The sequence below is a fragment of the Euleptes europaea genome, chromosome 1, assembly GCF_029931775.1.
Source record: "Euleptes europaea isolate rEulEur1 chromosome 1, rEulEur1.hap1, whole genome shotgun sequence".
In the NCBI taxonomy this organism is placed as follows: Eukaryota; Metazoa; Chordata; class Lepidosauria; order Squamata; family Sphaerodactylidae; genus Euleptes; species Euleptes europaea.
Window position 1 is genome coordinate 18,754,990 of NC_079312.1, and position 124,250 is coordinate 18,879,239.

Sequence of the window (124,250 nt, forward strand, 5' to 3'; positions counted from 1 at the left end):
CAGTGTCTGCGTTCAGAAAACTGCATGAGTTTCTAGAAGAACAAGAGAGACTTCTGCTGGCCCAAATGGAACAGGTGGAGAAGGAGATTGGCAGGAAAAGGGATGAGTACCTGGCCAGACTCTCTGAGGAACTTTCCTCTCTTGAAAGTATCACCCAGGAGGTAGAGGAGAAGCTTCAGCAGCCAGTTAGTGAACTTTTGCAGGTAAGACTGTGGGAACAAGAGAGGTCCTGTGATTCCCCTGGGGGCTCCAGGAACTACAGTTGTTGTGCAGCACACAGGCCCAAGTGTAGTACTTAACATCACAGAATCATACAATTGGAAGGGATCTCCAGGGTCATCTAGTCCACCCCCATGCACAGTGCAGGAAATGGATAACTACCTCCCCCACTCACCCCCAGTGATCCCTGCTCCATGCTGAGAAAAGGTAAAGGTCCCCTGTGCAAGCACCGGGTCATTCCTGACCCATGGGGTGATGTCACAAAGTCTGCCTTGGAAATGTCAGGATGTGACATCACCATGCTGAGAAGGTGATCAAAAAATCCTCCAGGATCCCTGGCCAATCTGGCCTGGAGGAAAATTCCTGACCCCAAACTGGCAATCAGCATTGCCCTGGGCATGTAAACAAAGGCCATGAGAGCCAAGCACTGACACAGCCCTTCTTGCCCTCCCTCTCATGAGCTGCCTAACTTCACAGTGTCAGCATTGCTAACAGATGGTCATCCGTGTGTGTGTGTAAAGTGCTGTCAAGTCGCAGCCGACGTCATCTTAGGCTCTGCTTAAAAACCTCCAAAGAGCCCACCACCTCCCAAGGAAGCCTTTTCCATTGAGGATAGGGTTGCTAACCTCCAGGTACTAGCTGGAGATCTCCTGCTATTACAACTGATTTCCAGCTGATAGAGATCCATTCACCTGGAGAAAATGGCCGCTTTGGCAATTATATGGCATTGAAGTCCCTCCCCTCCCCAAACCCTCCCCTCCTCAGGCTCCATCCCAAAAACCTACCACTGGTGGCAAAGAGGGACCTGGCAATCGTAACTGAGGAACTGCTCTAACTGTCAGAAAATTCTTCCTAATGTTTAGCTGGAAACTCTTTTGATTTAATTTCAACCCATCTTCTTCAGTCGTCTCCGTCCAGGCTAAACATACCCAGCTCCTTCACCCTTTCCTCATAGGACTTGGTCTCCACCCTTCACCATCTCTGTTGCCCTCCGTTGGGCATGTTCAAACTTGTCTACATCCTTCTTAAATTGTGGTGCCCAAAACTGAACACAACACTCTAGGTGACATCTAACCAGAGCAGAGCAAAACGATGCCATCACTTCACGTGATCTGGGCACTATACTTCAGCTGATGCAGCCCAAGACTGCATTTGTCTTTTTAGCTACCGCATCACACTGCTGACTCATGTTTAGTGTTTGGTCTAATAAGACCACTAGATCCTTTTCGCACATACTACTGTCAAGTCAAGCCTCCCCCATTCTATAATTATGCATTTGATTTTTCTTACCTAAATGCAGAACTGTATATTTATCTCCATCAAAGTTCATTTTATTAGTTTTAGCCCAGTTTTCCAGCCTGTCAGTATCCTCCTGTATCCTGACTCTGTCTACAGTATTTGCTGCCTTTCCCAATTTAATGTCATTTGCAAATTTAGTAAGCAGAGCAACCAGAAACTGGGGCCACACACACTCCATTTTTTAAAAGGGGAGTGTTATTTTAGTCTTGGCCAATGGATCCATTTCCCTGTTTCAGCTATAGAGGCAATAGAACTGGCTGCCCTTTGTCTGCTGATTTCATTACCTCATGAAGATTTTTTCACCATGATTTCACAGAAGAAACATTACTGGGATGTGAGGAAGAGGCAGGCCCAGGTTTGCCAGGAGGCAGGCATTTACTCTTTGTAATTTCTCGTTCGACATTTGGCATTGGGTTACTTAGGAGCTCTGGTGTGGCAGACTCTGCTGTCCCTATCTGCTGTTCTGCCCTGGGCTGTGGCTTCTCTAGCCTTTCAGCTTTGCGTTGCCTGAATTCTGCTTATTTCTCCATTCTGTTCTTCTGCTGCTCTCAAGAATCCTCATTTGGTCGAATGATGAATGAACAGTGTTTCTCACTAGGTATAGTAAGAAGGAGATGTTTGAGAATCCGGTGGTTTTTCCTTCTGAGCTGAAATGGAGGATCTGGGACTTTTCCGATATCAGTCCCTTTCTGAAGGGTGTTATGAAGCAATTCAAAGGTAATAATGAATGGCTGCAGGGATTTCATGCAGGACATTACATCAATATGGAAATTGGCATGGCAGGTTCCTCATAAGACAAGAATGCCAGTTGAGACAACAATTCTGGTTCAGTATGGAAAGAACTGGAATTGCTCCTTGAACCTTATTTCAGAAATGAAATCTCTTCAATAAAAAACATTCCTTCACTTTGGCCATCATTTTCACCATTCCTGTTCTAGTTTGCTGCATTATTTATTAGGGAGGAAGGGACAGAAGACCACTCCAAAAGGAGAGGAGGGAAGCCGAGTGGTGAAGTTTACAAATAATAAAGTACAGATCTTCATAATACCCTTTTAAATTGTAACTTGGGTTTCCTTTCCCCCTAACTTTAACTCAGTTTGTAATTAGTAATGAAGCTAATGTCCCGTTTTTGTGTCTGCAGAGCTGGTGTTCATTGAACCAGGCACCTGATTTCAGTAGCTGCTCTTGGCATGTGATGAGAACTCGATTAGAATAATAGAAATATAGAGTTGGAAGGAACCTCCAGGGTCATCTATTCCAACCCCCTGCACAATGCAGGAAATTCACAACTACCTCCCCCCCCTCCCCAGACACCCCCAGTGACCCCTGCTCCATGCCTGGAAAATGGCAAAAAAATCCTCAAGGATCCCTGGCCAATCTGGCCTGGAGGAAAATTCCTCCCTGATCCCAAACTGGCGATCAGTATTGCCCTGGGCATGTAAGAATGGGACATGAGATCCAAGTACTGATGCAACCCTTTCCCCCCCTCCCTCTCATAAGCTGCCTAAGGTCACAGAATCAGTGTTGCTGTCAGATGACGTTTGCTTAAAAATCTCCGCAGAAGGAGAGCCCACCACCTCCTGAGGAAGCCTTTTCCACTGAGGAACTGCTCTAACTGTCAGGAAATTCTTCCTAATGTTTAACTGAAAACTCTTTTGATTTAATTTCAACCTATTGGTTCTGGTCTGAACTTCTGGGGCAACAGAAAACAACTCCGCGCCATCCTCTCTATGACCGCCCTTCAAGTACTGAAGATGGTTATCATATCACCTCTCAGTGGTCTCCTTTCCAGGCTAAACATAAATTGGTAATTACTAGCCTGTATATGGAACTGGGGATGCCAAAATAAAATTCCATTAGCAGAGAGAAACTGAGGCATTTATTAGAGTTGGAAGGATTCCCGTCCTCCCAATACTTGTTTCAGTATCTATAATTTTGTGAATCACTGTTTTTGTTACAAGATTTGCTATATGGACAATGGTTGGGCGCTTAATCTTTGTTCCTTTGCTTTCCCAGCCACTCTGATCTCTGGACTTCAGCTACAGAAAGGTAAATTTGAATTCCAATGTAGGACAAAATTCACAGGAAGAATGGGAAATTGTCAAAGATTGTCTACTTGTGTTTCATTGGGGTTTAACAGTTAGAACATGAGAATGTAAGAAAAGCCATGCCGGATCAGATCGAGGCCCATCAAGTCTAGAAGTCTGTTCACACGATGGCCTACCCAGTACCTCTAGGCAGCCCACAAACAAGACAACTGCAGCAGCATTACCCTGCCTCTCTTCCACAGCACCTAATATAATAGGCATGCTCCTCTGATACTGGAGAGAATAGGTATGCATGATGACTAGTATCCATTTTGAATAGTAGCCATGGATAGCCTTATACACCATGAACATGTGCCCTCCCCTGTTAAAGCCTTCCAAGTTGGCAGCCATCACCACATCCTGTGGCAGGAAGTTCCACAATTTATCTATTTCACAATTTAGCAGGTCTGCCCTTGAAATTTTGGAACCATATATAATTTAGAGAGAAGGAGGAATCAGTACCTGAGTCTAAACGTGACCTTTTTCTGTAAGGGTTTAGAGCTGGATCAGACTACAGCGTTTCTGATCCAGCATCTTGCTTGCAGTAGTGACCACACCGATGCCCCCAGGAAGCCCACAATCAGTGAATGAAACCAACATCCCTCCCTGTTTTTTGTCTCCAACATCTGGCACTCAGACAGAAAGAATCTCCTTCAGATGACCAGACAGAGAAACATGAAAACTACTGGCTCTGTCACAACCCCTTGTCCAGGCATTTCTTTTGTTATTTTATTTTATACCACTTTGCCAATGACAGGTTCCTCAGGCTGAGAGTTATGACCCACCTCACTACCCACACACCCCTGTTAACCTTATTATACCAGGTCCACGGTAGAGTGTGTCTTTATTTTACAGACTCAATCCTGTACCAGCGACCACACCATTTGCAAATTAAGACTTCTTTTCTCTGCATCCTGCACAGTGTGTGGTGGGTTATATAGGTTGAGGATAACGTGGGAGGCACATATATAACAAAACACATAGTTCAACCTTGTTTGTAATCATGACCTGTAATGCCTTTCTACACTAGCCTGATAGAATCACAGAGTTGGAAGGGGCCATACCGGCCATCTAGTCCCACACCCCTGCCCAATGAAGGGTCAGCCTAAAGCCTCCCTGACAAGTGTTCATCCAGCTGCTGCTTGAAGACTCCCGGTGAGGGGGAGCTCACCACCTCCTACTCTTACTGTAGACATTTCCCCCCCTAAAATGCAGCTGGAACCTTTTTGGCTGTAATTTATACCCATTGTTGCGAGTTCTAGCTGACACAGTTATCAGAGCTGGGAGGTGTGCTATACTTAATTGGCTTCAGCGTTGGCTCTTTCAGCATATCAAACGTAAAGACAATATATTGTCGAAGGGTTTCATGGTCAGAGTTCATTGGTTCTTGTAGGTTATCCGGGCTGTGTGACCGTGGTCTTGGTATTTTCTTTCCTGACGTTTCGCCAGCAGCTGTGGCACGCATCTTCAGAGGAGTCATACTGAAGGACAGTGTCTCTCAGTGTCAAGTGTGTAGGAAGAGTAATATATAGTCAGAAAGGGGTAACATACCACACCCTCATTAGCACATTATCTTGATACTTACAGGACAATGATTTGCACAGTACCTTTGATACTTTTTGCAGGACAATGATTCAGCTCAAACCCAACCCCTTTCTGACTATATATTACTTTTCCTACACACTTGACACTGAGAGACACTGTCCTTCAGTGTTACTCCTCTGAAGATGCCGGCCACAGCTGCTGGCGAAACGTCAGGAAAGAAAATACCAAGACCACGGTTACACAGCCTGGATAACCTACAAGAACCAGTAAAGACAATAACTAGACCCCTTTTACAATTCACTGTTTTTATTGAAGAGCAGCACCCAAACACTGCCTGTCAAAAATCAGACATTCGGATATTTTTCCCCACTTCAATGTTCCATTCAGCCTGTTTGAATCTGATTGGTCCATGCTGGCCAGGGAGAAATTTAAACATCTTTGCACACTCAGAATTACTATAATTACTGTACTCCCCCATACGTTATGTCCTGAAATATATGTGTGTGTGTGGTGGGGGGAGAGGAAGTACTTCTGAGAAAGTGTCGAGTGCCTTTTCCTCACCGCTTCAGTTTCTTGTAGCCCCACAGTCTATGGAAACTCAAATGCAGAGGTTTATTTTTTACGGCAAACACTAGGAGGCAGGTTCCTTGTTGTGGCTGCTTGCGGCGTCAGGTCGTCCATCCCCCCCATACTCCCACCTAGTGGAAAAAGAAAGAAAGAAGGAAAGAAAGAAAGAAGGAAAGAGAAAGAAAGAAGGAAAGAGAAAGAAAGAAGGAAAGGAAGGAAGGAAAGGAAGGAAGGAAGGAAGGAAGGAAAGAAAGAAAGAAAGAAAATGAATAAACGGAGCTGTTGCTTCAAAACTAGGACCATTCAAGGGTGGGGTCTCCATGCAGGACAGTTGGAGGTTATCCTGTGAAGTGATTATCCAAGGTCCACAAAACATATTAACCACCCAGCTGATCCTGCTCCTCCTCTTCTGTCTCCTCTTTTCTCCATTACAGCAAATGTGACTCTGGACCCACGCACGGCCCATCCTAAACTCATTCTGTCTGAGGACTGGAAAAACCTGAGGCTGGGGGACTGGGAAAACCTGAGCCTGCGTGACCGTCCTGAGAGATTTCACAGTCGCTCCATTGTGCTGGGCTGGAGGGATTTGCAGCAGGCCGACATTTCTGGGAGGTCGTTGTGGGAAGTGAGCAAGGTTGGACTGTGGGTGTTGCCAAAAAGTCTGTGAGGAGGAAGGGAGACGTCACCTTTAGACCCGAGGAAGGCATCTGGGCTGTGGATATGTGCTTAGGCATCCTCTGTGCCCTCGCTCAGCCACATCCCCTTCCCCTGTTTCTGAGTGCTGAGTCCACGCGGATCCGAATCTGCCTGAATTATGCTGGGGGGCAAGTGGCCTTTTTTGATGCTGACAGAGGGGTCCTGCTCTACACTTTCTCAGGAGCCTCCTTCTCTGGAGAGACCCTTCATCCCTTCTTTTGTTTGTCCTGTAAAGCTGACCTCAGACTCTCTTCTTGAGGCAGTAAGATCTCCCTCACAGGCCCTTGTAGGTTTGCCACCTTCCAGGTGGGGACTGGAGATCTCCCAGAATTAGAAGTGATCTCCAGGCAGCAGAGATCAGTTCCCATGGAGCAAATGGCTTCTTTGAAATGTGGACTCTATGGCATTATACCTCACTGAGGTCCTTCCTCTTCCCACACCCACCCTCCCGAAGTTCGACTCCCAAGTGTTCACGAATTTCCCAACCCAGAGTTGGCAACGCTATATCCAAGAGTTTCTTTCCTGCCTTAGCAAAGATCTCTGCAGGCTCTCAGTCACCACAACTAACTAAAAATGCTGTCCAGTTTCACCCTCCCTTAACACATCAGTCTCTCTTCCCTCCACTTATTGTTCCTTGAAAGGACAGCAACACATTAATGGTCATAAATAACCATCATAATACACAGGAAGAAAAAGTCAGAAGTATAAATCTGGATTATTAGGGCGTCAGCATCTCCTTCCCCCCTTCCACAACACACCAATCCTATTTCCAATTTTCCTAAGACCCCTGACCTCAGAATGCTTATTCTGTGTTACTTCAGGGACGAAGTACAGAAAAGATGCTCAGGATTAGATCTCTGATTAGGGTTGCCAGCATTTTCCTGACCTGACTCACTGCTCCCTGTGGGATTTGGCCCAGTTCCGCAGGGCCTGCAAGACAGAGATGTTCTGGACAGCAGCAGTATCCATCTTTAAACTGGCCTCCTTCCCTTTCCTCCTTCCCCTTATTCCTGACCATCCCCTTCCCTTCTTCTTCTCTCCTTTCCTCCTCATTCTATTTCTTTCCTTGTGCTTTTTCTCCTTTCTGTCCATCGCCTCCCCCCACTTTAGGTATGGCACTAAACTGAATAGTTGGGTCATAGCCGCCATAGTAACATCTCTCCTTATAGGGAACGGTGGATACGGCACCATTTATAGATAAATTTATAGCATAAATATATATTCTTATGTTATGTATAAATATATTGTCCTTATGTAATGTATACCAATGATGTTAGCCGCCCTGAGTCTGGTCTGCTGGGGGGGCGTGTACATAACATTTCTATTCTATTCTCCTCAAAAGTCGGGAGGACATTCATGCACCATACAAAGATGTGTGTTTTCAGTGTGTGCAGTTCCAGTGTAGGTTTCTAACCTTTGGCCGCATCGCGCCCACCCCCACCCTGCTGGATGAGACCAGTGGTCCATCTAATCCAGCATCCTGCCCCACATAGTGGCCAACCAGTTCCTCTGAAGGTCCAACAGTAGGATTGCCAACCTCCAGGTACTAGCTGGAAATCTCCTGCTGATCTCCAGCCGATAGAGATCAGTTCACCTGGAGAAAATGGCCACTTTGGAAATAGGCCTCTATGGCATTGAAGTCACTCCCCTCCCCAAACCCCGCCCTCCTCAGACTCCACCCCAAAAACCTCCTGCTGGTGGCAAAGAGGGACCTGGCAACCCTATCCAACAACAGGGCATAGAGGCTGAGGCCTTCCCCTAGCGTTGCCTCCTGGCACTGGGATTCAGAGATTTACTGCCTGTGAAGGTTTTCTTTAGTCACCATGGCTCACTGATACACCTGTCATCCATGAAATAAAACCAATGAATCAGCAGCCTGGATTCTTAAAGAGACAGAGAGGGGCAAGCAGGAGAACTGGCTGATGATAAACTATGGCAGGACAGGATTTCTCCCTGCGGGAATCTGGAGTAGCAGATCCATTGCCCTGGAGTGCAACGCCTGAATAAAGAAAAGAAAATAACCGGGTTTCATTGAGGATACCATTCTAAGAAAAAGGATCCCATTAAGGCTGAAGAAGCCAATATTTATTGGCGAAAACGGCACTCATCCGGAAGGCGTTCCCGTGCTTCATCCTGGCACTCCGTGCTACGTTTGAGCGCCTGGTCATCCAGGTCAGGGTGTTAGGCCCTTATATCTTACATATTCCTTGTTGTACCAAGAAGTTTTTGAGGGCTTAACAAAAAATCAGCAATTGCTATTACCGATTTAAAAAAAAAAAAAACTTCAGTGGTTTCACCAGCGTCCCAACAAGGAAAATGACAACCACAAGGGGCTGACGGCAAGAAAATGGTGGGACTTTTGAAAATATACACTGTGGTAAATACAAAGGGTGATTAGTCAAGAAATAGATAGTGCTTAGAGGAAAGTTTCAGGAGGGTAGCCATGTTGGTCTGCAGTAGAAGAGCTGGATTCAAGTCTAGTAGCACATTAGAGATCAATGAGATTTTGGGGATATAAGCTTTTGAAAGTCTAAGTTCCCTTTGTCAGATTTGGAGGAGAGGCCAGACATCTGCCTTCTGGTGGTGTCTGAGAAGAAGAAGCTGGGTGGTTATTGTGAAGATGGCTGCTTGAACTGTTGAAGTTAGGGCCTCTAGACCCAAGTTCTGTGATACGTAAACCTGTTTCAGTTGTTTCATAAGAACCTGGTTGTCTGGTCTTTGGGGAACCTAGAGGATCTTGCTAAGTTCCCACTATCTCACACACTTTCCTTTCTGGGTGGTGTGATAATGCTCTATCATGGATGTGGCCAGGAATAGGTCTTGACCAAAAAGATCATGAAGGATGCTTGTGCACACCAGAAACAAAGCTGGCCTAGCTTCTCAGCTAAACGTGCCAAAAAGGGAGTCTAGAAACTCTTGGGCGAAAACAAATGGTCGCTTTAGCTTCCTTTATTCCCTGTTTCAGCCAGGATTCAGCCAGGATCGAACGCATGCGTTTTTGCCAAACGTGTGTTCGATCCTGGCTGAATCTTGGCTGAAACAGGGAATAGAGGAGGCTAAAGCGACCATGCGTTTCCCCCCCATAATAGAACAGCCTTGGAGAGGGACAAGAAACAAAGAAGTAATATGACTTGATGGCATTTTCCAGTGAGGAATCAGATATTATAAAAACTGCAGTTTGAATGGAATTTAGTGCCTTGTCAATTGTCTCAGGATAAACTCATTGAGGGTAATCTTAAAAAAAGGGTGGGGGACAGAACATGAGAAAAACATGAAAATGCAATGTTTTGGGCATGATGTCATCTGGAGTTGCAGGACTCTGTTGAGAACAGTCCAAAGGAATTTGGTATGCTAGAACTTTGGGGTTCTGATGTGGGATAGAGTTGCCAACCTCCAGGTGGGGCCAGGAGATTTCCCAAAATTACACCTGACCTTCAGACTACATAGATCAGTGCCCATGAAGAAAATGGCTCCTTTGGAGGGTAGACTGTATGGAATTATGCCGCGCTGAGCTCTTTCCCCTCCCCAGGCTCCACATCCAAAATCAACAGTAATTTCCTCACCTAGGAGTACCTGCTGCCTCTTTGCTTCCATCTGCTTTCTACTTGTACATTTGTAAATAAAGCAAACCCTTTAAAGACTGCATAAGCCAAGTGCAGCCCCTGGAACTTCTTACTGCCCAGACAAATGGGAGAGCCTAACCCAGCTTTTGATCTTGGCTTGTTTTCAAGTCAGGGGAGATGCAAAGTCATTTCCAGGAAAAGAAACACCCAAAGTGTGTTCAAAAGCAGCCAAAAGGAAACCAACCGTTTTGTACTTTGTGTTTTGTGTGAGGCAGCCATGGCCGCCGAGGATCACATCAAAGGTATCTGCGAAGAAGCGACTTGTCCCATCTGCCTGGAGTATTTCAAGGATCCAGTGATCTTTGCAGAGTGTGGGCACAATTTCTGCCGAGGTTGCCTGACTTGGAGCTGGAGCCGGAGAGAGGCTTCCTGCCCTCTGTGTGAACAAACCATTCAGCCGAGGAACATTTTGCCAAACCCGAAGCTAGTAAGTATTGTGGAAACAGCGAAGAAACTCAGTCTTGAAGACACAAGGGAGGCAGAAGCCAAGGAGATTATTTGCGAGAAACACCAGGCACGTCTGAACCTTTTCTGTCAAAACGATCAAGTCCTCATCTGTATGGTCTGCGATAAGGCCAAAGAGCACAAAGATCATGAGGTGATCCCTGCTGAGGAGGCTGCCCAGGAGTATAAGGTAGGAAACCTCTGTGGGTGTGTATGGTGATGGGGAAGAGCTCTAGTTTGCAGTAGGAAGCTTCAGAAGGCTTCTGAACAAGGCAGTGTCATGGTCTGGCTAAAATAGCCACCACTGTCCTCGAGCTTTAGCTTGGTGCAACTAACCCATCTCCACTGTGTAGAAAGCCAATAATGGAGGCAGAAAAGAAAGCTCAAAGAACAAAAATAGACTGAAAATACTCATTTTCCCCCTGGGAGTTGCTGGGGGAGGAGCTGTAAAAGCCACATTAACAGTTTGGCTAGAGAAACAATGTATGTGTAAAGTAGGGTTGCCAACTGCCAGGTAGTAGCAGGAGATCACCTGCTAATTCAACTGATCTCCAGCCGATAGAGATCAGATCACCTGGAGAAAAATGGCCGCTTTGGCAATTGGACTCTATGGCATTGAAGCCCCTCCCTTCCCCAAACCCCACCCTCCTCAGGCTCCACCCCCACAATCTCCCACCGGTGGCGAAGAGGGACCTGGCAACCCTAGCATAAAGGAAACAGCCTTGGCCCTGTCTTTGTCTCACAGCCCTACCTACATCATTGGGTTGTGAGCAAAAATGTAGGAAGGGTGAACCACATACGGTATGCCACCCTGAGGTCCTCAGAGAAAAAGCAGGATAAATGCAATGGCAAACCACCTCTGTTTCTCACTTGCCTTGAAAGCCCCTTGCTGGGGTCACCACCAGTCAGTTGTGACTTGATGGCACATACAGTACAGTACATACATACAACCTCTTTTAGGTGGGTTCTGTAGGGCTAACTCAGGAACAGAACTCACAAGACAAACTTATTTTAAAAAAATATAACACAACCTTTCCACCATACAGAATGGGGATTTGGGAGTCTCAGAGATATGGGAGGGCCTCCCCTGCACCTCGAGGGAGAAACTACACATTACATGGGAGATTCATGTTCAGATCTCTCAGTGCTTCTTTTAAAACTAAAAATTACTTGGGGGAGATTGAATTGAATAGGGGCCATGGCACTAGTAGAGTTGGGTTTTTTTTTCAATCTTTCCCCCTTGCTCCTTTTTCTTAATGGAAATTCTCCCCCTCCCCCAACAACACAGCTGCTAACCACAATTGAGGAATAATACAGTCAACCTTTTAGAGACTCCATATGTGTAGTAAACCTCCCCTCCCCAAAAAAGGAATTAATCCTGACAGTTTGTTCATTTTTTCTTCAGGAGAAGATCTTCAAATGCCTGGAGACGTTGAGGACTGAGAGAAAGAAAATTCTGACATATTCAGCAGATGCTGAAAATGAAAGCCAAGAAATGCTTGTAAGTGCCACAAGCACCTGGAAGTGAACAAGACCTGGAACTAATATCTGGGGAAATAACATGCCAAATGCGGGAAGACTCCAAAGCCACAGGGTAGCTCTAGTCCTCAGAATGGATATCAATCAATGAGAATGGCCTGATCTGTCACAGAAAAAAATCATCAAAATTCATTCTAAGGGCCAAGCTGTCTGCCATATTCCTTTTTCCCTGGAGAATGTTTCCTGGTAGAAAGCCACAGAAGCTGCAATCTGGATCAGAATATGGGAGGGTCTGTTTAAGCATTTATCACCTCATATTTTTTTGCAAAAAAAAAGTATACACCCAGTAGATTTCCATGATATACTTAAAAATGCAGAAGATAAAGCAGGTTGAAGATCCCCTCTTCAACCTACACCGGTCTTTGCTTCATTTTGCACAGGTAAAGTGATTCTGTGGGGAAACTACAGATCACTGAACATGATGTTAGTCTCTGGAACAGACCTTGGGAATGCTTGAGTGTGTGTATTTATTTATTTAGAAATGTATGCCCAAAGTATTTGGGGGGATCATAGAGTTTTGCCCAAATGCCAGAGCATCCCTGGTGTCCACTGCTGACATTACCTTTGGGTGCATGCAAAGTGACATCAGCACGCCATTTTTTTCTCCACCAGCCTGCTGAGCGGTGGTGGGAAGCAACAGTGGGTGGCGGGAGAATCCTGGCCACCGGCGGGGGCTTTTCAAGACTTCCTTTACACCCTGCTGGGTCTATGCAGAATGTTGATGTGATCTCTGGGAAGAGTCACCAGTGTCCTTCCTACATGATTTGACCCTCTGAAAATCAATAACATTCCTGACTTTCTTTCTTTCTTTCTTTCTTTCTTTCTTTCTTTCTTTCTTTCTTTCTTTCTTTCTTTCTTTCTTTCTTTCTTTCTTTCTTTCTTTCTTTCTTATAGAAAATAACGGACTCAGAGAGGCAAAAGACAGTGGCTGAGTTCAGAAGACTACACCTGTTGCTGACTGAACAAGAAAACCGTCTACTGGCCCAGATAGACGAGATGGAGAAGGAGATAGCCAGGAAAAGGGATGAGCACCTGGCCAAACTCTCTGTGGAACTTTCCTATCTTGAAAGTCTCATCCAGGAGATGGAGAAGAAGCGTCACCAGCCAGTGAGTGAACTCCTACAGGTATGACTCTGGAAGAAAAAGTTCAAGGTCACCCTGAATGGGAGACTGTTGACATACCTTTTCTGAGTAAAACAGGGACACAGTCTATGAAGACACGTCCCCAGTCTTTGAGTGAAGCGTGGTAGGTCCGAAGTGTTTTCTTTCAGCTTCATCTACCTGGCAAAGATTCTCCATTTCCCTGCCTGTCATCAGCTCCATGATTGCAAAGTCATTTGCACTGGCAATGAAGTGTCCACATGGGAGTTTTGGGCACACTCTTCTCAATCAGTTGTAATTTCCCCGTGTATCCCTCCCGCTTGTATCACTGGACGGCTTTTAAAAAATTGATAACCCCTATCATTCTATAGCACATTACCATAACAATCTACTAGACCCAGCTTTCATTACTGAAAAGAAGTCTCTAGCAGATTTTTTGTGTGCATATCTCTGCAATGAAAAAGGCTAGAGACTTTTTTTTAAATGAAAGCTATAGCATGACAGCAATTAGCAACTGAAAAATAGCCTTTTGGTGACAGAGCAGGATGGGTTGACAGAAAGAAAATGGTGCAGATGTGAGTGGAACCTCAACAATGTGCACTTTCCCATTCAGATGGTGTACTAACATGCTAGGACTTCTTTCTTTTGGGAATGGTCACACCAAACCAGGTCCAAGAATTAACATACTGAGATCATGGAAAGTCTGAAAAGGGGACAATTGGAGGATGAGGAAACATGAATGTTCCAAATAAACTCATTGCACAGAAAAACTTCCATGTGCTAGTGTGGGCCGTGGCAGGCAATGAGCTTCCTTTTCTTTCTCTTTCTTCCCTCCAGGATGTCAGAAGCACCCTGCAGAGGTAAGTGGATTCTATTCATTTCCCTTCATCATTTTGGAAAAGCTATGGATAACATAGGGTTGACAGCTCTGCACTGGCATGGCAAACTCTGTGAACTTCTTGAGGGGTAGAGTGGAGCCTGGATGGGGGAGTGTTGCTAAGCTGTGATGTCACTTCCAGATAATCACCTGGAAGTGACCTCCCACACTGCTCTAGGAATTTCCCCAATCTTTATGGTAAAGATCATAGAGATTAGAGAAAATTCCTAGAGTGGTGCAGCTGGTTGCCTAGAAGTGACATCACACTGTCTGCAATGTCACTTCCCTCATTTTTTGTCTCGCTTTTCAGTTGATTGAGCATGGGAAATGAAGTGTGGAGGCAGGAGTATCCCTGCCATGGATGAGCAACTGGCAACCCTAGGATAGTATGAGAACTGTGTGATCCTTAGGCTCCATGTGGGAGCATGTTTTACTCAGGATTCTTCAGTGTCTCAGGCTGCATTTCTACCCAAAGGGACCTGAAGTGGCTTTCACAAAAGAAAACAAATTCTAAATCACGAAAACAACTAGTCAAACCAAAAAAGGCACAACACATCTGGGTTGGTCCAAATCCTCCAAGCTGACCATTGCAGGTCTCTGGTTGTGAGCAAAGAGTTTCTTGCCCTTTAGCTTACTCCCAAAGGCTCATGCTTCTGGCCCCACCCAGGCTTCAAATACCTGCAGGAAGAGGAGGGGGCAATTATCCTAGATGAACCTCAGCTTTTGCTAGCTTGGTGCCAGCATTCTGGCAGCAGAACATAAGAAAATTAGCTTTGCTTAAGCCAACCAGTGGTCAATCTAGATCTTCCTCAATTCCCCCTCCCCAGCTCATGGGCAGGAAATTGGTTCATTCAGTCTTATTAGTAACCCTCCATTCTCTCTGCAAGGATAATGGTCGGAGCACTGCCCTTCTCTCCTTGGCTACTCCTGCTAAGGGACTTGGCTGCCATACAGGTTAGCCAAAAGGTTCTTTCTAATGAGGAATACCCTGAAGACTGTCTGTCCTGGACCCTAGTCCATTGAGGAGCTCCAAAGATACTCCTAAGGGAAGAGGAATTGGGGGATGTGTTGTGTTCCTGACACTACATTTGTCTTTGTAATGGGAATAATTTGGGTGTTCCTGGAAGACACAACCCACATCACCTCTTCCTGGCTAAAGAAATAGGGCATGTGGCATAACATTTGCTCGGGAATATCCTGTTGTTTTATTTAGAAAACTAGCCAAGTTGTGTGTGAGTCTTCAGTTGAACCCCAAACTTCATTATACTGAAGAAGTGCACAGCACAAAAGCATTTCAGATAGCCGGAGTGTGTGTGTGTGTGGGGGGGGGTCAACATACAGGTGCCACACCTGGCTGATCTTGGGGGAGTAGTTTATTGGTCAAATCCTCCTTTGGTAGGAAGTTGGAATGAGCACCCTATTTTCTGTGTGATCTGAGGCCTCCCTTCTTCTGAGGGACCCCTTTAAATATGGGCAGAGAGGAGCAAGCCTAGACAGTCTTGGAAAGTCTGGGATGTGCTGAGGGAATTATGATCTATCTGCATTTCTGCTCCTATCTGTAGCTTATCTACAGTTTTAGCTGTGCGTTGTCTTAGTTCTGCACATTTTCCCATTTTGTTCTTTTACTCCTCTTGGGAATTCAGGTTCAGATGAATGATCCATTAACAGTGTTTCTCTCTAGATACAAGAAGAAGGAGACGTTTGAGAATCCAGAGGCTTTCCCTTCTGAGCTGAAATGGAAACTCTGGGGCTACGGTGATATAGGTCCCTTCCTGCAGCGTCTCCTAAAGAAATTCCCAGGTAGTAGTGAATGGCTGCAGGGATTTCATGCAGGCCATTTATATCAGTCCACAAATGCAAATGACAGGTTCTGGGTCACGGAAGAATACCAGTTAAAAAGGCAATTTTAGGTTGCTGGTGGAAGTGGTTACTGAATGTGCTTAAGGGACTCTCCCTTCTGAGTGTTCCCTGAGGTGTGATTGTGGTCAAAATGGATCTGTCAACATTGCCTCTGTGGCTTGTGTGAATAACTCCCATTGCTTAAATGTTGTTGGGATTGGGGATTATCCCTCTGTAAAGTCCACGCCCTATTCAATTAATTCCAAAGCTTCCTTTGTTTTAAATAGCACTGGGTTGTATTTTAAAAAACCGAGATGTGAAGTACAAATTTTATGCCAATAAAGGTCTATGAATGAATGAAGTACAAAGCCCTGACACTAAGACATGTTGAAGCGAAGTGTTAGCTTTCCAGATCAGATATTGTGTGTCGTTATTTTCTAAATCCAACAGAAGCTATAATTGGGTGTTTTGAAATGATATCACATTAGATCCAGACTAAATTTTCTACAAACGGAAGGGAAAGTGTAATTTCTGCCAGTTCCTGCTGCATACCCTCAGTTTTCCCACCCCTGGTGCCATTTCTGAGGGTCGCATGTGTCATGGATGAGAGCAGGAGAAAACCATTTAATCTTTTGGGGGATGATATTTCTGGAGATGGACAAGTGCTTGTGGAGATGGGAGGGCTGGGAAAAGCCTAATTCCTCCAAGACCTATATATTTTCACATCCTGTGGGGAAGAGAAGAAATCCCTCTGATGTGGAGGCACCTGACTATTGGCTCCTGAATTCTGGCAGGCTTCTGATGTCAGAACTGAGAATGGCTGTAACCTTATACACATATGTTGGGGGAGGTTAAAAAGGAGCTGCTCTCCTTTTGTTCTCTCTATGCGTGTTTGTGGGAGAGGGCATCCAGACGAAGAAGACAATGAAGAAGACAATGAAGACGAAGAAGACAATGAAGAAGAAGATGACGAGGATGATGAAGATTATGATGATAATGAAGAAGAAGAGTTGGTTTTTATACCTCACTTTTCTCTGCCTTAAGGAGTCTCAAAGCGGGGAGACCACCAAGGAAGCCCAAGGTTGCTACACAGAGGCAGGCAGTGGCAAACCACCTCTGTCCCTCTCTTGCCTTGAAACCACCACTATTTTCAGTAGCCTGTATCTTCTCTGGAGGTGCTGATAGTAGAATAAAGTTTGTATTTGTTTAACAGATAAAGGGACTACCCTGGTTCGTATTTATGAGACTTGGCCAGGGGTCAATGCTACTTAACAGCCCTATTTAACCCTTCTCCTACCCTCACACTGGAAAGGGGGTAAAAACTAGGAGGTGGTGACAGCAAGAGAAGGAAAGCCACCACCCCGAGCTCTTGAGGGAGGGGTGCCCACAGGGAAGATTGGATTTTTCTCTGCCAAATGCATATTCCCCTGTCTCCTGAGCAGGGCTGGATCTCATCTGTTTGAGAGCGGGTTGACAAAGTCGGGAGTGACAGAGACCTGGCAGGTGCTGGTGTTACACCTTTCTCCCCAGAAGCAGAATTTTGGGGAGACCAATTGGCTGCAGTGGGACGGGGTAAGGCAGGAAAGTTCTGTTCTGCTGCTGGTGAAATTTTTTGTCTGAGTCCAACCATCAGAAAAACAGGAACGTAGATATTTGTGAGCAACATTGGGATTCTTCTCCCCAGATTTTTTTCAGCGTCTATAATTTTGTGACTTGTTAAAGATTTCCTAAAAATAAAACAGTTTGATGTTTAATCTCTGTTCCTTCTGCTTCCCCAGACGATCTGGCTTCTGGGATTCAGATGCAAAAAGGTAAGTTTTGAACACTGATGGAGGACAAAATTCACAGGAAGGAGGGAAGGCTTGTCAAGAAGTTTTCTGTTTCACTGACATTGGAGAATTCTGTCCTGTGAACATGAGAATCATGAATGGGTCAGTAATAAATAGTGGGAAAGAGAGAAGATGGGAGCAGCAACTGATTTTAAGTGGGAGTCTTTTAACCTAAGAACATGAGCCTTGCTGGATCCATGCAAGGTCCTTTGTGACCAGAATCCTGTTTCCATCTTTCTTAAATTGTGGTGCCCAAAACTGAACACAATACTTTAGGTGAGGTCTAACCAGAGCAGAGTAAAGTGATACCATCAATTCACGTGATCTGGACGCTATACTACTGTTGATACAGCCCAAGATTGCATTTGCCTTTTTAGCTACCGCATTACACTGCTGACTCATGTTCAGTGTTTGATCTACTAAGACCCCAAGATCCTTTTCGCACACACTACTGCTCAGACAAGTCTCCCCCATTCTATAATTATGCATTTGATTTTTCCTACCTAAATGCAGAACTTTACATTTATCTTTGCTGAAGTGCATTTTATTAGTTTTAGCCCAATTTAGCCTGTCAAGATCATCCTGTATCCTGGCTCTGTCTTCTACCATATTTGCTACCCCTCCCAATTTAGTATCATCTGCAAATTTAATAGGCATCCCCTCTATTCCTTTATCCAAATCATTTATAAAGTTATTGAACAACACAGGGCCAAGGACTGATCCCTGAGGCACTTCACTAGTCACTTTTCTCCAAGTGGATGAGGAACCATTAACAATCACTCTTTGGGTGCGATCTGTCAACCAGTTACAGATCCACCTAACAGAAATATGATCTAAACCACATTTTCCCAATTTGTCAACTAGAATACTATGTGGAACCTTGTCAAAAGTCTTACTGAAATCAAGATAAGCTATGTCTACAGCATTCCCCTGATGCAGCAAGGTAGTAACTTTGTCAAAAAAGGAGATAAGTTTAGTCTGACACGACTTGTTCTTGAGAAACCCATGCTGGCTCTTAGTAGTCAGATCCATTCTTTCTAACTGAGTTCACATTCCCAGTCAAGTCTTGGAATAATGGAAGAAAAGTACCTTTGAGAGCATGCAGAATGCCTTCCTCTCACCACTGTACTCTTCTGCCTCCCTTTCCCCTGTGGCCTCCGAAATACTGAGGTTTATATACAGTGTTTGGAGGGAGGCTACACAGTGTGCCTACTTTGGATTCAGCTTTCTTTGCTATATATACAGAGCAAAAATAAAGAGAGAAATCAAATGAACAAACATGCTGCTTCAAAAACAACCATTCAAAAGTGGGTGTTTCTTGGGACAATCGGAGCTTATGTATACTTACTTGAGCTTCAGGAAGCAACTTAATCTCTATGGCTAATGTTCATTCCATTCTGTCTCCTCATTTCTTCCCAACAGCAAATGTGACTCTGGATCCAACTGCAGCTCATGCCAAACTCATCCTGTCTGAGGATCTGAGAAGCATTAAATGCCAAAGTAAAGCTCAAGACCCGCCTAAAGTCCCTGAGAAATATTGTGTAAGGATTTCACTGTTAGAGTTCATTGAGAAAGTTTACGGTTATTACTATGTTCTGGGCTGTGAGAGATTCACAGCAGGCTGTCATTTCTGGGAAGTCACTGTGGGAAGTGAGGGAGGCTGGACTGTGGGGGTGGCCAGAGAGTCTGTGAAGGGCACGTTCACTTTTACTCCTGAGGAGGGGATGTGGGCTGTGGGGAGGAGAGGGGGCCAGTATGAGGCTTTCATCAAGGGCATTTTCCCTCCCCTGAAACTCAGTGAGGAGCTCAAGAGGATCCGAATTTTTCTCAACTACCATGGGGGGCAGGTGGCCTTTTTTGATGCTGACAGAGCAGCCCTTCTCTACAGGTTCTCTGGAGCTTCCTTCTCTGGAGACTCCCTCCGTCCCTTCTTTGGTGTGTATGATAAAGGCTACCTCAGACTCTCTCCTTAAGGCAGTCAGATCCCCCTTACATGCTCTTCTGGTGTTGCTCATGAGATCAGAGTGACTGATTTTTTAAAAACCACAACTTGTCTTGCCCAACAGCCCTTTTTCTGGCTCTGCAAAAGCTTCTACAGGTTGCCAGTCACCCAAACGAACACAAATAGTGTCTGTTTCCCCTCCTTGTTTTTTGCTGAGCACCCTTTTCCTTGGCTTATTATCACTTAAAAGGACAATAAAGCATTAAATGTCATAAATAGCCATCATAATCTGAAGATAAAGTAGAAATGTGGGTCATTGGGGATCAAACCTCTTCCCTGCCCCTCAGTCTTTTCCAGTTTCCTCCCAGATCCCTGGCAGGGGCTTTCCCACATTCTCATGTTCCTGGAGTCTAACACAGTTCTGTGTATGTTTTGCTCCCTCTAGTGGCTGATTCAACATAACACTGTTTTAAATAGAGCATTAAAAACTTCTGTTTAAATCTGCAGGCAGATACGCTTCATTTAAAGCTGTGTTATGTTGAATAAACTACTAGGGGGACTGAAACACATGTGGAACTGGAACCCCCCCCCAAAGAAACAGGAAGTTAGACATGAGGAACATGAGAATATGGGAAAGCCTCAGTTCTGGGAATGCTCATTCTATCTTACTTTGGGGACAAACTACACAAGACGCTCACAATCAGATCTCCAGTATATTTAATACAAACAGGGACCCACGAGAATTCTTGGGAGGGGTAGAAAACAGAGCTGTGCAAAAAAAAAAAAAAAAAAAGCATTAAATTTTGGGCTCGGGTTTATTGTGCCCGATTTTTTCAGGAAACCTGAAATAAACCGAACACCCATACCGGTAAATATGGGCATTCAATTTATTTCCAAGTTTCCCGGAAAAAACTTGGCCTGGAGGGGTGTGTGTCATTTTTTGAGGTAGAGCCCCCAAATTCATAGTATAGCTTGAAGGGACTGTTCTTGCACAAACCTCAAAGTTTGGTGAAGATTGGGTCAGCGGGACTGATTTTATGGGGTTCAGAAGGGATCACCCCCCCCTCCATAGACAAACATTGCAAATAGCTAATTTTGGGTTTATTTTCAGTTCGGGTTTATCAATACACACACACCTAGTACAGAAACCATCATCACTGTCTCCCCATGGCTGCTCCATCTACCCACCTTTTTTCTGTCATAGGGGCTTATAAGGAGGGTAGGGAAGCCATCATCATCGCCTCCCCATGGCTGCCCCACTCACCCACCAGGGGCTGGGGCAGGAGATGGGGAAGGACGGACAGGGAAAAGAGCACTGCCCTTGCTCATTATCTCTTTCTGGATTCCTAGAATTAATTAAAGGTAAAGGTCCCCTGTGCAAGCACCGGGTCATTCCTGACCCATGGGGTGACATCACATCCTGACATCTACTAGGCAGACTTTGTTTACGGGGTGGTTTGCCAGTGCCTTCCCCAGTCATTTACCCCCAGCAAGCTGATTACTCATTTTACCAACCTCGGAAGGATGGAAGGCTGAATCAACCTTGAGCCGGTTACCTGAAACCAACTTCCGTCAGGATTGAACTCAGGTGGTGAGCAGAGCTTGGACTGCAGTACTGCAGCTTTCCACTCTGCGCCATGGGGCTCTTAGGATTAATTAGCACCTGTTCATATTGATCACATTCTTGCCTGATAAAAAGAGTTAATGCTTTGTTTTAAATAAAATCATTAACTCAAACAGGGATGTTCTGATGCTAATCTGTGCTAGGAGGTTTGGATTTCCCTCATTTTGGGCACTGCAGCTCCCACTAGGAGATGGGGGTGGGTACTTACTGGGAGGACAGTGGTCTTCATCACCACGCAATAATGTCACTTCCAGTGTGACCTGGAAGCACTGGCATCACACTGGGATAACACTCTAGCACTCACTCCAAAACTCTATGGTTGCCTAGGTAAAAAGAGGTGCTTCAGCCAGGCTTCCTAGAAGAAAATAGAATAGGCACCAGGTGAGCCTCAAGGGGGAGGGTGTTCCAAAGGTTAGGTGTCACCACCGAAAACGCCCTGTCTTTCGTCACCAGCCACCTCACCTCTGAAGGCAGGGGAACAGAGAGCAAGGCTTGAGAAGAGGATCTTAAGTGGCAGGTGGGAGATGGATTATTCCTAACCCACTACCATTGTGACTCGGGATGGGAAACAGGTTGGAAGGGGTCCAAGCTTGTCCATATCTCAGACGCCTTTCCCTTATACCACCTGCTCCCACCACTATCCCTTCTGCTCCCTCCAATAAGTGGGATCCCTGACCCACTGCCGGCCTCCTGTGTGTCAGGATCTTGACTGTCTCATGTCTGGTTCTGTTGAGTTCGGGCCATACCGGTTTGTTTCTTTGTATGGTGTCAAGTAGTCAGACAGGCTCTTGACATGAGTTAGGCCCATTGCTGTTTTCACATCTCATTTCGTTTCCTTGGACTGTTCCAGCAGCCCACTCTACCATCCTCCCTCCCTGCTCCGACCTTGAGCCCCTAGCAGGCCTCTCAGTATTGTGGCTGGCTCATTCCCCTGCTTTCTACCAGGCGCCTTTATCTTATGGTTCCCAAGCCGTTTAGCTTTGCACCTGGGATGGTGTCATGCTTAAAGTTATGCTTTCGGCCGCCATTAGCAGCTTTGACTCCGTGGATTGCTTATGCTGTATACCTTCAAGCTCCTCAATAAAAATTTACCTGCTTCAACTCTACCTGTTCGAGCAAGTGACTTTTTGGGATTGCTGAGGGCAGCTCAAGAACTTCACACCGTGATCCTGCAGCACCTGGCTGCATCAGATCTCACAGTCCAGCCAACAGCAGCAACTAATCTATTCTAATCTAATCCCAACAATAACAAACCAATCAGTACAAAACAGTAAAACGCAATGAATAACTATCCTCCTTACTAAAAGTAAATGCAATATCTTAAGGACACAGGAATGGTGCCTGGGAGGACAGGGAGCTCAGTGGGATACAATGCCAGAGTCCACCTGGCAGCAAAGTATCCATTTTCTCCAGGGGAACTGATCTCTGTAGGCTGGAGATGAGCTGTAATTCCGGGGGATCCCCAGGTCCCACCTGGAGGCTGACATCCCTAGTTGGTAATGGGGGCTGCAATGGGCGTTCAGGCAACTCCCATTGTTTCCAGTGGGCATTCTTGTCATTTGTTTTAGTGCATCCCTCCAGTAATAGAAAAGGGCAAGAGTCCAGTAGCACCTTAAAGACTAACAAAGGTGCTACTGGGCTCTTGCCCTTTTCTACTACTGCAGACAGACTAACACGGCTACCCACTGTGAATTACTCTCCAGTAAATTTGAGCAGCAAAAATAAACCTGAGGAATCAGCCCTCTGGATTCTTAAAGAGGCAGAGAGGAGCAAGCAGCCTCAGTGGAGAACTGGCAGGCAGGACAATTTATCTCTCCCTGTAGGGATCTGAAGCGGGGTAGCAGATCTGTTGCCCTGGAGTGCATCTGCCCCTCACATATACATAGGGGTTTTTGTTTTTTTAAACCAACACTTTAAAGACCCCTTAAGCCTCCAGGGCTCTCTCCATCCAAAGGGAAGCAATCCCTGGAGTTGATCAGACCTTGAAAACAGTAGGGAATGCAGCAAATCAGAAGAGACAGGAGGAGTCATTTCCGGGGAGGGAAACGCCCAAACTCTGCTGGAAAGTAGTAGAAACAAAAGTAACATTGTGACTTTCCCTTTGGGAAGTGAGGCGGCCATGGCCACCGGGCATCCCGTCCAAGAGCTCTGCGAGGAAGTCACTTGTCCCATCTGCCTGGAGCATTTCCAGGATCCCATGATTATTGCCGAGTGCGGCCACAATTTCTGCCGCGCCTGCCTGGCCCAGAGCTGGGGGGAGGCGGTGGCAGAGGCTCCCTGCCCTGTGTGTAAGCAGACCGTCCAGACCAAGAGCCTCCGGCCGAATCGGCAGCTGGCCAACGTGGTCGAAATAGCCAAGAAACTCAGTCTGCAGGAGAGAAACGGGGGAGCAGCAAAGAAGGAAGAAGCCAAGGAGAGGATTTGTGCCCAACACCGGGAGCCCCTGAAACTTTTCTGCCAAACGGATGGCATCCTCATCTGCACGGTCTGTGACAGATCCAAGCAGCACAAACACCACGAGGTGCTTCCTGCTGAGGAGGCTGCCCAGGAATACAAGGTAAGACATCGGCGTGGATCCTGGTGTTGATTGGGGAAGAGCTCTGTGACGCTCCTGAGAGTGTCTCTGTAGATTTATTCCTATAAATCCCGTGCTTCAGCTATGTGCTGGAGCAACTGGACCCTGTGAAATGCTCCCAGCAGAATAACAGAAGGGTGGGGAGCAAGCTAAAACAGCAAGGATACAGAGGCTGAAAAAGCATCACATTAGTGTCTGGAGGTTGCTGAGGAAAGGGCCAAAAATAACCACATTCACGAGCACATCTGCATACAGGTTTTAGAAGCATCCAGCACTTGGTGGATCTGTCTCCTGATCTTCCACAGCCTTCTCGAGTTTGGACCCAAGTCTATCTGTGTGAGAGTAACACGCTCGAGGCTGTCATTGCCTTGCATCCTAACCTACCTCACAGGGTTGTTGTAAGGATAAAATGGAGAAGGGGAGAGCCATCTTGTATGGTGCTCTGGCGTCCATGTCTCCCCTACAAAAACACAGCAATTAACTACAGTTGAGGAAAAATACAGTCAACATATAGAGACTCACACACACACACACACACAACCAACCGCATACACAACTTTGCAAGGCAGGGAAAGGAGTCAAGTGAGCCATTTCAATTGACTGTTGTTCCCTGATTTTATAGTTTTTGATACATGTATATAATAAAATGGAAAAGAGGAACTGATCTAGAAAGTCGCCACTTCCCTTTCAGGATAAGATCTTCAACTGCTTGGAGACTTTGAGGACCGAGAAAGAGAAAATTCTGGCCTATTTAGCAGATGCTGAAGATGAAAGCCAAGAAATGCTTGTAAGTACCACAACTGCTGGGAAGTAAACAATTACTGGGACTAATACCTAGGAAATCAATATACCAAAGGCAGGAAGACTCCAAAGCTGCAAGATAGCCCCAATCCTGAGAACAGATATCTGGCATTCAGAACGGCCTGGTCTCTCACAGAAAATATCCATCAAAATTCATTCTAAGGTCCAAACTGCATGTAATATCCCCCTTTTCCTGGAGATATTTTTCTTTAAAATCGACAGCACAGATGCAGCAATGTGGATCAGAAGATGGAGGAGGGTCTTTTTGAGCATTTCTAGTCTTAACCTAATTGTTTTGCAAATAATTATGCCCCCCCCCCAGTGGCTTTTCATGATCTAAGGAAAAATGCAGAAGGTAAAGCAGTGCAAAGGGTCAATTGTAATGGGAAAACCTGAGAGAAGGTAGGATCAATATTCCCTCTTCACCAGTCTTTGCTGCATTTTGCAGAAAACTATAGATAACTGAACAAGACCTTAGCCTCTTGAACAGGCCTTGGGAATGCTTTGATATTTGTATTTTTTCAGAAATATATACCCTGGAATTCTTGGGGAACCCAAAGCAGCTTACAACATTGGTTCCCCCTCTCTATTTTGTCCTCAAAACAACAACCTTATGAAGTAGGTTATGCTCAGAAGGGGTCCCTGACCCACAGTCACCCACTAAGCTTCCATGGGCAGAGTTTAGATTCGAACCTGTGTCTCCCAGAGCATATTCCAGCACTTTAACTTCTGCATAGGGTCTTCAGGTTCCCCCCACCCCCCGGCAACCGCAGGAGGTGACATCAATGTATTGCTGGGGATGCTCTGGCATTTGGGATCATAGATTTTTGACAATGCCAAAGTGTCCTTGGTGTCCCCTAGAGGCATGCAGATGTCACTTCTTGATGCACAGGGAGTGACACCAGCATGTCAGAATGGTACTGATGCCCCCACCAAAATTCCCACCATTTCATTCCCCCACCAGCCAGCTTAGAGGTGGTGGGAAGTGCCCTCTACCAGTGGAGGCTTGGTGATCTCTGGGAAGAGTCACCAGTGTCCTTCCTATATGATTTGACCCTCCAAGATTCAATTACATTCCTGACTTTCTTTCTTTCTTTCTTTCTTTCTTTCTTTCTTTCTTTCTTTCTTTCTTTCTTTCTTTCTTTCTTTCTTTCTTTCTTTCTTTCTTTCTTTCAGAAAATTACGGAATCAGAGAGGCAAAAGACAGTGGCTGAGTTCAGAACACTACATCAGTTGCTGACAGAACAAGAAAACCGTATGCTGGCCCAGATAGATGAGATGGAGAAGGAGATAGGCAGGAAAAGGGATGAGCACCTGGCCAAACTCTCTGAGGAACTCTCCTCTCTCGAAAGCCTCATCCGGGAGATGGAGGAGAAGCATCAGCAGCCAATGAGTGAACTCCTGCAGGTACGACTCTGGAAGAAAAAGTTCAAGTCATTCTCAGTGGGAGACTGTTGACATACCTTTTCTGATGAAAACAGGGATACCCTCTTTGAAGACACATCCCCAGTTTGAGTGAAGCATGGTAGGCCTGAAGTGTTTTCTTTCAGCTTCATCTACCTGGCAAAGTCATTTGCACTGGCAATGGAGTGTCCACATGGAAGTTTTGTTCACACTCTTCTCCATCGGTTGTTATTTCCTCGTGTACCCCTCCTGCTTGTGCCACCGGAGGGCTTTTTAAACAATCGATAACCCCTATCATAATATAGCACAATACCATAACAATCTACTTCCACAATCTACTAGACCCAGCTTTCATTAATGAAAAGAAGTCTCTAGCAGATTTTTTTTCATACCTAGAGACTTTTTTTAAAAAAATTAAAGCTATAGCAGGACAGCAATTAGAAAAATAGCCTTTTGGTGACAGAGCAGGGGAAATGGCAGGCTTGATGGGTTGACAGAAGGGAAATGGTACAAATGTGAGTGGAACCTCAAAACCCTGCACTTTTCCATCCAGATGGTGTACTAACATGCTAGCATTTCTTTCTTTTTGGAATGGTCACACCAAACCAGGTCCGAGAAAGAACATACTGAGATCATGAAAAGTCTGAAAAGGGGACAATTGGAGGATGAGGAAACATGAATGTTCCAAATAAACTCATTGCACAGAAAAACTTCCATGTGCTAGTGTGGGCCGTGGCAGGCAATGAGCTTCCTTTTCTTTCTCTTTCTTCCCTCCAGGATGTCAGAAGCACCCTGCAGAGGTAAGTGGAGTCTATTCATTTCCCTTCATCATTTTGGAAAAGCTGTGGATAACATAGGGTTGTCAGCCCTGAACTGGCGTGACAAACCCCGAGAGCTTCCTGGGGGGGGGGACAGAGTGCAGCCTTGAGAGGGGGAGTGTTGCTAATGCTGTGATTTTACTTCCAGATAATCACCTGGAAGTGACCTCCCACACTGCTCTAGGAATTTCCCCAATCTTTATGGTAAAGATCATAGAGATTAGAGAAGATGCCTAGAATGGTACAGCTGGTTGCCTAGAAGTGACATCACACTGTCTGCAATGTCTCACTTCTTGGATGATCAAGCATGGGGAATGGAGTGTGGTAGGAGGAGCTTCCCTGCCATGGATGGGCAACCCTAGGATAGTGTGAGAACTGTGTGGCCCTTAGGCTCCATGTGATAGCGTGTAGGAGTCAAGATTCTTCAGTGTGTCAAGGTGCGTTTCTCCCCAAAGGGGTATGAAGTGGTTTTCACAAAAGGAAAAAAAATCTAAATCACAAAAACAGTCAACTTAAAAAAGGCACAACAAATCTGGGGTTGATATGAATATGTCAAGCAGATTGCAGGTTCCAGGCTGTGAGCCCACATTCTCTTGCCCTTCAGCTTGCAACTAAGGGCTCATGCCTCTGCCTGCACCCAGGCGTTCAATACCTGCCAAAAGAGGATAATAAACATCACCCTAGATCTGTGTTGGTGAACCTATGGCACGCGTGCCAAGTCAGGCACGTTGAGCCCTCTCTGTGGGCACGCGTGGGGGCGGCAGGGGCTTTGAAGGGAGCGTGGAGCCCTTCAAAGCCCTCCCCTTCCCTGGACTCCCCGCTGCCCCCCCTTGCCGAGCTGGGAGGAAACCTCAGTATTCAGGTTAAATTGCTGTGTTGGCACTTTGCGATAAATAAATGGGTTTTGGGTTGCAGTTTGGGCATTCGGTCTATAAAAGGTTCGCCATCACTGCCCTAGATGTACCTCAGCTTCTGCTAACTTGATGCCAGCATTCTGGCAGCATAACCTAAGAACATAAGAAGAGCCTTGCTTAATCCAGCCACTGTTGCATTTAGAGCTCCCTCAGTTCCCCCTCCCCAGCTAACTGGCAGGAAATTGGGGCACTCAATCATAGTAGTACCCCTCCCTTCATTATCTCCCCAAGGAGAGCTCTGCCCTTCTCTGCTTGGCTACTCCTGCTAAAGGACTTGGTGGCATATAGGTTAGCCAAAAGGTTCTTTCTAATGAGGAACACCCTGAAGACTGTCCGCTCTGGTCCATTGAGCAGCCCCCAAAGATACTCCCAAGGGAAGAGGAATTGGGGGATGTGTTGTTTTCCTGACACTTAATTTGTCTTTGTCATGGGGATAAATTGTGTGTTCCTGGGAGACACAACCTGGCTAAAGAAACAGGGCATGTGGCATAACATCTGCTCTGGAATATCTCCATATTTTAATTAGAAAACTAGCCAAGTTGTGTGTGAGCTAAGCCCCAAACTCCATTATACTGAAGAAGTACACAACATGTAAGCATTCCAGATAGCTGGGGGGGGGGGTCAACATACAGATGTCACACCTGGCTGGCTGATCCTGGGGGAATAATTTATTGGACAAACCCTCCTTTGGTGGGAAATTGGAATGAGCACTCCATTTTCTGAGCGATATGAGGCCTCCCTTTTTCTGAGTGACCCTGTTAAATATGGGCAGAGAGGAGCAAGTCTTGGAAAGTCTTGGGATGTGCTGAGGGAAAGATGATCCATCTCCAAGGAAGGAGTCACCAAAACCCTTGTACAAGATACTGTCCTCTTCTTTTGATTTTTGTATGCTGTAGTTTCACCTCCTAAATATATTTACTAGCTTATTTGAATATGTGAAGATTAGACTTTTGTTTTTTAATTGTCCATTGGCTTTGAGACACAATTTGAAGTATTATTTTGACATCCTGCACACTCTCAAGTTTACCCTACCACACTGAAGGCGAAGGGGAGGTGGAATCCTTTCCACTGTATCAAGCATCAGCACAACTACTTCAAGAGGGGAATTCTGGCTGACCTACAACAGCCCATTACTGTGCAGCCCTAATCAGTGTTACTCCCTTCTCAGGAGCCTGACTACCACATACCTAAAAAAGTGTCACTATTCTTTTGGACTGCACTGCTAATTGACTGTAATCTGTGGCAGGGTCAATCAAGGGGGCATCTCTTGGGTCCTAGAGGCTGAGAAGTCCATACGAAGTATCAGACCCGTACACGCAGAGAAATTAAAAAGAAACATATGAAACTGCAACATCAGATCAGGGTTTCTGTACATGTCCACAAGTGGCAGCCACTGAAGTAAAAACATGGTGCGCACAGTGTCAGCACAATTTGCTCCATTATATTTATTTTTTCATCACTAGATTCATGGAAGGAGGAGACACTTGCAGATTTCCCCGGGGGCCTTCTCAGCCATGGCACTAAAATGATTCTTCTGTCCTCCTCTCTTACTTTGTACCACTTGCCTGTGTAGAACTTGGTACTATTATTTGTTGACTTTCCCTCTCTGGACCCTCCTTCCTGTTTCTGTGTTTATATCTTGGCAGTGGTGTGTGCGAAAAGGATCTAGGGGTCTTAGTAGTCCATACAACTGAACATGAGCCAGCAGTGTGATGTGGTAGCTAAAAAGGCAAGAGAGATATTGGGTTGTATCAACAGAAGTATAGTATCCAAATCACGCGAAGTGATGGTGTTGCTTTGCTTTGATTAGACCTCACCTAGAGTATTGTGTTCTGTTTTGGGCACCACAATTTAAGAAGGATGTAGACAAGCTGAAACATATCCGGAGGAGGGCAATGAAGATGGTGAGGGGTCTGGAGTCCAGGTCCTATGAGTAAAGGTTAAAGAAGCTTGGTATGTTTAGCCTGGCGAGGAGACCACTAAGAGTTGATACGATAACTATATTCAAGTACTTAAAGGGTTTTCATAGAGAGGATGGTGCAGAGTTGTTTGCTCCAGAAGGTCAGACCAAAACCAATGGACTGAAATGAAATCAAACATGTTTTCGGCTAAACATTAGGAAAAACATTCTGACAGAGCGGTTCCTCGGTAGAACAGGCTTCCTCAGGAGGTGGTGGGCTCTCCTTCCCTGGAGGTTTTCAAGCAGAGGCTAGATGGCCATCTGTCAGCAATGCTGATTCTGTGATCTTAGGCCTACCATGAACAGGAGGGCAGGAAGGGTTGCGTCAGTGTTTGGCTCTCCTGGCTGTTTCTTACATGCCCAGGGTAATGCTGATCATCACTTTGGGGTCAGGAAGCAATTTTCCTCCAGGCCAGATTGGCCAGGGACCCTGGAGGGCTTTTTTTTTTTTGCCATCTTTTGGGCATGGAATAGGGGTCACTGGGCCGTTGTGTGTGTGTTAAGTGCCGTCAAGTCGCTTCCGACTCATGGCGACCCTATGAATGAAAGTCCTCCAAAATGTCCTATCTTTGGCAGCCTTGCTCAGATCTTGCAAACTGAGGGCTGTGGCTTCCTTTATTGAGTCAATCCATCTCTTGTTGGGTCTTCCTCTTTTCCTGTTGCCCTCAACTTTTCCTAGCATGACTGCCTTTTCTAGTGACTCTTGTTGTCTCATGACGTGACCAAAATACGATAGCCTCAGTTTAGTCATTTTACCTTCTAGGGTCAGTTCAGGCTTGATTTGATCTAGAACCCACTGATTTGTTTTTGTTTTTTGGCAGTCTACGGAATCCGTTAGGGGGAGGTAATTGTGAATTTCCTGCATTGTACAGGGGGTTGGACTAGTTGACCCTGGTGGTCCCTTCCAATTCTATGATTCTATGATCTTTTATTTAATTGTTTTACATTTTAAAGCTTGTTTCAATATTTTTGATTAATTGCTGCCTTGGGGCCTCTAAGTCAGATGGAAAGGCAACATAAAAATGTATTCAGTATAAACAAAGAAATAATAAAATATATTCCTCAGAACATCTAGTTTGATGCTTGTATGTAGTGAGTCCGACTTCCCTTCCCACAGCACTTCGGTCTCTCTGCATTTCTGCTCCTGCCTGTGGCTTAGCTAGGCTTTCAGCTGTGCATTGTCTTAGTTCTGCACATTTTCCCATTTTGTTCTTTTGCTTCTCTCGGGAATTCTGATTTGGGTGAATGATCCATTAACAGTGTTTCTCTATAGGTATGAGAAGAAGGAGACATTTGAGAATCCAAAGGCTTTCACTTCTGAGCTGAAATGGAGGCTCTGGGGCTGCTGTGATATAGGACCCTTCCTGGAGAGTCTCATAAAGAAATTCCCAGGTAATTGTGAATGGCTGCAGGGATTTTGTACAGGCCATTTATATCAATCCAGAAAGGTAGATGGTAGGTTCTGGGTCACTCAAGAATGCCAGTTAAAAAGGCAATTTTAGGGTGCTGGGGGAGGTGGTTCTGAACGTGCTTAAGGGACTCTCCTTTCTGTGTGTTGCCTTTGAGGTGTGATTGTGGTCAAAATGGATCTGTCAACATTGCCTCTTTGGCTTGTGTGAATAACTCCTGTTGCTAGGACTTTCTTCACACGTGTGTGAGGGGGGGAATTAAAAAGCTGTTCGTTTTGTTCTTTCTGTGTGCTTGTGTCTTTTTGTGGGAGAGGGCATCAAGAAGGAGTAGAAGGAGAAGAGTTGGTTTTTATATCCCGCTTTTCTACTGTGAGGCTGCAGTGGAGATACGACGCCTTAGAGTAATGTGCAAGTTGGCTGTTTCAGATTAGGAATGTAAATTCAACGTTTGTATAGTATTTGTGTTTGATCTGGCTTAAAGCCGCAAATAAATATTATTATTAAATATTATTATTCTGTCCCTCTTTTGCCTTGAAAACACTACAGGGTCACTGAAAGTTGGCTGCAGCTTGACAGCACTTTCCACCCCCACTTTCTGTAGCCTGGTTCTCCTCTGTAGGTGCTGTTACTACAATAAAGTTTATATTCATTTAAGTGATAAAGAGACTGTCCTGGTTTTTATTTATGAGAATTGACCAGGGGTCATTGACACTGAACAGCCCCATTTAATGCTCCTCCTACCCTCAAACTGGAAAGGGAGGAAAAACTAGGAGGTGGTGGCACCAAGAGAAGGAAAGCCCCCCCACCCTGAGCTCTTGAGGGAGGGGTGCCCACTGGAAAGGTTGTTTTTTTCTCTGCCAAATGCATTTTCCATTATCTTCTGAGCAGGACCGGATCTCACCCGCTTGTGGGCTGGCTGCCCAAGTTGGGAGTGACAGAGACCTGGCAGGTGCTAGTGTTGGGAAACATTACACCTTTCTCCCTAGGAGCAGAATTTCAGGAAGACCAATTGGCTGTAGTGATGTGGGGTGAGGCAGGAAAGTTCTGTTCTACTACTGGTAAAAAAATTATTCTTGAGCCCAACCATCAGAAAAACAGGAATGTAGATATTTGTGAGCAACGTTGGGAGCCCCAGATTTATTTCACCATCTTAATGTTGTAACTTGCTAAAAATTTCCTAAAACTACAACAGTTTGATGTTTAATCTCTGTTCCTTCTTCCCCAGACAATCTGGCTTCTGGGCTTCAGATGCAAAAAGGTAAGTTTTGAAGACTGACGGAGGACAAAGTTCACAGGAAGGAGGGTGGACTTGTCCAGAGGTTTTCTGTTTCGTTGTCATTCAAGAATTCCATGTTGTTGTTTTTCATAAAATTTTCAGATTATTTTACTGTCAGGTACTTTTCAACAACACATTCATTTCATAGATAATACAAGAGAAAATTTTAACAGCGTCATCGAAAAGCATATTCACCTATTAATAAAAAGATATTCAAATAAGAGACTTCCCCCTCACCTTCCTCCATCTTGCTATAAATTTATTCTGTTTTATAGAAATTCTAATCCAGAAAAATACATCAAACTTGATTACTAAATTAATTCTAAATTATTCAGTTCATTTACAGTTAATATGTGTTTATTATTAATTTCATATATAGTAACAGATTTTATTTCAAAACCGTTCTTAAGGTAAAAGGATTAGATCAATAATTACAAAGTTCCCTAGTCATCATTTAAATCCCTGTTTAACCCTCCATTTCTCTCTATCACCCATAAACTGCATGTTTCCTTTTAGTTTTGTTCTTGCTGTGAATTTTTGTTTTTCCAACACTCCTATTATTTTTAAAATCCTGTCTTTTTTGTCCAAGTCTCAAGGCCAACTCCTTTTTCTCCTCTTCTTGTTGATGTTGTTGCTCCTGGTTAGGACCAACTAGATCTTTTTCACAATTTTTCAAAAGATTTTCCACATTCTCCTGTGAAGAGATAGTAAATCTGACCTCTTTGTAGGTAAAAATGAGTCCCCGTGGAAAGATCCAGCAGAATCTTATTCCATTCTTCTTCAATGTCCCAGTAAATTCTTTGTACATATTTCTCTTCATCATCAAATGTCGTGGAATGTCCTTAAGAACGATGAGTGGATTTCCATTCACTGACAAAGCATTATCATAGAGGATCTGCATAATATAATCTTTCATCCTAATATCATAGAAGGAAATCATAATATCTCTTGCCTTTGTCTTCTCCAAACTGGTGGGTAAAGGAATTCTATATACTTTGTTTATTGCATAGTCCAGATCTTGTTCATTTATGTGAATCAGGTCAGCCAATGATTTTATGATAGTTATTCTGGTACATCCCATTTCTTCTGGAAAATTGCGAAGACGTACATTCGATTGTCTTAATTTTAACTCCATAATAGCCAGTTGGTCCATAGCATTTTCTTGTTGGGAATGCATAGCTTGGATTTGATTACCTGGAAGTATCTGTTTATTTTTAATATCTTTCTGTTCTTCAATTGCCTTTTTAATTGAAATATCCATTTTTCCCATATCAGTTTTCATTGTAGATACTTGAGATTTCATATTTGTAATTTCACTTGCCAAAATGTCCAATTTCTGGCTAGTCTGGTTAGTAGTTTGAGTTAGACTAGTCAATATGCTGGTTAACTGAACCAGATGTTGAGATGTTTGCTCATATTGTTTAGTAAAGGCATCCATGTGTTTTGTTAACATTTCCTGTATTTTCTCGTCAGCCTTTCCCATGTTTATTTCTGAAAATAGTTCTAACAATTCACCAATATTGAAGAGATGCTGTTTTAGATATGTTGGCAGGATCCAAAACCTTGTAATAGTTTCCTATTCATCAGTTATATACTTCCCGGGGTTAAATAGCTACAAATTCTTCTCTCCGTTGTAAAGCAAAGTGTTGTTGTAAAAAGCCATCAAGTTTTATTGACACTCTGCTCGGCTGTAAAAGAGGGGATGAGCTGGGCATTGTTAGTTCGCAGATCTTCCATCGTCTTGTTTTCCAGGTGGTAGGAATATGTTACCCATTGCACAAGGGAGACGCACTTCAGGCCCTGCGATTTCCTGTATAATCTTTCCCCTTCAGTCTCGATGGTTTTCCTTGATGAAGCGGCAAGAATGTTTACGTGGCAAAAAAAAGCCTTCTTGAATCGGAAAGACATCAGTTCCAGAGGAATTTAGCCCATTCGCTGCCACCCCTTTTAACACCTCGGCTTCTAATTGGTAGCTAGAGTGTCTGTCAACCGTCCCGTTTGTTGTGCCAGAGTAGAGATTGAATAGATAAGGCTCCTGCCGTTTAACTATGATCTTTTTAAACAAACAAAGTCACTTATATTCTGGGCAGAGAGATGCGGATTGCATTGATGATTATTACAATCTTCTGGAGCATCGAATTCAAGGTAAAGACAAAAGAATTCTTGCAACTTACTCAGATGTTGGATGATGAGGTTGAAGTAATGATGATTTTCTTAGATGGTGATTGAAGGGGGAGGACTGAACCTAATTACCCATGAAATGTTCCGGCGATGACTTTTCCCTTTTCTTGCCCGCGGGACCGGCATCAAAACTTCCGGGGGACTTAAAAAAGCTCCCTCGGAGAGTTCTGGAGATCAAACCGCATAAGTGGCTGCAGGGAATTTCCTGCTTCCCAAGTCCACTGTTTAGGACCGGGTTGGGGTGCTATTTAACACCCCAATTTGAACATTTCTTGGATTTTCCCTGGAGGGTCCAGGAAACATGGCGTTCAGTCCAGCTGCCCCAGCAGGAAGTCCCAAGAATTCCATGTTATGAGCATAAAAATCATGAATGGATCAGTTATAAATAGTGGGAAAGAGAAGATGGGATTGTAAGTGTGAGTCTTTTAACCTAAGAACATGTGCTCTGCTGGATCCATGGAAGGTGCTTCTTGTCCAGAATCCTGTTTTCATCAATGGACATCCTGATGCTTTGGAAAGCCCATGCAGTGGGCATGAAACAACAGCTCCCACCTGCTTTCTGGCCCCAGCACCTGGTATTCAGAGTCAGACCTCAGACAGGCAAGAATCTCTTCCAGATGACAATATAGGGAAGTATTACAAATGTTGCCTCTTTTTTTATTTTTTATTTTTATTTTTTTTTACTAAAAGGAAACTAGGTTAGTCATGGTCATGTTGGCTAGTAAAGTAAGTTTGTAGGGTAGTTGGTTTTGTGGCTTTATTGGCTTGTAATGCTTCTGAGAGGTATACCACCTGTGAACATGGAGGTTCCATTAGTTATCATGACAAACAGCAATTCAGTTTTGGCACATTCCTATTCCCTTTTGTAAAAATGCCCTCCTGAACAATGGAGCGACTGCAGAATAGGTGGTATTATGCATATTTTGCCTAGCTCCAAATAGTAACAGTGCTATGGCATTATGTACTGGCTGAGCAGTCTTCGCAAGAAGACTCACCTAGAACATATTACAATGGTTTAACATTCTGGTTACCAACAGTTACCAACACTGTCTGAAACCCGATTGAAAGGGGCCTGGTGTAAGTGTATTGTCCAGGAAACATGGAATTGCTTGGAGTTGCTCTACCCCTCTCTCAGTGTGTGTGTGTGCAGTCAAGTCACAGATGACTTATGGCTAACTCAGGGTTTTCAATGCAAGAGACACTCAGAGGTGGTTTGCCATGGCCAGCCTCTGTGTGGGCAGAGAGAACTGTGACTGGCCCAAATTAGTTTCTGAATGCTTTGTTCTAAGGAGAGCAAGTACCTAGGGATGCCAACCTCCAGGTGGGACCCAAGGATCCCCTGGAATTACAGCTCATCTCCAGTCTAGACAGACCAGTTCCCCTGGAGAAAATGGCTGCTCTGGAGGGCGGGCTCTATGGCATTGAACCCCCCTAGATCCCTGTCCTCCTCAGGATCAAATTCCCACTCAGCCAGAAAGATTAGTGGGGGACCTTGAGCCACTCTTTCTCGGCCTTGCCTACCTAAAATGGGAAGAGGCCAGTGAAACTGCTGTCTTCATTCTTCTCTTGCACTGAACTAGGTGCTTTGGGGTTTCATAGAAGAAGTAGGACTTCCACTCCACATGAATGAGCCTCAGGTTTTACAGAACGATAGCACCTATTCGAATTCAGAAATTGAGCATTGATCACACCTCCCTTTCTGATCTCAAGAACAGACACCTTCCATCCCCTTGTGGCACGATCCGCTCCTTGCTTTCCTAGCATAACCTAAAATGTTCTAGACAAATTCTGTCCTTATATTCTCCTCCTACAGATTGTAGCAATACATAAACTAAGCCCAGCTTCCCAATGAAGTCTTGGAATAATGGAAGAAAAGTACCTCTGAGAACATGTAGATTGTCTTTCTCTCACTACCATACTCTCCTGTCTCCCTTTCCTCTGGGGCCTTTGAAATACTGAGGTTTATATCCAGTGTTTAGAGGGAGACAACTTGATGTGCCTACTTTGGCTCCAGTTTTTTTTTTTTTTTTGCCATATATACAGAGCAAAAATAAAGAGAGAAATCAAACAAACAAACCTACTGCTTTAAAAACAACCATTCAAGAGTGGATGTTTCTTGGGACAGTCGGAACTTACGCATACTTACCTGAGCTTCAGGAAGCACCTTAATCTCGCTGACTAATTTTCCTTCCATTCTGTCTCCTCATTTTTTCCCAACAGCATATGTGACTCTGGATCCAACCGCAGGTAATGCCAAACTCATCCTGTCTGAAGATCGGAGAAGCATTAAATGCCAAAGTGAAGCTCAAGACCCGCCTGAAGATCCTGAGAAAGTTTACTGTTATGACTATGTTCTGGGCTGTGAGAGATTCACATCAGGCTGCCATTTCTGGGAAGTCACTGTGGGAAGTGAGGGAGGCTGGACTGTGGGGGTGGCCAGAGAGCCTGTGACGGGCACGTTCACCTTTACTCCTGAGGAGGGGATTTGGGCTGTGGCGAGGAGTGGGGGCCGCTACAAGGCTTTCATAAAGGACATTTACCCTCTCCTGACCCTGAGTGGGGAGCTCAAGAGGATCCGAATTTCTCTCAACTACCATGGGGGGCAAGTGGCCTTTTTTGATGCTGACAGAGCAGCCCTTCTCTACAGGTTCTCTGGAGCTTCCTTCTCTGGAGACTCCCTCCGTCCCTTCTTTGGTGTGTATGGTAAAGGTTACATCAGACTTTCTCCTTAAGGGAGTCAGATCTCCCTCACAGGTTCTGCTATGTTGCTCATGAGATCAGGATGATTAATTTTAAAAATCTAACTTTTCTTTCCCAACAGCCCGTTTTCTGGCTTTGCAAAAGGTTCTACAGGCTGCCAGTCACCCAAACTAACACAAATGGTGTTTGTTTCCCCCCCCCTTGTTTTTTCCTGAGTGCCCTTTTCCTTGGCTTATTATCTCTTTAAAGGACAGTAATACATTAAATGTCATAAATAGCCATTATAATTTGTTCCAAGATAAAGTAGAAATGTGGGTCATTGGGGATCAAACCTCTTCCCCTCCCCGCAGTCCTTTCCAGTTTTTTTCCAGACTTCTCATAGGGGCTTTCCCATATTCTCATGTTCCTGGAGTCTAACACAGTTCTGTATGTGTTTTGCTCCCTCTAGTGGTCGATTTGACGTAACACTGTTTTAAATAGAGCATAAAAAACTTGTTTAAAGCTGCAGAGAGATGTGCTTCATTTAAAGCTGTGTGATGTCCAATAGACTACTGGAGAGTCCAAACATTGGAAAAAACCCCAAAGAAACAGGAAATTAGACATGAGGAACATGAGAATGTGGAAAAGCCTCAGATTTAGGAATGCAATGCTCATTCCATGTCACTTTGACGACAACCTACACAAGGACGCTCAGGATCAGATCTCTGGTATATTTAATACAAGCAGGGACCCACTAGAAATTTGTGGGGGGATAGAGAAGCTGCCATCATTGCCACCCCACGGCTGCCCCACTTACCAACCTTCTTTCTGTGGTAGGGGCTTGCAAGGAGGGGAAATAAGGAACCCGCCATCACCACCTCCCCACGGCTTCCCCACTCACCCACCAGGGGCTGGGGCAGCAGATGGGGAAGAAAGGACAGAGAAAGGAGCTCTGCCCTTGGTCGTCATCTCTTTCTGGATTCCTAGGATTAATTAGTACCTGTTCCTATTGATCACATTCTTGCTGGATAAAGAGAGTTAATGCTTTGTTTTAAATAAAACCATTAACTGAAAGAAGTTCTCTTGTTTGTTTTCCTGCCAAAAGAAATCGACATCAAGACCCGTAACATTTTATTGTGCTGTATGAGATTAAGTCTCTCTCAGAGAGTTTGTTTTAGACAGTGGGATTTGAGTGGGATTCTGCAGCTGTGTAAGCTAGTAAGAAAACTCTCACCTGGCTGAGCATAATCGATTCCTATATTGGGTGCAAACTGGATAATTCATCAGAAGGGGGAGAATAGTGGGAGGAACAGGAAATTGGGTGGGAAGAGAAGGAGCCAAGAGGGCACCTAGATGAGCAATTCCAGTCTTTCATGCACAATCGGTCTTGAAATGTACGACATACAAACGTCCCTCAGAATGTCACGTTTCTTGTCTGTGAAAATCCGGGTTCAAAGTTTTGCTGGAGAGACCTGTCATCCCTTCTTTGCTGCGTATGCTGAAGGCTGACCATGGCTCTGCTCTTAAGACTGTCAAATCTCACAGGCCCTGCTGGTGTTTGTGAAACCAGGATGATTACTAAAGAACATCCAGCATTTCTTGATGAAGAGCCCCTTTTCCTGTGTAATAAAAAGCTTCTACAGGATCCCAGTCACCAAAACTAACAAAATGGGGTCTGTTTCTTCCTCTTCTTTTTCCCAGAGCGCCCTGCTCCTTGGCCTATTATTTCTGTAAAGGACAATAACAGATTAAATGTCCTAAATAATAATCACAATCTGTTTGAAGATAAAGGCAGAAATAGAATTCTGGATCTTCGGGGCTCCCCCTCTCCCCAACGGTCATTTTCGTGCCCATCCAGCAGCAAAGTATCCATTTTCTCCAGGGGAACTGATCTCTGTAGTCTGGAGATGAGCTGTTATTCCGGGGCTGGGCATCGATAATTGGTAACGGTGGCTGCAACGGGCTTTCAGGCAGCTCCCATTGTTTCAGTGGGCATTCTTGTCAATCATTTTAATACATTCCTCCAGTAAGGGGGTTATCGCACTTGTATTCCCAGCAATGTGGTAAGAGTTTGAAAATGTTATAAAAAATACTGTTCGCACTTTCTATGTATTCCCACTGATGTATTAAGAGTTTGAAAACATTATAAAAAATACTGTTCGCACTTTGGCCCCTTTAACTGTGAAGACGTTTTCCAACCATTTATAAGCCGTGGTATCCAAAAACCCTTTTAAAGGCTGTTACCGCACTAGGTATTCCCAGTGATGTATTGAGAGTTTTGAAATGTTATAACAAATACTGTTCGCACTTTCTATGTATTCCCACCGATGTATTAAGAGTTTGAAACTGTTATAAAAAATACTGTTTGCACTTTGTTTGGCCCTTTTAGCTGTGAAGACGTCTTCCAACCATTTTTTAGCCGTGGCATCCAAAAACCCTTTTAAAGCAATGTTTTTTATAACGTTTCCAAACTCTTGATGCATCACTGGGAATACCTAGTGCGGTAACAGCCAAAGCGATGTTTTTTACAACATTTCCAAACTCTTAATACATCGCTGGGAATACAAAGTGCGGTAGCAAAATAAAACCAGAGGAACCAGCAGTCTGGATTCTTAAAGAGACAGAGAGGGGCAAGCAGGAGAACTGTCTGATAAAATTATGGCAGGACAGGCTATATCCCCGTAGGAATCTGAACGGGGGCAGCAGATCTGTTGCCCTGTGGTGCATCTGTCCCTCACCTATTAAGCACTTTAAAGACCCCATCAACCAAAAGGGAGACTGCAGCCAAGAAATCAGAAGGAGATTGAGACTGGGAAGGGCAGCCATGAAGGAGCTAGAAAAGATTTTGAAGTGTAAGGATGTGTCACTGGCCACCAAGACTAGATTAATTCATGCCATCGTATTCCCTATTACTATGTATGGGTGTGAAAGCTGGACGGGGAAGAAAGCTGATAGGAAGAAAATAGATTCTTTTGAAATGTGGTGTTGGAGGAGAGGGTTACGGATTCCGTGGACTGCCAAAAAAACAAATCAGTGGGTTATAGATCAAATCAAGCCTGAACTGACCCTAGAAGCTAAAATGATTAAACTGAGGCTGTCCTATTTTGGTCATGTCATGAGAAAAGAGTCACTGGAAAAGACAGCCATGCTAGGAAAAGTGGAGGGCAGCAGGAAAAGAGGAAGACCCAACAAGAGATGGATGGGCTCAATAACGGAAGCCACAGCCTTCAATTTTCAGGATCTGAGCAGGGCTGTCAAAGATAGGACATTTTGGAGGACTTTCATTCATAGGGTCGCCAGAGTCGGAAGCGACTTGATGGCACTTAACACACACACACACACACACAGAGAGAGAGAGAGAGAGAGAGAGAGAGAGAGAGAGAGAGAGAGAGAGACCCCATAAGCTTCCAAAGGGAAGCGACGCGTGGAACTTATCCGACCTTGGAAATAGTACGGGAATTGCAGCAAGTCAGCAGAGACGTGGAAGGGAAACGCCCACACTCTGCTGGAAAGTACCGTAGTAGAAACGAAAGTGACATTGTGACTTTCCCTTTGGGGGTGAGACGGCCATGGCTACCGGGGATCCCGTCCAAGAGCTCTGCGAGGAGCTCGCTTGTCCCATCTGCCTGGAGCATTTCGAGGACCCGGTGATGCTCACCGAGTGCGGCCACAATTTCTGCCGCGCCTGCCTGACCCAGAGCTGGGGGGCATCTGGGGCAGAGGCTCCCTGCCCTGTGTGCAAGCAGACCGTCCAACCGGGGAGCCTCCGGCCGAATCGGCAGCTGGCCAACGTGGTCGAAATAGCCAAGAAACTCAGTCTGCAGGAGAGAAACGGGGGCGCAGCAAAGAAGGAAGAAGCCAAGGAGAGGATTTGTGCCAAACACCGGGAGCCCCTGAAACTTTTCTGCCAAACGGATGGCATCCTCATCTGCACGGTCTGTGACAGATCCAAGGAGCACAAACACCACGAGGTCGTTCCTGCCGAGGAAGCTTCCCAGGAGTACAAGGTAGGAAACCTGCGTGGATCCTGATGTTGGTGGGGGTGAGCTCCTGAGGCTGTCTCTGTAATTTTTTTTTACTCCTATGAGTCCTGTGCTCCTTCATCTAAGATCGCCACCCCTGTGCTGGAGTAACTAGCCCGTGTGAAATGCTCTCTCCGCAGAATCACAGAAAAGGGGAGGCCAAGTTAAAAGGGCAACAACACCAAGAGGCTAAAAATAATCACATGAGTGCCTGGAGTAGGGTGGCCAACATCCAGGTGCTGCAGAAAGAGTTCGCCCTCTGTTAGGAAGGTAGAATCAACACTGCTGTTATTTGATTCTAACATCCAAGGACTAGCTGGAGATCTCCTGCTATTACAACTGCTCTCCAGCTGATAGAATGAGAATTTGATATGGTCAATTGACCAATCCCACGTTAGTACATCAAATTGTCTAAACTTAATAGTGCTGTACAGTACTATTACAAACTGCTTATATAAATGAAAATATAAGATAAATATAAGATCCAGATGATAGAGATCAGTTCACCTGGAGGAAATGGCTGCCTTGGCCATTGGACTCTATGGCATTGAAGTCCCACCCCAAACCCTGCCCTCCTCAGGCTCTGCCCCAAAAAACCTCCTGCGGGTAGCAGACAGACCTAGCAACCCTTGCCTGGAGGTTGGTGAAGAAAGGACCAAAAATAACCACATTCATGAGCGCTGCTCCATACAGGCTTTAGAAGCATCCAACACTTGGTAGATCTGTCTGCTTATTTTCCATAGCCTTCTTTGAGTTTGGGTACAAATCTTTCTGTGTGAGAGTAACAAGCTCGGGGCTATCATTGTCTTGCAGCATAGCCTACCTCACAGGGTTGTTGTGAAGATAAAATGGAGAGGGGAGAGCCATGTTGTATGCTGCTTTGGTGTCTAGCATCTCCCCTACAAAAACTCAGCTATTAACTGCAGTTGAGGAAAAATACAGTCAACAAATAGAGACTCTCGGGGACTTGAGTGAAATCACACACACACACACACACACACACACACACACACAACCACACACAAGACTTTGCAAGGCAGGGAAAGGAGTCAAGTGTGCCATTTCCAAGAAACTGTTTATCTTTTTCTCTGATTTTATAGTTTTTGATGAATGTGTATAGTAAAACAGAAAAAAAGGAACTAATCCCGAATGTCCCCCCCCCCCTTTCAGGTTAAGATCTTCAGCTGCCTGGAGACCTTGAGGACTAAGAAAGAGAAAATTCTGGTATATTTAGCAGATGCTGAAGATGAAAGCCGAGAAATGCTTGTAAGTGCCACAATTGCTGGGAAGTAAACAAGTACTGAGACTAATACGAAGGAAAACGCTATACCGAAGGCAGGAAAGACTCCAAAGCTGCAAGATAGCCCCAATCCTCAGAACAGATATCTGTCATTCACAATGGCCTGGTCTCTTACAGAAAATATCCATCAAAATGCATTCTAAGGCAGGGGTGTCGAACTCATTTGTTAGGCAGGCCGGATATGACATAAATGTCTCTTGGTTGGGTCAGGCCATGGATGGATGGATGGATGGATGGATGGATGGATGGATGGATGGATGGATAAGAAAAGGGGTGATGGAGGGAGCAAGGGAGAGAAAGAAAAAGTTGGAGATAAAGACAGAGAGAGAGAGAAAAGAGGGAGAAAAGAGAAAAGCCTTTCCCCCCCACACACCCGGCCTCTCAAGCCGCCCCGCACAACCAGGGTGAGGCCCCTGCCCAACACCAGGCCTCTCAAGCCGCCCCAGTCAACCGGGCCAAAAACCCTGCCCCACACCCGGCCGCTCAAGCTGCCCCGCAACCCTGTGCAACCGGGGCAAAGCCCTGCCCCACACCCGGTCTCTCAAGCCACCCCACACCTAGGGTTGCCAGGTCCCTCTTTGCAACCGGCGGGAGATTTGGGGGGCGGAGCCTGAAGAGGGCGGGGTTTGGGGAGGGGAGGGACTTCAATGCCATAGAGTTCAATTGCCAAAGCGGCCATTTTTCTCCAGGGGATCTGATCTCTATCAGCTGGAAATCAGTTGAATTAGCAGGAGATCTCCTGCTACTACCTGGCAGTTGGCAACCCTACCCACACCCGGCCTCTCAAGCTGCCCCATGGCCCCGCATGAACGACGCTGAAGTCTTCTGAACTCCCTCCCCGGCCACGCATGGGCCCCAGGAAGCCCAGAAAAGGCCGGGGGAGGGGGGGGAAAGGGGGACTAGGTGCCTTGGCTCAGCAGGTCCGGATCCAGCCCATGGGACGCATGTTTGACACCCCTGTTCTAAGGTCCAAACTACATGTAATATCCCCTTTCCCATGGAGATTGTTTTCTTTTACAATAGACTGCCACCTAAACTGTAATCTGATCAGAAGATGGAGAAGGAGGATCTTTTAAAGCATTTTTATACTTAACCTTTTCCATTGTTGTAGCAAAAAATTATGCCCCCCAGTGAATTTTCATGATATAAGGAAAAATTTGGAAGGTAGAGAGTGCAAAGGGATAGTTTTAGTGGGAAAACCTGAGAGAAGGTAGGATTAAGATTCCCTCTTCACCAGCCTTTGCTGCATTTTGCATGGATGAAACGATTGTGCAGAAAGACTACAGATAGCTGAACAACATCTTAGTCTCTGGAATAGGCCTTGGGAATGTTTCAGTGTTTGTATTTATTTAGAAATGTATACCCTGGGATTCTTTGAGAACCCAAAGCCACTTACACCATTGGTTTCCCCCTCTCTATTTTGTCCTCAAAACAACAACCTTATGAAGTAGGTTATGCTAAGAAAGGGTACCTAACCCACAGTCCCCCACCAAGCTTCCATGGGCAGAGTTTAGATTCGAACTTGGGTCACCCAACTGCAGGAGAAGGTGACATCAGTGCATTGCTGGGGATGCTCTGCATTTGGGCTCGTAGAGTTTTGCTCAGATGCCAGAGTGTCCCTGGTATCCCCTAGTGACATGCTGATGTCACTTCTGGATGCGCAGGGAGTGACATCAGCAAGTAGGAATGCTACTGATGTCTCCCTGGATTCCCACCATTCCCCCCCCCCCACCAGCCAGCTGAGCGGTGGTGAGAAGCGCCCACTACCAGTGGAGGCTTGGTGAGCCCATCTCTAACTATGCTGGGTCTATGCAGAATATTAATGTGCTCTCTGGGGAAAGTCAACAGAGTCCTTGCTACATGATTTGACCCTCCAAGATGCAATTTCCTTCCTTCCTTCCTTCCTTGTAGAAAGTAACAGAATCAGAGAGACAAAAGACAGCGGCTGAGTTCAGAACGCTACGCCAGTTACTGACAGAACAAGAAAACCATCTGCTGGCCCAGATAGATGAGGTGGAGAAGGAGATAGCCAGGAACAGGGACGCGCACCTGGCCAAACTCTCTGAGGAGCTCCCCTCTCTCGAAAGCCTTATTTGGGAGATGGAGGAGAAGCATCAGCAGCCAGTGAGTGAACTCCTGCAGGTAAGTCTCTGGTAGAAAATCTTCAAGGTCATTCTCAATGGGAGAATATTTATGTATCTTTTCTGATGAAAACAGAGCCATACTCTTTTGAAGACACACCACCAGTCCTTGAGTGAAGCATGGCAGGCCTGAAGTGTTTACTTTCAGCTTCATCTACCTGGCAAAGATTCTCCGTTTCCCCACCTGTCATCGACTTCATGAATGCAAAGTCATTTGCACTGGCAATGGAGTGTCCACACAGGAGATTTGTGCATGCTTTCCTCCATTATATCTCTCCCTGTGCCACTGGAGGGCTTTTAAAAAACCAATAACCCCTTACACCACAACGCCATAAAAATCCATTGCCACAATCTGCTAGTTCCTCTGAAGACCCAGCTTTCATTACTTAAAAGACATCTCTAGCAGGTTTTTTTGCATATCTCTGCAATGAAAATAGCTAGAGACCATTGTTAAAAACTGAAAGCGATAGCAGGATAGCAGTTAGCAACTGAAAAGTAGCTTTTTGGTAGCAGAGCAGGGAAAACGGCAGGCTTGATGGGCTGACAGAAGGCAACAGGTACAAATGTGAGTGGAATCTTGAAAATTGGCACTTTCCCATCCAGATGGTGTACTAACATGCTTGGACTTCATTCTTTTTGGAATGGTCACACCACACCAGGTCTGAGAATGAGTGTACTGAGATCATGGAAAGTCTGAAAAGGGGAAAATTGGAGGATGAGAAAACGTGAATGTTCCAAATAAACCCACTGCAGAGAAAAACTTCCATGTGCTAGTATGGTGCATGGCAGGCAGTGAGTATCCTTTTCTTTCTCTTTCTTCCTAACAGGATGTCAGAAGTACCCTGCAGAGGTAATTGGATCCCATTAATTTCCCTTCACCATTTTGGAGAGGCAGTTGGTACCACTAGATTGCCAGCCCCGTGTTGGCATGGCAAATGCCAAGAGCTTTTTGGGAGCAGAGTGCAGCTTCGAGATCAAGACGTTGCTGATACTGTGATGTCATTTCCAGATAATCACCTGGAAGTGACCTCCCACACCGCTCTAGGAATTTTCCCATCCTCTATGGGAAAGATCAGGGAGCAGAGGAAATTCCTAGAGTGGTCACCCAGAAATGCCGTCACAATGTCTGTAATGTCACTTCCCCCATTGTTTGTCTCACTGTTCCACTATACTGAAGAAGAACACAGCAGATAAGCATTCCAGATTGAGGGAGAATCAGCAAACAGATGTCACATGTGGTCAGCTGTCTGATCCCGAGAGAGTGGTTTAGTGGTCCAATTCTCCCTTGGTGGGAAGTTTGAATGAGCACCCCACTTTCTGAGTGATCTGAGGCCTCCCTGCTTGTGAGGGACCCCTTGAGATATGGACAAAAAGAAACAAGCCTTGACAATCTTGTAAAATCTTTCATTTGCTGAAGGGAAGTTGATCTGTTTCCAAGCAAGGAGACACCAAAACTCTTGTACAGTTTAGGCAGCAAGAAACTGTCCTGTTGTTTTGTATTCTGTAGTTTCACCTCCATATATTTACTAGCTTATTTGCATGTGTGTAAAACAGACCTTTTTAAACAATAAGTTCATTGACATTAAGACACAATCTGGGCTATTATTTTGACATTCTGGATGCTTTAATTTCACCCTACCAAATGAAAGGTGAAGGGGAGGTGGAATCCTTCCCCCTATGTCATGCATGAGCACAGACTACTCCAAGAGGGGAATTGTGGCTGACATACAACAGCCTATTACAGTGTAGCCCTAAGAAGAGTTACACTCTTCTCAGGCCCTCAACTTCCACGTACTTAGAAAGGTGTCACTCTGCTTTAGGATTGCATTGCAAATTTACTAAAATCTCTAGGTGGTGGCAGGGACAATTAGAGGGGCATGTCTGGGGAACAGTAGGTTGAGAAGTCCATACAAATGTATCACACACTCAGAGGATGTGAAACCACAACAACTTCAGATTAGAGTGTCTGTACCTCTCCACAAGAAGCAGCCGCGTAAATGAAGCTGAGATGTGGGCACTGTTGGCATGGTGGTGCCATGTTATGTTTCTTTTTTTAATCACTGGAGGCATGTGAGAAGGCGAGATTATGAGGAATATACTAGAAAGTCTGATGCTTGAAGTGAGGCAGACTCTCCTCCCCAAAGCATTTCTATCACTCTCTTGAGATTCTATACCTGCTTCAGCTTTCTGTTGTACAGTGGCTGAATTCTGCTCTCTTAATTTTCTCATGAATTCCAGCTTCCGTGAACATTAACAGTGTTTTCTTGCTAGGTGTGAGGAGATGGAGAACTTTAAGAATCCAAAGGCTTTCCCTTCCGAACTGAAACGGAGGCTCCAGGGCTGTTGTGATATCGGTCCATTCCTGGCTGGTGTCATAAAGCAATTCAAAGGTAATAATGAATGGCTGCCGGGATTTCATGTAGGACAGTACATTAAAACAGAAATTGGCAAGTGGACTCCTCATCACACAAGAATGCTGGCTGAAATAATAATTCTGTCTCAGTGTGGAAAGAGCTTTTGTCAAAGTGCATCTTGGAATCCTAGCTCATAAACCAATTTCTAGAAGCTTTGAGAAGGTTTATTTTCCTTAGGAGGTTTTAGGAGGGATTTAGGGGCAGCTTCCAAAATGAGACGATGGAATCTGATTAGAGATGCTGATAAAGCATGCAAACAACACAGCACAAATTTGCACTGCTTTTCAGTTACGGTTTGGAGATGATAATTAAACTTATGTCCCGGGTTTTCTGAGCATTATTTCCTTTTTCACCCTGACCTGGATCGCCCAGGATCGCCTGATCTCGTCAGATCTCAGAAGCTAAGCAGGGTCAGCCTTGGTTAGTATTTGGATGGGAGACCACCAAGGAATACCAGGGTTGCTGTGCAGAGGAAGGCACTGGCAAACCACCTCTCTTGCCATGAAAACCCCCCAAAAGGGGTCGCCATAAGTCGGCTGCGACTTGACGGCACTTTACACACACACATTTCCTTTTTCAGTGACTCTTGTTTTCTTATAATGTGCCCAAAGCCTCAGTTTAGCCACTTTAGCTTCTAGGGAACTTCAGGCTTGATTTGATCTAGAACCTAGTGATTTGTCTTTTCAGTGGTCCGCAGTATCCATAAAGCTGTCCTCCAACACCACCTTTCAATGGAATCTACTTTCTTCCTGACAGCTTTTTTCATTGTCCGACTTTCACACCCATACATAATAATGGGAAATACTAGGGCATGAATTAACTTGATCTTGGTTAACTGTAACACATCCTTACACTTAAGAATAGTTTCTAGCTCCTTTATGGCTGTCTTTCCCAGTGTCAATCTCCTTCTGATTTCTTGGTTGCAATCTTCTTTGGTTGATGATTGAGCCAAGGAATAGAAAGTCTTGAGCAATTTCAGTTTCCTCATTGTTTCCTTAAAGATGAGTAATTCCTCAGTAGTCATTACTTTTGTCTTCTTGATGGTCAGCTGTACTCCTGCGTTGGCACTTTCTCCTTTAACTTTCACCAGTAGTCATTTCAAGTCTTCACTATTTTCTGCCAGTAATGTGGTATCATCGGTAGATCTCAAATTATTAATGTTTCTTCCCCCATTTTTCACTACACCTTCATCTAAATTGAATTCAGCTTTTCTTATAATATGGGCTGCATATAGGCTAAAGAGATAGGGAGATAAAGTACATCCTTGTCTGACATGTTTGCCAACTGGAAACCATTCTGTTTTTCCATTTTCTGTCCTAACAGTAGCCTTTTGTTCAGAGTACAGGTTGTTCATCAAAACACCACCACAAGAACAAAAGCAGATGCTAGGAGAACAGCTGTTCCCTCTAATTCAAGCCATGCATCCTACTCTGGCGGGTAAAATCACTGGTATGCTGTTAGAGATTGACAACTCCGAGCTCCTCCACATGCTTAAATCTCCTAAATCTCTTCGTTGGAAGGTTGATGAAGCTGTAGCTGTCCTGCAAGCCCATCAAGCAAAAGAAGCTGCTCAGGAAGCAGTTAACAATCAAGCAGGTGCTCCAAGTATCTACTATGATCCGAGACTACACACTGTAACTTCGCCAAAGAAGTTTCACCAAAGAAAAAACCCTAAACATGGAAAAATTATTACATATTGAGAAAAACGTTGCAAAAATATAAAATGAAACAAAAAAGAAAGGAAACTTTGGAGCTTATGCACACAACAAGTGCCAGGACTGGCAAAACTGCTAGTCCTAGATTACTTATTGATTAAAAAATTTAAAAAAATAGTAAAAGAAAAAAAACAAATTAATGTTTTATAAACCCTGGGAAAAGAATTTTCAGCACAATACAAAAATATAAAGCATTCCTTTCTTTAATTTTGTAATTAACTGTGTGTGTGGGGGGGGGGAACTCAGAATATCACTACTGTTATAGTTGACAGTATGAACTGATAGCTGAACACAGAACCGTAATTTGGATTATAAAATTCTTGCTGTAATAAAATTCCTTAAATGCTGGGGAGGGAGGGGGAGGAACAATCAGATGCTTTTATTTAAAACCAGACATAGCTTTTCATGATCCATACAGTCAGAAGCTTTGCCATAATCTATGAAAAACAATCTGATTGTCTTCTGAAATTTTCTCGTATGCTTCAGTAACCAACGTAAATTTGCAGTATGATCTCTAGTGCCTCTTTGTTTTCTGAAGCTGGCTTGAACATCTGGCATTTCTTGTTCCATCTATGGTAGTGGTCTTTGTTGTAAGAATCTGAGCATCACTTTACTTGTGTGAGAAATTAATACGATGGTCCAATAATTGCTGCAGTCTTTGACGTTTCTTTTTTGGAATTGGAACATAAACCGATTGTTTCCAGTTTGTGGGCCATGGTTGTTTTCCATATGAGTTGGCATATGCTTGTCAAGATTTTGAAGGACTCCATTTCTGTGGCTTGGAATTGATATTGACATCCCATCTTGGTGATTTGTTTTCCCAAATGCTCTTAGTGCAACTTTCCCTTCACTTTCTAAAATAGTGTGTTCCTCTTCAAAACCTTCTTCTTGGAAGATATCTGTCATCTTTTCATCTCTTCTGAATAGTTCTTCAGTGTACAGTTCCCACGTTTTATTTATTTTGTCCTGTTTAGTTAATGTAATTTCCATGTTGATCTGTCAGCATGCCTAACCATGCTTTAAATTTCCCTTTGATTTCTTGGGTCTTATGGAACAGCTCTCTTCTTCCTTTTTTGCAGTTCTCTTCTATTTCTTTATGCTGGTTATTATAATCAAATCAAATATTGATGGCAGATTTGAGCTAGGAGCATGGAATGAAGCATGAGAGTGACACAGAGTTCTGTGAGACAACAATTTGTTTATTGCGAACACCATGTTACTGGCAAACAAATAGCCGATTGTATACGTTGACATCACTGGATGGCCAATACAGAAATCAAATAGATTACATATTTGGAAGCAGAAGATGGAGAAGCTCTATTCTTTCTGCTAAAACAAGACCACTTAACACATACACACACACACAAAAAACAACAAGACCAGGATCCCACTGTGGTACAAACCATGAACGGTTAATATTGAAAATTAGAATAAAGCTGAAGGAAAAACACCAAAACATTCATAGTGCCAAAATGCAATTTAAACAGCAATCCTGAAGAGTTTGAAGACCATGTAAAGAACAGACTTACATTCAAGTGAATGTCAACCAGAAGAACCGGCTTGCATTCAAATGAATGTCAATAAGATTAGCGCTACTTGCAGTCATCCTCTGATCTTCCCTAGTAGCATACTGAGTGCCATCTGACCTGGCGGGCACTATATATTTTTTTCATTTTGGATTGTCTCATCATAGGGTTTTTTAGGTAAGGGCTGGTCAGAAGTAGTTTACCATTGCCTTTTTTGCAGCGGTAATCAGGGTTAGCTGAAGTGGCACTGCCATTGTCTGTGAAAGATCCTCCGCCTGTGTCACCTTCCACTACTGCTGCTGCCCAGTAGCTACTCTTCAAGGGTTCCTGCACCCCCCATCACTATTACAACTGTCTGCTCTCTTCTGCTGATGTGGCCATTGATCCCTGAAGGGGGCTGGATGCGTCTTAAGTCTGCACAGCAGTGACCATTCTGCTTTGAGTCGCTCTGCTAGGAATTTAGCCTCTTGGCAGGGTCTAGGCCCCTTATCGCATTGCTCTCAGCTTTGCTGACACACACAAACACCCTCACCACATTATGGTGTACATCCAAAAAGGGGGCCTACACTTTTGATGGTATTAATTGAACCAGGCAGCTGAGTCTGGTAGCCATTCTTGGTGCATAAACAAAGCGTGGTTACTTTAACTTTTTACTTGATATAGAGCAGATGCTGTCCTTCCTTCCTGATAGCTGAAATGGACATGAGCATTTTTTAATGGTCCTTTAATTAATAGAACTAAGGTTTGGCTGGACTTGTAGTCCAGCATGATGAAAGGTCAGAAAATTTGTTAGTGCTCCAGGGGCAGGACTTGCGCCATTTATTTGTTTGTTTATGCTGTCTCTCTCTAAAATCTTGTTCAAGGTGGCTTACACTTATAATAATACATTATAGTTTGCAAGACCTGAGCATGGGTGTTAATGATAGGAAGTTTTGGAAGACATTGATTCATAGTGTCGCCGTGAGACAGAAGCGACTTGATGGCACTTAACACACACACAGAGAGACACACATGGCATTAAAACAAGCCAATGCATTTCAAAAGCACATCTTGGGTGTATTGGGACATGTCTGGGGCATTTGTGGAGGAAGTTCACAATTAGTGGACCAAATACAATTTGAGCCAGGTGGGCAGTGGAGGTCATGCACTGAACTTGTCTGCTCACGGGACCCTCCCTTCTGTGTGCTGCCTTTGATGTATGTTTGTCCCCAAAACGGATCCATCAAAATGGTCCCTCTGGGCAGTGTGTATAACTCCTGTTGCTTGAGCGTTGTTGAGCCTCGAGACTCACTCTGTAGTGTCAACATACCATCCAGTCATTTCCAGGCATCATAAGAGCAGCCCTTGCAGGATCAGAACAGTAGTCTGTGAGAAACACACTTGTTTCTCACACTGCGGCCAACCAGTTGCCCTGAAGGGCCAAACAAACCAGACATAGAGACCAAGGCCCTCCCCTGCTGCTGCCTTCCAGCTCTGGTATTCAGAGGTTTGTTTCCTCTACAGAGGAAGGTTCCCTTTAGTCACCAAGGCTAGGTAGCCACTGATGGACCTCTACTCCATGAACCTATATCTTACTCCCTTTTAAAGCCATCTGCGCCTGCAGACGTTCCTTTGCCTTTAATAGAACTAACTCATATTCTAAATCCCTAGACTTGAGCTATGAAATCCTGGTTCAAAGCTGTGCTGAAGCCAAGTGTTCGCTTTCCATATTACTGTTTGTCTTTGTTTTCAAAATCCTACAGAAACCATAATTTGAAGTTCTGAAATATAATCACACTGGGTTGGATCCAGACTAAATTTTCCACAAATGGAAGGGGAAGCGTAATTTCCACCAGTTCCTGCTGCATACCCTTGGTATCCCCCCCACCCATGGCATTTTTGAGGGTCCTGTAGGAGGGATGATGTTTATAGAGATGGACCAGTGTGGAGATGCATGGGCTGGGAAAACCTAATTCCTCTTGGAACTATATATTTTCACATCCTGTGGAGAAGATAAGCCATCCCTCTGATGTGTAAGTGCCTGACTATTGGCTCCTGAATTCTGGCTGACTTCTGATGTCAAAACCAGAATGGTTAGGACCTTCTGCACATGGGTCTTTCTGTCTGTGGGGGCGGGCATCCATGTGGGTGACAGCCAGAAAATATCTTCTTAGACATGCACCCATTTGCATCTTCCAGCACTGTAGCTTCCAAGTTAGAGATAGTTCTCTGCTTTCATTTTCTGTATTATTATCCACAACCTATTTTCTGATCTGGATGACCTAAGCTAGCCCAATCTTGTCAGATCTCGGAAGCTAAGCAGGGTCAGCCCTGCTTAGTATCTAGCTGGGAGACCACCAAGGAAGTCCAGGGTCACTATGCAGAGACAGGCAATGGCAAACCACCTCTGAATGCTCTTACCTTGGAAACCATCCATGGGGTCACCATAAGTAGGTTGTGACTTGACAGCACTTTCCACCACTTATTTTCTGTAGGCTGTACCCTCTAGAGGTGCTGATAGCAGAATAAGCTTGAATTTGATAAAGGAACGAAAGTTATTCCTACTCCTGAAACTTGACCAGGTGTCAACACTACTGAACAGCCCTATTTAATGCTGCTCCTAGCATCAAACTGAAAATGGGAAGGGTTAAAACTAGGAGGTGGTGGCAACAAGAGCAGGAAAGCCCCCTCCGAAATTCTTGAAGGAGAGTTGGGAAGCAGTGAGGGATCCCCACTGGGAAGGTTGGGTTTCTCTCCGCCAAACAGATTATGTCCTGTCTTCTGAGCAGGACTGGATCTCACCTGTTCGCTGGCAGGTGCTGGAGTTGGTAAATATCACACCTTGCTCCCCAGGAGCAGCATTTTGGAGAGACCAATTGACTGCCATGTGAGGCGGGAAAGTTATTTTCTGCTACTGGTGAAAAATTTGTCTGGGTCCAACCATCAAAAGAACAGGAATATAGATATATGTGAGCAACTTTGACATTCCCCAGTCTCCCCAATTTTGTTTTAGGATCTATGATTTTGTGAATTGCTGAAGATTTCCTAGAAATACAACAGTTGGATGTTTAATCTCTGTTCCTTCTGCTTCCCCAGACACTCTGGTTTCTGAGCTTCGATGCAAAAGGGTACATTTTGAAGACTAACAGAGGAAAAAAATTTACAGGAAGGAGGGTGGACTTGTCAAGAAGTTTTCTGTTTCATTGACATTCAAGAATTCCAGCCTGTAAACATGAGAATCATGAATGGGTTGGTTATGAATAGTGGGAAAGAGAGAAGATGGTGCAGTAACTGATTTTAAGTGTGAGTCTTTTAACCTAAGAACATGAGCCCTGCTGGATCCATCCAAGGTCCTTTGTTTCCAGAATCCTTGTTTCCATCAATGGACACCCTGATGCTTGTGGGAAACCCACACAATGGGCATGAATGCAACAGTCCCCACTTGCTTTTTGGCCCCCACACCTGTAGAGTCAGACCTCAGACAGGCATGAATCTCTTCTGGATGACGATATAGGGAAGTGTTACAAATGTTGCCTCTCTTCTTCTTTTTTTTGACTGAAAGGAAACATGAGGTCATGTTGTCTAGTGAAATAAACTTGTAGGGTAGTAAGGTTTGTGGCTTAATTGTCTTGTGATGCTGTTCAGAGGTATACTGCCTCTGAACATGGAGGTTCCATAAGCGATCACAACTAGCAGTAGTTCTATTTTGCCACATATTCCTTTTGCAAAAATGGCCTTTTGAGCAAGTTCTGTTTTACACATTCTCCTGAACTAATCAGTGACTAGCGGAGTGATTGCAGAACAGGTGATAATATGCATTCTTTGCCTAACTACCAATAGTAATACCAGCTGTGGGTTCTGAGTAGTCTTTTAAATGACATTGAAACTGGCTCTGGGCATCAACACTGAGAGCTCTTCCACACGGCAGTTTCTTGGCAAAAGGAAATGTGAGAACCCTGCAAATAGGAGGCATGGACCAGGCCCTTGGGCTTTCCCCCATGTTACTCCTGTATTTGCCTCCCAAGTTTAACTTGTTTATTAAGGTGCTCCAAGAAGGGACCTGTGGGGAAGGGGGAATCAATTCACCTCCACTGTGTCTGGCTTTCCCATCCTGCCTCAGGCTCCAGCTTCCCCCTCCCCTGCAAAGTGGCCACCGCCAAGACTTTTCCCATGCCATTTTGGAAGTGAGTTAATCTCTCTGGCTAATTTTCTTTCCCGACAGCTAATGTGACTCTGGATCCATCCGCAGCTAGTACCACCGCTAATGCCATGCTCATCCTGTCTGATGATCGAAGAAGCATTACATGCCAAAGTAAAGACCTGATTGAAGATCCTGAGGTGTGCATCTAGGTCTTCTTGGTCACCACAGTCCCAGTATCTTTGACACACACACAGGCATTTCCAGTCCTCCTCAGAGCTGTCACTGGTCATGAAGATGTACGACCTCAGGCCAAACTAGACTCCATGTCCCCGAGTCTGCCATGAGGATGTGGCACTATTTTAGAGCCTTTTTTAAATTTTAAAAAAGTGCCACATGTGCCTAGTCCTATTGGGGACAGCAGCACGGGTAGATGACAGGCATCCCACCCCACCCCTGTTTTCAAGATCTTAAATAGATGTAATCCAGCACAAAGTACATAAAACACTGGAAATCAGCTCTCCCTGTTGTATTGATTTTGTTTTGATTCAATGAAGCTGGGGGGGGGGTCACATAAGGAGACCTGTTGTGTGTGTTGTGTCTGGTGGGGGTATGTCACACTCCCTTCCACGCTGTTTTCCTAATCTAAACCACTCATTTGCATCCCAGGGCAAGAGAGTCTAAGCCACTGGTTCCCAACCGGGGGTCCGCGAGAACTCAATTAAGGTCCGCGAAACAAAGTTATAAACCCATAATAAATTAATATTTTCCATTAAAAGTTCTCTATGATAAAAATATATTCAAATATTATTCTGAGTTTAATGTTTAACTAACAGTTATGATTAAAGTTTATTTTCAAATTCTCTGAATTTTTACTTTGAACCTTGGGGTCCCTGCACTGAACAAAAAAGTCCTAGTGGTCCCTGGTCAAAAAAAGGTTGGGAACCACTGGACTTAAGCAGACTCAGAATCCTGCTCAGATCTAGTCAATGAGGTTGACTCCCGGGAAAGTATTCTTATTAGATACTTATTATTTGATACTTTTTGCAGGGCAATGATTCAGCTCAAACCCAACCCCTTTCTGACTATATATTACTCTTCCTACACACTTGACCCTGAGAGACCCTGCCCTTCAGTGTTCCTCCTCTGAAGATGCCTGCCACAGCTGCAGGCGAAACGTCAGGAAAGAAAATACCAAGACCACGGTCACACAGCCCGGATAACCTACAAGAACCAATATTCTTATTAGACTTGCACTCTCAGATACCAATGCATTGCAATGGGATGGTGTAAGAGCCGGAACGGAACTATACGGAACGGGTATTAAATGCATGCATAACGCTGGTTATTGCATGGCCGCTCTGGAGCATTCCCTTTCGGCTTTTACATCCCCGTTTCAATTCTTGATCTAACTCTTGCTTTGAAGCAGTGTCTGGGCGCGTCCTTTGCAGAGTTCCTGGAAATCGAAACTGAACTGTGCAACTCTCCCGGCCGTCGGGGCAGCCATGGCTGCCGGGGGTCCCGTCCAGGAGCTTCGCGAGGAAGTCTCTTGCTCCATCTGCCTGGACAATTTTAGGGATCCGGTGAGCATTGCCGAGTGCGGGCACAATTTCTGCCGAGCCTGCCTGATGCACAGCTGGAGGGAGTCGGGGGCAGAGGCTTCCTGCCCCCAGTGCAGAGAAACAGCCCAGCAAAGGAATCTGAAGCCCAATCGGCAGCTGGCAAACGTGGTAGAAATTGCCAAGAAGCTCAGTCTGCAGGGGGAGGGCGGGGCAGAAAGGAAGGGGGTGGAAGGAAAGGAGGGCACTTGCGAGAAGCACCAGGAGCCCCTGAAGCTCTTCTGCAAGGATGACCAAGCCCCCATCTGCGTGGTCTGCGACCGATCCAAGGAGCACCGAGATCACCAGGTCGTTCCAGTGGAAGAAGCTGCCCAAGAGTACAAGGTAGGGCCGGAAGTAAATGACTGTGCTTTGGTGACGAATAGCTCTTTTGGGAGGGTTGTTTGTACATTTGCTCCTGTAAAAAGTCTGCTGCCCACCTGAGAAGGCCACTGCAATGCTGGATTTTTACCCTGGTGTAAATAGCACTGTCAAAAGAACTATAAGAAGAAAGGAGCAATAGGAAAAAAGAGCAATATCTACTGGAGACTCTAGTTTTTTACATAGACTGTCCCCAATCCACCATCAAATCACAGATCAACTTTATGTCCACTGACGTCATCCTAAATAGAATGGATGTAGTACAATACATCTGTGGTGCAAAAACGTGGCATGGTTCCTCACGATGTTTTAATAGAATTCTCCTGCATTCAGCGACAATTCAAAGAATGCATCGCCACAAATTGCACTTTAAAAATCACAGATCCGGTGCTTCAGCACAAAAGCATAGATCCAAAGCACAGTAAGTGGGCAATTTTTAGACAGAATCGCCTGAAATACATTCTAAATGACAAGTTCCATCCATCTCCACAGGCTGCACAGGGGGAAATAGGACATATCAATTGCTTCCTGGTACGGCCACAGTGCAAAAATGTGTATCAAAGCCACAGATCTTTTAAGTATCTTCATGGTCCATTGTTTTCTGCCAGTACTACAGCACAAAAATAGGGATTCAAATAACAGGTCCTCCTAAAGGGGTATGAGTTTTACACTGAAACAACAGAAAATCATTCTTGTATCACACTTGGACCCTTGTCCACAGACAACATCATAAAAATAATGGATGCAGTGCTTTGTCACCCTGCTTTTCACAGCTTCCTTGACTCATCAGCCTCACTAGCATCCTCCTGAATTGGATGGGACTCATCCTAATCTGCATGTGCGTTCTGTTTGAGTGTCCATCGGTGTGGATTTCAATAATGTCCAAGCATTTTCAATCAGCTTGACCCTCCTTATCTTCAGTTTCCTTTTGGCTTAAATTCCCTCATTTTTATAGAAGTTTTTTCTTCTGAAATGAAGCCTTATGGCACACATCAGGCAAGAGCAGACTAGGATTCCAAAACAGGCCTGGGGCAAGCGAGGCCAACGTGGCCTGGGTCTGAGCCAAGTGCCCTGTTGGAACTGCCAGCTCTGCTGGAGCTGATTGGCTGAGCTGGCTCCTGTCCAGTGACCTTCTCGGGCAGTGGCCCCACCAGGCATTTTACCAGTAAGTAAAAAGGCCAGTCTTCCCCTGAAGTTAGGGACTGAGATGTCTTTGAGTGACAGCCGCCGCCTCAAAGATCAAGACTTCCCCAGACATGTTGGGAAGCAGCATACCCCTTGAATAGAGTAACCCAGGGGTCCCCAACATGGTGCCTGTGGGCGCTGTGGCACCCTTTGAGTGCTTTTAGAGGGAGTGGGGGCTAGGTGGGAGTTTGCCCAACAGGGCATCTGAATGGCTATGGAGATTAAAAGGCATACTGTTAAACAGAGCTTCTGCATGAAATGCTGAGTAGTTACTATTACAGTTATATGTAACCTTGCTCCCTGTCATTTTGTGGTTGGTTGCATTGGGGCAAATTGCTGGAGATGTGGCATAACATTTTCCTAAATAAACAAATAAGACCCTATAGCTGTTCTTTCGCACAACCATCAAATCATTCTAATTCAAACAAGCCACTATGACACCAAGGAGATCAGTGACTGAGCAAGATCCTGATAGATTTTTTTAAGGTAATGCGTGCAACAGAAAACTTGATGGGCACTGAAGGAAGAGTCCATTTCCCCTTTCCTGGTAGGTCATTTTTTTGCAACCAAATTCACTTTCCCTCACTCCACACACATAGAATCATAGAGTTGGAAGGGACCACCAGGGTCATCTAGTCCAACCCCCTGCACAATGCAGGAAATTAATAACTACCTCCATCCTTCATCCCCAGTGACCCCAACCCTCCCCCTGCCATGCAGGATCCCACAGTCAAAGCACTCCCAACAGATAGCCATCCAGCCTCTGCTTAAAGACCTCCAAAGATGGGGACTCCACCACCCTCCGAGGCAGTGCATTCCACCATCGAACAGCCCTCACTGTCAGAAAGTTCTTCCTAATATTTAGGTGGAATCGCTTTTGTATGTGACATGAAGTCACTTTCCCTCTTGTCAGAGTCCTTGTACTTTTTCACCCACGGTTGAGAAACTATTGGGAGGGGGGGGGGCGGTGCAAACGTGTTCGACCAGTAAAGTGTTCCTCTCTCTGCATAGTAAACCTTTACCATGTAACAAAACCTGATTTTATGGTATGTGTTTGGGTTTTTTTGCTCCAGGATCAATTTTCTGACCGTCTCAAGCTTCTGACGACGGAGAGAAAAAAATGTTTCGCACACACACTGGATATAGAGGGGGAAAGCCAAGACCTGCTTGTAAGTATTATTAATACTAGGAAATGAATGGAAACTCAAACCAGTAACTGGAAATATAGAACGTCTGTAGATGTAGAAGAGTCAAGGCCATATAGCAAAGATTGGGAATGGTATGATCTCCCATAGGAAATTTTCCTAAAAGGCTATTCCAAGGGTGATTCCTCAGAAGTCCTGAGGAAATGCTTTCTGTGCTGAATGTGGTAGAAGTGAAGGACTGTGCAACATCCATTTACACCAAGCACAGCTATACGCTACAGGGGGCAGAAAGGTGGGTGGGTCAGACTCCCTCTATATCCCCTTTTCTTTGTCTGTTGTGCTGCTGCTGTCTCTGTTTACCCAGACTGCTACTCTCAGGGACTTGCTTCTGGCTGCCCTTCTCTTCCTGCCTTTGCTTCCTCTCTTGCTCTAAACTCCATGAGAGTAACATATACTCTCAGAATTTCTCTCCATCCACTAGTTAGATGGATACCTAGAATGCTTTCTCCCTTTTCCTGTCACTTCTTTTTTGGACTTCTTTTCTGTTGAAGAACACCCATTTTTCTCGTAAAACAACAAGCCTTGTGTGAACTTTATTCCAAAAGCAGCCTTTCCCTTTCACTGGGCAAAACTTGCCCAAGCAGAGTGTTGATGGGATCTGTGTCTTTTTCTGTGGAATCCTCGTCCTCTTTATTCCACCAAGTTCCTGACTCAGTTCCTGACTTTGGTCCCCCCCGCCCTTCCATCCACTTGTTTCAGAAGCAAACAGAACCTGAGCGGCAGAAGATCGTGGATGAGTTCAGAAAAATGCATGAGTTCCTGGAGGAAAAAGAGAAGGTTCTCCTGGCCCAGGTGGAAGAGGTGGAGAAGGAGATTGCAAGAGAAAAGTACAAGCACCTGGCCAGGCTCTCCAAGGACTACTCCTGTCTTGAAAGTCTCATCCGGGAGATGCAGGAGAAGATTCAGCAGCCAGCAACTAAATTTCTACAGGTAAGAGTGTGGCAATAACATCCTAGGCTCCTGTCTAGGAGAGTCCAGACTTTTCTATTTTGCCTTCACCTATAAGTGAAGAATCCTATGTTATAGAGCTGATAATTGGATCTGTTGTGTACAGGAGCATCCAAGAGAAATATTCATTTGGTGTGGATTACTCTGAGGTAAGGGTTTCAGTTTAGCAGTGATAGTGATGGAATCTGTTGTCCCTTTTGCCTTGTTGCTAAGGAGTTCTCTCCCAATTAGATCCTTTAGCTTGATTTTTTTAAAATGAGTCTTGGGACATCTTGAAGACTAACATTTTTTTTAATTCCACCATATACGTATGTTTTCTTTGGGATGGCCAAGATATCTACATAATTCATATTTTCTCCAGTATTTCCACAAATAAATGAGCATAGAGATGTCCTTTTCTAAGAAAAATAGGGACATCCTTCGTGACAGCATCCCCCAGTCTCTGAGCAAAGTGTGGTAAACAGATGGAGAGGACCATCCGAATCAAAGGCATGAAGGATTTTCCTAGTGTGGCCCACGGCAGGTGCTGAATTCCCTCTTCTTTCTCTTTCTTCCCTCCAGGATGCCAGAAGCACCTTGCAGAGGTAAGAGGATGCCATTTATTTCCTTTCATGATGATGGGAAGGGTCTGGATGCTTTGTAAGGAAATATGTCAGGTAGGCTCCTGGAGAGAGACCATAGGGCTCCAGACCCACCACTATTTTAAAGATGAGATGGCACCTCCAAGTTCTCACCCCAACTTTTTACTGGATGCTTTTCTTTTACCATCCCCAAGTGGGGGCACTTCCCCACATTTTGAACTAGAACAGGCTTGTCAAAGATGCAGGCCTCATCAGACCTGCTGAGCTTTTATCCACCCCAGAGAAGCAGCCATCCCTGCTTCCCCACCCCCCACTCCCCATGCTCCCAAGCCTTTAGACAGTGCTGATCTGCATTCAGATTGGTACAGCTTACACGCTTCCTAGCCAGTGACCCCCCTCCCACCCCAAGCAGCCAACCCCCTGCTCCCCTGCTTCCCTCCGCCGCTCCGGGCTCGAGCATGCAAGCCATGGCAATCTGCGTTCAGATCAGCGTGGCTTGCATGCTCTTATCAGCGTGGCTTGCATGCTCCCCAGCCAGCCACCGTGAGCTGGGCTCAACCAAGCCAAGGGAACCACCTCCCCAGTCCAGTTCTAGGCCGGTGAGCCCGCACCAGGCTTGCCAGTCAAGGCTGCCACCCCCTCCATCCCAGATCAAATTTAATGCCAGGGACCAGAGATACAAACTTTATAGAAGACACAGGCAAAGCCAATTAGTGTATTATTTTTTACTTAAAATATAAATATGCCTAAAATGAAAACACAATTAATATTATTATTGACTTTGCCTGTGTCTTCTGTAAAGTTTGTATCTCTGGTACCTAACATTACATTTTATGGTATTTATTCTATTTGGTACACATGGCCCAGCCCAACCATATGTCATATCCAGCCCTCATAACAAATGAGATCAACACCCCTGAGCCAGATCATCCTGCTTCTTTTGGGAAAAAGTAAAGGTCCCCTGTGCAAGCACCGGGTCATTCCTGACCCATGGGGTGACGTCACATCTCGACATTTTCTAGGCAGACTTTGTTTACGGGGTGGTTTGCCAGTGCCTTCCCCAGTCACCTTCCCTTTACCCCCAGCAAGCTGGGTACTTATTTTGGGAAGGATTCAATAAATAATCAATTATAAGCTCCAATTTTTCATATGTTAAATTTTAAAGGATCAGCTATAAGGATAGTCTGAGAGGCTAATAAATAAAGTTCATCAGTTCTCCTTTTAATTTGGGATTCTGTATATTGAAGGGCTATCTTCAGTTATACTAGATCTCTCATTTATATCAGACTCATTTGCTACAACCTCAAACCAATGTTTTAATAGCACAGAGGGCAGTTTATTCATTACAGATTATCTAGTCTGCTTTGCTTAGCTTTTTTAAAAGATTCTTCTTCAGTCTGTCACACCCGTTTTTTGTTCATTTTGGTAAGTGAGAAAGAGAAAAAGCTACACACACCCCTCCAACCTAGATAATAACCCAACACAAATCAGCATCTTGAAGGGAGAGGGAGGAATGAGGGAGTTACCCTGACAAGCCTAGGTCAACCACACTCCAGCAAAGAAAAAGACTGAAAACAAAATATAAGCTACCAAAATTAATTTAAAAAAAATAGAAAACTAAATCTAGAAAGAAGATAAAAACACAATAAAAACAGTCTAAAGGCTGAACTAAACCCGACTGAAATGAACTGGAAGAACAATCTTCCAGCACCCCTGTGGGAATAATGGGGTGGGAGTGGGGAGGGAAGATGTCAGCATTTAAACTAATGAATCCTCTATAACTTCTATGACCACATAGGGTTAAGGATAATAAGACAAACCAAAAGGAAAAGAGAAAGATAAATAAACTACAGCTTAGACAACCTCTCACTCCCCTACATTGTTAAACCTAATTGGGAGTGCCGGCAATATACCACATAAAAGTAGTCAGAATGAAAAGAGAAAGAAAGCACAGAGTAAAGAATGCATCTAAATAAGTGCATAACAAACAAACAAAAAGGTTACAAGAGCAAATAGAGGCCAGAAATTGGAAAAATAAAACTCCTTAACAACAGGTTCTGTCCTTGCTTAATAGGGGCTCTCTCGGCTCTTTTTTCTTTGTGTATTGGTTGGACGTATTGCCAGGAACTGTGGAAAAATGGACCTAGGAAGGTTATTTTAACAACTGGCTGTAGTTGAGTGTGTGAAGTGTGTGAAGTGCCTCCCAAGTTGCAGCCAACCTAGGGCAACCCCAGCAAGATGTTTTCAAGGCAAGTGAGAAATAGAGGTGGTTTGGCATTGCCTTCTTCTGCAGAGCTTTTTCGGGTGGTCTCCCTTCCAAGTACAAGCCCTGCTTAGCTTCTAAGGTCTCACGAGATCAGGTTGTCCCATGACACCTCCCCTAGTTGTAATTATCTCTCCATAAAAAAATAAACATTTTGACCCCTCCAGTAGGCTTTTGGAATCAGACACAGTTCATGTATTCCTCAATAGAACCTCTCATTTGATGCCTCACTTTGGGGTCTTAGGAACCACAGTGAGGGGGACTTTCCTTCCCCATACACCTCCCGTTCCCTCTCTGCCTCTGTCTCTGGGTTTTCTGCCACTTCCAAGTCATTTGTTCTACTCAGGAATTCAGGATTGGATAATTGGGAGGTTAACATTGTTTCCCTCAACCAGGTATGAGGAGAAAGAAAAAATTAGGAGGAATACATTCACTTTCCTTCCGAGGCTGAGAAGGAAGATCCAGGATATCCATAACAGAACCCACTCTCTGGAGGTTAACCTGAACCAATTCAAAGGTACTGAGAATGTAATAATGTTAAAAATTATTGGCAGGTAACAGGCTCATAGGAGCCCCGTGGCGCAGAGTGGTAAGCTGCAGTACTGCAGTCAAAAGCTCTGCTCACGACCTGAGTTCGATCCCGACGGAAGTCGGTTTCAGGTAGCCGGCTCAAGGTTGACTCAGCCTTCCATCCTTCCGAGGTCGGTCAAATGAGGACCCAGCTTGCTGGGGGTAAAGGTTTGATTTACGGATGACAAGGGTATCAAGAATCATCCGTAAATCAAACCTTCAGTTAGGTCACAAGGTCTACCGGAAACCAACTCACACAGATCGCTACTTACACAAAAACTCCAACCACCACCCCCGACAGAAAAGAGGAATAATCAAAACATTAATGGACCGTGCAAGACGGATCTGTGAACCACAGTTTCTCAAGGAAGAAACTAACCATCTAAATCACACACTGCTAGCAAACGGCTACTCCAAGAATGAAATCAGAAGGGCCATTGAACCAAACAAAAATCAGAAAACTCAAGAAAAACAGTCTCCCATAGGAAAGGTATTCTTGCCATTTATTAAAGGAGTCACTGATAGGATGGAGAAACTTTTGAAAAAACATAACCTACAAACAGTGTTTAAACCCACCAAGAAAATACAACAAATGCTACGATCAGCAAAAGACAAAAGAGACCCCCTCACCTCTGCAGGAGTATATCGTATACCTTGCAGCTGTGGAGAAGTTTACATCGGGACCACAAAACGCAGCATACAAACAAGGATAAAAGAACATGAAAGATACTGCAGACTTGGCCAACCTGAGAAATCAGCAGTGGCTGAACATGGACTGACACAAACAGGACACAGGGTCTTATTCCAAGACACTGAAAGACTGGACAATTCTACCAACTATTTTGTCAGATTGCACAGAGAAGCCATTGAAATTCACAAACATCAGCACAACTTTAACAGAAAAGAGGAGAGTTTAAGAATGAATAAGGCTTGGCTTCCTGCCCTGAAAAACCTCCAGACAAAGACAACATTCAACAATAGCCATACAGATTAGTTTTGGATTACACACATTAACAGATCACTTCAGGATACAATGGTTCCATATTAACATACCATACCCTCATTAGCACATTATCTTGATACTTACAGGACAATACTTTTGCAGGACAATACTCAGCTCAAACCCAACCCCTTTCTGACTATATATTACTCTTTCTACACCCTTGACACTGAGAGACACTGTCCTTCAGTGTTACTACTCTGAAGATGCCTGCCACAGTTGCTGGCGAAACGTCAGGAAAGAAAATTCCAAGACCACGGTTACACAGCCCGGATAACCTACAAGAACCAATGAACTCTGACCGTGAAAGCCTTCGACAATATTAGGAAGCCTACTTGTTTAACTAGTAAATGAACATTCATGGTTATTAAATAATTTATCATCATTATATACTGCATGATTAAAAAAAAGTACCTTACACACGAAATATCTTTAGAAGGAAGCCATACTCAGACTTTCCATGGGAGGGGGACACTAGTTGTCACATGATGTCTCTGTTGCAGGATGGCCTTTCCACCCCATAAATGTGAGGGTTCTTTCTCCCAAAACTCCCCCTGCCAACTCACCACCCGGTCAAGAAGCTGGGGCAGAAAGTCTCTAATTGCCCCTCTCTGATAGCATGCCACCACCTCGGGATAAAATCTCTCCCTCCCCCATTCTCTCTTAGTGTCTCCCTAGGACCATCATTAAAAGGGGCACATTTTGTTAGCACTGTCAAGGAGCAAGGCTGTGAGTAAGGAAGTATGTGGATCCTTTAGTTAAAATAACTTTATTACTACAAGATACTTACAGTCCTTGAACATCTGGTCTTTGCTGATTGCACGGAGAACCCGTCCCAGGCGCACATGCAAGAGTCCTCCGGCATCACTCTCCTCTATCATCCCTCGATTTATGTATGAATGTGCTTCCTTTTTCAGACCCCTCTTCATGCTGGCTCATAGGGCCTTAGCCAATCTGGGTACCAGATCCTGGGGTTCAAACCTGCCTGAACATGGTCCTGCCCCTGAAAGGCTGTTAACATATCAAAGGGCTAGCGTGTTTTCCCTTTAAATTAAATTAAATTCCCTTTAAATTGTAAATACCCTCTCTCTGGAGAAGTACATTTTTTCCCATACTCTGCCCATCTGAAGAACACCAGCCCACCATTCCTTCTCCATAACTGTCACAGTATGCCTTGCCCATCTGCCTGTCATCCACAACAGTATCTTTTCCCAGTGGGCATTGGTGCCACTCTCAGACCGCAATCTAGGATTCAGAAGAACCTCCTGGTTGATACTTCCCTTTGGGGTCTTAGGACCCATAGTGAGGGAGAGTCTCATTTTCACAACACTTCCATCCCTGTCTGCCTCTGTCTTCATTTATTCTCTTTGCCTACACTGAGGAAATCTGGATTGGATAGATGGAGCTTAACAGTGTTTCTCTCAACCAGGTTTCAGGATAAGCAGAAGACTGAGAATCCAATGCCTTTCCCTCCACTGCTCAAGCAGAGGATCCAGGACATCTGTGACAGAAACCACTTTCTGAAGGTTAATCTGAAACAGTTCAGAGGTATTGTAGAATCTGATTAGTTATGTGAATGATTCTGCAAATGACAGGTTCATAACATGAATTTTCATTGCTAGTAATGTTCTTTTTCATTACACTTGGAGCTTCTTTAACCTGAAACGTTTGATCTGTTCATAATTTACAGTGAAACTGTTGTCCTGCTTTTGCAAAGACATTCTCAGTGGCAGCAGCTGTAGTATCCCTTTGCATCTGCTGTCTGTTCCCCATTGCTGCTGTAATGACACTAGAAAATAACCAGCAAAAATCCTGCCAGCGATAGGAGGATGTAAAATAGCACCAGATGTAGGCAGGGAGGTGCAAAAATCCTTGCTGTCCACACAGCTTCCCATACCCTCTTTGGATTTGATCTTCCCAGGGCCAGCAGACTTGGGAAAGGTTGCAGGTGAGGTAAGGAAGACCTGGAGCACAACAATGTGGAGAAGCCCAACAACGTAGCACTGCAGTTGTGGGGAGCACAGAGTGAAGCCCCTGTTTGGAAACAACCAAAGCAGGGCCTTGAGACTATCACTCTACATTCTTATTTGTCTGTCTTATCACAGTTACCTTTAAGATGCAATCCACATCCCATTCAGTCAATGCCAACATTCTTTTTCACTTGAGAGGCTCTGCATTGTACCTTAAATCCCCATGTTTGGGTTATCAGGTGGCATAGTTTTACCTGTTGCATTGAGAGTGTCATTAGATGTTTCCACACCGGATGAGTCCACATTCTGCTCTGATTGCTGCAGTGAATGAGAAAGAAAAGAGAAAAATAGGTTTTTTTATACCCCACTTTTCTTTACCTTAAGGAGTTTCCAAGCAGTTTACAATAATTTTACCAATTTTATTTTTGTTACCAGACTTGCTGTAAGAATTGTAGTACTTAATCTCCATTCCCTTTGCTTTCCCAGACACTTTGGTATCTGGACTTCAGCGGCAGAAAGGTAAATTTTAGAGGCGATTGGAGGACCAAATGCACAGGAGGCAGGAAGGCTAGTCAGAAAGGGGTTTGCTTGTATTTCCCTGGAAGTGTGGCTGTTCAGTCCTCAGACTTTGTGAACCTTAAATTAGTTACAAGCAGCAAATTATGGAATAGCAACTGCTATTAAATGTGATCTTTTTGCATGAGATTTTTTACTGCTTTGCAGGATTATACTGAGGTCCACATAGCACGGTGTTTCCAACAATGGCCAGCCAGGAAAGAGGGGCAAAGAGAGTGTGGCCAAGTGCATTTAATACTGTATGTGCAACTCCACCCCTTGTGCCATTTTAGCTCAGGAGTACAGCATGATGGGGAAGCTAGAATCCCTATGCTGCACTCTCAATCCAAATCTGGCCCTGCAGTGCTTGGAGAAGTAAGTTCTCCACAGCTAACATCTGGTTATGATAAAGCTGAGTCAGGTCAGGAAAATCTTGGCCTGACTCATAGACTAACATCTCATTAGGTTTGGACCTCAGAGGGAAAGAGATCTTGGGGTTGTAATTGAAAGCTCCATGATATTGTCAGCTCAGTATGCAGCAGTTATGAAAAACAGAAACTCCATGCTGGGCGTTATGAGGACACAAAACAGCCTGTATTGTAATGTCTCTGTATAGATCTCTCGTACAGCCTCATTTGGAGTACTGTGTGCAGTTCTGTTTGTTGTATTTCAAAAATAGACATTGCAGAGCTAGGGAAAATGCAGAAGAGTGCAACCAAGGTGATTAAGGGGTTGGAGAAGCTTTCCTATGAGGAAATGTTTAAGGGTCTTGGATGGCTAAAGAGGGACATGGTAGGGAATTTATTCATCTGGTGGAGAAAGCAGCCAGAGAGAGCTTTTTCTCCTCTCCCATAATGCTAGAAATTAGAGGAACCCAATAAAATTGATGGACAACAGGTTCATGAGAGACAAAAGGGGAAATACTTCTTTGTGTGTGTGTTTATATGAGAGCCAGCATGGTATAGTGGTTAAGGGCAGTGGTTTGGAGTGGTGGAGTCTGATCTGGAGAACCGGGTTTGATTCCCCACTCCTCCACATGAGTGGCGGAGGCTAATCTGGTGAATTAGTGGTGGAGGCTAATCTAGATTTGTTTCCCCACACCTACACACAAAGCCAGCTGGGTAACCTTGGGCAAGTCATGCTCTCTCAGCCTCACCCACCTCACAGGGTGTCTGTTGTGGGGAAGGGAAGGGAATTGTAAGCCGGTTTGATTCTGCCTTAAGTGTTAGAGAAAGTTGGCATATAAAAACCAACTCTTTTTCTTCTTCTTCTTCTTCTTAAGTGCCATAAAGTTGCTGCCAACTTACGGCGACCCTATGAATTATTGACCTCCAAAATGTCCTATAGTTAACTGCCTCACTCAGGTCTTGCAAACTGAATCATAGAATCATAGAGTTGGAAGGGACCACCAGGGCCATCAAGTCCAACCCCCTGCACAATGCAGGAAATTCACAATTACCTCCCCCCTCCACACCCCTAGTGTGAGGGCCGTGGCTTTCTTTATTGAGTCAGACCATCTAATGTTGGGTCTTCCTCTTTTCCTGCTGCCTCCAAATTTTCCTAGCATTATTGGCTTTTTCCATAAATACTTCTTTAGTCGATGAGTAGTGCAACTGTGGAGTTCAGTGCCAGAGGTTGTAGTGATAACCATGAGCACAGCTGGCTTGAAACGGAGATTAGACAGATTCATGGAGGATCGGTCCATCAGTGGTCAGGGTGACCAAAGGCAACCTCTGTATTCAGAACCAATAATCCTCTGAATGGAGGGGAAGGCAGCATGGCATAGCCAGATTTTATCAGATTAGAAACTAAGCAGGGTTGGTACATAGAAGGGAGACCACCAATAAAGACTCTGCAGAGGGAGGCAATGGCACACCCACTCTGCTTCTCCCTTGCCTTGAAAACCCCTCACTGGGGTCACCATAAGTCGGTTGTGACTTGATGGCTCTTTACATGCACAATCCTTTGAAAATCAGAGCTCGGCACAACAACAGAGGAGGGCAGCTTTGAGTTTGAAGGCCCCTTGGCAGACATCTGACTCAACTCCGTGTGAAGGGGGATTCTGGGGCAGATGGTCTGATTAAGCAGAATTGTTCTTCTGATTTTATATATTCTCATTCTTTTGAATCAAATCAGGGGTAAAAGTAAATGTGCACGGGCCAGGATGGAGTTCTGGTAAGAAAGTGGCTGAAATGGGACCTCCTGTCTTCTCCTTTAAGCCTTCTGAGAGAAGAGCCATTGGTAAGAAATACAAGTTTCTTTCTAAGTTCAATCCATAACAATATTCACTGAATTCTCTCGCTCTTAATCCGTGTGAGGATTGAGCAGCCCATTTTTTTAATGCTGGTGGACTGTTACTGTATTATAACAGACAGCTCCAAGTTAGTAACACTAGTCTTGAAGAGGATCCAGCTGGCAATGGTGTGATTTCCCCTTAAATTACCACTACTGCATTCCAACAGGCATTCCAGTGGGTAGTATGAAAGGAATTGAGAGATCTGGACCATTGCAGAACTAGTGGGGGGATGAGTTATTAGGAATTCCCTTCGAAGGTGCTGCTTCCAACTGGGAATGCCTCTGATCACTTCCAGAGTGCTTTCACTTTCTACTATGCAAATACAGCCCAGAGCTGCGGGAGGGGGGGGGGACAAAATTCCCAGGGCCCAAATCAGTGGGAGGGCACCTGAAGCCAGCATGATGCTGCGTGCATATTCCTCTCCTTGTTTTCCTAGCAATCCTTCACAAAAAACAGAGTTTTATTTCACAGCTTCTGCCCTTCTTCTTTTAGACAAATTCTCTTCTTTTAGACAAATTCTCCTTCTCCTTCTTTTTCTCTGCATTGACAGTTGCAGTAGCAACAGAGAAACTATATAAGCCTGTTTCCATGTGGAGAACACCGTTACGTCAGCCTGTTGCAGCAATGTACTAGTTTCCATTCAGAGATACAAGGAGAATGTGTAGCCAGTATCTTTCCCCTTATGACGCTACAACTGAAAGGGCCAGAGACATACTTTCTTTTTTAAAAAGAAAGGTGGAGTCCAGTATATTGTTGCAATCGATCATTATAATGTTGTAGCGATATATTTTTACTGCTCAAAGCAAAAACCTGTAAAAAACTTCCAACGGAAGGGGGAATGGCCTCTACAGGAACTGAGGTAAAGAAAATTGTGCACGTTTAGGAAGGACTCGGAAAAGATGAGACCTTCACCTCCACTAGTGTTGCCAGGTGCCCACTGGTGGCGGGCAAACCCCCGGCCATTTACCCCTCTGCCTGCCGACCACCTGAGGGTCGGCGGGCAAACGGGCATGCCGATGTGCCGATCCGCGCGCATCACTTCCTGCAGGTACATCTTGTTACCAGACGTTCTGCCTCACGAGGGCCTTATACCTTTTAGTTTGAGTGGTAAAGGGCTGCTTTACCACTCAAACTAAGAGGCAAAGGCCCCTTGCGAAGCAGCACTTCTGATTCTAACCCAGAAGTGACGCGCATGCGTCGGCGCACACGCGCACACTTAAAGCCAAAATTCTTCCCAGCGGAGGACAGAAGGGACCTGGCAACCCTAACCTCCACACAGAGTTCAAAGGCACTTTGGCTATGATCTTTCCATAAAGATTGTTGAAACCTGATTTGGGAAAGATCTCAGGAAAGTGGGATAAAACACACAAATATGGTGAACAGAGAACCAATATCATGTGAATGCTAGAAAAACAATGTTGCGGAGAGGAAACCAAGGCAAAGCAAAACCTCTGTGTAGAAACAGCCCCTGTGATAACTGGAGACTATTCAGGGAATTATGTAGTGGAGGCTCAGGAAGGAAATTGTTCTTTAGATTGATTCTGCTTCTTTTTCTGTCTCCTCATTTCTCCCCAGCTGCAAATGTGACTCTGGATCCAGACACGGCCCATCCCAAACTCATCCTCTCTGACTATAGGAAAAGCATGAGATTAGGAAGTGAAGCTCAAAATATGCCTGACAATCCTGAAAGATTTGATGTCTGGCCTTTTGTGCTGGGACGTGAGGGATTCACAAGAGGCCAACATTTCTGGGAAGTCATTGTGGGAAGGGAGGAAATATGGGCTGTGGGGGTGGCCAGAAAATCAGTGAGGAGGAAGGGCGATGTTGTCTTTAGTCCTGAGGGAGGGATCTGGGCATTGGCGAGCTGGGCAGGTGGGTACTGGGCTCTCACTCACCCTCGGGAACATCGTCTGTCCCTGAGTGGGGTGCCCAAAATGATCCGAGTGTCTCTGAACAACGATGAGGGGCGGGTGGCCTTTTTTGATGCTGAGAGAGAAACCCTACTCTATGAGTATTCAGATGCCTCCTTCTCTGGAGAGACCATTTTCCCATTCTTTTGGGTGTGTTTAAATGCCTACCTCAGACTCTTTCCTTAAAACAGTTTTATTTATTTATCTTTATTATTTTAGATCGCTGTGCCCTTTTCAGTGGCAGCCCCATGATTATGGAACAACCTCCCCAGACGGGTGCACCTGGCCCCCTCACTCTCAACCTTTAGGAGGCAGCTGAAGGCCATTTTATTCACGACAGCATTGGATTAGTTCTTCTCCCTACCAGTAGTTTCGAATCATTGATTTTAATTAGTGCCTTTTATGTATTTTATTATTATTATTTACATTATAAGCTGCCTTCAGTTTCTATATGTTAGAAAGGCAGCTGTGAAGACAGGAAAAGCCATTTTGTGTTAACTTTTGCTTAGCATCACTATTCTCCGTTTTGAATGCTTAAGAAACTGCTGCTCTGTAATTGTAGAGGCCTAGCAGAGACCATGGATAACAAGATGCACCTGCAGCCTGTTACCAGGCAGATAAGACCCGTTCAAGTCATACCAGCCTAATTGGGAGCTAGTTTCATCTATGGGAAGTTAGAGGGTTCTTTGAACCACCGTTTCTGATTGGAAGTCATGGGTCATCTGACTAGGATCCAGATTGCCATAAGTTTAGCCATGCTCATCCTAAGCTAACTATCATCATCACCTGAACTGCTTTAGCACGTTACTCTGCTCAGCTACAGCAATGCAAGAAACTAAGGCCTGAACCAACTTAGCTTAACCATAAGATACCTCAGCAATGTAGTAGAGTTGTAAGTCTAACCAGCAAGACTTTGTTATTTTCTTTGCCAGTGTGCCTTTAGGATTACTGTACTCGCACTTTAATGGCTTTTGACCTTTTTAATTTCCTAATAAACCTTTTCCTTTAAAAGGTGGTTGAGTTATTTGACCTGACTCGGTTACTTTACAACACGGCTGGGACTCTGGAGAGGGCAGCCAGTCGTGATAGCGGCTAATAAATGTTTTAAATGAATAAATTAGGATCCCCAACGTGGTTCCCGTGGGTGCCATGGCGCCCGCCAACATCTTTTCTGGCGCCTGCCAAGTGTTTTTAGAAAGGGGGCTTGGAGCAGAGAATCCCCTGCCCCTGGTAGAGGAACGGCAACCCTACCTCACAGAGTTATGAGGATAAAATGGATGAGGGGTGCCAAGATAGAAGAACCATTTTGTTCTTTGCTACTTCATTATTCCCCATTTTGTGTGTCTAAGATTCAGCACTCAGTAATTTTCCCCAGGCCTACATCATTCTGTTCTCACAAATAATACTTGTAGCTTGTTACGCTAATGGGCTGAGCTATCAAGGTCACTAGCTCGTGCCATCCTAATTAGTTGAACCAGCACATCTATGGGAAGATGGGAGGGGTGAGATTACTCTTTTCCCCCTGAGAACATCATTCTAGCTTAGACCTGTTCAAACCATCTAGAGCAGGGGTGTCAAACATAAGGCCCAGGGGCCGGATCCAGCGCTTGAGAGCTCTTATCTGGCCCCCGAGCCAGTTGAGGCAGCCATCTCCTCCCACTCTTGATCTGGGCTGGCAAGGTGTGGCCCGGCCTGACAAAATGACATTTATATCATATCCGCCCCCCCCCCATACCAATTGAGTTCGACACCCCTGATCTAGAGACTTCTCCCAAACCTCTGTCTTGATTGGGAGTTGGAGGTCATCGGACCTAGGTTCACTTTCCATAAGTTTAGCTAAGCCATGCAGTAGCTAAGCGTCCTCTATACTTCAATTTAAGCATGTCACTCTGTTGCTTGAAACATCTTTATATCTTTTGAGATCAGCTATCATGCAACGTCTTAGTAAGTATGAAGTAGCCTTTTTACCTATTTGACTATGCAACTTCTATTTTAATCTCTTTTTTGAACTTTTCTTATTAATAAAGCTTTTTAAGCATTATGGTTTTTGAGTTTACTGACCTAATCCAGACATCTCAGTTATTCTACTGACAAATGGCAGGGTCTCTGTTGTCATAAGAGGAGAGCCGCGTGTGCTGCTATAGCTGCTTTGATGCAGGGGAAGATAAAAATGTGGAACAGCCACAAAATTAAACTACACAATCCTTACATGGCTAGGCAGTAGAAGAGAAGGAACAGGGTCAGTGACATTGTCCAGGGCAAACAGTCCCTCCTTTGACCAACAGATCTCATTACACTCAAGCAGCCAGGAGTGTCCATAACCATATTGGAAGGCACTTTGAGAAAGTTTTAGTCTTCAAAGGCAGGTACACCTTCCAGACAGAGAAAGGCAGAAATTAGCCTAAGCATCAGAATTATCAAGGGATGAAAGTAGGCACAATACAGTTTCTGTAAATGCCTTAGGGACAGTTGCCTCCTTCAAGGAGGCACTTACAGCTCAGATAGCTACTTGGGCACTTACAAAAGAACATTAAAAAAAACATGCTGGATAAGACACAGGCCCATCAAGTCCAGCAGTCTGTTCACACAGTGGCCAGCCCATTGCCTCTAGGAAGCTCACAAACGACGACTACAACAGCATTATCCTGCCTGTGTTCCACAGCACCTCATATAATGGGCATGCTTCTTTGATACTAGAGATAATAGGCATGCATCATGACTAGTATTCCTTTTGACTAGTAGCCATGGATAGCCCACTCTTCTCTTAAAGCCTTCCAAGTTGGCAGCCATCACCATATCCTGGGGCAGGGAGTTCCACAAGTTCCATTTCACTTGTCAGGGTTTGTCTTTGATGGGAAATAAGGTTCATTTTCTGTCTGAGTAGCCAATACTGACTTAGATGGACCAATTGGATGATTCAGTATAAGGCAGCTTCATGTGTTCATCTGCTCTTTGTAGGTTTCTGTGCAGCACATTCTCTTGGGAGATATAGAGGTTGTGGGGGGGGGGAAGAGATTGAGCTCTCCATCCAGAGCCAAAACTGCCTGCGAGTCCCTTTGACTATAGCAGCATATCAACTGCACAATTTTTAAAACCCTCCAGGGATGCAGGGGGAAGGAAGGGGGGGCAGCAGATGACAGAGGAAAGGGCTCAGAAAACTCCCATGTGGATGCTCCATTTCCAACTCAAATGCCTCTGACTGCAAAACAAAAGATTCCTAGCAGGATGGAGGCAGTCAATTTTCCAGCATGTATTTTCTTTCTGGCCAAGCTCGTTCCTGTCCCAAGGGAAACCATCCAGCCTCGTCATTAACCTGGTCCTTCCGAAAAATGCCTTGCCCCTTTAGATGTGAAAACGGGCAGCTGAAGCTTTTCATGGCACAGAGATAAATAACATCTCCTTTGATGCCCTCTCAAAGGGGGCAAGGCATGTTTTTTCTCCTTAGGGTTGGCAGCCCTCTCCAGCAAATGCACTTTCCCCTCCCTAACAAATCAAGCCTGAACTGTCTCTAGCAGCTAAAATGACTAAACTTAAGCTATCATACTTTGAAAGCTGGACAGTGAAGAAAGCTGATAGGAAGAAAACAGATTCCTTTGAAACGTGGTGCTGGAGGAGAGTGTTACGGGTACCACGGACTGCCAAAAAAACAAATCAGTGGGTTATAGATCAAATCAAGCCTGAACCATTGACAGACTAACACGGCTGCCCATCGTGATCTATCTCCATGGAGAAAATTCACAGTGGGTAGCCATGTTAGTCTGTCTGAGTAGCAGAAAAGGGCAAGAGTCCAGTAGCACCTTATCTGAAGAAGTGAGCTGTGGCTCACAAAAGCTCATACCCTACCAGAAAATATTTTTTGTTAGTCTTTAAGGTGCTACTGGACTCTTGCCCTTTTCTAACTCCATGGAAAAAGGCTAGGAAAAGTGGAAGGCAGCAGGAAAAGAGGAAGCCCCAACATGAGATGCATTGACTCTGCAAAGGAAGCCACGGCCCTCCCTTTGCAAGACCTGAGCAAGGGGCTCTGCCTCCCTGGGCGGAAGGGTTAAAGGGAAAGAGTCCAGATTCCTAGAGAGGTGGGAGGGATGCTGAAGTCACTTCCCCCCCCCCCTTTATGGGAAATCCTGCTTTCCTTTTTTCCCCTCTCCTCCATCATCAGCACAAAAGTTCAGTCCCGGATGGTTCTTGTAAGTTTAAAGTATTTGGGGCTGCAGGAAGTTCGTGGGGCGGCGGGATGAACAGGGGATGGATGAATGGAGCCAGAGGCCACCTGTGTTTCGGGAACTCTAGATGGGGCTTTACTTTGGGGGCGACACGTGTTGTCTGCATGGATGCAGCAGGTGGGGGAAGAGTGGACCACTAGCAAGCCCTCTGATGGGCTCCACTGGCCAGAGATTTGGAAGCAGAGAGCAGGGCTAGGCGATGGTCCCTCTGGAGGGAGCTGGATCCTGAAGAAATCTGCATTCAAGCCCTTCTGGGGAAAGGATGCAATTAGTTCCCAACAAAATTTATGCGCTCATCTTAGCTCTTTATTTGTGAAACCAAGCAAAAAGTACAAATCCTAGAGTTGGAAGGGACCACCAGGGGCATCTAGTCCAACCCCCTGCCCAATGCAGGAAATTTGCAACTACCTCCCCACCCCCCCACACACACACCCAGTGACCCCCACTACATGCCCAGAAAATGACCGAGATGACGGTAAATATAGATGAGAGCTCAACCCTCCAAAATAAGCTTCGGGCCGCCACAGCTCACACATTCCCTTCTCTACATTCGGGGGACTCCACCCCGCAAGGGGACCTATGCTGTTCCCGGGTTCAAAGCCTAAATGTTGCCCTGACTGCTCCCAAGTGGGGTGCCCCTGGGAAAGTAACCCACAACCGAATTAAAAATTCCCTGTTCAGCTCAGATTACTTATAAACATTTCTACCCCCTACTCTTGACTGAGGGTTCCCCGCGTGGCTTACAGATCTTTAATTATTTAATTCCTGTAAAAACCAATAGAACCTCTTTTTTTTACAAATAGGTTTTTTTTGATATTGCACTGAAAGATGGTAAAATGTTTAGGGGTGGGTGACAAAACGTGGTTAAAGAGGAATGTTTTGACCCATTGCCAAAAATTTAAAATGCTGAGTGCGAGGGGAACAGATGTGGGGAGGGGTGTCTGGAGCTGCAGCGCCACAGGAGAGGCAGCCTTTCCAGCATGGTGTGGTGGTTAAGAGCGGTGGTTTGGAGCGGTGGGCTCTGACCTGGAGAACCAGGTTTCCCACGCCTCCACATGAGCAGCGGAGGCTAATCTGGTGAACTACATTTGTTTCCCCACTCCTACACACAAAGCCAGATGGGTGACCTTGGGCTAGTCCAGTGCCGGATTTACGTATAAGCTAAACAAGCTATAGTTTAGGGCCCCACTCTCTCGGGCCCCCCAAAAAAATTTAAAGGAAAAAAAAAACGATGTACATTTCCAAAATATAAGATAAAAAAACAAATAAAATAAAACCTGCATATAGCAACAATGTTTTGTGTTGTGTAGGCTTTGATAAAATACATATTTTGTTACGTGCAAATGGCTTTAGATACCTATTAGGTCCATAAATTACCATATAGCATATATTCAACACAAAAAACAGCGACAATTTGTTGTTGACAAAGGACAGCTGGACATATAAAGGGCCCCATTACCTTCAATAGCTTGGGGCCTCATCAAACCTAAATCTGGCCCTGGGCTAGTCACACCCTCTCAGCCTCACCTACATCACAGGGTGTCTATTGTGGGGAAGGGAAGGTGATTGTAAGCCAGTTTGATTCTTCCTTAAGTGATGGAGAAAGTCGGCATATAAAAACCAACTCTTCTTCTTCCATCAGAAAGCCGGGCCAGACAGAGCAGGACTTACAAGAATGATCTCAGCTGACAGGTGGGTTCCTGTGGTGACAGGCAGTCCTGTTGGTATTCTGGTCCCAGACCAAAAATGGGCTCTGAAAATAATAAGGGAAGAGCCAGTGTGATGTAATGGTTATAGAGTCAGTTTAGGTTCTGGCAGGCCTCACTTCCCATGGAATCCCCATTTTGCCACGGAAGCTTGCAGGGTAACCTTACGCCCCTCACACAGTCTCAGCCTAACCTACCTCTCACAGTTGCTGTTAGAATAAAATTGAGGAGAGGAGCCACTTTGAAGAAGAAGAAGAAGAGTTGGTTTTTATATGCCGACCTTCTCTGCCACTTAAGGGGGAATCAAACCGGCTTACAATCACCTTCCCTTCCCTTCCCCACAACAGACACCCTGTGAGGTAGGTGAGGCTGAGAGAGCTCTCAATAGAACTGTAACTTGCCCAAGGTCACCCAGCTGGCTTCATGCGGAGGAGTGGGGAAACAAATCCAGTTCACCAGATTAGCCTCCACAGCTCATGTGGAGGAGTGGGGAATCAAACCCGGTTCTCCAGCTCAAACTCCACCACTCCAATGGGTCCCCACTGGGGAGAAAGGTGGAGTATACATGAATACATAATACTCAGTACTTTGGACTGAGCCCAGAAATGGATCAACAGGCAGTGTTTAGCTTGAACTCACTGAAGCTTCCAAGCTTTCGAAAGGCAGCTCCTTACAGAGAACATTGCAGTAGTCCAGACAGCTGATTGATATATGTGGTGAGGCCTGAGGTGGTGGTGACTGACCGAGAAAGGGATCTTGAGTTTGGGTGGATAATTCAGTGAAAACAGTTCAGAGCAGAACTGGAAAAAAATGAACAGTTCTGTTCTAACATCTAGCATCACAGTTTCTTTACAAAAATGTTAGTACATATGTATTTCAAATACGATGTAAGCATCTTGTTGGTCCCTCTCAGAAAGGAAGCCATCGTAGATCTGGAAAAGGTATCAAAAGCTCCCCAAAGGGTTGAGATGTTGTGGCATCTTCCCTAAGAGAGAAGACTGCGGTAAATGGGACTGTGTGGCTTAGGATGCAGTTACCAAAAGAAGGATGCCATGGAGTTGTCTACAATTACATGTACCAAAAATCCATTATGTGATGCAGTCGATGCCCAGTAGATGAAAGACAGATGACAAAAAGAGAAAGCCCCTCAATATACTTGTGGGATTTATTGTCTGGAAAAGAGATTGTCTGGGAAAGGGGTGGCTTAGATGCTTTGGGGGGGTAGACACATTGGTGGGCATGGAGTTGTGGTGGTAGAAAGCAGCCTCCGTGCTCTCTTAGCTGGGGAGGGTCACAGTTTGCTCACAAAAAACCTGGTTGCCTTTGCAAGACTGAGCAGATCCACCCAGTTAGCCAGGCCTGACCTTGACAGAAGAAATTGTGGCAGAGGAAGGCGCTCCATTGGCTTGGGTGGAAGCTGCCTTGATAAGATGGAAGAGCAGGAATTGTCTGTCCCTGTATTAGGAGAAGGATCTCCTGCTCTCTGGGCTGTGAGGAGTGAGGCATTCTGGGAGAAATCTGCACCCAAGATCCTGAGTGAGGATACATCCAGGTACTATCCAGAGTGCCAGCGCTTCAGGTGCTTTACCTACCTGGAGGTTGCTTTGGGGGGGTAGAGAGGTTTGCAGCCGACTCCACCGTCTTTGCCGTTGGTGTCTGAAGCCGGAAAGACATGGCAAGCAGCAGATGCTGGACCTGGTGATCCTGGAGCAGTTCCTGAGCATCCTGCCCCGGAGATGCAGAGCTGGGTGAGAGAATGCAGGCCAGAGACCAGCTCCCAGGCGGTGGCCCTGGCAGAAGGGTTTCTCCTGAGCCAGGCAGAGGCCAAGCAGCAGGAAGAGAAGGTGAGCATGTGTTCATTTGGAAACTTCCAAAGCGTGTATACTAAAAATCCCCACTTTTTCAAATGCTCAATCTGACCCCCCCTTTCCAGCTTTGGACGACACTCTTCTTTTTTTCATCTATCTTTCCCCATTCTGTGCTGTTCTAGGGGCCGTCAGAAGGGACTACTAATTTTCCAGAAGCTGAGAAGGATCCATCAGAGCCCAGGAGGGGATCACCCTTCAGGGCGATTCCATTGGAGGGAAATGGCGTTGCCACCCCCCTGGGTAAGGACTAAGAAGTCCACTTTCAGTTTGATCTCTTTCTCTGAAGTAAGGCTGTGGTGCTTCCACACGGCAGTGATGGTTCATGTACCTTTTGTCGCAGAGGTATTGGTAATTGGTCATCTAAATATTGGTTTTTCTCGCTTTCCTTGCCTCATGCCCCTGTAGCACCCATATCTGCATTTACCCATCCACCCACCCCAGTGCCAGTAGGCGGCAGGGGAACAAAGCCACGCTATTTGGAGCGACCTTCCGTTTGAGAGCAGGTTTTCATGGGGTGTGTGTGTGTGTTATCGGAGGCAGCCAAAGTCATGACCAAGGCAGCTCTTGTGATGAAGATTGCTCATCCGCGCAGGAGAGGAGTCTTCTTCAGAAGCGTTGTCTGCAGCTGTTGAAGCTGGTGTTTTTTAGTTGGAGGGGATATCCCTCTGGGTGACAATGGGTGAGCCCAGTCTTTTAAAGGACCCTTCTGCCGACTATCAAAATCCAGATTAATCCACTGAGTGGTGATGGATAGTTTGGTCAGACCAAGTTGGCTCCGATTACATGACCCCAGCCTCAAAGGGGCTCCACTATGGGGCCCTAACAAAAAGATAGAAAAATGGAAAAAAAGACACAGCTGAGCATCTGAGCAAAGGCGAGTAGCTGAAACCCGAAAAAAAAGACTATCTATTCAGCTTTTCAGGAATCGCCTGTTTGGCTTTGGGTAGATTCCCAGGTTTTGGTATTTGGCCAAAACGAAATCCGAATATTGCCAAAATGGCTAATTTTAGGTTTATTTTTGGTTCGCATTTATTGATATGCACAGGCCTAATCACTATATAGAATCATAGAGTTGGAAGGGACCACCAGGGTCATCTAGTCCAACCCCTGCACAATGCAGGAAATTCACAACTACCTCCCCCACAAATCACACAAGGTTGGAAGAGACCACAAGGGCCATCCAGTCCAACCCACGGCCTTGCAGGATCCCACACTCAAAGCGGGTCGAACTACACTGCCTTCTAATTTGCTTCTGGAGGCAATTAAAGGTGCTGATATTTAAATACCCAAATGACTCAGGAACTGTATACATTACAGATCACCAACTTCCCTATGAATATACCTGACCGACAGGGTCATCTTTTGGGGCCTTGCTTTGGGAGCCTGTCACTTGAGCCGAGACAGATATCAACCTGAGAAAGGGCACCAACCTGTGGAACTCCCTGCCCAAGGAGATCCATCTGTCCCTCTCTATTGTCATCTTTTTTCCAGTGGGTAAAGACTTGGTTTCACCTGGCATTTACTTGAGAATCCTAAACTGGGTGGAAGGCCAGAATAGTAATGGTAAGAAATTATCCTTACACCGTTGTTGCGCTATACTGATCAATCAGCATTTTTTTTACTAGTCATAGTGTCCAGACACTCTTCAAGGGCAGCCCCTCCTAGAGTGCTTTGTGGTAATCTAATAATTTTTACAAAGAGTTACAAGGAGAAAGGTGCAACCTCAACATTCCTTGCTGTATCTCAGCAATGATAAGGGATAGAGACTTCATTTTTAAAGAAATGCAATCTGAGAATGAGTAGATTGTTGCAATATTTTCTTCTACTGTTACTGATCAAACAAGGAAACAAAAAGAATAGAGGTCAACTTCATGTGGGTGCACCTGAAAACAGTGCTGCAGCACAGAATCCATGACAGAGCAAAAATGCAAAGACTGCCAGTGCCTTTTGCAGGGGTGAGGAGAGAGAAAAAATATTTTTATTTTAAACTTCATCTTATTGAAATGCTTTTTGCTCATCAGCCTTCCATGATTCCCTTGCCAGAATTATGATCCACCAAAAAAGCTCGACTTCCGATGCTATCCATTGCTGGCATTAGGCAGTTTCCCACAAGGCCTAGGGCTTTTTAGGTGGTGACTGCATAATTGTCCCTTCCCCTAGAATGTCACATAATGTTCTCCCTTGTAGCTCTGTTTGTGTGTGTAAAACTCCTTCTGTTTAGTAAAATGAATGAGGAACTGATGGTCTTTTACAGTAGAAAAGAGCAAGCACCTGAGAGACTACCAAAATTTCTGGCAGGGTATGAGTTTTCATGAGCCACAGCTAGAATGTGAGTCCCTCTATCCTTAAGTAGAGAAGAGTAAATTAGTACATTAGACTCACAATGGCAATGTAAATGTCAAATTAAGTAAATGACATCAGCAGGCGTGATTGGATTAGTTGTGATATGCAGAGGGGTAGTAGGCCTGGAGAAATAGGCCTTGGTAATGAGAGAGGAATCCTAGGTCTCTATTCAATCCAGGAGGATGCATTATCGAGAGCTTCATTATTAGTTGTAATTCAGCATTTTCTCTTATCTCCCTTTAAAACCCTTTGTAAGTGAATTGCTATTCTGAAATCAGCAACTGAATGTCCTGGAAGGTTAAAATGTTCCCCCACTAGTTTCAGAATGGTGTGGTTTCTGATGGTCTCTTAGGAAAGGATTCATTTTCTGCTCTGGCAGTTTTTATGCCTCATGTTTGTGATTCTGAGTGGTGGTACTATGTTAACTGCTGTTGATTTATCATCACTGTTTTTGACAGTTTTAAACTGACAGTTTTTGTTTCTTTGGCAATCCAGAACCAAAATTTTTGAAAGACTGAGACATAACGGTCTTTAAAGACATAAAAAATAACAACTTATATCTTCAGAGTAAAATGAATTTCAGAAATGTCTTACGGGAGAGAGAGGGAGGTTTTCTTCTTGGGAGGGAAGGTGTGTGACCTCAGTAAATGTGGAAGTGCAAGTGGGAGAAACTGAGAGGTCTTCTCTAGAGGAAAAAACCAGCCCCTGAAATTCATCCAGGCAATTATCAGCAACAGTATCTTCCAACCACTCTTCTCTCCCTCACAGGTAGTGGAAGGATCCTGCCAGCTTGTTTTGGGCCTCCCTGTCTTCGTGGTGAAGCAGAAGCTTTGTTGGTGCACCCAGATGAGGTATGGAAGGAATGTTTAGGGGAAAGGTCTTGGAACACCCCATTGTTCATGTCTCTCGAACTGTGCCCTACAGCTTAAGGAGTCCTCCAGAAAAACTGTGAACATGCCCCCCCCCAAGAAGTTTGAAATTTTGTGGAAGGGATCTTCTAACCGCCTCACCTTCCCTTTCTAATTAGACTTTAATTCACTGTCCATTAGAAGGAACCATTTTCTCCTTTTTCCAGGGTCCAGTAACATTTGAGGACGTGGCTGTGTATTTCTCAGAGGAGGAGTGGGCTTTGCTGGATTTGGACCAAAAGGCTCTGCACAGGGACGTTATGGTGGAAAACTTCCGGAATCTGGCCTTTCTGGGTATGGCTCCCACTTTGCTTTTATCTCTGACACCGTGGAAAGCTGAAATTCTTGCTGTTGTTGATGCACTGGAGGGATGTCATTGAAGACAGACACAACACTCCCATGTTCTTTGAACATTCTTTGTTCGGCTGTAAAGTTGATGCGTAGCTCTTCATACTGGAGCCACAAAGGCAGCGTAGCTAAAACTCTATTGATAAGACTGAGGCACTGATAAACACCCTCCAGGCTCTTCCTGTGCTTTCTCCTTGGTGTCATTCTGTCTCTTCTTGGTGAGCAGGATTGTGGGGGTTTTTCACAGGGACAAAGCACCTTTATCTGGGAGCCCTAGACTGAGGCAGCAATAAGAAACAACAACTGATCCCTTAAAAGGTTTTGTTGCAGGTAGCAGACTACCCAAAAGAAGAGTCCCAAGAACATCAGAATTCTCAGCTGTTAGCCAGATGGGGAGTTCAGGGCTGAGGAGGAGGAAACTGAGGTTTCACAAAACAAAGCCTTTTTTGTAAAAAGTCATATCAGCATATTGATCTGCCAGTGAAGGTCCAAAGACCCCATTTTCTACTGTGATCTTCTCAAGCAGGAAGGGTCTTTTCCTGCCCAGTACTTGACTCCTTAAACAGGACATGGGCATTCATTTGGCCCTGAAGCATAGTCATATTGTAATGACTTGTTGAGAGACTCTGTCTGAAAGAAGGGAGAATGTTTCTATTGTGAGGCCAAAAGGATTTGTTCAGTGGTGGAAAGCTGTATTTCTCCCTCATTTGGTTTTTCTCTTTATTCCAACAGAGGAGGAGAGCCAGAAGAGAGGAAAACAACTCAGAAGAAAAACAAAAGCTAGAATACAAAGGAGAAAGAAATCTATTCTTTCTGAAAGTTCCCATTTGTCTGGAATTGCAACTGCAATAGAAAGTCACACAGGGGGCAAAGGGAATAAATTCCTTGTACATGCAAAATTCTCAGTTGGTAAATCAAGCATTGGTGCCCATCAAAAAATAAGAAAGGAGGAGAAACTGCTGAAATTGTCAGTGCATAGAAAGACCTGTGGTCTTAGCAACAAACTTGTTTTACCTAGAAGATTGGGCACAGATGAAAAGCCACACAAATGCTCAGAGTGTGGAAAAAGCTTCAGTCACAGATGGGCCCTTGCTTCCCATCAAATAATCCATACTGGGGGGAAACCATATCAATGCTTAGAGTGTGGAAAGTGCTTCAGTCAACGTTCCCATCTTTCTACCCATCAGAGACTCCACACAGGGGAGAAACCGTATCAATGCTCAGAGTGTGGAAAATTCTTCAGACAAAGTGCCCACCTTTCTTCCCATAAAAGAATCCACACTGGGGAGAAACCATATCAATGCTCAGAGTGTGGAAAAAGCTTCAGTGACAGTTCAGCCCTTGCTTCCCATAAAAGAATCCACACTGGGGAGAAACCATATCAATGCTCAGAGTGTGGAAAAAGCTTCAGTGACTGTTCAGCCCTTGCTTCCCATAAAAGAATCCACACTGGGGAGAAACCATATCAATGCTCAGAGTGTGGAAAAAGCTTCAGTGACTGTTCAGCCCTTGCTTCTCATAAAAGAATCCACACAGGGGAGAAACCATATCAATGCTCAGAGTGTGAAAAAAGTTTCAGTGACAGATCGGCCTTTGTTTCCCATAAAAGAATCCACACTGGGGAGAAACCGTATCAATGTTTAGAGTGTGGAAAATACTTCAGACAAAGTGCCCACCTTTTTACCCATAAAAGAATCCACACAGGGGAGAAACCATATCAATGCTCAGTGTGTGGAAAAAGCTTCAGTGACAGTTCGGCCCTTGCTTCCCATAAAAGAATCCACACGGGGGAGAAACCGTATCAATGCTCACAGTGTAGAAAGAGCTTCAGTGACGGATCAGGCCTTGCTTCCCATCAAAGAATCCACACAGGGGACAAACCGTATCAATGCACAGAGTGTGGAAAAACCTTCAGTAACAGATCAAGCCTTGCTGTCCACAAAAGAATCCACACTGGGGAGAAACCATATCAATGCTCAGAGTGTGAAAAAAGCTTCAGTGACAGATCGGCCTTTGCTTACCATAAAAGAATCCACACTGGGCAGAAACCGTATCAATGCTTAGAGTGTGGAAAATTCTTCAGACAAAGTGCCCACCTTTGTTCCCATCAGAGAATCCACACAGGGGAAAAACCATATCAGTGCTCAGTGTGTACAAAGTGCTTCAGTGACAGGTCAAGCCTTGCCTGCCATCAAAGAATCCACACTGGGGAGAAACCATATCAATGTTCAGAGTGTGAAAAAAGCTTCAGTGACAGTTCGGCCTTGGCTTCCCATAAAAGAATCCACACTGCAGAGAAACCGTATCAATGCTTAAAGTGTGGAAAGTGCTTCAGTCAAAGTTCAAACCTTTCTTCCCATCAGAGACGCCACACAGGGGAGAAACCGCATCAATGCTCAGAGTGTGGAAAATTCTTCAGACAAAGTGCCCACCTTTTTACCCATAAAAGAATCCACACTGGAGAGAAACCATATCAATGCTCAGAGTGTGGAAAAAGCTTCAGACAAAGTGCCCACCTTTTTACCCATAAAAGAATCCACACTGGAGAGAAACCATATCAATGCTCCGAGTGTGGAAAAAGCTTCAGTGACAGTTCGGCCTTTGCTACCCATAAAAGAATCCACACTGGAGAGAAACCATATCAATGCTCCGAGTGTGGAAAAAGCTTCAGTGACAGTTCGGCCTTTGCTACCCATAAAAGAATCCACACTGGAGAGAAACCATATCAATGCTCAGAGTGTGGAAAAAGCTTCAGTGACAGTTCGGCCTTTGCTACCCATAAAAGAATCCACACTGGAGAGAAACCATATCAATGCTCAGAGTGTGGAAAAAGCTTCAGTGACAGATCAGGCCTTGCTTCCCATAAAAGAATCCACACAGGGGACAAACCGAATTAATGCTCAGAGTGTGGAAAAAGCTTCAGTGACAGTTCGGCCTTTGCTACCCATAAAAGAATCCACACTGGAGAGAAACCATATCAATGCTCAGAGTGTGGAAAAAGCTTCAGTGACAGTTCGGCCTTTGCTACCCATAAAAGAATCCACACTGGGAAGAAACCATATCAGTGCTCAGAGTGCGGAAAAAGCTTCAGTGACAGATCAGGCCTTGCTTCCCATAAAAGAATCCACACAGGGGACAAACCGAATTAATGTTCAGAGTGTGGAAAGAGCTTCAGTGATAGATCGGCTTTTGCTTCCCATCAATGAATCCAAACTGCGGAGAAACCATCTCAATCCTTAGAGTGTAGAAAGCGCTTCAATCAACATTCCCACCTTTCTTCCCATCAGGGACTCCACACAGGGGAAAGCCATATCAATGCTTTGAGGGTGGAAAGTGCTTCAATCAGCGTTCCCACTTTTCTTCATATCAGGGACTCCACACGGGAAAACCGTATCAATCATCCCTTAGGCCTTGTGTTTATGGTGTACATTTTTGTGTAAGTGTATGCTGTGTAAGTTCTTTAATTAAAAACCCTTCAACTTTATAAAACGCCTCTTTATTGACAGTATTTCCACTGGTGTGCTCACCCCATGAAAATAGATTTCCAAGATCCCAAGCGCCAGCCTCTCGCGAAGTTCATAGTCTTAGTGAATCCTTCCAAATAAAAGGAGATCCTTCTAATTGGCGTTAACACCTGGGCCATCAAGGTCAGGGCGGCCTTCTGCTTGCTGGGACCTAAATTGTGGTTGCCCTGATATTAATAGCCCGAGGCTAGCCTGATCTCCTCAGATCTCAGAAGCTAAGCAGGGTCAGCCCTGGTTAGTATTTGGATGGATAACTTCCAAGGAGCCCCAGTGTCATGACGTGGAAGCAGACAATGCCAAACCGCCTCCGAATGTCTCCTGCCATGAAAACCCGACAGGGTTGCCATAAATTATCTGTGACTGGACGACACAGATAAGAATACTAGAATAACGTTAAATTGACTTCATTTTTAAGAACAGTTGGAAACATCTGTTATTTACAGCAGTCCCTAAGCATTGCTGTACAATGAACTGTGGGTCATGAGGACAGAGTGAGACTGGCATGCACAATATAGCCAGGAATTTGATATACCTTCTTCGTACCCCATTTCAGAGTCTCAGATTGGTGGTCTTATTGGTTCTGTTTCTTTTGTCAAGTCACTAGGTGACTATCGGATTCTCCCAGAGATGTATAGGCATTTCTAGGATTGGTGGTTGACTGTTTTGGCCTCCTTTTAACCCAGATTAGTTCAACTAGCATTTTCCCTTCTGGTTGGAAACAAGTGTTTTTGTTTTGTTTTTTGCCATCAAGTCGCAGCACAACCCTTGGTGGGCTTTTGAAGGCAAGAGATGTTCAGAGGTGGTTTGCCATTGTCTGTCTCCGCATCATGACCCTGGTATTCCTTGATGTTATCTCGTCCAAATACTGACCAAGGCCGATCCTACTTAGCTTCTGAGATCTGACGAGATTGCTTGCAAATTGTTTCCCCAGAACTATTATCCAATTAGTTTGAAGCAGCTCGGACCTGTATCTATAGCAGAATCTATAAGACTTATATCTTACTAAGAGATATGGCTCTTTAGTAGACTGCGCTATCAAAGAGTGCGAGGCACCTTGAACCAAAAAGATTCTTTTTATTGCTAAAACTTCAGTAATAATAAAAGGCGAGTTCCAGCTGATAAGTAAAATAGAATGAGTAAAATAGAAATATTAAAGCAATGCAATGCAATGTAATATTTCAAAGTATATAGACAGAGACAGGCAATGACAGAATACAATCAGTGAAATGCATAGTATAACATTGTCATCTGATGGCAGGCTTATGTACAGCTATGTGAATCAAACATTTTCATCAAAAGTACATCACATAAGCAGGGTTTCTTATAGTATAAAAGTATTCAAACTCAAATAGTGCTAGCTTTTAGATAGTTACACAGAACACACAGATCATAAGATTTCCATCACACACAACCTACCGCTGGGAGGTTTTACATACCAAAACTTCCAATGAGCCCTTCTTACAGTCCCCTTAAATACTATTCTTCATGGGAAAGTTAATCTATGTTTATTCTAGCCCCCAGGCATCATATCTGAAATCAAGACCCTTCCTATTCTTCAGATATCATTTTGTAAACTTTGAACATATCTCTGAAGATGTTTTACTATAAACATAAGATTATATTCATACAAAAATCCTTCTGACTATTATGCATAGCATTTAACATATATAGCTTTCATAGCAACCATTATCAATATATTCATACCATATGTGTCTATAATCTTCTGTGCCTACAACAGGACACAGCCTCCAAATTGCACAGCCAGTTTTTGCAGTGCACATTGGAGATTTGGGCGGTCTCCAATAATGTTAGCCATCTTGACCAAACAAGCCTCAGGAAAGGGTTAGATACCATTGATGGTTGCTTGACTCTTTATGAGCTGGCTCAACAGGGTATTAAGGGTCCCACCTGTTGCGAGAATTCTGCAAATTCTCTCCCTTGAGCCCTTTATTTATTTATTTTTTACTCCTCTGCCCGCTACTTACCAAGCAAAGCCAGAGTGTGTAATAGGAAAAACACAAACCATGTACTTAGGACAGTTTCAAACCACACACATATAGTAGTAAAGCATATAGGTTTATTAAACTTACAAAAGGTTGTAAGGCAAAGAGAAGAATAATACTTAGACAGATTTAACAACATCCCACATAGAGACTGATACACAGACAGACAGGCAGACAATCAGAGCTGCTCTGGGTCATTCCAAAAGAGAGACAGGATGGTCTCTCCCTGGGAAGGACAAAGGACTGGACATTTGGACAGCCTTTTTATAGGCTGGACCGTGAGGAGAGGGTCTCAAATGGCCCCTCCCTGTCACATTCTTTAGGAAATGAGTTTCCACAAATCATGACTAAAATTGTTTAGAAATATCTTGTTCCATAATAAGTTTGCCATGTTCAGGTCTCTGATAAATCTTGTTCCGTCCGTCACCCAATGTTCATAAATAATTTCCTCCCTGCGTAAGCAGGCACTCTGCTGTCCGTTTTAAATGACCTTGTTACCCCTGCACATAATTTATAGGTACCTAATGTTTTCTGGGTGACTAACTGTTAGTAATGCAAATCTCCTGTTACTTTGTAAGGTCGGGATCCTAATAGAAAAGTTGGGGTCAGCTAGAGGGCTGCTTTCTGAAAGCCTTAGTCAGGTTTTGTGTGACTATAGGTTATAATGTTAAGGTATGAATGTGGTTATTCTTAACCCAAATTATAAATATTTGCGCCACACCACCAAGTCGATATTCATGGCATTTGTAGATCTAATCACTTTCTTCGACTCCCATTGATTGACTGTGGACAAAATTAGTAGATACAAACATACACAAAGGGAGCTTTGACTCTTGAAAACTTATATCCCCAAAATGTTGATGGTCTCTAAGGTGTTCTGGACTTACATTTGGCAAAAAGGTGGAGTATAAAGGAAGTGAAATAATTAAATGCATGCCTAGACAGGTTACCATAGATACCCCCTCCTCTCATACCTACTGATGCCTTATTCCAGAGATGAGCCGCCTGGCCATGCTGCCTACAACCAAGCCCACAAACAGGTACGTACATTTGGCCGGCTGAAGATGTGGCTCCGTTGCCTCTTTGTGATCTGTGCTATGCTCCACAATACGGCCACCTGTTAAGAGCTTCAGGTGGGCCCTATAGGGGAGGTGTCAGAAGGCCCCTGGACTGGGGAGGAGGGCAATGGGCAGCAGCGGGGCAAGATGCCAGGGGCAACGCTGAACACGAGTAAAGGAACATATATGGTGGAATTGCTGCTCTGCTACCCAACCCCCAGACCATTTTGGGGCCAAGGGCTAGCTTGGTCCCTGTGACCCCCTACCCCCACATTAATACTCCCATTCAGATATCTACCCCGGGTGACAGAGCCCCCCTTCTTCAGAGCAGGAAGACATTCACCCAGTCCACCCACTGGCCCACCCTCCCTTCCCACAGGAGCCAGCAAGGTGAGTGGGGGGCAGGTATGAGGTCAGCCCTGGAGGTGCTGCTGTACCCCTTCTATGCTTGGCTGATGACCACAACTGGGGACCAGTGGCTCCTGCACAGCCAGCCACAGCCATCCAAGCCTGGGCATCCCTGGGTCAAAGACCTACCTCTTGGATACATCATTGGGCATCCCTAAGGGCAGATCACAGCTGGGGTGAGCAGGGAGTGGGGCAAAGACAGGTATGGCGTTCCCATCACACGGTTGTCACCCAACAGCCAGAGGTAAAGTGGTGGCTCAATCCTGACTTTGTTGAACTACAAATTGTGGGGAAAGGGCGGGGGTCTCGCCAGGCTGAAAAGGCTTAGGGGACCTTGGTTTTGTCCCAAGAAAACCAGCCCCACTTGAGCATTGCCAACCATGTGGAGAGAAAAAATGTTCTTGTCCAGGGAAGGCTTAAGGTATGGAAACGGGCAGCTTCCCATGGCACAGAGACAAACGCCTCCTTTGACACCCTCTCAAGGGGGCAGGGCATGTTTTCCTCCAGGGGGTCGCAACCCTCCCCAGCAATGCATTCTCCCCGCCCTGATATTGCAGCAGGAACAAAAGCCCAGGTTCTCCCGAAGGGCATGCAAAGTCCATTTTGCAGCCAGGCGAGCGCGGAGGCGGCCTTTTCCTCTCTAGACAGCAGCCCTGGGCTCAAGCCCGAAGCCCCCCGCGGCGGGTTTTTCCTCTCTCCGCAGTCCGTCTTTGTGCCCAACAGAGTTTGCAATAGTAGAAAAGAGCAAGAGTCCAGTAGCACGTTAAAGACTTAACAAAAAATTCTGAAGAAAAGAGCAAGAGTCCAGTAGCACCTGAAAGACTTAACAAAAATTTCTGGCAGGGTAGGAGCTTCCGTGAGTCCCAGCTCAGTCCATCTGAGCTTGCAATAACCATCATAACAACACCCTCCCTCCCTCTCTCCGCATTGCATTGCATATTGCATTGCATATTGCATTGCATATTGCATTGCATGTGGGAGGCGCGTCCCCACCAGGAGCAGCCAAGTCCCACCGCAGAGTTCCTCTCTCTGTAGACTCGGAGCCTGCGCGGCTCTTGGGTATCTGGGGGCGGCGATGACCTGCAGGGGAGGAAGGGTTAAAGGGAGAGAGTGCGGGTTCCTAGAGAGGCCGCATGGAAGACTCCGGAGTCACTTCCAGCCCCTCCCTTTCTAGGAATCCGGGTATCTCTTTTTCCAAGCGCCCAGGAGCAGCTGCTGCTGCGTCCTTTGCAGCGCGGGTGAGCTGGACGCATTTGGGCGCGGGGGATTGGGTAGCTAGGGGAAGCTGGAAGGAGGCGGGGGGACCTCTGTGCAGGGCGGTGCACCACGGCCAGACCTAGGGAGGGGGGTGGTCCCCGTGCAAGATGGGGTCTTTGGGAGACGCAGAAGGCGGGGGTGACGCGGATGCCAGCGGATTGGCAGTCAGTCCAGGATAACACCATCAGAAAAGCCCTCTGCTACTTAGAAAAGTGTAGTTTATTTTCCAGTGCAGATATAATGCAAATACTTCTCACACTCTCTCCGCTCATAGCATTCCACACTGACTTCAGTTTCACTCCATTATATACACCTGGTGGTCGCAGCCACCAACCCAGCAGATGCCTAGTCATCATGACATTGCTCATGCATTGCATCAGCCTACTGGACATAACCAGATCAGGCCAGCTCCCTCTAGTTCTCCAGGGAGTCTCCAGGCTGATTGCACCATTACAGATCCATCTGATCTACCGTGCACCTGTCAAACTAATCTGACAGCCTTGCAATATTGACAGGGGGGGGAGCATAGACAGCCCGGGAGGGGTTGACTAGGGACAGGCCACTGGCAAGGGCGCTTATTGGTTAAAGTGGCTAAAGAGCAGGACGCAGAGGAATGGATGCAACCTTTTCCCCGTGGAAATCGGCTTTAAAAGCGGCGCCGTTGAAGCGAGGCTGGTTGGTTCCCAGTTCGTTATTTGCCCTTCCTGGTTCTTTCTTTGTGAAGCCACTGATGGGGTCAGAGCTGGTGGTGGTGACTGCCGGAGAAAGGGATCTTGAGGGATCTTAATTCAGTGCAAACAGTGCAGAGTCACAATGGTAAAAAAATGACCGGTCCTGTTCGAGGGACTGTCAGGAAAAATGTAGCATCTTCTAGCATCACAATTTATTTGCATACATGTCAGTGCAGCTGAACTGGAAAGGCAGTGGATGTTTCTTCTTGGCCTGCCCCAGAAAGGAAGTCGTAGCATGGCTGGAAAAGGTACCAAGAAGGGCACCCCAAAGGCTCAAGAGGGCGGAGCATTTTCCCTACGAGAAAAGGCTGCAGCACACTGGGCTTCCTCACTTAGCAAGGAAAAGAAGGATGTGAGGAAGATGTATACCGTTTAGTGTGGAGGAAGTGTGTGTGTGTGTGTGTGTGTGTGTGTGTGTGGCTAAACCATCTTATCCCTCTCTGATAGTCACAAAAGTCCGTCATGCAATACAGTTGATAAGCAGCAGAGGAAAGTCAGACAGGAACACGCCACACGCTATACTTGTGGGGGTTGTTCTCTGGGAATGGCTTAGGGGTCACTGGCTTAGATGCTTTTAAGGGGGGACTGGACAAATTGATGGACAATAAGTTGTGGTGTAGAAAAGGAGCCTCCGTGCTCTTTTGCCTGAGGAGGGTCACAGTTTGCTCACAAATGACTTGGTTTCCTTTGCAGGACTGAGGAGCCCCACCCAGTTAGCCAGTCCCGGCCTGGACAGAAAAAAGTGTGGCAGAGGAAGGCACTCCATCAGCCTGGTCGGAAGCATCCTTGATAAGATGGAAGAGCAGGAATTGTCTGTCCCTGAATCAGGAGAAGGATCTTCTAACCCTCCAAGTTGTGAAAAGTGAGGCCTTGTGGGAGAGATCTGCACTCAAGATCTTGAGTGATAAGGACAAATCTAGCTCAGATCCCGAGTGCCAGTTTCTCAGGTACCTTACCTACCTGGAGACTGAAGGGCCCCGAGAGGTCTGCAGCCAATTCTACCGTCTTTGCCATCAGTGGCTGAAGCCGGAAAGGCTGGACTTGGTGATCCTGGAGCAGTTCCTGAGCGTCCTTCCCCCGGAGATGCAGAGCTGGGTGAGAGAATGCAGGCCAGAGACCAGCTCCCAGGCGGTGGCCCTGGCAGAAGGGTTCCTCCTGAGTCAGGCGGAGGCCAGGAAGCAGGCAGGGCAGGTGAGCATGCGTTTCATTTGGGAACCTCCAAAGCAACTATCCTTAAAATCCTTGCCTTTTCAAATGCCCTACTTTCTCTGGAAAGCTGGACTCCCCTTCCCAGCTTTGGGTGACACTCTTCTTTTTCTCATCACTCTCTCTCTCTCTTTCCCCTTTTTGTGCTGTTCTAGGGTCCCTCAGGAGGGTCGGCTGATTTTCTGGAAGCTGAGAAGGACCCATCAGAGCCCGGGAGAGGGTTAGCCTTCAGGGCGATTCCATTGGAGGGCAATGGAGTTACCACCCCTCTGGGTAAGGACTAAGAGGTCCAGTTTCAGTTTGGTCTCTTTCTCTGAAGTAAGACTGTGGTGCTTCCACACTCCAGTGATGGTTTATGTAGCTTTTGTTGCAGAGGTATTGGTAATTGATCATCTAAATATTGGTTTTTCTCACTTTCCTTTCCTCATGCCGCTGTCGCACCCATATCTGCATTTACCCACCCACTCCAGGGCTAGTGGATGGCAGGGGAACAAAGCCACGCTATTTGGAGCGACCATCAGTTTGAGAGCAGGTTTTCATGGGGGGGCGGGGTGATATCGGAGCCAACCGAAGTCGTTGGGAGGTGGTAAGCTCTCCTTCGCTGGAGGTTTTTAAGCAGAGCCTGGATGGCCATCTGTCAGCAATGCTGATTCTATGACCTTAGAGTGTAGTGGTTAAGAGCAGTGGAGTCTGGGGAACCGGGTTTGATTCCTCACTCCTCCACATGAGTGGCGGAGGCTAATCTGGTGAACTGGATTTGTTACCCCACTCCTGCACCCGAAGCCAGCTGGATGACATTGGGCAAGTCATGCCCTCACAGCCTCACCCACCTCACAGGGTGTCTGTTCTGGGGAGGGGAAGGGAAGGCAATTGTAGGCCGGTTTGATTCTGCCTTAAGTGGTAGAGAAAGTTGGCATATAAAAACCAACACTTCTTCTCCTCCTCCTCCTATTCATGAGAGGGAGGGCATTTTGGCCATCTTCTGGGCATGGAGTTGGGGTCACTGGGTGTGTGGGTGGGGGAGGTAGTTGTGAATTTCCTGATTTGTGCAGGAGGTTGGACTAATCATAGTGTCCAGACACTCTTCAAGGGCAGCCCCTCCTAGAGTTACAAAGTCTTCTACTGTTACTGATAAAACAAGGAAACAAAAAGAATAGAGGTCTTCTTCATGTGGGTGCACCTGAAAACAGTGCTGCAGCACAGAAGCAATGGCAGAGCAAAAATGCAAAAAATGCAGGTGCCTTTTGCAGGGGTGAGGAGAGAGGGAAAAAAATATTTTTTTTATTTTAAACTTCATCTTATTGAAATGCTTTTTGCTCATCAGCCCTCTATGATTCCCTTGCCAGAATTATGATCCACCAAAAAAGCTCGACTTCCAATGCTAGCCATTGCTGGCGTTAGGCGGTTTCCCACAAGGCCTAGGGCTTTTTAGGTGGTGACTGCATAATTGTCCCTTCCCCTAGAACTTCACATAATTTTCTCCCTGTTAGCTCTGTTTGTGTGTGTAAAACTCCTTCTGTTTAGTAAAATGAATGAGGAACTGATGGTCTTTTACAGTAGAAAAGAGCAAGCACCTGAAAGACGACGTGAGCCACAGCTAGGATGTGAGTCCATCTATCCTTAAGTAGAGAAGAGTAAATTAGACACACAATGGCAATGTAAATATCATGTAAATGACATCAGCAGGCGTGATTGGATTGGGTGTGATATGCAGAGGTGTAGTAGGCCTGGAGAAATTGCCATTGGTAATGAGAGAGGAATCCCAGGTTTCTATTCAATCCTGGAGGATGCATCATCTAGACCTTCATTATTAGTTGTCATTCAGCATTCTCTCCTATCTCCCTTTAAACCTCTTTGTAAGTGAATTGCTACTCTTAAATCAGCAACTGAATGTCCTGGAAGGCTAAAATGTTCCCCCATTAGTTTCAGAATGTTGTGGTTTCTGATGGTCTCTTAGGAAAGGATTTATTTTCTGCGCTGGCAGTTTTTATTCCTCATGTTTGTGATTCTGTGGTACTATGTTAACTGCTGTTGATTTAGCATCACTGTTTTTGACAGTTTCAAACTGACAGTTTTTATTTATTTGGAATTGTTGTTAAAAAGGCAATCCAGAAATAAAAAATTTGAAAGACTGAGACATACCGGTCTTTAAAGACATATATCTTCAGAATGAAATAAATTTCAGAAATGTCTTATGGGAGAGAGAGGGTTGGTTTTCTTTCTGGGAGGGAAGGTGTGTGACCTCAGTAAATGTGGAAGTGCAAGTGGCATAAACTGAGAGGTCTCCTCTAGAGGAAAGAACCAGCCCCTGAAATTCATCCAGGCAATTATCAGCAACAGTATCTTCCAACGTCTCTTCTCTTCTCTCCCTCACAGGTAGTGGAAGGATCCTGCCTGCTTGTTTTGGGCCTCCCTGTCTTCGTGGTGAAGCAGAAACTTTGTTGGTGCACCCAGATGAGGTATAGAAGGAATTTTTAGGGGAAAGGTCTTGTAACACCCCATTGTTCCTGTCTCTTGAACTGTGCCCTACAGCTGAAGGAGTCTTTCCTTTTGCTTGAGTCCAACATGTCCTCCAGAAAAACTGTGAACACCCCCCCCCCAAGAAGTTTGAAATTTCCTGGAAGGGATCTCCTAACCACCTCACCTTCCCTTTCTAATTAGACTTGAATTGACTGTCCATTAGAAGAAACCGTTTCCTCCTTTTTCCAGGGTCCAGTAACGTTTGAGGATGTGGCTGTGTATTTCTCAGAGGAGGAGTGGGCTTTGCTGGATTTGGACCAAAAGGCTCTGCACTGGGAAGTTATGGTGGAAAATTTCCGGAATCTGGCCTTTCTGGGTAGGGCTCCCACTTTGCTTCTATCTCTGACACCGTGGAAAGCTGAAATTCTTGCTGTTGTTGATGCACTGGAGGGATGTCATTGAGGACAGACACAACACTCCTATGTTCCTTGAACATTCTTTGTTCGGCTGTAAAGTTGATGCGTAACTCTTCATGGTGGTGCCACAAAGGCAGCGTAGCTGAAACTCTATTGATAAGACTGAGGCATGAAAAACACCTTCCAGGCTCTTCGTGTGCTTTCTCCCCCAGTGTCATTCTGTCTTTTCTTGGTGAGCAGGATTGTGGGGGTTTTTCACAGGGACAAAGCACCTTTATCTGGAAGCCCTAGACAGGAGCAGCAACAGGAAACATCAACTGATCCCTTAAAAAGTTTTGTTGCAGGTAGCAGACTACCCAAAAGAGGAGTCTCAAGAACATCAGAATTCTCAGCTGTTAGCCAGATGGGGAGTTCAGGGCTGAGGAGGAGGGAACTGAGGTTTCACAAAACAAAGCCTTTTTTGTAAAATGTCATATCAGCATATTAATCTACTAGTGAAGGTCCAAAGACCCCATTTTCTACTGTGATCTTCTCAAGCAGGAAGGGTCTTTTCCTGCCCAATAGTTGACTCCTCAAACAGGACATGGGCATTCATTTGGCCCTGAAGTATAGACATACTGTAATGAAATACAGCCATACTGTAATGACTTGTTGAGAGACTCAGTCTATAAGAAGGGAAAATGTTTCTATTGTGAGGCCAAAAGGATTTGTTCAGTGGTGGAAAGCTGAATTTCTCCCTCATTTGATTTTTCTCTTTATTCCAACAGAGGAGGAGAGCCAGAAGAGAGGAAAACAACTCAGAAGAAAAACTAAAGCTAAAATGCAAAGGAGAAAGAAATCTATTCTTTCTGAAAGTTCCCATTTGTCTGGAATTGCAACTGCAATAGAAAGTCACACAGGGGGCAAAGGGAATAAATTCCTTGTACATGCAAAATTCTCAATTGGTAAATCAAGCATTGGTGCCCATCAAAAAATAAGAAAGGAGGAGAAACTGCTGAAATTGTCAGTGCATAGAAAGACCTGTGGTCTTAGCAACAAACTTGTTTTACCTAGAAGATTGGGCACAGATGAAAAGCCACACAAATGCTCAGAGTGTGGAAAAAGCTTCAGTCACAGATGGGCCCTTGCTTCCCATCAAATAATCCGTACTGGGGAGAAACCATATCAATGCTTAGAGTGCGGAAAGTGCTTCAGTCAACGTTCCCATCTATCTACCCATCAGAGACTCCACACAGGAGAGAAACCGTATCAATGCTCAGAGTGTGGAAAATTCTTCAGACAAAGTGCCCACCTTTCTTCCCATAAAAGAATCCACACTGGGGAGAAACCATATCAATGCTCAGAGTGTGGAAAACGCTTCAGTGACAGTTCAGCCCTTGCTGTCCATAAAAGAATCCACACTGGGGAGAAACCATATCAATGCTCAGAGTGTGGAAAAAGCTTCAGTGACAGATCAGCCTATGCTACCCATAAAAGAATCCACACAGGGGAGAAACCATATCAATGCTCAGTGTGTGGAAAAAGCTTCAGTGACAGTTCAGCCCTTTCTTCCCATAAAAGAATTCACACTGAAGAGAAACCGTATCAATGCTCACAGTGTAGAAAGAGCTTCAGTGATGGATCAGGCCTTGCTTCCCATCAAAGAATCCACACAGGGGACAAACCGTATCAATGCACAGTGTGTGGAAAAACCTTCGGTAACAGATCAAGCCTTGCTGTCCACAAAAGAATCCACACTGGGGAGAAACCATACCAATGCTCAGAGTGTGAAATAAGCTTCAGTGACAGATCGGCCTTTGTTTACCATAAAAGAATCCACACTGGGGAGAAACCGTATCAATGCTTAGAGTGTGGAAAGTGCTTCCGTCAAAGTTCCCGCCTTTCTTCCCATCAGAGAATCCACACAGGGGAAAAACCATATCAGTGCTCAGTGTGTAGAAAGTGCTTCAGTGACAGGTCAAGCCTTGCCTGCCATCAAAGAATCCACACTGGGGAGAAACCATATCAATGTTCAGAGTGTGAAAAAAGCTTCAGTGACAGTTCGGCCTTTGCTTCCCATAAAAGAATCCACACTGCGGAGAAACCGTATCAATGCTTAGAGTGTGGAAAGTGCTTCAGTCAAAGTTCAAACCTTTCTTCCCATCAGAGACGCCACACAGGGGAGAAACCATATCAATGCTTAGAGTGTGGAAAGTGCTTCAGTCAACGTTCCCTTCTTTCTACCCATCAGAGACTCCACACAGGGGAGAAACCGTATCAATGCTTAGAGTGTGGAAAATTCTTCAGACAAAGTGCCCACCTTTTTACCCATAAAAGAATCCACACTGGGGAAAAACCATATCAGTGCTCAGAGTGTGGAAAAAGTTTCAGTGACAGTTCGGCCTTTGCTACCCATAAGAGAATCCACACAGGGGAGAAACCATATCAATGCTCAGAGTGTGGAAAAAGCTTCAGTGACAGATCATCCTATGCTACCCATAAAAGAATCCACACAGGGGAGAAACCATATCAATGCTCAGTGTGTGTAAAAAGCTTCAGTGACAGTTCAGCCCTTGCTTCCCATAAAAGAATCCACACAGGGGATAAACCGTATCAATGCTCACAGTGTAGAAAGAGCTTCAGTGACGGATCAGGCCTTGCTTCCCATCAAAGAATCCACACAGGGGACAAGCCGTATCAATGCACAGAGTGTGGAAAAACCTTTGGTAACAGATCAAGCCTTGCTGTCCACAAAAGAATCCACACTGGGGAGAAACCATAGCAATGCTCAGAGTGTGAAAAAAGCTTCAGTGACAGATCGACCTTTGCTTACCATAAAAGAATCCACACTGGGGAGAAACCGTATCAATGCTTAGAGTGTGGAAAGTGCTTCCGTCAAAGTTCCCGCCTTTCTTCCCATCAGAGAATCCACACAGGGGGAAAACCGTATCAGTGCTCAGTGTGTAGAAAGTGCTTCAGTGACAGGTCAAGCCTTGCCTGCCATCAAAGAATCCACACTGGGGAGAAACCATATCAATGTTCAGAGTGTGAAAAAAGCTTCAGTGACAGTTCGGCCTTTGCTTCCCATAAAAGAATCCACACTGCGGAGAAACCGTATCAATGCTTAGAGTGTGGAAAGTGCTTCAGTCAAAGTTCAAACCTTTCTTCCCATCAGAGACGCCACACAGGGGAGAAACCATATCAATGCTTAGAGTGTGGAAAGTGCTTCAGTCAACGTTCCCTTCTTTCTACCCATCAGAGACTCCACACAGGGGAGAAACCGTATCAATGCTTAGAGTGTGGAAAATTCTTCAGACAAAGTGCCCACCTTTTTACCCATAAAAGAATCCACACTGGGGAAAAACCATATCAGTGCTCAGAGTGTGGAAAAAGTTTCAGTGACAGTTCGGCCTTTGCTACCCATAAGAGAATCCACACAGGGGAGAAACCATATCAATGCTCAGAGTGTGGAAAAAGCTTCAGTGACAGATCATCCTATGCTACCCATAAAAGAATCCACACAGGGGAGAAACCATATCAATGCTCAGTGTGTGTAAAAAGCTTCAGTGACAGTTCAGCCCTTGCTTCCCATAAAAGAATCCACACAGGGGATAAACCGTATCAATGCTCACAGTGTAGAAAGAGCTTCAGTGACGGATCAGGCCTTGCTTCCCATCAAAGAATCCACACAGGGGACAAGCCGTATCAATGCACAGAGTGTGGAAAAACCTTTGGTAACAGATCAAGCCTTGCTGTCCACAAAAGAATCCACACTGGGGAGAAACCATAGCAATGCTCAGAGTGTGAAAAAAGCTTCAGTGACAGATCGACCTTTGCTTACCATAAAAGAATCCACACTGGGGAGAAACCGTATCAATGCTTAGAGTGTGGAAAGTGCTTCCGTCAAAGTTCCCGCCTTTCTTCCCATCAGAGAATCCACACAGGGGGAAAACCGTATCAGTGCTCAGTGTGTAGAAAGTGCTTCAGTGACAGGTCAAGCCTTGCCTGCCATCAAAGAATCCACACAGGGGAGAAACCATATAAATGTTCAGAGTGTAAAAAAAGCTTCAGTGACAGTTCGGCCTTTGCTTCCCATAAAAGAATCCACACTGCGGAGAAACCTTATCAATGCTTAGAGTGTGGAAAGTGCTTCAGTCAAAGTTCAAACCTTTCTTCCCATCAGAGACGCCACACAGAGGAGAAACCGCATCAGTGCTTAGAGTGTGGAAAATGCTTCAGTCACAGTTCTCACCTTTCTTCCCGTTAGAGATTCCACATAGGGGAGAAACCATTTCTATGCTCAGAGTGCGGAAAAAGGTTCAGTGACAGATCATGCCTTGCTTCCCATAAAAGAATCCACATGGGACAAACCGTATGAATGCACAGAGTGTGGAAAAACCTTTGGTGACAGATCAAGCCTTGCTGCCCATAAGAGAATCCACACTGGGGAGAAACCATATCAATGTTCAGAGCGTGGAAAAAGCTTCAGTGACAGTTCGGCCTTTGCTTCCCATCAAAGAATCCAAACTGCGGAGAAACCATCCCAATGCTTAGAGTGTGGAAAGTGCTTCAATCAACGTTCCCACTTTTCTTCCTATCAGGGACTCCACACGGGAAAACCGTATCAATCATCCCTTAGGCCTTGTGCTTATCTATGGCAGTGATGGCGAACCTTTTAGAGACCGAGTGCCCAAACTGCAACACAAAACCCACTTATTTATCGCCAAGTGCCAATACAGCAATTTAACCTGAATACTGAGGTTTTAGTTTAGAAAAAACTCATACGTTCACATATTTTGATTGATATTCCCTTCTTGGGGAATTTGCATAAATAAGAGGCTTAAAGCTGGGCTGGCTAAGGGCAAGGAAGACTCCTCCAAGATCATAGAATCAGAGTTGGAAATTTCTTCTAGAAATGAGGCTTGGGGGAAGCTAGGTAGACAGACAGAGATACATCCTGGCATGACAGGAGGGTCAAAGATATGGCCCACGCCTGAGAACAAAGCCACTGTAGTACCAGCCACATGGGACACCTGAAACTTCATGGACCTTTGTCTATCAAGGTCAGTACTGTCTACTCACTGCAAAGCCTAACTGAAATTTCCTTTTCCATGGTAAACTGAATGTTTGGATGGATATTATTAAGATGGTTTAGAAGTCCACTCAGTCCAGTAATAGCAAACTTTTACATGGAATATTTTGAAAAGACAGCATTAGAATCGGCACCTTACAAACCTACAGTCTGGTTCAGGTTCGTAGATGACACATTTACTATTTGGAGCCATGGTGAAAAAAAATTAATGGACTTTCTAAACCATCTTAATAATATCCATCCAAACATTCAGTTTACCATGGAAAAGGAAATTGAGGGTAAACTCCCATTTCTTGATAACCTTGTCATCCGTAAAACAAACTTTCAGTTAGGTCACAAAGTCTACCGGAAACCAACTCACACAGATCGCTACTTACACAAAAACTCCAACCACCACCCCCGACAGAAAAGAGGAATAATCAAAACATTAATGGACCGTGCAAGACGGATCTGTGAACCACAGTTTCTCAAGGAAGAAACTAATCATCTAAATCTCGCACTGCTAGCAAACAGCTATTCCAAGAATGAAATCAGAAGGGCCATTAAACCAAACAAAAATCAGAAAACTCAGGAAAAATAGTCTCCCTTAGGAAAGGTATTCTTGCCATTTATTAAAGGAGTCACTGATAGGATGGAGAAACGTTTGAAAAAACATAACCTACAAACAGTGTTTAAACCCACCAAGAAAATACAACAAATGCTACGATCAGCCAAAGACAAAAGAGACCCCCTCACCTCTGCAGGAGTATATCATATACCTTGCAGCTGTGGACAAGTTTACATCGGGACAACAAAACGCAGCATACAAACAAGGATAAAAGAACATGAAAGATACTGCAGACTGGGCCAACCTGAGAAATCAGCAGTGGCTGAACATGGACTGACACAAACAGGACACAGGGTCTTATTCCAAGACACTGAAAGACTGGACAATTCTACCAACTATTTTGTCACATTGCACAGAGAAACCATTGAAATTCATAAACATCAGCACAACTTTAACAGAAGAGAGTTTAAGAATGAATAAGGCTTGGCTTCCTGTCTTGAAAACCTCCAGACTAACAAAGACTACAGTCAACAATAGCCATGCAGATTAGCTTTGGATTTCACACATTAACAGATCACTTCAGGATACAATGGTTCCATATTAACATACCACACCCTCATTAGCACATTATCTTGATACTTACAGGACAATGGTTAGCACATTACCTTTGTTACTTTTTGCAGGACAATGATTCAGCTCAAACCCAACCCCTTTCTGACTATATATTACTCTTCCTACGCACTTGACACTGAGAGACACTGTCCTTCAGTGTTACTCCTCTGAAGATGCCTGCCACAGCTGCTGGCGAAACGTCAGGAAAGAAAATACCAAGACCACGGTTACACAGCCCGGATAACCTACAAGAACCAATCCATTACTAGATCTCCACATGTTTTTTTCACCCTAAAATGCAGCCATAGGGACAGACCACACTGGGCTGGGAGGATATTAAATTTCTTCATTTTCCCAATTAAAAATGTCCTCCCCAACTGGGTGGGTATTGTTCCTGGTAGACAAATCTTTTTCTGTCTCCTTGCTAGGAGATAATCGTACCTGGTGTGGAGGGGAGGGTTCAGCTGAGAAGTTAGTACCTTGTTGTCTCTGTAAAGGGCCTTTTTAAAACAGCTGCACCCTGGGACCAAGTTCAGAATTAGATATATTGGTGAGTCAGCAGGATGCTTAACATTCTGTAAGGGGGAAAAAACAATGTTGATGTTTGAAAAGGCAGTTGGAATGGGGTGCAGAGTCAGTTGGATGGTAAGGGATGATGAGAAGCTGACAGAGTAAGCAGGGATAAAAAAAAGGCAGAGCAATCAATGTGGTAATACCTACCTAGGAAAGCAGAATGGCAGAAACTGAAGACGGGCGGGGCCCTCGACAAACAGCTGAGCTCCCCGTCCAAACTGAGCTCCCCCGACAAACAGCTGCAGAGGAGGGGGCGTGGCAAGGTGCTAAGCCACAGCCTCCTGGTCCAAACTGAAGAGGCCCCCGACAAACAGCTGAGCTGCAGCCCCAGCTCAGCTGAGAGAGAGGGAGGGGCTTGCACGGTGCAAGGAGAGGGAGGGTGCCAGCGCAGGCTTGGGGAGCATGGGCTTGGGGAGAAGGAGCACCGCACCATGGCAACATGGCACAGCCCTAGGCAGACGTGAGGGCTCTGCGCGTGTCCACAGAGAGGGCTCAGTGTGCCGCTTGCGGCACGCGAGCCATAGGTTCGGCAACACGGATCTATGGTGTACATTTTTGTGTAAATGTATGCTGTGTAAATTCTTTAATTAAAAACCCTTCAACTTTATAAAACGCCTCTTTATTGACAGTATTTCCACTGGTGTGCTCATCCCCATAAAAATAGATTTCCAAGATCCCAAGCGCCAGCCTCTCGCGAGGTTCATAGTCTACTTAGTGAATCCCCCCAAATAAAAGGAGACCCTTCTAATTGGCGTTAACACCTGGGCCATCAAGGTCAGGGCGGCCTTCTGTTTGCTGGGACCTAAATTGTGGTTGCCCTGACTGGATAGCCTGAGGCTAGCCTGATCTCCTCAGATCTCAGAAGCTAAGCAGGGTCAGCCCTGGTTAGTATTTGGATGGGTAACTTCCAAGGAGCCCCAGTGTCATGATGTGGAAGTAGACAATGGCAAACCACCTCCAAATGTCTCTTGCCATGAAAACCCTACAGGGTTGCCATAAATTATTCGTGATTGGACGACACACAAAAAAAGTGGTTGTTGCTTAGTTTGTTTCCAATGGAAAAATTACCACATTTGGGCGACTATTATAAAACCCCTATGAAGTATTATGCCAGTTCTTTTAAATATTTTCTGTATTGGAACGGGCAAGTTGTTTTAAGGCAAGGTTTTACTCACTCAAAATGATTAGCTTTAACCTCTTTATGCAGGACGGCCTGTTGATTCAAATACTGATTCTCTTGGGTACCGTGGATCTATAAAAGATATTATCAAGGACATGTATGTTGCTTTCATATGAACAGTTTGGGTGACAATATGGTATAACAGTATGTTAATAGAGAGTACAGTGTTTCATGCCTGATCTCTAGATAAGCCGGTAGTCTTATTGTTATCTGTACGAGACTCTCTTAGTCCAAATCAAGGGGGGACGGGCTAGAGAGTCTGAGACATCATTCCACTGTAAACTCTGCCGCTGAGCAGTTGTGACTGACCCAGCTTCTACCTGGATTCCTAGCGGTCAGGAGCAGCACTGTGAACCCTCCACTCATGTATTGTCAGCATATAAAAACCACCTCTTCTTCTTCAAAACCATGATTGTTGGCAGCAGTGGGAGAAAATCAGCATCTCTGTGCAGCATCGGGATAAAGCCTCTCCCAAACCATTCTCAGCTCTTCCCCTCCCCCAAACTCAGCTCTTCCCCTCCCCCAAGCTCCAAGTCTCATTCCAGATTAAATAATTGAATGCATTAAATAAAGCATTATTTCTCCAAGTACTGGTGCCAGAGTTTTGCTGGCTGCGTATATAGAGGTTCCCTTTTAATCACCATGCCTTTTAGCCACTAATGAAACTCTAATCCATGAATCTATCTAATCTTCTTTTAAAGCCATCTGTGCTCACCCTTATTTTTCCAGTGGCAGTCAATTTCCCAGTTTAATTAGTTAGTAAAGAATTAATTTGTCCGTTCTGATTCTATTGCCCGCTGACTTCTTTGGGGACCCAGATCATAGTAGTATGGGATAGGGAGAAAACTGCTTTCTCTAAACCGAAAGAGACATAATTTTTACTTCCTGGAAAAGTGTTATCTAGTACTGCCCTGAATGTGGCAAGCATCTCTCAGAAGGGGAACCCTGGGTTGCCATCAAAGAAGACACATAGCCAAAAGCACATAAAACTTCCAAGTGTGCGAAAAGCTTTGTTATGAAGACATGAAGATAATATTGTAGGTTTTCAAACTGGTTTTTATAGGTTTTAATGAGCGTGTCAAAAAGTACAAGAGAACTAACACAAAAAGTGTGAAGAGATGTTTGAGTCAGTAGAGGGACTGACATGGTTTGTTTTCTACTGGAGCATAACTATCATTCCAAAGGAGGATTTTGTTTGTTGGAGGAAATGTAGCTTCACATCAAAGAGCAGGATGGAAGGTCCTGTTCAGTGGGTCTTTAAAGGGCCCCTGTGTGATCTATTGGGCATCCATGAGAGAACAGATCCACTAGTCGCTTTGACCTTTTAAGCTGGTAGACCTCCCAGGTATTGCTTCCTGCTCCCAGCATGCTGAGGGTGCAACCTGATACCATGTATCCCTTGAGCTTAGCTTCTCTAAGCATTATTCAGGATGCTGCCAAAGAGTCCTTCAGTTCTTGTACTGAAAAACTGCTTCCCATCTACTCCTCCTTGTCTTTTAACACACAGCCGGATGAAAATGAGCAATATCTGGGAGCCCAGATAAGAATATTAGAATAACGTTAAATTGGCTTCATTTTTAAGAACAGTTGGAAACATCTGTTATTTACAGCAGTCCCTAAGCATTGCTGTACAATGAACTGTGGGTCATGAGGACAGAGTGAGACTGGCTATACACAATATAGCCAGGAATTTGGTATGCCTTCTTCTTACCCCATTTCAGAGTCTCAGATTGGTGGTCTTATTGGTTCTGTTTCTTTTGTCAAGTCACTAGGTGACTATCGGATTCTCCCAGAGATGTATAGGCATTTCTTGGATTGGTGGTTGACTGTTTTGGCCTCCTTTTAACCCAGATTAGTTCAACTAGCATTTTCCCTTCTGGTTGGAAATGGTGTTTTTGTTTTGTTTTTTGCCATCAAGTCGCAGCACAACCCTTGGTGGGCTTTTGAAGGCAAGAGATGTTCAGAGGTGGTTTGCCATTGTCTGTCTCCGCATCATGACCCTGGTATTCCTTGGTGGTCTCTCATCCAAATACTGACCAAGGCCGATCCTACTTAGCTTCTGAGATCTGACGAGATTGCTTGCAAATTGTTTCCCCAGAACTATTGTCCAATTAGTTTGAAGCAGCTCGGACCTGTATCTATAGCCGAATCTTTAAGACTTATATCTTACTAAGAGATATGGCTCTTTAGTAGACTGCGCTATCAAAGAGTGCGAGGCACCTTCTTGAACCAAAAAGATTATTTTTATTCCTAAAACTTCAGTAATAATAAAAGGCTAGTCCAAGCTGATAAGTAAAATAGAATGGGTAAAATAGAAATATTAAAGCAATGCAATGCAATATTTCAAAGTATATAGACAGAGTCAGACAATGACAGAATACAATCAGTGAAATGCATAGTATAATATTGTCATCTGATGGCAGGCTTATGTACAGCTATGTGAAGCAAACATTTTCATCAAAAGTACATCACATAAGCAGGCAGTTTCTTATAGTATAAAAGTATTCAAATTCAAATAGTGCTAGCTTTTAGATAGTTACACAGAATACACAGATCATAAGATTTCCATCACACACAACCTACCGCTGGGATGTTTTACTTACCAAAACTTCCAAAGAGCCCTTCTTTCAGTCCCCTTAAATACTATTCTTCATGGGAAAGTTAATCTATGTTTATTCTAGCCCCCAGGCATCATATCTGAAATCAAGACCCTTCCTGTTCTTCAGATATCATTTTGTAAACTTTGAACATATCTCTGAAGATGTTTTACTATAAGCATAAGATTATATTCATACAAAAATCCTTCTATTATGCATAGCATTTAACATATATATCTTTCATAGCAACCATTATCGATATATTCATACCATATGTGTCTATAATCTTCTGTGCCTACAACAGGACACAGCCTCCAAATTGCACAGCCAGTTTTTGCTGTGCACGTTGGAGATTTGGGCGGTCTCCAATAATGTTATCCATCTTAAACAAACAAGCTTCAGGAAAGGGTTAGATACCATTGATGGTTGCTTGACTCTTTATGAGCTGGCTCAACAGGGTATTAAGGGTCCCACCAAGTCGATATTGTTGGAAATACAATGTCTAGTGCACAAAGATTGATTAAAGAAAGGAAGATCAGCAGGGGGCAGCAAGTGTAAGAGTTGGATAGCTAGAAAGGTTGTGATCCTTCTCCCTTCTCTTCCTGTGATCTTGTTTGTCCCCATAATGCACCCCTACTCTTCCTTCTTGTTACAGTGAAAGAGAGGAGCAACATGCCTCATGTTGCCCTGTTAGTTATGGACCCTAGTTAGAAATAAGCCTGTCTCTCAGCCGTTTATCAAGTTTGTGGTTTCTGAATAAACTCACTTTGTTTAGTCCTTAATCAGACTCAGGATCATTCTTAAGAAAAACTCAATTTCCTACAGAAATTAATGGCATTTGTAGATCTAATCACTTCCTTCGACACCCGCTGATTGACTGTGGACAAAATTAGTAGATACATAGACAAAGGGAGCTTTGACTCTTGAAAACTTATATCCCCAAAATGTTGATGGTCTCTAAGGTGTTCTGGACTAACATTTGGCAAAAAGGTGGAGTAGAAAGGAAGTGAAATAATTAAATGCATGCCTAGACAGGTTACCATAGATACCCCCTCCTCTCATACCTACTGATGCCGTATTCCAGAGATGAGCCGCCTGACCATGCTGCCTACAACCAAGCCCACAAACAGATAAGTACATTTGGCCGGCTGAAGATGTGGCTTCACAATACGGCCACCTGTTAACAGCTGCAGGTGGGCCCTATAGGGGAGGTGTCAGAAGGCCCCTGGACTGGGGAGCAGGGCAATGGGCAGCAGGAGGAAGCAGCAGCGGGGCAAGATGTCAGGGGCAACGCTGAACACAAGTACAGGAACATGTATGGTGGAATTGCTGCTCTGCTACCCAACCCCCAGACTATTTTGGGGCCAAGGGCTAGCTTGGTCCCTGTGACCCCCTACCCCCCACATTAATACTCCCATTCAGATATCTACCCCAGGTGACAGAGCCCCCCTTCTTCAGAGCAGGAAGACATCCACCCAGTTCACCCACTGGCCCACCCTCCCTTCACACAGGAGCCAGCAAGGTGAGTGGTGGGGCAGGTATGAGGTCAGTCCTGGAGGTGCTGCTGTACCCCTTCTATGCTTGGCTGATGACAACTGGGGACCAGTGGCTCCTGCACAGCCAGCCACAGCCATCCAAGCCTGGGCATCCCAGGGTCAAAGACCTACCTCTTGGATATGTCATTGGGCATCCCTAAGGGCAGATCACAGCTGGGGTGAGCAGGGAGTGGGCAGAGACGGGTATGGCGTTCCCATCACACAGTTGTCACCCAACAGCCAGAGGCAAAGTGGTGGCTCAACCCAGACTTTGTTGAACTACAAATCGTGGGGAAAGGGTGGGGGTGGGGGGTCTCGCCAGGCTGAAAGGGCTTAGGGGACCTTGGTTTTGTCCCAAGAAAACCAGCCCCACTTGAGCATTGCCAACCATGTGGAGAGAAAAAATGTTCTTGTCCAGGGAAGGCTTAAGGTATGGAAACGGGCAGCTCACGCTTCCCATGGCACAGAGACGAACGCCTCCTTTGACACCCTCTCAAGGGGGCGGGGCATGTTGTCCTCCAGGGGGTCGCAACCCTCCCCAGCAATGCATTCCCCCGCCCTGACTTTGCAGCAGGAACAAAGGCCCGGATCCTCCAAAAGGGCATGCAAAGTCCATTTTGCAGCCAGGCGAGCGCGGAGGCGGCCTTTTTCCTCTCTAGATAGCAGCCCTGGGCTCAGAGGGCAGAAGCCCGAAGCCCCCCGCGGCGGGTTTTTTCCTCTCTCCGCAGTCTGTCTTTGGGCCCAACAGCGTTTGCAATAGTAGAAAAGAGCAAGAGTCCGGTAGCACCTTAAAGACTTAACAAAAATTTCTGGCAGGGTATGAGCTTCCGTGAGTCCCAGCTCAGTCCTTCAGATCTTGCAATAACCATCATAACACCCTCCCTCCCTCTCTCCGCATTGCATTGCATATTGCATTGCATATTGCATTGCATTGCATTGCGGGAGGCGCGTCCCCACCAGGAGCAGCCAAGTCCCACCGCAGAGTTCCTCTCTCTGTAGACTCGGAGCCTGCGCGGCTCTTGGGTATCTGGGGGCGGCGAGGACCTGCAGGGGAGGAAGGGTTAAAGGGAGAGAGTGCGGGTTCCTAGAGAGGCCGCATGGAAGACTCCAGAGTCGCTTCCAGCCCCTCCCCTTCTAGGAACTCGGGCGGTCTGGTTTTCCAAGCGGCCCGGGAGCAGCTGCTGCTGCGTCCCTTGCAGCGCGGGTGAGCTGGACGCATTTGGGCGGGGGGGGGGGGATTGGGTAGCTAGGGGAAGCTGGAGGGAGGCGGGGGGACCTCTGTGCAGGGCGGTGCACCACGGCCAGGCCTAGGGAGGGGGGTGGTCCCCGTGCAAGATGGGGTCTTTGGGAGACACAGAAGGCGGGTGGGGGGGGGGGAGAGAGCATAGACAGCCCTGGAGGGGTTGACTGGGGAGAGGCTCTGGGCAGGTGGAAGGAGGTGGGGGGGCCTCCCGGCAGGGCGGTGCACCACGGCTAGACCTAGGGAGGGGGGTGGTCCCCGTGCAAGGTGGGGTCTTTGGGAGACACAAAAGGGGGGGGAGAGCGTAGACAGCCCGGGAGGGGTTGACTGGGGACAGGCCACTGGCAAGGGCGCTGACTGGTCAGAGCGGCTGAGGAGCAGGACGCGGAGGAATGGACGCACCCTTTTCCCCGTGGAAACCGGCTTTCAAAGCGGCTCCCTTGAAGCGAGGCTGGTTGGTTCCCAGTTCGTTCTTTGCACTTCCTGGCTCTTTCTCCGTGAAGCCACTGATGGGATCAGAGCTGGTGGTGGTGACTGCCGGAGAAAGGGATCTTGAGGGATCTTAATTCAGTGCAAACAGTGCAGAGTCACAATGGGGAAAAAATGACCCGGTCCTGTTCGAGGGGCGGTCAGGAAAAATGTCGCATCTTCTAGCATCACAATTTATTTGCATACATGTCAGTGCAGCTGAGCTTGAAAGCAGCGGATGTTTCTCCTTGGCCTGCCCCAGAGAGGAAGTCGTAGCATGGCTGGAAAAGGTACCAAGAAGGGCACCCCAAAGGCGCGAGAGGGCGGAGCGTTTTCCCTAGGAGAAAAGGCTGCAGCACATTGGGCTTCCTCACTTGGCAAGGAGAAGAAGGATGTGATGAAGATGTATACCATTTAGTGTGGAGGAAGTGTGTGTGCGTGTGTGTGTGGCGGCTAAGCCATCTTCTCCCTCTCTGATAGTCACAGAAGTCCGTCATGCAATACAGTTGATGAGCAGCAGAGGAAAGTCAGACAGGAACACCCCTCGCTAGACTTGTGGGGGTTGTTCTCTGGGAATGGCTTAGGGGTCACTGGCTTAGATGCTTTTAAGGGGGGACTGGACAAATTGATGGACAAGAAGTTGCAGTGGAGAAAAGGAGCCTCCGTGCTCTTTTGCCTGAGGAGGGTCACAGTTTGCTCACAAATGACTTGGTTTCCTTTGCAGGACTGAGGAGCCCCACCCAGTTAGCCAGTCCCGGCCTGGACAGAAAAAAGTGTGGCAGAGGAAGGCACTCCATCAGCCTGGTCGGAAGCATCCTTGATAAGATGGAAGAGCAGGAATTGTCTGTCCCTGAATCAGGAGAAGGATCTTCTAACCCTCCAAGTTGTGAAAAGTGAGGCCTTGTGGGAGAGATCCGCACTCAAGATCTTGAGTGATAAGGACAAATCTAGCTCAGATCCCGAGTGCCAGTTTCTCAGGTATCTTACCTACCTCGAGACTGAAGGGCCCCGAGAGGTCTGCAGCCAATTCTACCGTCTTTGCCATCGGTGGCTAAAGCTGGAAAGGCTGGACCTGGTGATCCTGGAGCAGTTCCTGAGCGTCCTTCCCCCGGAGATGCAGAGCTGGGTGAGAGAATGCAGGCCAGAGACCAGCTCCCAGGCGGTGGCCCTGGCAGAAGGGTTCCTGCTGAGCCAGGCGGAGGCCAGGAAGCAGGCAGGGCAGGCGAGCATGCGTTTCATTCGGGAACCTCTAAAGCAACTATCCTTAAAATCCTCGTCTTTTCAAATGCACTACTTTCTCTGGAAAGCTGGCACCCCCTTCCCAGCTTTGGGTGACACTCTTCTTTTTCTCATCTCTCTCTCTCTCTCTTTCCCCTTTTTGTGCTGTTCTAGGGTCCCTCAGGAGGGACGGCTGATTTTCTGGAAGCTGAGAAGGACCCATCAGAGCCCGGGAGAGGGTCAGCCTTCGGGGCGATTCCACTGGAGGGCAATGGAGTTGCCACCCCTCTGGGTAAGGACTATGAGGTCCACTTTCAGTTTGGTCTCTTTCTCTGAAGTATGGCTGTGGTGCTTCCACACGGCAGTGATGGTTTATGTAGCTTTTGTTGCAGAGGTATTGGTAATTGAATCTAAATATTGGTTTTTCTTACTTTCCTTTCCTCATGCCGCTGTAGCACCCATATCTGCATTTACCCACCCACGCCAGTGCCAGTGGATGGCAGGGGAACAAAGCCACGCTATTTGGAGCGACCTTCAGTTTGAGAGCAGGTTTTCATGGGGGGCGGGGTGATATCGGAGCCAACCGAAGTCATTGGGAGGTGGTAAGCTCTCCTTCGCTGGAGGTTTTTAAGCAGAGACTGGATGGCCATCTGTCAGCAATGCTGATTCTATGACCTTAGAGCCGGCATGGTGTAGTGGTTAAGAGCGGTGGAGTCTGGGGTACCGGGTTTGATTCCTCACTCCTCCACATGAGTGGCAGAGGCTAATCTGGTGAACTGGATTTGTTACCCCACTCCTGCACCCGAAGCCAGCTGGGTGACATTGGGCAAGTCATGCCCTCACAGCCTCACCCACCTCACAGGGTGTCTGTTCTGGGGAGGGGAAGGGAAGGCAATTGTAGGCCGGTTTGATTCTGCCTTAAATGGTAGAGAAAGTTGGCATATAAAAACCAACTCTTCTTCTCCTCCTCCTCCTATTCATGAGAGGGAGGGCATTTTGGCCATCTTCTGGGCATGGAGTTGGGGTCACTGGGTGTGTGGGTGGGGGAGGTAGTTGTGAATTTCCTGTGTTGTGCAGGAGGTTGGACTAATCATAGTGTCCAGACACTCTTCAAGGGCAGCCCCTCCTAGAGTTACAAAGTCTTCTACTGTTTTGTCGAAGGCTTTCACGGTCAGAGTTCATTGGTTCTCGTAGGTTATCCGGGCTGTGTAACCGTGGTCTTGGTATTTTCTTTCCTGACGTTTCGCCAGCAGCTGTGGCCGGCATCTTCAGAGGAGTAACACTGAAGGACAGACACTGTCCTTCAGTTTTACTCCTCTGAAGATGCCGGCCACAGCTGCTGGCGAAACGTCGGGAAAGAAAATACCAAGACCACGGTTACACAGCCCGGATAACCTACGAGAACCAGTCTTCTACTGTTACTGATAAAACAAGGAAACAAAAAGAATAGAGGTCTTCTTCATGTGGGTTCACCTGAAAACAGTGCTGCAGCACAGAAGCAATGACAGCAAAAGTGCAAAAAATGAAGGTGCCTTTTGCAGGCGTGAGGAGAGAGAAAAAAAATTTTTTTTATTTTAAACTTCATCTTATTGAAATGCTTTTTGCTCATCAGCCCTCCATGATTCCCTTGCCAGAATTATGATCCACCAAAAAAGCTCGACTTCCGATGCTAGCCATTGCTGGCTTTAGGCGGTTTCCCACAAGGCCTAGGGCTTTTTCGGTGGTGACTGCATAATTGTCCCTTCTCCTAGAACGTCGCATAATTTTCTCCCTTGTAGCTGTTTGTGTGTGTAAAACTCCTTCTGTTTAGTAAAATGAATGAGGAACTGATGATCTTTTACAGTAGAAAAGAGCAAGCACCTGAAAGACGACGTGAGCCACAGCTAGAATGTGAGTCCATCTATCCTTAAGTAGAGAAGAGTAAATTAGTAAATTAGACACGCAATGGCAATGTAAATGTCATGTAAATGACAGCAGCAGGCGTGATTGGATTGGGTGTGATATGCAGAGGTGTAGTAGGCCTGGAGAAATTGCCATTGGTAATGAGAGAGGAATCCCAGGTTTCTATTCAATCCAGGAGGATGCATTATCTAGACCTTCATTATTAGTTGTAATTCAGCATTCTCTCCTATCTTCCTTTAAACCCCTTTGTAAGTGAATTGCTACTCTTAAATCAGCAACTGAATGTCCTGGAAGGTTAAAATGTTCCCCCACTGGTTTCAGAATGTTGTGGTTTCTGATGGTGTCTTAGAAAGGTTTCATTTTCTGCTCTGGCAGTTTTTATGCCTCATGTTTGTGATTCTGTGGTACTATGTTAACTGCTGTTGATTTAGCATCACTGTTTTTGACAGTTTCAAACTGACAGTTTTGTTTCTTTGGAATTGTTGTTAAAAAGGCAATCCATAAACAAAAAATTTGAAAGACTGAGACATACCGGTCTTTAAAGACATAAAGAATAAGAACTTATATCTTCAGAATGAAATAAATGTCAGAAATGTCGTACGGGGGAGAGAGGGAGGTTTTCTTCTTGGGAGGGAAGGTGTGTGACCTCAGTAAATGTGGAAGTGCAAGTGGGAGAAACTGAGAGGTCTCCTCTAGAGGAAAGAACCAGCCCCTGAAATTCATCCAGGCAATTATCAGCAACAGTATCTTCCAACCTCTCTTCTCTCCCTCACAGGTAGTGGAAGGATCCTGCATGCTTGTTTTGGGCCTCCCTGTCTTTGTGGTGAAGCAGAAACTTCGTTGGTGCACCCAGATGAGGTATAGAAGGAATTTTTAGGGGAAAGGTCTTGTAACACCCCATTGTTCCTGTCTCTTGAACTGTGCCCTACAGCTGAAGGAGTCTTTCCTTTTGCTTGAGTCCAACATGTCCTCCAGAAAAACTGTGAACACCCCCCCCCAAGAAGTTTGAAATTTCCTGGAAGGGATCTCCTAACCGCCTCACCTTTCCTTTCCAATTAGACTTGAATTCACTGTCCATTAGAAGAAACCGTTTCCTCCTTTTTACAGGGTCCAGTAACGTTTGAGGATGTGGCTGTGTATTTCTCAGAGGAGGAGTGGGCTTTGCTGGATTTGGACCAAAAGGCTCTGCACTGGGAAGTTATGGTGGAAAATTTCCGGAATCTGGCCTTTCTGGGTATGGCTCCCGCTTTGCTTTTATCTCTGACACCGTGGAAAGCTGAAATTCTTACTGTTGTTGATGCACTGGAGGGATGTCATTGAGGACAGACACAACACTCCCATGTTCCTTGAACATTCTTTGTTTGGCTGTAAAGTTGATGCGTAGCTCTTCATGCTGGAGCCACAAAGGCAGCGTAGTTAAAACTCTATTGATAAGACTGAGGCATGAAAAACACCTTCCAGGCTCTTCATGTGCTTTCTCCCCCGCTGTCATTCTGTCTCTTCTTTGTGAGCAAGATTGTGGGGGTTTTTCACAGGGACAAAGCACCTTTATCTGGGAGCCCTAGACAGGAGCAGCAACAGGAAACATCAACTGATCCCTTAAAATGTTTTGTTGCAGGTAGCAGACTACCCAAAAGAGGAGTCTCAAGAACATCAGAATTCTCAGCTGTTAGCAAGATGGGGAGTTCAGGGCTGAGGAGGAGGGAACTGAGGTTTCACAAAACAAAGCATTTTTTGTAAAAAGTCATACCAGCATATTAATCTACTAGTGAAGGTCCAAAGACCCCATTTTCTACTGTGATCTTCTCAAGCAGGAAGGGTCTTTTGCTGCCCAATACTTGACTCCTTAAACAGGACGTGGGCATTCATTTGGCCCTGAAGTATAGACATACTGTAATGAAATACATCCATACTGTAATGACTTGTTGAGAGACTCAGTCTATAAGAAGGGAGAATGTTTCTATTGTGAGGCCGAAAGGATTTGTTCAGCGGTGGAAAGCTGATCATTTGATTTTTCTCTTTATTCCAACAGAGGAGGAGAGCCAGAAGAGAGGAAAACAACTCAGAAGAAAAACTAAAGCTAGAATGCAAAGGAGAAAGAAATCTATTCTTTCTGAAAGTTCCCATTTGTCTGGAATTGCAACTGCAATAGAAAGTCACACAGAGGGCAAAGGGAATAAATTCCTTGTACATGCAAAATTCTCAGTTGGTAAATCAAGCATTCGTGCCCATCAACAAATAAGAAAGGAGGAGAAACTGCTGAAATTGTCAGTGCATAGAAAGACCTGTGGTCTTAGCAACAAACTTGTTTTACCTAGAAGATTGGGCACAGATGAAAAGCCACACAAATGCTCAGAGTGTGGAAAAAGCTTCAGTCACAGATGGGCCCTTACTTCCCATCAAATAATCCATACCGGGGAGAAACCATATCAATGCTTAGAGTGTGGAAAGTGCTTCAGTCAACGTTCCCATCTTTCTACCCATCAGAGACTCCACACAGGGGAGAAACCGTATCAATGCTCAGAGTGTGGAAAATTCTTCAGACAAAGTGCCCACCTTTCTTCCCATAAAAGAATCCACACTGGGGAGAAACCATATCAATGCTCAGAATGTGGAAAAAGCTTCAGTGACAGTTCAGCCCTTGCTGTCCATAAAAGAATCCACACTGGGGAGAAACCATATCAATGCTCAGAGTGTGGAAAAAGCTTCAGTGACAGATCAGCCTATGCTACCCATAAAAGAATCCACACAGGGGAGAAACCATATAAATGCTCAATGTGTGGAAAAAGCTTCAGTGACAGTTCAGCCCTTGCTTCCCATAAAAGAATCCACACAGGGGAGAAACCGTATCAATGCTCACAGTGTAGAAAGAGCTTCAGTGATGGATTAGGCCTTGCTTCCCATCAAAGAATCCACACAGGGGACAAACCGTATCAATGCACAGTGTGTGGAAAAACCTTCCGTAACAGATCAAGCCTTGCTATCCACAAAAGAATCCACACTGGGGAGAAACCATATCAATGCTCAAAGTGTGAAATAAGCTTCAGTGACAGATCGGCCTTTGTTTACCATAAAAGAATCCACACTGGGGAGAAACCGTATCAATGCTTAGAGTGTGGAAAGTGCTTCCGTCAAAGTTCCCGCCTTTCTTCCCATCAGAGAATCCACACAGGGGAAAAACCATATCAGTGCTCAGTGTGTAGAAAGTGCTTCAGTGACAGGTCAAGCCTTGCCTGCCATCAAAGAATCCACACTGGGGAGAAACCATATCAATGTTCAGAGTGTGAAAAAAGCTTCAGTGACAGTTCGGCCTTTGCTTCCCATAAAAGAATCCACACTGCGGAGAAACCGTATCAATGCTTAGAGTGTGGAAAGTGCTTCAGTCAAAGTTCAAACCTTTCTTCCCATCAGAGACGCCACACAGGGGAGAAACCATATGAATGCTTAGAGTGTGGAAAGTGCTTCAGTCAACGTTCCCTTCTTTCTACCCATCAGAGACTCCACACAGGGGAGAAACCGTATCAATGCTTAGAGTGTGGAAAATTCTTCAGACAAAGTGCCCACCTTTTTACCCATAAAAGAATCCACACTGGGGAAAAACCATATCAGTGCTCAGAGTGTGGAAAAAGTTTCAGTGACAGTTCGGCCTTTGCTACCCATAAGAGAATCCACACAGGGGAGAAACCATATCAATGCTCAGAGTGTGGAAAAAGCTTCAGTGACAGATCATCCTATGCTACCCATAAAAGAATCCACACAGGGGAGAAACCATATCAATGCTCAGTGTGTGTAAAAAGCTTCAGTGACAGTTCAGCCCTTGCTTCCCATAAAAGAATCCACACAGGGGAGAAACCGTATCAATGCTCACAGTGTAGAAAGAGCTTCAGTGACGGATCAGGCCTTGCTTCCCATCAAAGAATCCACACAGGGGACAAGCCATATCAATGCACAGAGTGTGGAAAAACCTTCGGTAACAGATCAAGCCTTGCTGTCCACAAAAGAATCCACACTGGGGAGAAACCATAGCAATGCTCAGAGTGTGAAAAAAGCTTCAGTGACAGATCGACCTTTGCTTACCATAAAAGAATCCACACTGGGGAGAAACCGTATCAATGCTTAGAGTGTGGAAAATGCTTCAGTCAAAGTTCCCGCCTTTCTTCCCATCAGAGAATCCACACAGGGGGAAACCGTATCAGTGCTCAGTGTGTAGAAAGTGCTTCAGTGACAGGTCAAGCCTTGCCTGCCATCAAAGAATCCACACAGGGGAGAAACAATATAAATGTTCAGAGTGTAAAAAAAGCTTCAGTGACAGTTCGGCCTTTGCTTCCCATAAAAGAATCCACACTGCGGAGAAACCTTATCAATGCTTAGAGTGTGGAAAGTGCTTCAGTCAAAGTTCAAACCTTTCTTCCCATCAGAGACGCCACACAGAGGAGAAACCGCATCAGTGCTTAGAGTGTGGAAAATGCTTCAGTCACAGTTCTCACCTTTCTTCCCATTAGAGATTCCACATAGGGGAGAAACCATTTCTATGCTCAGAGTGCGGAAAAAGGTTCAGTGACAGATCATGCCTTGCTTCCCATAAAAGAATCCACATGGGACAAACCGTATGAATGCACAGAGTGTGGAAAAACCTTTGGTGACAGATCAAGCCTTGCTGCCCATAAGAGAATCCACACTGGGGAGAAACCATATCAATGTTCAGAGCGTGGAAAAAGCTTCAGTGACAGTTCGGCCTTTGCTTCCCATCAAAGAATCCAAACTACGGAGAAACCATCCCAATGCTTAGAGTGTGGAAAGTGCTTCAATCAACGTTCCCACTTTTCTTCCTATCAGGGACTCCACACGGGAAAACCGTATCAATCATCCCTTAGGCCTTGTGTTTATCTATGGCAGTGATGGCGAACCTTTTAGAGACCGAGTGCCCAAACTGCAACCCAAAACCCACTTATTTATCGCCAAGTGCCAATACAGCAATTTAACCTGAATACTGAGGTTTTAGTTTAGAAAAAACTCATACGTTCACATATTTTGATTGATATTCCCTTCTTGGGGAATTTGCATAAATAAGAGGCTTAAAGCTGGGCTGGCTAAGGGCAAGGAAGACTCCTCCAAGATCATAGAATCAGAGTTGGAAATTTCTTCTAGAAATGAGGCTTGGGGGAAGCTAGGTAGACAAACAGAGATACATCCTGGCATGACAGGAGGGTCAAAGATATGGCCCACGCCTGAGAACAAAGCCACTGTAGTACCAGCCACATGGGACACCTGAAACTTCATGGACCTTTGTCTATCAAGGTCAGTACTGTCTACTCACTGCAAAGCCTAACTGAAATTTCCTTTTCCATGGTAAACTGAATGTTTGGATGGATATTATTAAGATGGTTTAGAAGTCCACTCAGTCCAGTAATAGCAAACTTTTACATGGAATATTTTGAAAAGACAGCATTAGAATCGGCACCTTACAAACCTACAGTCTGGTTCAGGTTCGTAGATGACACATTTACTATTTGGAGCCATGGTGAAAAAAAATTAATGGACTTTCTAAACCATCTTAATAATATCCATCCAAACATTCATTTTACCATGGAAAAGGAAATTGAGGGTAAACTCCCATTTCTTGATACCCTTGTCATCCGTAAAACAAACTTTCAGTTAGGTCACAAAGTCTACCGGAAACCAACTCACACAGATCACTACTTACACAAAAACTCCAACCACCACCCCCGACAGAAAAGAGGAATAATCAAAACATTAATGGACCGTGCAAGACGGATCTGTGAACCACAGTTTTTCAAGGAAGAAACTAATCATCTAAATCTCGCACTGCTAGCAAACAGCTATTCCAAGAATGAAATCAGAAGGGCCATTAAAAAAAACAAAAATCAGAAAACTCAGGAAAAATAGTCTCCCATAGGAAAGGTATTCTTGCCATTTATTAAAGGAGTCACTGATAGGATGGAGAAACTTTTGAAAAAACATAACCTACAAACAGTGTTTAAACCCACCAAGAAAATACAACAAATGCTACGATCAGCCAAAGACAAAAGAGACCCCCTCACCTCTGCAGGAGTATATCATATACCTTGCAGCTGTGGACAAGTTTACATCGGGACAACAAAACGCAGCATACAAACAAGGATAAAAGAACATGAAAGATACTGCAGACTGGGCCAACCTGAGAAATCAGCAGTGGCTGAACATGGACTGACACAAACAGGACACAGGGTCTTATTCCAAGACACTGAAAGACTATTTTGTCACATTGCACAGAGAAACCATTGAAATTCATAAACATCAGCACAACTTTAACAGAAGAGAGTTTAAGAATGAATAAGGCTTGGCTTCCTGTCTTGAAAACCTCCAGACTAACAAAGACTACAGTCAACAATAGCCATGCAGATTAGCTTTGGATTTCACACATTAACAGATCACTTCAGGATACAATGGTTCCATATTAACATACCACACCCTCATTAGCACATTATCTTGATACTTACAGGACAATGGTTAGCACATTACCTTTGTTACTTTTTGCAGGACAATGATTCAGCTCAAACCCAACCCCTTTCTGACTATATATTACTCTTCCTACGCACTTGACACTGAGAGACACTGTCCTTCAGTGTTACTCCTCTGAAGATGCCTGCCACAGCTGCTGGCGAAACGTCAGGAAAGAAAATACCAAGACCACGGTTACACAGCCCGGATAACCTACAAGAACCAATCCATTACTAGATCTCCACATGTTTTTTTCACCCTAAAATGCAGCCATAGGGACAGACCACACTGGGCTGGGAGGATATTAACTTTCTTCATTTTCCCAATTAAAAATGTCCTCCCCAACTGGGTGGGTATTGTTCCTGGTAGACAAATCTTTTTCTGTCTCCTTGCTAGGAGATAATCGTACCTGGTGTGGAGGGGAGGGTTCAGCTGAGAAGTTAGTACCTTGTTGTCTCTGTAAAGGGCCTTTTTAAAACAGCTGCACCCTGGGACCAAGTTCAGAATTAGATATATTGGTGAGTCAGCAGGATGCTTAACATTCTGTAAGGGGGAAAAAACAATGTTGATGTTTGAAAAGGCAGTTGGAATGGGGTGCAGAGAGTCAGTTGGATGGTAAGGGATGATGAGAAGCTGACAGAGTAAGCAGGGATAAAAAAAAGGCAGAGCAATCAATGTGGTAATACCTACCTAGGAAAGCAGAATGGCAGAAACTGAAGACGGGCGGGGCCCTCGACAAACAGCTGAGCTCCCCGTCCAAACTGAGCTCCCCCGACAAACAGCTGAAGAGGAGGGGGGCGTGGCAAGGTGCTAAGCCACAGCCTCCTGGTTCAAACTGAAGAGGGGCGGGGCCGGGCCCCCGACAAACAGCTGAGCTGCAGCCCCAGCTCAGCTGAGAGAGAGGGAGGGGCTTGCCCCGGTGCAAGGAGAGGGAGGGTGCCAGCGCAGGCTTGGGGAGCATGGGCTTGGGGAGAAGGAGCACCGCACCACGGCAACATGGCACAGCCCTAGGCAGACGTGAGGGCTCTGCGCGTGTCCACAGAGAGGGCTCAGTGTGCCGCTTGCGGCACGCGAGCCATAGGTTCGGCAACACGGATCTATGGTGTACATTTTTGTGTAAGCGTATGCTGTGTAAGTTCTTTAATTAAAAACCCTTCAACTTTATAAAACGCCTCTTTATTGACAGTATTTCCACTGGTGTGCTCATCCCCATAAAAATAGATTTCCAAGATCCCAAGCGCCAGCCTCTCGCGAGGTTCATAGTCTTCTTAGTGAATCCCCCCAAATAAAAGGAGACCCTTCTAATTGGCGTTAACACCTGGGCCATCAAGGTCAGGGCGGCCTTCTGTTTGCTGGGACCTAAATTGTGGTTGCCCTGACTGGATAGCCTGAGGCTAGCCTGATCTCCTCAGATCTCAGAAGCTAAGCAGGGTCAGCCCTGGTTAGTATTTGGATAGGTAACTTCCAAGGAGCCCCAGTGTCATGATGTGGAAGTAGACAATGGCAAACCACCTCCAAATGTCTCTTGCCATGAAAACCCTACAGGGTTGCCATAAATTATTCGTGATTGGACGACACACAAAAAAAGTGGTTGTTGCTTAGTTTGTTTCCAATGGAAAAATTACCACATTTGGGCGACTATTATCAAACCCCTATGAAGTATTATGCCAGTTCTTTTAAATATTTTCTGTATTGGAACGGGCAAGTTGTTTTAAGGCAAGGTTTTACTCACTCAAAATGATTAGCTTTAACCTCTTTATGCAGGACGGCCTGTTGATTCAAATACTGATTCTCTTGGGTACCGTGGATCTATAAAATATATTATCAAGGACATGTATGTTGCTTTCATATGAACAGTTTGGGTGACAATATGGTATAACAGTATGTTAATAGAGAGTACAGTGTTTCATGCCTGATCTCTAGATAAGCCGGTAGTCTTATTGTTATCTGTACGAGACTCTCTTAGTCCAAATCAAGGGGGGAAGGGCTAGAGAGTCTGAGACATCATTCCACTGTAAACTCTGCCGCTGAGCGGTTGTGACTGACCCAGCTTCTACCTGGATTCCTAGCGGTCAGGAGCAGCACTGTGAACCCTCCACTCATGTATTGTCAGCATATAAAAACCACCTCTTCTTCTTCAAAACCATGATTGTTGGCAGCAGTGGGAGAAAATCAGCATCTCTGTGCAGCATCGGGATAAAGCCTCTCCCAAACCATTCTCAGCTCTTCCCCTCCCCCAAGCTCCAAGTCTCATTCCAGATTAAATAATTGAATGCATTAAATAAAGCATTATTTCTCCAAGTACTGGTGCCAGAGTTTTGCTGGCTGCGTATATAGAGGTTCCCTTTTAATCACCATGCCTTTTAGCCACTAATGAAACTCTAATCCATGAATCTATCTAATCTTCTTTTAAAGCCATCTGTGCTCACCCTTATTTTTCCAGTGGCAGTCAATTTCCCAGTTTAATTAGTTAGTAAAGAATTAATTTGTCCGTTCTGATTCTATTGCCCGCTGACTTCTTTGGGGACCCAGATCATAGTAGTATGGGATAGGGAGAAAACTGCTTTCTCTAAACCGAAAGAGACATAATTTTTACTTCCTGGAAAAGTGTTATCTAGTACTGCCCTGAATGTGGCAAGCATCTCTCAGAAGGGGAACCCTGGGTTGCCATCAAAGAAGACACATAGCCAAAAGCACATAAAACTTCCAAGTGTGCGAAAAGCTTTGTTATGAAGACATGAAGATAATATTGTAGGTTTTCAAACTGGTTTTTATAGGTTTTAATGAGCGTGTCAAAAAGTACAAGAGAACTAACACAAAAAGTGTGAAGAGATGTTTGAGTCAGTAGAGGGACTGACATGGTTTGTTTTCTACTGGAGCATAACTATCATTCCAAAGGAGGATTTTGTTTGTTGGAGGAAATGTAGCTTCACATCAAAGAGCAGGATGGAAGGTCCTGTTCAGTGGGTCTTTAAAGGGCCCCTGTGTGATCTATTGGGCATCCATGAGAGAACAGATCCACTAGTCGCTTTGACCTTTTAAGCTGGTAGACCTCCCAGGTATTGCTTCCTGCTCCCAGCATGCTGAGGGTGCAACCTGATACCATGTATCCCTTGAGCTTAGCTTCTCTAAGCATTATTCAGGATGCTGCCAAAGAGTCCTTCAGTTCTTGTACTGAAAAACTGCTTCCCATCTACTCCTCCTTGTCTTTTAACACACAGCCGGATGAAAATGAGCAATATCTGGGAGCCCAGATAAGAATATTAGAATAACGTTAAATTGGCTTCATTTTTAAGAACAGTTGGAAACATCTGTTATTTACAGCAGTCCCTAAGCATTGCTGTACAATGAACTGTGGGTCATGAGGACAGAGTGAGACTGGCTATACACAATATAGCCAGGAATTTGGTATGCCTTCTTCTTACCCCATTTCAGAGTCTCAGATTGGTGGTCTTATTGGTTCTGTTTCTTTTGTCAAGTCACTAGGTGACTATCGGATTCTCCCAGAGATGTATAGGCATTTCTTGGATTGGTGGTTGACTGTTTTGGCCTCCTTTTAACCCAGATTAGTTCAACTAGCATTTTCCCTTCTGGTTGGAAATGGTGTTTTTGTTTTGTTTTTTGCCATCAAGTCGCAGCACAACCCTTGGTGGGCTTTTGAAGGCAAGAGATGTTCAGAGGTGGTTTGCCATTGTCTGTCTCCGCATCATGACCCTGGTATTCCTTGGTGGTCTCTCATCCAAATACTGACCAAGGCCGATCCTACTTAGCTTCTGAGATCTGACGAGATTGCTTGCAAATTGTTTCCCCAGAACTATTGTCCAATTAGTTTGAAGCAGCTCGGACCTGTATCTATAGCCGAATCTTTAAGACTTATATCTTACTAAGAGATATGGCTCTTTAGTAGACTGCGCTATCAAAGAGTGCGAGGCACCTTCTTGAACCAAAAAGATTATTTTTATTCCTAAAACTTCAGTAATAATAAAAGGCTAGTCCAAGCTGATAAGTAAAATAGAATGGGTAAAATAGAAATATTAAAGCAATGCAATGCAATATTTCAAAGTATATAGACAGAGTCAGACAATGACAGAATACAATCAGTGAAATGCATAGTATAATATTGTCATCTGATGGCAGGCTTATGTACAGCTATGTGAAGCAAACATTTTCATCAAAAGTACATCACATAAGCAGGCAGTTTCTTATAGTATAAAAGTATTCAAATTCAAATAGTGCTAGCTTTTAGATAGTTACACAGAATACACAGATCATAAGATTTCCATCACACACAACCTACCGCTGGGATGTTTTACTTACCAAAACTTCCAAAGAGCCCTTCTTTCAGTCCCCTTAAATACTATTCTTCATGGGAAAGTTAATCTATGTTTATTCTAGCCCCCAGGCATCATATCTGAAATCAAGACCCTTCCTGTTCTTCAGATATCATTTTGTAAACTTTGAACATATCTCTGAAGATGTTTTACTATAAGCATAAGATTATATTCATACAAAAATCCTTCTATTATGCATAGCATTTAACATATATATCTTTCATAGCAACCATTATCGATATATTCATACCATATGTGTCTATAATCTTCTGTGCCTACAACAGGACACAGCCTCCAAATTGCACAGCCAGTTTTTGCTGTGCACGTTGGAGATTTGGGCGGTCTCCAATAATGTTATCCATCTTAAACAAACAAGCTTCAGGAAAGGGTTAGATACCATTGATGGTTGCTTGACTCTTTATGAGCTGGCTCAACAGGGTATTTAGGGTCCCACCAAGTCGATATTGTTGGAAATACAATGTCTAGTGCACAAAGATTGATTAAAGAAAGGAAGATCAGCAGGGGGCAGCAAGTGTAAGAGTTGGATAGATAGAAAGGTTGTGATCCTTCTCCCTTCTCTTCCTGTGATCTTGTTTGTCCCCATAATGCACCCCTACTCTTCCTTCTTGTTACAGTGAAAGAGAGGAGCAACATGCCTCATGTTGCCCTGTTAGTTATGGACCCTAGTTAGAAATAAGCCTGTCTCTCAGCCGTTTACCAAGTTTGTGGTTTCTGAATAAACTCACTTTGTTTAGTCCTTAATCAGACTCAGGATCATTCTTAAGAAAAACTCAATTTCCTACAGAAATTAATGGCATTTGTAGATCTAATCACTTCCTTCGACACCCGTTGATTGACTGTGGACAAAATTAGTAGATACATAGACAAAGGGAGCTTTGACTCTTGAAAACTTATATCCCCAAAATGCTGATGGTCTCTAAGGTGTTCTGGACTAACATTTGGCAAAAAGGTGGAGTAGAAAGGAAGTGAAATAATTAAATGCATGCCTAGACAGGTTACCATAGATACCCCCTCCTCTCATACCTACTGATGCCGTATTCCAGAGATGAGCCG

At 45.1% G+C, this 124,250-nt stretch overlaps 3 protein-coding genes and 3 pseudogenes across 3 annotated transcripts; all 6 read left to right on the forward strand.

Annotated features, from left to right (window-relative positions):
- Positions 1-6,671, forward strand: part of LOC130474283 (E3 ubiquitin-protein ligase TRIM7-like) — an 8,292-nt pseudogene extending 1,621 nt beyond the window's left edge.
- Positions 6,672-10,253: 3,582 nt separating this feature from the next.
- Positions 10,254-19,644, forward strand: LOC130474363 (zinc finger protein RFP-like). Its single transcript, XM_056845944.1, has 8 exons — positions 10,254-10,670; positions 11,886-11,981; positions 12,914-13,144; positions 13,958-13,980; positions 15,679-15,797; positions 17,615-17,647; positions 19,088-19,188; positions 19,228-19,644. The coding sequence occupies exons 1-8, from the start codon at positions 10,254-10,256 to the stop codon at positions 19,636-19,638; spliced, it is 1,431 nt and encodes a 476-aa protein (XP_056701922.1). The 3' UTR covers positions 19,639-19,644.
- Positions 19,645-23,350: 3,706 nt separating this feature from the next.
- LOC130474275 (E3 ubiquitin-protein ligase TRIM7-like) lies at positions 23,351-37,301 on the forward strand. Its single transcript, XM_056845824.1, has 7 exons — positions 23,351-23,788; positions 24,498-24,593; positions 25,784-26,014; positions 26,789-26,811; positions 30,977-31,095; positions 32,338-32,370; positions 36,790-37,301. Exons 1-7 carry the CDS (start codon positions 23,351-23,353, stop codon positions 37,299-37,301), a joined length of 1,452 nt encoding a protein of 483 aa, XP_056701802.1.
- A 3,516-nt stretch (positions 37,302-40,817) lies between these two features.
- On the forward strand, positions 40,818-71,131 carry LOC130472914 (E3 ubiquitin-protein ligase TRIM7-like). The gene is made up of 11 exons (XM_056844420.1): positions 40,818-41,255; positions 45,539-45,561; positions 46,983-47,101; positions 54,568-54,683; positions 55,935-56,426; positions 58,721-58,816; positions 59,552-59,782; positions 60,362-60,384; positions 65,644-65,762; positions 66,671-66,703; positions 70,611-71,131. Exons 1-11 carry the CDS (start codon positions 40,818-40,820, stop codon positions 71,129-71,131), a joined length of 2,211 nt encoding a protein of 736 aa, XP_056700398.1.
- A 4,503-nt stretch (positions 71,132-75,634) lies between these two features.
- Positions 75,635-96,214, forward strand: LOC130472922 (zinc finger protein 3-like; annotated as a pseudogene).
- Positions 96,215-108,613: 12,399 nt separating this feature from the next.
- Positions 108,614-116,957, forward strand: LOC130472933 (zinc finger protein OZF-like; annotated as a pseudogene).
- Positions 116,958-124,250: the final 7,293 nt, after the last annotated feature.

Excerpts from the sequence above, each read along its gene's own strand:
- LOC130474275 (XM_056845824.1), top strand. The coding sequence starts at position 23,351 with ATGGCCACCGGGCATCCCGTCCAAGAGCTCTGCGAGGAAGTCACTTGT. Across the intron at positions 23,789-24,497 it reads AGGCTGCCCAGGAATACAAG|GATAAGATCTTCAACTGCTT; the intron begins GTAAGACATCGG and ends CTTCCCTTTCAG. Across the intron at positions 26,015-26,788 it reads CAATGAGTGAACTCCTGCAG|GATGTCAGAAGCACCCTGCA; the intron begins GTACGACTCTGG and ends TCTTCCCTCCAG.
- LOC130472914 (XM_056844420.1), top strand. The coding sequence starts at position 40,818 with ATGGCTACCGGGGATCCCGTCCAAGAGCTCTGCGAGGAGCTCGCTTGT. Across the intron at positions 54,684-55,934 it reads ACCTGATTGAAGATCCTGAG|AGTTCCTGGAAATCGAAACT; the intron begins GTGTGCATCTAG and ends CGTCCTTTGCAG. Across the intron at positions 65,763-66,670 it reads TAATCTGAAACAGTTCAGAG|ACACTTTGGTATCTGGACTT; the intron begins GTATTGTAGAAT and ends TTGCTTTCCCAG.
- LOC130474363 (XM_056845944.1), top strand. The coding sequence starts at position 10,254 with ATGGCCGCCGAGGATCACATCAAAGGTATCTGCGAAGAAGCGACTTGT. Across the intron at positions 13,981-15,678 it reads GTCAGAAGCACCCTGCAGAG|ATACAAGAAGAAGGAGACGT; the intron begins GTAAGTGGATTC and ends GTTTCTCTCTAG. Across the intron at positions 15,798-17,614 it reads TCTCCTAAAGAAATTCCCAG|ACGATCTGGCTTCTGGGATT; the intron begins GTAGTAGTGAAT and ends CTGCTTCCCCAG.